The sequence below is a fragment of the Zingiber officinale genome, chromosome 2B, assembly GCF_018446385.1.
Source record: "Zingiber officinale cultivar Zhangliang chromosome 2B, Zo_v1.1, whole genome shotgun sequence".
Taxonomy (NCBI): domain Eukaryota; kingdom Viridiplantae; phylum Streptophyta; class Magnoliopsida; order Zingiberales; family Zingiberaceae; genus Zingiber; species Zingiber officinale.
The window spans coordinates 92,590,412-92,734,590 of record NC_055989.1 but is presented as its reverse complement, the minus strand read 5'-3'; the positions used below and the strand labels follow the sequence as shown (position 1 = coordinate 92,734,590).

Here is a 144,179-nt window from a genome sequence, read left to right as displayed (position 1 = left end):
ACTATAAGCCTTTGAATCCTACTTAAGTTAATATGACCAAGCCTTAGATGCCAAAGATATGCTTGGTTCATTTCCGAAGGTTGTTTTCTCTTATTAGTGTTAGAAGATGTGTTATAAATTTTCATATTTTGCTTTATGGGAGAAATTGGATTTAAAGTATATAAATTGTCAACTAATGCACCAGAACAGATAATCACTTTATTTCTCTTTATAACTACATTATTATTAAAGGAAACAGAATATCCATCCAAAAACAGTTTAGAAACTGAAATTAAATTCTTTCTAAAACTGGGTACATAAAGATAATTTCTTAAAACTAATTTTCTATTTCTTTCAAAAGATAAGTAGACGTCTCCCACTGCAACAGCCGCCACCTTAGTAGCATTGCCCATGTAGACGGTTATCTCTCCTTCATATAGTCGTCGGGTTTCCTGGAACCCCTGCAAAGAATTACAGACATGATCAGTGGCTCCCGTATCTACACACCAGGTGCTGGTAGATAACACCGCTAAACATATTTCAACAACCAGAGCATATGATATACCTTTGTTGTTTTGATTCCTACGAGGACAGTCCGCCTTCCAATGCCCTGACTGCTTGTAGATGAAGCACTTGCCCTTCGGCTTCTTCACTCCAGCTTTAGGTCCTGTACTCTGAGATTTATTCACTTTCTTTGCTGAGCTAACTTGTTTCTTCTTCTTCTTTCCTTTCGGTTTAGAAGTAGAACCATTTTCAGCATAGTGAATCTGAGAATTGTGATGAAACAAACCTTCTGCTGCCTGAAGTTCTGTCAGGGCCAATGAATATACCCTTTTATTCATATTGTAATTCAGGCGGAATTACTCAAAACTTCTAGGTAGCGTTTGGAGGATCATATCGATCTGGGTTTCCCCATCAATTTCTCCTCCAAGGATTTGTATTTTATTTAGATAAGCCATCATCTTTAGGATATGATCCCTCACGGGAGTACCCTCTTGCATGGTGGCCGTCATTATCTTTCTCATGGCTTCTTGCCTAGAGGCCCGATCCTGGTGACCAAAGAGTTCCTTGAGATTGTTCATAATATCATAAGCTGTTGGTAAATCTTGATGTTAATGTTGCAATACATTTGATATTGAAGCCAAAATGTAATACCACGCCATCTCATCTGCTTTTACCCATTTCTTATGATATTCAATCTCCTCTTGGGTAGATTCACCTGTGTGTGCATCAGGGCAAGGCTCAGTCAGTACAAATCTATAGCTTTCAGCAGTAAGAACAATGTCCAGGTTCCTTTTACAATCTATATAGTTAGGACCAGTAAGTCTGTTCTCTTTTAGTATGATGGCCAGTGGGTTGAAAGTTATCCTAAGAATCACAAATAACTTTTGGTCAGAACTTTAAATTTAGAATAATATTGATTTCTCAAACAATACTATTTTAAATTAACCAACACCTCAAAACACCGTGAATTTTGTATGCCACGATAGTGTGGACGTATACAAATTCAACATTTGTAAAAGGAGGGTTTAACCCATTAATTTTATTATTTTGTCAACCTAACTTTTTGACAAATAAAATTAATAGTTGGTTTCCTTTGGTCACACGAATAATAACAGTGACTCCGATGGAAAGGATACTATTAGACGTGCCTAAGTGTATACCATTACTTGACACTAAGTCCATTAATAAGATTGCGCCCCTTCCGATGGGGAAGATCACACGCTCTTAATTAATTTCCTATAGTCATCCAAAATGGAAGTTTGATCTAGTGATCCACAAACAAACTTATCCGATATGGAGGAAGGCACTCAGAGCCAACGCGCAAGTTTGTTTGCATCACTTACAAACTAGTAATGGAGACCGTGGAATTTTTAAAATCCCTCTCCCACTTAGTTATTTAAAATGAGGAATTTTGACTATGCTAGCCTACTTAACATGCATACTAACAAGTACACACAACACAACATAAAAGCAATAAATAGAAAAACTAATTTTCAACTATTATGACTTTTATCTATTGCTGTCCTCCGTGTGTCGCCATCCCTAGCTACTGCCATTTTTGGCCACCGCCACCGAATCTAGTTGTCACATCCATCTTGCTCGTTCCGCTGCGTCTCTGGTCCTCAAAAGGTTCCACGCCTTGTAAGATTCGATTCGCGACATAAATAGAATTTTACATTTTTCGATCCTATATTTCTCGAAGGAATGTACATGTATCTAGATCAAAAAATAAAATCTTAATAAAACTAAATACAGCTCCTGCTGTATTTTATAATACAATCATGCACACATAATAAAATGCCCTTGACATGTCCAAGAGTCCAATCACACACATAATAACTATAAGTCATAATAGTTGGATCCTGCATCCACAAAGTTAGCACATCCTACTATTATCCTGCCTAAATTATGTATGACATGTGCATAATTAAACTAATACCAAATACATAGAGGCAAAACCCTAGCTCTGATACCAATTGTTGGTTGCTACTCGGGAAACTTAACGGTTCCACTGTACAAAATTTTGTACAAAGGTCTGAACCTTTTCCTAGCTACCATGTGTTCTTTTAAATTAAACTTGGATCGCATGCGGAACTTAACATGTTTGATCCTAAGTTTAATTTATTCGTTCTTTTAGGTTTAGACTTAGATCTCCTGTGGAACTTAACACGTTCGATCCAAATCACCTAGGTCACGAAGACAATTAAATATCTATTTCCAAAATCAGCTTTCAGTACTGCATGGCTAGGCACATGACCTTCTTGGATATGGGAGCAACCACCACCGACTAGACAAAGCCTTTTAAGGAAATTAAATATTTAACCTTCCCATAGTAACCCTAGGTTAACCTCTAAGAACAATCAAATCACAAGGAAAAGAAAAAAAAAACTAAAGAACACAATTTCGAAAACTAATTCGAAAAACTAGAATTGCATGCCTCTTATGTTTGGTATTTTTACATAGAGATAAAACTAACATAATGCGGAAAACAATATTAGTTATATCTTTCTTAGTAGATAATGACCTCTTGATCTTCTACCGTATTCCTCTTCTAATCTCAGACGTTGTGTGGGCAACGATCTTCCGAGACGAGGACCACCTAGCACCTTCTTCTCCTTCCTTCAAGTTTCGGCCAAGCACAAAGCTTCCAAAGGATGAAGATTTTTTTCCACCAACCAAGCTCCAAGGGATGCAAGCTTTCTCTCCTTCTTCTCCAAGCTAAAATCCGGCCACCACTTGATCTCCAAGAAGGATGAGAGGTTCGGCCACACCAAGGAGAGAAGAGAACTTAAAGGGGCCGGCCACACAAAGGAAGAAAAGAGGGAGAAAATAGAATAGAGGTTGTTACCACAAGGGCACCCAAACCCCCTCTTTTATAATCCTTTAGCCTTGGCAAATAAGGAAAATTTAATAAAAACTTCCTTAACTCTATTGCCATTAAAAAGGAAAATTTTAATTAATTAAAATTAAAATCCTTTTCTTAGTGTATATGGCCGGCCACAACAAATAAGTAAACAAGGAAATTTTTCGCTAGAAAAATTAAAGCTTCCTAATTTGCTTCCGGAGAAATTTTAAAATAAAATTTCTCTTTAATAATACCTTCATGATTGATGCTATAAAAGGAAATTTCTATAATTTTAAAATTTAACTTTTCAACATGTGGATGATAAATAAGTAAAGTTTTTACCAAAATTAAAATCAACCTTTTAATCTACAAATAAGGAAAGAGATTTAACTCTTCTCTTAATCTTTTGTAGAATCTTATAAAAGGAAATATTTTAATTTTTAAACTCTCATTTAAATCATGTATTCCACATAAGAAAAAATTTAAAATTAAAATTCCTTTTGTATTTATAATGCTCGGCCACCTAGACTTGGGTTCAAGCTAGGGCCGGCCACCCATGGACCAAGGCTTGGCCGACCCTAGCTTGGTCCCCAAGGTAGCTTGGCCGACCCCTATAACATGGGTATGAAGGTGGGTATAGTACTCTATAAATAAGAGGCTACGATAGGGACCGAGAGGAGGAATTGGTTTTGGTCTCTCGATAAAATTAAGCATCCCGCGTTCGCCCCGAACACACAACTTAATTTTATCAATAATAATTCATTCCACTAGAGAACTATTATTGAACTACCGTACCAATCCCAAATTACATTTTGGGCTCCTTCTTATTATGAGTGTGTTAGTCTCCCTGTGGTTAAGATGTCGAATGTCCACTAATTAAGTGAGTTACTGACAACTCATTTAATTAATATCTAAGTCCAAGAGTAGTACCACTCAACCTTATCGTCATGTCGGACTAAGTCCACCTGCAGGGTTTAACATGACAATCCTTATGAGCTCCTCTTGGGGACATTATCAACCTAGTATCTCTAGGACACAGTTTCCTTCTATAATCAACAACACACACTATAAGTGATATCATTTCCCAACTTATCGGGCTTATTGATTCATCGAACTAAATCTCACCCATTGATAAATTAAAGAAATAAATATCAAATATATATGCTTGTTATTATATTAGGATTAAGAGCACACACTTCCATAATAACTGAGGTCTATGTTCCTTTATAAAGTCAGTATAAAAGAAACGACCTCTAATGGTCCTACTCAATACACTCTTAGTGTACTAGTGTAATTATTGTAGGATCGAAAAGAATTTAGATATCTCCACAATAACATGATATTGTCCACTTTGGGCCTAGACCCTCATGGCTTTGCTCTTGGGCTCTCCCCAAAAGGCCTCATGCCAATGGAGATATCTTTTCTCTTATAAACTCATGATCTTTCTCATGTGTTTCCAATATGGGACTATGTTTGCAACCTTGCAACCCCAACAATCCCCCCCTCAAACAAAGGACCATAGGCTTCCCACGTCCGATCCTCGACCCACCAGGTCTTCCTGCCCCTCGGTCCACCCGACCTACTAGGACTTCCTTGCCTAGTCGCAACTAGGACTTCCTGCCTGGTGTCTGGTCCTCTTGATCCGAACATAGGAGCTCCACTTTCTTTTGTTCGAGGTCAATATTGTACCCACATGGCTCAATCAGACCATAAGCTCTTGTGCACAGTCGGCGGTTAAACCTTCTGGCTATTAGGACTCTGATACTAATTGTAGAATCAAAAAGAATTTAGATATCTCCACAATAACATGATATTGTCCACTTTGGGCCTAGACCCTTATGGCTTTGCTCTTGGGCTCTCCCCAAAAGGCCTCATGCCAATGGAGATATCTTTTCTCTTATAAACCCATGATCTTTCCCATGTGTTTCCAATATGGGACTATGTTTGCAACCTTGCAACCCCAACAATTATATAGTTAAGATAAACTAATTTCTAATTACACTACGACCTTCCAATGGTTTGTTCCTTTCCATCTTGGTCGTGAGCTACTGTTTATAATTTATAAGGTACCGATAACATTATCTTCTGTATGTGACACCACATACTATGTTATCTACAATATAAATTAATTGAACAACTACAAATAAATGTAAATAATTTGACCAAATGTGATTCTTTATTCAAAATAAATGTCTACAAAAGCTTAGGCTTTCAGTATACACTCTAACACATGCCCTATTGGTCGAACAGGCAAGATACTGTGGATGACTTCATCTCTTTGGTTGGTTAGTGCAAAATATTGTGATACTTTTGGCAGGGCAAACATGTGGTTGCCATTCGAGCGACATCCTCTTGGAGAGTTGGCCAGGAGAATCTTTCGAGCTAGCGAACGGCCACCTGGATGGCTTCCACAGGAGCCTTGGTACACTTCTTGCAAGATGTACGCTGCATCATCTGGTCCAACACACTTGAGCAAGGGCCTAGAGAAGGCTCTTTTATACAACTGATCTCCGACCAAGGTGAACTGTCCGACCCTCTTCTTTAATAGACGCACCGCCTCCTGGTCGGCCAACATACTACCTGATCAGAGAAATTTGATTAACGGTGTTCTCCAGTCACTCGGAAAGACAACTCCCTCCATCCAGTCAATATGCGCCACCAAAAAAACATGTTCGATTAGCTGGCTGATCACGACCGGTGATAATGAATTAGCTAACTTAGCCAGTTCATCTGCTGCTTGATTGTCCGATTGAGGGATCTTCTGTACATTGACTTCTTAAAAATTAATCTTTAGCTTCTCGAAGGCTTTTGCATATAACTTGAGTCAAGGGCTGCTAATCTCGAACGCCCCCGCCAGTTGCTTGGCGGCCAACTAGGAGTTCGAGTGAATGAGGACCTTTGTGGCTCCCACGTGTCACGCTGCTTGCAAGCCAGCTATCAAGGCTTCATACTCAGCCTCATTGTTGGTGGCGCAATAATTCTGCCAAACGAAAAGTTGCATTCGGTCTTCCATTGGGGAAATGAGCAGGATGTCGATCCCTTTACCTTGTTGGGTGGAAAAGCCATCAACATATATTCTCTAAGTTGCTTCCAGCTCGTCGTTCTAGATTTCTACGATGAAATCAGCCAAGGCCTGAGCTTTTATCGTCATTCGGGGCTGGTATTGGATGTCGAACTTACTTAGTTCAGTTGTCCACTTGGTCAGCTGGTTGGATGCTTCTGGGTTGAGGAGAACTCTTTCCAAGGTACTGTTGGTCATTACAACGATTGGATGGGAGAGAAAGTACGGGCAGAGTCTCCGAGTGGCTAGTACCAAAGCATAAGCTAACTTTTTGAAACCAGTGTAGTGAGATTCGGTGTCTTTCAATATATGACTTAAAAAATACATGGGTTGCTGCTCTTGCCCATTCTTCTTAACTAATGTTGAGTTGACCGCATTCTCGGTGGACGACAGATAGATCCAGAGCGGCTCTCCTACGCTCAACTTAGCTAATATAGGCAAAGAGTTGAGATAATCTTTAAGCTCTTCGAACGCCCCATTGCACTCCGCATCCCATTGGAATTTTGTTGCCCGACGCAGCACCTTGAAGAACGGTAGGCTCTGGTCGGATGATTTGGATATGAATCTGGACAGAGCAGTAATACGCCCGGTCAGCCATTGGGCTTCTTTCAAGTTGTGTGAGGGTGGAATATCTTGTAGAGCTTGACCTTGCTTGGATTTGCCTCGATCCCCCACTCACTGATAATGTATCCCAAGAATCGGCCTCTCTTGGTGTCGAACAGGCACTTGTTTGGGTTCAACTTTATTCGATAAGTCCTCAGAGTTTGGCAGGCTTCTTTGATGTCTGTGCAAAGATCAATAACTCTTCGAGATTTTATTAATATGTTGTCGACATATACTTCTATGTTGCGGTCGATCTGCCGCTGGAACACCTTATCATGAGCCTCTGGTAGGTGGTGCCAGCGTTCTTTAGTTCGAACGACATGACATTGTAACAGAATGTTCCATTGGCCGTGATAAAGCTGACCTTTTCTTGATCTTCTCGGGCGAGCGACACTTGGTGATAACCTTGATATGCGTCGAGCATGCAGATCAGCTCGCAGCCTATCGTAGAGTCCACCATCTGGTCTATCCGGGGCAGCGGATAGAAACCCTTCGGGCACGCTTTATTCAAGTTGTGGAAGTCTATGCAGACCCTCCATTTGTTTCCCGGCTTGGGGACCAGTACGATGTTAGCAAGACAGCTGAGAAATTGTACCTCCCGTATGTGGCTGACCTCCAGCAATTTCTCTATCTCCTCTCGGATGACTAAGTTCTGTTTCGTACTGAAGTCCCTTTTCTTTTGTTTTACTAGTCGAGCGTCCGGTAGGACGTGTAGCTCGTGCTGAGCCACACTTGGCGAAATGCTGGAAAGCTCATGTGTCGCCCAAGCTAATACATCATGATTTTGTCTGAGGCAGGCTACCAACTCACCTTTTTCTCGCCCTCTAGATCGGCAGCGATGAAGGTAGTTGCTTCCGGATGGTTAGGGTGGATCTGAACTCCTTTTTTTTCTTTGTAAACCAACGTGGGGGGTTTTTCAATGATGGTGTTTACCTCCAAACGCGGGGTTTTCTGAGTGGCTCTTGCTTCAGACTTGACCATCTCAACATAGCATCACCGAGAAGCTAACTAGTCTCCTTTGACTTCTCCTACCTCACCATCTACCGAGAATTTGATCTTCTAGCAGTAGGTGGACACCACCGCTCGGAACTCATTGAGTGTCGTTCGGCCCAAAATAACGTTGTAGGCCGAGGGCGCATCTACCACTATGAAATTTGTGGTCTTTGTCCGCTTCAAGGGTTCTTCTCTGAGTGAGATGACCAACTTAATCTGGCTGATCGGTAACACTTCATTGCCTGTGAAGATGTAGAGTGGAGTCATCATTGGCAGCAGTTCACTCCGGTCAACTTGTAATTGATCAAATGCCTTCCACTCGGATGATTAATGCATCGTCGTGGGGGACCTCCACTCCCTCCAAATCCTTAGGACCGAAGCTAATCTCAGGTCCCTCAGCTTTCTCCTTGCTGCAGCCGACAGCGTGGATCTCAAGCCATTGTGCATGCAACTTTCTTGCTCGGTTAGAATCTCCACCGGTCAGCCCGTCGGCGATCATTCCTATCTTCCCCCAAGCGGCGTTACTCCGGTTCTCTTCTTCCCTTACGGACGGTCTAGTCCGTTCGGAAGAGGCTCAGGCAGGGATTCAGTCCCTTTGTAGTTGGTGGTGGTGTGGCTCGGTCATCCTTTTCTCCTTCCTTCGTTCTGCAGATTGACTTTGGTGACGCCGGTCTGGAAGTAGCGATATCCGTGCGTAACCGACCTACTAGCTACCAGGTCGTAGCAGTCCCTAGTGTTGTGTGTCGTCGACTGGTGGAAGGTGCAAAACATCGGTGCCCACCTCTTGCCTCTTGGACAAGCGATCGCCACTTGCTGCACGACATGTGGCCTAGTCTCCTGGTATGGAGGGGCTCCCGACCGAGGCTCCTTAAGTGGTTGATGACTGCTCGATTGACGCCGCTCAGATGCTCCAGCGGTCGTCTCCTTCTTCCTTGTCGTCTGGGCTTCTTCCACATTAATGTATTCATTGACCTTCTTTTGGAGATGACCAAAGTCCTTCGGCGACTGCCGAATGAGCGATCGGAAGAACTCTCCCTCGGTGAGCCCTAGGGTGAAAGCGTTCACCAACACATCTGAGGAGACTGCTGGAATGTCCATCGCCACCTGATTGAAATGCTGGATACAGGCCCTCAGGGCCTCTTGGGGCCCTTGCTTCAGTGAGAACAGATTCATGCTCGTCTTCTGATGGCAGCGGCTACTAGCAAAGTGATGTAAGAATGTCGCTCGGAAGTCCTTAAAGCTGTGGATCGAGTTGTTCGGCAACCGTTTGAATCATTGTTGCTCCGATCCAGATAGAGTGGTAAGGAAGACTCGACTTAAAAATTATTTTAACTTAAAAATTATTTTGACTTTAAGATTATCTCAAAATTATTTTAACTTAAAAATTATTTCCAAAATTATTTTAAATTAAAAATTATTAAAAAAATTATTTTAACTTAAAAAAATTAAAAATTATTTTAACTTAAAAAAAAATTAAAAATTATTTTAACTTAAAAAAAATTAAAAATTATTTTAACTTAAAAATTATTTTCAAAATTATTTTAACATAAAAATTATTTTAACTTAAAAATTATTTTCAAAATTATTTTAAAATTCATTTTAACTTAAAAATTGTTTTAAAAATTATTTTAACATAAAAATTATTTTAACTTAAAAATTATTTTAAAAAATTATTTTAACTTAAATATTATTTTCAAAATTATTTTAACTTGAAAATTCTTTTAACTTAAAAATTATTTTAAAAATCATTTTAACTTAAAAATATTTTTTTTAAAAAAAATAAAATTTAACTTTAAATTAACTTAAACTAATTCAAAATCAATTAACTTAAACCAAATTCAAAATAAAAAAAAATGACTTTACTGCTCCTCTAGTCGAGGATGAGTTTTTTGTTCCAGGTGAGGGAGAGGAGTGGCTAGAGTTTACGGGTGAGGAGATCTTTGAGCATCCTCCTTCTCCGGTACAGCCTTCGACTTCGACTCAGCCCTCGACTTCACTGTCCGTCGAGGATCGACTCGCTCGTCTCGAGGAGTCTTCCGCACAGATTCGATAGTTAGTCTCAGATGGTTTTAGCGCACTCCGGGGGGAGATGACCTCCGGATTCACTGCTCTTTGAGATGACATGACCACCAGATTTGAGCAGATTCTTTAGGTTCTGTGCGCACTCGAGCAACCCCTACCTCCACATCCAGCTGACGATGATTAGACTTGATCAGACTACATACAGTACTATGCATTGTATATATTTGACTTGCTATTTATAGACAGTTTGTTTTGGTCTATTTGATAAATTAGTAATGTGCTTAATAGACTCGGACCCTTATTTTCAAAATTTTCTTTAAAATTCTAGGGTAAAATTTTTTTATGTTTCTCAAAATTCCCTAATTTTAGAATTTTGAAAATCAGTTTTAGCCTTAGTATAGATCAAATCCTTAGAATTCATGCTCCTATAGATCTAGTACTTGAGCATTTCACCAACACATTAGGGCTACCTTGTTTGTGTATTGCTGAACTTACAAAGGGGTGAGATGCATAGGTAGATTGCCTGAACTTAAAGATACTTACATCAGTGTATCAATACAAGTCTGGGTGTTAAAATCCAAACTTACAGTAATCAAGTTAAGTTGTTCAGCTTAGTCAAACACTGACTAAATCAACTAAACTTAACCTAACTAATCAAGTGAAAGTTGTTATCTTCTGATAGTTAGTAAGTAACTAATGGTTAGATAGTTAAGGACACTTTCTAGTTGCTTTATTTTAAATAATGTCAGGTTCAGGGGGAGTATTAATATTTTGCAAACTACTTACATTTTTTTAATAATTTGAAAATTTACTTTTAAAAATTTTCATTTACTTCCTTAGTCTTTAAAAGTTTTAAAGATAGGTTTTAAAAATCAGTTTAACAAAATTTTTGAAAATGACATGACATAGTTTTTTTTAAAAAAATATTTTACTTAAAAATTATTTTTGAAAATCTTAAATTTTTGAAAACATCCTTTATATCTTTTTCAATTTTCAAAATGTTGTTCCAAATGTTAAAATATTATCAAAACTCAATTTTCAAAATGTTTTCCAAAACTTTTTTCCATTTTTGAAAATGTTGTAACTTTGTTTTAGAATTTTCAAATTTTATATCTTTTGAAAATCTAATGAAAAGATAGTAAATTGTGAAAATTATGTGAAATTAGTAGACTTTGAAAATTATTTCTAACTTCTTTATTGAAAATCTTTATTTTGAACAAGTTATTAACTTAGTTTAATAAGTTTAAACTTTCCCAATAACCCTGAAAATTTTCTGTTCTTAAAATTTTTTTGCTTTCATTTACTCAGTCAATTTTTCTGCACTTGTCTTGTTGGTTGCTACTCGGAAAACCTAGAGGTTCCACTGTGCAAAAATTTTGTACAAAGATCTGAACCTTTTCCTAGCTACCATGTGTTCTTTTAAATTAAATTTTTGGATCGCCTGCGGAACTTAACACGTTTGATCCAAAACTTAATCTATTTGTTCTTTTAGGTTTTGACTTGGATCTCCTGCGGAACTTAACACGTTCGACCCAAATCACCTTAAGTTATTAATTCCATTAAATATTAATTTCCATAATTGGTTCCCAGTACTGACGTGGCGAGGCACACGACCTTCTTGGATATGGGAGCAACCACCACCGACTAGACAAAACCTTTTATAGAAATCTAATATTTAATTTCCTAAAATAACTTTAGGTTAACCAAAAAGAACAATCAAATCACAAGGAAAAGAAAAAAACAAAAGAACACAACATCGAAAAACATATTCGAAATTCTAGAACGTAAGCCTCTTGTATTTGGTATTATTTCCATAAATAACTAGCATGATGCGGAAAGAAAAATTACTAGTTATACCTTGTAGAAAAACCTCTTGATCTTCTATCGTATTCCTCTTCTAACCTCGGATGTTGTGTGGGCAACGATCTTCCGAGATGAGAAATCACCAACCACCTTCTTCTCCTCTTAGCTAGGTTCGGCCACAAAGAAAGAAGCTTCACCAAGGAAGAAAATCAAAACACTAACCAAGCTCCAAGAGATGCTAGCTTCCTCTCCTTCTTCTTCTTCTTCTCCAAGTAGTATCTGGCCACCACAAGAGCTCCAAGCCTTTGAGAGAGGTTCGGCCACCACAAGAGGAAGAGAGGGAGATGATGATGATGGTCGGCCACACCAAGGAACAAAAGAGGGAGAGAAAATAATAGAGGTTGTATCTCATGAAGGCGCCCCTACCCCTTCTTTTATATTCCTTGGCCTAGGCAAATTAGGAAATTTAATTACAATAAAATTTCCTTAATTTCCTTAACATGATTTAATTGAGAAAAATAAAATAAAATTTCCCAAATCAAACTCCAATGGCCGGCCACATCAATGAAGGAAAAAATTTAGACAAGTTTTAATCAACAATTAAAACTTCCTAATTTGTTTCCAGAAATTTTAAAAATAAAATTTATCTTTAAAAATCTCTTCATGGTTGATAAAAGAAAATTTCTATAATTTTAATTTTATCAACATGTGAATAATTTTAAAGAGAAAATAAAATATCTCACCAATCTACAAATAAGGAAAGAGATCTAATCTCTTTCTTTAATCTTTTGTAGATCTTTTACAAGAGAGATATTTTAATTTTAATTCTCCTTAATAAATTATTTCTTCCACATAATAAAAATTAAAATTAAAATCCCTTTTTAATTTAATTTGGTCGACCCCCACTAGCTTGGGTTCAAGCTAGGGCCGGCCACCCAATTTTATACCTAGGCCGACCCTAGCTTGGTTCCCAAGCTAGCTTGGCCGGCCCCCAATTGGTGGGTATAGAAGGTGGGTATAGAACTCTATAAATAAGAGGCTACGATAGGGACCGAGAGGAGGAATTGGTTTTTGGTCTCCCGATAAAATTAAGCATCCCGTGTTCGCCCCGAACACACAACTTAATTTTATCAATAATAATTCATTCCACTAGAGAACTATTATTGAACTACCGCACCAATCCCAAATTACATTTTTGGGCTCCTTCTTATTATGAGCGTGTTAGTCTCCCTGTGTTTAAGATATCGAATGCCCACTAATTAAGTGAGTTTACTGCAACTCCATTTAATTAATATCTAGGTCCAAGAGTAGTACCACTCAACCTTATCGTCATGTCGGACTAAGTCCACCTGCAGGGTTTAACATGACAATCCTTATGAGCTCCTCTTGGGGACATTATCAACCTAGTATCTCTAGAACACAGTTTCCTTCTATAATCAACAACACACACTATAAGTGATATCATTTCCCAACTTATCGGGCTTATTGATTCATCGAACTAAATCTCACCCATTGATAAATTAAAGAAATAAATATCAAATATATATGCTTGTTATTATATTAGGATTAAGAGCACACACTTCCATAATAACTGAGGTTTTTGTTCCTTTATAAAGTCAGTATAAAAGAAACGACCTCAAATGGTCCTACTCAATACACTCTAAGTGTACTAGTGTAATTATACAGTCAAGATAAACTGATACCTAATTACACTACGCCCTTCTAATGATTTGTTCCTTTCCATTTTGGTCGTGAGCTACTGTTTATAATTTATAAGGTACTGATAACATTATCTTCTGCATGTGACACCACATGCTATGTTATCTACAATATAAATTAATTGAACAAATGTAGATAATTTGACCAAATGTGATTCTTTATTCAAAACAAATGTTTACAAAAACTTAGGCTTTCAGTATATACTCCAACAATCTCCCACTTATACTAATGACTAAGCTGCCATATCTTCTACCATACATCTGATTCTCATTCCCTCCACATGCCGATCAAAAGCTTTTGCCGGAAGGGCCTTAGTGAAAGGATCCGCTAGGTGTCTGATGCAATCTTGGCGATGACAACTTCTCCTCGCTCACGATATCTCGTATCGGTGGTACTTGCGCTCTATATGTTTACTTGCCTTATGAGCTCGTGGTTCCTTGAGTTTGCAACCGCTATTATCACAATAAATTGTGATGATTTTGGGCAAACCAGAATCACATCTAAGTCCATTAGAAAGTTCTGAGCCATACCGCTTCTTTAGCTGCCTCAGAGGCTACTCTGCTTCCATGGTTGAGTCCGAAACGCAGTTCGCTTAACACTCCTCCATGAAATGGCTCCACCTCCTAAAGTAAACACACAGACTGATGTAGACTTCTTATCCCTATCCGATTGGAAATCAATCAGTGTAACCCACAGGGCATCTCCTTGGTAAACTAGCATATAATCTCTAGTCCTTCTTAGGTACTTTAATATATGCTCATGATCCAATGTCCTTGTCGAGTTACTCGATATCTCTGACCATGCCCGGTAAAGCGGATATCGGTCTCGTCATAGCATTGCATACATTAGGCTTCCCAGAAGCAAAGGAACCGCTTTCATGTCCTCTATCTCTTTCGATGTCTTTGGAGACATCTCTTTAGATAGAGCTACTCCATGTGTAGAAGGCAAGAAACCTTTCTTGGAATCCTGCATGCTAAAACGAGCAAGGATTGTATCTATATATGAAGCTTGGGATAGACACAACATTCTTTTCTTACGATCCCTTATAACTTTGATCCCAAGAATGTGTGCACAATCTCCTAAGTCCTTCATATCAAATTGTTTGGACAACCATACCCTTACGTCTGATAATACCTTGACATTGTTGCCAATTAATAAAATATCATCTACGTATAGTACAAGAAATACCACCACGTTTCCGTTACACTTCTTATATACACAAGACTCATCCGGACTTTGAATAAATCCATATGACTGGATTACTTCATTAAACCGGATGTTCCAAGATCTTGAAGCTTGATTTAGTCCATAAATGGACCGATTGAGCTTGCACACTAGATGCTCTTTGCCTTTTTCAATGAACCCTTCTGGTTGCTTCATATGGATGTTCTCTTCAAGACTTCCATTAAGGAAAGCTGTCTTGACATCCATTTGCCAAATCTCATAATCCATATGAGCAGCAATGGATAAGAGTATCCGGATAGACTTAAGCATGACCACCGGTGAAAAGGTCTCCTCATAATCGATTCCCTCTTTCTGAGTGTACCCTTTCGCAACATGCCTAGCTTTGAAGGTTTCTACCTTCCCGTCTGTCCCTCTTTTCCTTTTGTAGATCCACTTGCATCCAACGGCTTTTACACCATCAGGCGGTTCTACAAGCTCCCAGACCTTATTAGAGTACATAGACTCTATTTCAGAATTCATTACATTTTGCCAAGATGCTGCATCTATATCTTGGAGTGCTTCGTCATATGTTCGTGGATCAGTTTCATGTTTACCCGGGATCAAGTCCGAAGACTCTCCCAAAAACATGAATCTTTCAGGCTGCCTTATAACCCTCCCACTACGACGAGGCACTGTCTGTAGTTGTGTATCATGTGTGACACGTGTTGCAGTCTCTTGTGGTACTTCATCTTGTACTGTTGGTACTGAAGTAGACGTGTCCTCTCTAAGTTCTTCTAAAACAACTTTGCTACTGGGCTTGTGATCCATTATATAGTCTTCTTCTAAAAACTGGGCATTGGTGCTAACAATGACCTTCTGGTCTTTAGGACTATAAAATAAACCACCTTTCGTTCCTTTGGGATATCCTACAAACACGCGAACTTCTGTACGGGATTCTAACTTATCAGCATCTGGTTTCAGCACATGTGCTGGACTACCCCAAATCCGAATATGTCTTAGACTGGGTTTTCGCCCATTCCACAATTCTATGGGAGTAGAAGAAACTGATTTAGAAGGTACTAAGTTCAGAACGTATACTGCTGTTTCCAGAGCATATCCCCAAAACGAATTTGGTAATTCTGAATAACTCATCATCGATCTAACCATCTCCATAAGAGTCATGTTCCTTCGTTCTGCTACACCATTCTGTTGGGGTGTTCCAGGTGCAGACAATTGGGATTGAATCCCGGCCTCTGATAAGTAATTCCTAAACTCTCCTAAGAGGTATTCGCCACCACGATCAGACCGTAGTGTCTTGATACTTTTACCTAGTCGTTTCTCCACATCAGCCTTGTATTCTTTGAACTTATCAAAGCACTCGGACTTGCAGCGCATTAGGTAAATGTATCCGTATCTTGAATAATCGTCTATAAAAGAGACAAAATATTCAAAACCACCTCTTGCTTGGACAGACATAGGACCACACAAATCAGAATGAACCAATTCTAACACTTCTTTGGCTCTATACCCCTTTGCCTTGAACGACCTCTTGGTCATTTTACCTTCTAAGCAAGATTCACAAGTTGGAAAATTTTCTAACTCTAATGAACTCAAAAGTCCATCGGCTATAAGCCTCTGAATCCTACTTAAGTTAATATGACCAAGCCTTAGATGCCAAAGATATGCTTGGTTCATTTCCGAAGGTTCTTTTCTCTTATTAGAATTAGAAGATGAGTTATAAATTTCCATGTTTTGCTTTGTGGAAGAAATTAGATTTAAAGTATACAAATTGCCAACTAATGCACCAGAACAGATAATCACTTTATTTCTTTTAATAACTACATCGTTACCAAAGGAAACTGAATATCCATCTAAAAACAGTTTAGAAACTGAAATTAAATTCTTTCTAAAACTGGGTACATAAAGACAATTTCTTAAAATCAAATTTCTATTTCTACTAAAAGATAAGTAGACGCCTCCCAAACACTGCCACCTTAGTAGCATTGCCCATGTAGAGCGGTAATCTCTCCTTCAGATAGTCGTCGGGTTTCTGGAACCCCTGCAGAGTTGCAGACATGATCAGTGGCTCCGTATCTACACACCAGTCTTTGGTAGATAACACCGCTAAACATGTTTCAACAACTAGAGCATGAGATATACCTTTGTTTTGGTTCTTACGAGACAGTCCGCCTTCCAATGTCCTTTGCAGATGAAGCATTTGCCCTTCGACTTCTTCACTCTAGCTTTAAATCCGTACTCGAGATTTATTCACTTTCTTTCTTGAACCGACTTGTTTCTTCTTCTTCTTTCCTCTCGGTTTAGAAGTAGAATCATTTTCAACATAGTGAATTTGAGCATTGTGACGAAATAATCCTTCAGCTGCAATTAGAAGTTCCGCTAATGAATAAATCCTCTTATTCATATTATAGTTCAAGTGGAGCGCTCAAAACTTCTAGGTAGCGTTTGGAGGATCATATCGATCTGGGTTTCCCCATCAATTTCTCCTCCAAGGATCTGTATCTCGTTCGGATAAGCCATCATCTTTAGGATATGATCCTCACAGGAGTACCCTCTGCATGGTGGCTGTCATTATCTTTCTCATGGCTTCTTGCCTAGAAGCCCTATCTGATGACCAAAGAGTTCCTTGAGATTGTATCATAATATCGTTGGTAAATCTTGATGCTGATGTTGCAATACATTTGACATTGAAGCCAAAATGTAACACCGCGCCATCTCATCTGCTTTTACCCATTTCCTATGATATTCAATCTCCTCTTGGGTAGATTCACTAGTAGGTGCTTCAGGGCACTGCTCAGTCAGTACAAATTTATAGCTTTCAACAGTAAGAACAATGTCTAGGTTTCTTTTCCAATCTATGTAATTAGGTCCAGTAAGTCTATTCTGTTGAAGTATGATGGACAGTGGGTTGAAAGTCATCCTAAGAATCACAAATAACTTTTGGTCATAACTCTAAATTTAGAATAATATTGATTCCTCAAACAATACTATTTTAAATTAACCAACACCTCATAACACCGTGAATTTTGTATGCTACGTTAGTGTGGACGTATACAAATTCAACATTTGTAAAAGGAGGGTTTTTAACCCATTAATTTTATTATCTTGTCAACCTAACTTTTTGACAAATAAAATTAATAGTTGGTATCATTTGGTCACACAAATAATAGCAGTGACTCCGATGGGGAGGATACTATTAGATGTGTCTAAGTGTATACCATTACTTGACACTAAGTCCATTAATAAGATTATGCCCCTTCCGTTGGGGAAGATCACACGCTCTTAATTAACTTCCTATAGTCATCCAAAAATGGAAGTCTGTTCTAGTGATCCGCAAACAAGCTCATCCGTTATGGAGGAAGGCACTCAGAGCCAACGCGCAAGCTTGTTTGCATCACTTACAAACCAGTAATGGAGACCATGGGATTTATTTAAAAATCTCTCTCCCACTTAGTTATTTATAAATGAGGAATTTTAACTATGCTAGCCTACTAAACTTGTAAACTAACATGCACACGCAGCACAATATAAAAGCAATAAATAGAAAATCTAATTTCAACTATTATGGCTTTTATCTCTAGTTGTCCTCCGTGTGTTGTCATCCCAAGCTGCTGCCATATTTGGCCACCGCCACCGGATCTAGCTATCGCATCCATCTTGCTCCTAGTTCCGCTGCGCCTCTGGTCCTTAGAAGGTTCCACGCTTTGCAAGATTCGATCCGCGACATAAATAGAATTTTACATTTTTGATCCTATATTCCATAAAAGGAATGTACATGTATGTAGATCAAAAATAAAATCCTAATAAAACTAAATACAGCTCCTGCTGTATTTTAATACAATCATGCACACACATATACATGCCCTTGACATGTCCAAGGGTCCAATCACACACATAATAACTAAAAGCCATAATAGTTGGATCCTGCATCCACAAAGTTAGCACATCCTACTATTAACCTGCCTAAATTATGTATGACATGTGCATAATTAACCTAATACCAAATACACAGAGGCAAAACCCTAGCTCTGATACCAATTGTTGGTTGCTACTCGGAAAACCTAGAGGTTCCACTGTACAAAAATTTTATACAAAGATCTGAACCTTTTCCTAGCTACCATGTGTTCTTTTAAATTAAATTTTTGGATCACCTGCGGAACTTAACACGTTTGATCCAAAACTTAATCTATTTGTTCTTTTAGGTTTTGACTTGGATCTCCTGCGGAACTTAACACGTTCGACCCAAATCACCTTAAGTTATTAATTCCATTAAATATTAATTTCCATAATTGGTTCCCAGTACTGACGTGGCGAGGCACACGGCCTTCTTGGATATGGGAGCAACCACCACCGACTAGACAAAACCTTTTATAGAAATCTAATATTTAATTTCCTAAAATAACTTTAGGTTAACCAAAAAGAACATCAAATCACAAGGAAAAGAAAAAAATAAAAGAACACAACATCGAAAAACATATTCGAAATTCTAGAACGTAAGCCTCTTGTATTTGGTATTATTTCCATAAATAACTAGCATGATGCGGAAAGAAAAATTACTAGTTATACCTTGTAGAAAACCTCTTGATCTTCTATCGTATTCCTCTTCTAACCTCGGACGTTGTGTGGGCAACGATCTTCCGAGATGAGAAATCACCAACCACCTTCTTCTCCTCCTAGCTAGGTTCGGCCACAAAGAAAGAAGCTTCACCAAGGAAGAAAATCAAAACACTAACCAAGCTCCAAGAGATGCTAGCTTACTCTCCTTCTTCTTCTTCTTCTCCAAGTAGTATCCGGCCACCACAAGAGCTCCAAGCCTTTGAGAGAGGTTCGGCCACCACAAGAGGAAGAGAGGGAGATGATGATGATGGCCGGCCACACCAAGGAACAAAAGAGGGAGAGAAAATAATAGAGGTTGTATCTCATGAAGGCACCCCTACCCCTTCTTTTATATTCCTTGGCCTAGGCAAATTAGGAAATTTAATTACAATAAAATTTCCTTAATTTCCTTGACATGATTTAATTGAGAAAAATAAAATAAAATTTCCCAAATCAAACTCCAATGGCCGGCCACATCAATGAAGGAAAAAATTTAGACAAGTTTTAATCAACAATTAAAACTTCCTAATTTGTTTCCAAAAATTTTAAAAATAAAATTTCTTCTTTAAAAATCTCTTCATGGTTGATAAAAGAAAATTTCTATAATTTTAATTTTATCAACATGTGAATAATTTTAAAGATAAATATAATATCACACCAATCTACAAATAAGGAAAGAGATCTAATATCTTTCTTTAATCTTTTGTAGATCTTTTACAAGAGAGATATTTTAATTTTAATTCTCCTTAATAAATTATTTCTTCCACATAATAAAAATTAAAATTAAAATCCCTTTTTAATTTAATTTGGCCGGCCCCCACTAGCTTGGGTTCAAGCTAGGGTCGGCCACCCAATTTTATACCTAGGCCAACCCTAGCTTGGTTCCCAAGCTAGCTTGGCCGGCCCCCAATTGGTGGGTATAGAAGGTGGGTATAGGTGGGTATAGAACTCTATAAATAAGAGGCTACGATAGGGACCGAGAGGAGGAATTGGTTTTGGTCTCCCAATAAAATTAAGCATCCCGTGTTCGCCCCGAACACACAACTTAATTTTATCAATAATAATTTATTCCACTAGAGAACTATTATTGAACTACCGCACCAATCCCAAATTACATTTTTGGGCTCCTTCTTATTATGAGCGTGTTAGTCTCCCTGTGTTTAAGATATCGAATGTCCACTAATTAAGTGAGTTACTGACAACTCATTTAATTAATATCTAAGTCCAAGAGTAGTACCACTCAACCTTATCGTCATGTCGGACTAAGTCCACCTGCAGGGTTTAACATGACAATCCTTATGAGCTCCTCTTGGGGACATTATCAACCTAGTATCTCTAGGACACAGTTTCCTTCTATAATCAACAACACACACTATAAGTGATATCATTTCCCAACTTATCGGGCTTATTGATTCATCGAACTAAATCTCACCCATTGATAAATTAAAGAAATAAATATCAAATATATATGTTTGTTATTATATTAGGATTAAGAGCACACACTTCCATAATAACTAAGGTTTTTGTTCCTTTATAAAGTCAGTATAAAAGAAACGACCTCAAATGGTCCTACTCAATACACTCTAAGTGTACTAGTGTAATTATACAGTCAAGATAAACTGATACCTAATTACACTACGACCTTCTAATGATTTGTTCCTTTCCATTTTTGTCGTGAGCTACTGTTTATAATTTATAAGGTACTAATAACATTATCTTCTGCATATGACACCACATGCTATGTTATCTACAATATAAATTAATTGAACAAATGTAGATAATTTGACCAAATGTGATTCTTTATTCAAAACAAATGTTTACAAAAGCTTAGGCTTTTAGTATACACTCCAACAGCCTATGCTAATTATTTTTTATGAATGCCAAAGGGGAGGGTTAGGCAGATTAAGTTAGTAAAAATCAAATGGTACTTCAAAATCAAACAAACTTAAACCATGTCATGTGTTTATTTATTTTTTGCATATTTTTTACTAACTTAACCTAGGTTGTCATTGTATCAAAAAGGGGGAGATTGTTGGTGTAGTTAGCACTAGCGGTCTAACTCAGGTTTTGATGAGTGACAAAGTAGGTTAAGTTAGTTTTATTGTGATCAAACACTTTAACTGAGTGTGCAGGAGAAGTCCAGCTAGGTCAACGGGCGAACCGGATAGCTAGCATAAAGTCCAGATAGGTTGATGGGCTGACCGAATATCTGGCACAAAGTCCAGCTAGGTCGACAGGCTGACCGGATAGCTGGCACGAAGTCTAGACTGGTCGACGGGCTAACCGGATGTCTGGCAAACAGTAAGTGAAGGTATGTCACTAGAGGAGAGTGACTGTGAGGATGCGTCCTAGTTGAGGGGCAGTAGGCTTCAATTTAGTCTAGGACCATTTGGGATCCCTACACTGAGACCTTGACTAGTTCCTGGTCCTGGACGACAGGAACTAATTACTCCATTTATTATATTTGTGCTAACACTTGTCTTGCAGGGTATTTGGACTAACAAATTTGTTGCAGGGCAAGAAAGCAAGCAAGGAAGGAAAACTGCCTTCGGGTGAACAATACCCGAGGGCGCCCTCCATGGCTATAGAAGGCTCCTTGGTACTGTTCATGAAAGACGCCTTCCATGGCTATGGAAGGTGCCCTCCGAGGATAAAATTTGACCGGTTCACAGATAAGGTGCAGCGAAGCCGGGATAAAATTTTTATCCCATTGGAGGTGCCTTCCATACTTATGGGAGGTGCCCTCCAAGCCTTGTATAAGGCAGTCTCGAGGAGACATTGGAACAACAACTACAAACGAGTTATTGTACGTACATTTGAGACTCCGACTGCTCCCGATTGCTGCTACGACTCTACCATGAAGTTGTTGAGCCTGACAACTGATTCGAGAAGCTTCGGTTGTGCCTGGCAGACTGACATCAGCATAAGAAGAGCTCTCATTTTGATCCATAAAGAGTGTTGGTAACGTTTTCTTTTGTACTTAATTACTATCAAAGGATAAGTGTAGTGTGTTGCACTCGACCTAACCTTTTGTACTCAATTCTCTCCTCCGGGGGTACCGGAAGAGATTTTTAATGGATTATCCATTGATATGTCCGTGGGACCTAGGCCTTGGAGTAGGAGTGGCCGAAGGCTCCGAACCAAGTAAAAAATTGCTTGTGTTCTTCTTGTTACTTTTCTTTTACTTTTCGCTACATACTCGAGTTTTTAAAATCGAAAAAAGAAGTGTTTTGAAAACCACGTGATTCACCCCCCCCCCCCCCATCACGTGCGTCACGATCTAACAGAATGTTGTTGAATTGATCTTGCTAATCGATTCAGCAATGCCTAATCGACTAGGGTAGTCAATTAAGGTTAAAAATATAGTCATTTATGTAGGTTACTGACAAAGTAATCGATTAAGGGGATTCTTAATCGATTAAGGCGCCAACGGTAACCCTAGAAAAGGGTTTTTCGAGCACTGTTCTCAGCAACACTTACATGATTCTTCTCCACACATTTTTTCGAATCTTGATCTTTGGAAGACAAGTGTTGTAGCACTTTTCAATTAGTCTAGAGGCATTCACAAGCAACAAGAGATCAAGCAAGAAGAAGTTGAGTTGTATTTTTACATTTACTTCTTGTTTAGAGTTGTATTCTTGTTCTTGTGTTGTACAAGGCTTCTTTGCCTCCTGTTGTTCTGAGAAGGAGTTATTTTCATAGTGGAGAGTGCGTTGTATATGGATTCTTGGATTAGTCACCTCTTCTTGAGATGGATACCAAGTAAATCTATTTGTTAGCATTGGAGAGCTTGACTTTGATTCTATTTGTTGCACATCATCATCGATAAAGTACAAGAAGCTATTCACCCTCCCCTCTCTAACTCTGAAGTGTCCCAATAGTTTCAAAATTACTAAATCAAGTACCCATTTCCTGTTTTACCCTTATCAGTCAATAGATTTTTTTGGATCAGTCGAATCGATTTCGTTCTATGCCAAAACGTTAAAATTTTGAGCAAATCAGTCGACCGATTTACTTTTTTTTTTATTTTTTTATTAAAGTCAATTTTAGATAAAATTGGTCAATGCACCAAACAACTTTGGATTGACATGAAACTAGTATTTATGTGTGTTATCTCTCATGATTATATCCATGCTCTCAAATATTAATTTGGCATTTGGCATATCAACCGATTTGGACCAAAATTGGTTGATAGATCAAATGGCCTCGGATTAACATGAAACTAATTTCTACATGTTCTTCTATCTCTCCTGATTATATTCATGCCCTCAAATATTAATTTGACTTGATATATTAAGAGTAATAATTTTTTAAACATGAATATGTTTGAAAATTTTAATTCATATTAAAAAAATCTAGTTGACGGACCAAACAACCTCAGATTGACATGAAGGTAGATCGTATGTGTTCAGCTAGTTCTCCTAATTATATTCATACCCTCAAATATTAATTTAACTTAATATATTGAGATTAATGATTTTTTAAATATGAATTGAATTTTTTAAAATATTTTTGTGTTTAAAAAATCATTGCTTTCAATATATTACATCAAATTAACGTCTAATTTAACTAGCTGATGGACCAAATGACCTTGGATTGATATAAAACTAGTTTCTATGTGTTCGTCTACCTCTCTTGATTATATTCATGCCCTCAAACATCAATTTGACCTAACATATTAAAAGTAATAATTTTTTTAAAACATGAATTAACTTTTTTAAACATATTCGTATTCAAAAAATTGTTGCTCGCAATATATTGAGTTGAATTGAGATTTGAGGGCATAGATATAATCAAGAAAGATAGATGAATATATAGGAATTAGTTTCATATCAATTCAAGGTCATTTGGTTCATCAACCAATTTTGGGCAAAATCGGCTCATAAATCAAATGACTTTGGATTGACATAAAACTAGTTCCTATGTGTTCGTCTACCTCTCGTGATTATATTCATGACCTTAAACATCAATTTAACTTAATATATTGAGAGCAATGATTTTTTTAACAATAAAAAATTTAATTTATGTTCAAAAAATTTGGCTGATGGATCAAACGACTTCGGATTGACATGAAACGATTTGAAATTAGTTCCTATATATTCGTCTACTCTCCTAATTATATACATGTCCTCAAATATCAATTAGACTCAATATATTGAGAGTAATATTTTTTTGAATATGAATATATTTGAAAAAATCAGGAGAACTAGACGAACTCATAGGATCTAGTTTCATATCAATCCCAGGTCGTTTGGTCAATCAGCCAGATTTTTTGAACATGAATTGAATTTTTCAAATATTTTCATGTTCAAAAAATCATTGCTCTCAATACATTGAATCAAATTAATATTTGAGGGCATGAATATAATTAGGAGAGGAAGATAAACACATACAAACTAGTTTTATATCAATTCGAGGTCATTTACTCCATCAACCAGTTTTAGATAAAATCAGCTTATGGATCAAACAACCTTTCATATATGTTCTTTTATCTCTCTTAATTATAACCATGCCCTCAAATGTCAATTTAGCTCAATATATTGAGAGCAATAATTTTTTAAATATAAATATGTTTAAAAAATTTAATTCATGTCAAAACATCATTACTCTCAATATATTGGGTCAAATCGATATTTGAGAACATGGATATAATCAGGAGAATTAGTCAAATACATAGGATCTAATTTCATATTAATCCAAGGTCATTTGGTCCATCATTCAAATTTTTTTAATCATGAATTGAATTTTTTCAAACATTTTTATGTTTAAAAAATTATTGCCCTCAATATATTGAATCAAATTTATGTTTGAGGGCATGGGTATTGATCATGTCCGAAAGCTAAAAAGACAGTTAGCTAGAAACGTGGCTCCATTGTTGACTGGATGAAGACTCTGCACTATCCTGCAACACAAGGAGCATTAGTGTCAGGCTAGGGAAGGGGTCCCCGGAGTTGGCCCTCCGACGCTGAAGTCAGTACTCGGTTCAGGAGAAGAGAATAGTAGAAGAAAGTAGTAGCAGGGAGCGTGTAGAATAATAGAGTATCATATACCTCCGCCTATCGGTGCAGACCCCCTTTTATAGTGTCACTATAGCACATGTGCTCGGATCCCAAAGCATATACACATTTTCCAAAGTCTTCCTAAGAAAAGATAAGTCATAAAGTGTCTCTGACATCTTTTCTTAAGCGAGCACGCAAATCTCTATGATGTGACAGGCTAGAAGCTTCTAAAGTATGATTTGTTTGCAGGACATTCTCTGTTGTTGGCAACATAAACTTTCAAAAGAGTATGGCACCGTGAGCCCATGGAACCCACGTTGAGCCGACCGGCAACCACTCGGCTGGTGGATCGCCAACTCGACCTTACGAAATGCGGTCAGCTGTTCGTTCGTCACTCGACCCTTCATTTTAACGCGGAGTCATATGTCCAATCGGCCCTTAGATTCAATCGGATAGGTAGTAGGCGGGTCAAAACCTTGTATGTTCGTTGGGAAGGATGGTTGATCGGCCATCCTCCCCGCTCCATTAAGACAGTCGGTCATGCTACTCGATACCTGAGTCGAGATAGGAGTTTTGTCAGGGTGGGAGGCTCGGACTGGCACTCACACCGGACTGACCCTATGACCAACATGGACACATCACTAACATTGTTAATATCTTTAACTTCCTCTTGACTTTGACTGCCACGACCTTCCCCATTTTGACCCATTCTTGGGGGCTCCACCTTTATCATTATATCACAAGTCTTCCCCTCAAATCTAATCGAAGGAGGCTGCAAGTCCGATTGACTGAAGGAGACTACAAGTCTGACTGATTGGACACTTAGAATTTTTTGCAACTCTTCTTCCCAACCAAGCATTTTGCTATCTAGGCCACCACTCAGCTTGAACAATTACTACCCTTACAACTTCTAAGAAAACTTATTACTTCTCAGTCGAGGGACTCCAAGGTTGACGTCGCTCAGATCGAATGTGGACGACACTTAGCTATTTGTTATCTATTTTCGGATCCCTTTTCTGAGCCGTCTCCCACGCTTAAAGTGTCTTTTAATTGCTGCTGAAGTCATCCTAATTTCTGGGGCACTTGGCGCGAGAGCTTTGCTCACTTATAACTCGGTCAAACTACGCGAGAGTCTGGGATACTTGGTGCGAGAGCTTAGCTCGCTTATAACTCGGCAGAACGGCACGAGAGTCTGGGATGCTTGGCGCAAGGGCTTAGCTCACTTATAACTCGGCTAAACGGTGAGAGAGTCTGAGACGCTTGGCGCGAGAGTTTAGCTTACTTATAACTCAGTTGAACTGCACAAGAGTCTGGGACACTTGGCGTAAGAGCTTAGCTCACTTATAACTCAATCGAATTGTGCGAGAGTCAGGGACACTTGGCGAGAGAGCTTTGTTCGCTTATAACTCGACCAAACGGCGCAAGAGTTTAGGACACTTGGCGCGAGAGCTTTGTTCACTTATAACTCGGCCAAACGGCGCAAGAGTCTAGGGCACTTGGCGCTAGAGCTTATCTTGCTTATAACTCAATCGAACGGTGCGAGAGTTTGGGACACTTAGCACGAAAGAAACAGAGAAACCAAGCGCTAACACGAGTAGTTTTACTTGGCTCGGAGCCTTCAACGACTCCTACTCTAAGGCCCGCACTCATCGAGTTCTTTTGTTGGGAAATCCATTAATAACTTGAATGATTGCACAAGTTAAGTACAAGAACTAAAAGCAATGTTACTAATGATAAAGAAAATAAGAAAGTCTTGATCGTCGATTGTCGGAGGAGCTTCACAGCATCGTAGGAGCTTTTTCGGAGCACTGTGCAAGAGTGAAAGTCATAGAAGTTGATGTTCTAAAGCTCCTAGTCGAAAGCCTTTATATAGGCCCATTGTGAGTGCCTGGACCATGTGGCTCGACTAGTTGACGCACTCCACCTCAGCTTCTGGATGAGTTTTCGGGTTCGGGCGCTTGGACCGACTCTAGGCACCCGAACCGCCTGGGTACCTGTGGCACCAATACGAGCGAGCTGGTTCGAGCGCCCGATAACTTCGGGCACCTGGACAACTCCGGGCACCCAGATTCCTTCCGAGCACCTAGACTCCTCTTTTTCCAGCTTTCTTCCCTATAAAATAAAGTTAGTCCTAGATAGCAAAAATAAGTATATCCTGTAAAATAGAGTTAGACTAATTCAATAAAATAGTAGTAATTAGATCTTGTCTCCCTGAGACCAGGATCTAGTTACGGTCTCAACTTAGGTTTTCCAAATGAACCTAAGCTGGACTAACGCCTACAATTACCTCAACGAGGAACGTGTCCTCACTAGATCTCTCCTCTAGTTGCTTACCTTCACTTACCACTTGTAGTCGTTTGACTTGTCTTTGACCCACCAGGTCTTTCTACCAGTTCTCAGGTCCGCAGACCCAACTGGACTTCAGTCAGTTGTTAAGTCCTGCGGGCCCAAATGGACTTCTCGCCAGATATCGAGCTCGGCAGACCTATCTAGACTTCCCACCAGCTATCGGGTCCCATGGACCTAGCTAGATTTCAGCCTGGTGTCAAGTCCTTCAAACCAGTCAACTCTTGCACACTTGGTAAAGTAATTAGACCATAAAACACTCTAACTTTAAACTCCTTATCATTCATCAAAACCTGAGTTAGATCATTAGCGCAAATTGCACCAACACTAACTTCACCAACCAAGTCATCCATCGATAACTTGACCTTCTAACAAAAGGTGAAGATGATAGCTCAGAATTCACTCAGTGTCGGGCGATCGAGTATCACGTTGTATGCTGAAGGCACGTCCACCATGATAAAATTCGTATGGTGAGTTCTCATGAGCGGCTCCTCTCTGAGAGATGTGACTAATGGAACTTGGCCAATCGGTATCACATCATTGCCTGTGAAACCATATAATGGAGTCGTAATGGGTGGGAGCTTGCTTTTCTCTATTTGAAGATCATTAAACGCCTTCTTGAATATTATATTGACCGAGCTTCTTGTGTCCACAAAGGTCCGGTAAATAGTATAGTTAGTAATTACTGTTTTGATAATTAATGCATCTTCATAAGGGATTTCAACTCCCTCCAAGTCTCGAGGACTGAAATTGATTTCTAGCCCTTGCGTCTTTTCCTTACTGCACCCAACCACATGGATCTTCACTCGCCGTGCGTGTGGTTTTTTGGCCCAGTTGGAGTCACCATTGGTTGGACCACCTGTTATCATTCTGATGTCCCCCGGAGCGCCATTGCCATGATTTTCTTCCTCTCAATCCGACTGGCACATTGGCAGCTCAACGGATGTCTGGGTGGGCTTCTGGTTGTCTCTCTATTGTGTAGGACCCTTGACGACTGGCTAGAGAGGGGTGAATAGCCCTGCAAAGAAAAATGAACCTTCCTCAAACTTTACAGCTTAATAAGAATCAACACCTGCATAAAATAAATAAGAAACTAGAAATAAGAGGCACAACGGATTTACTTGGTTACAACCGGGGAGGTTGCTAATCCAAGGAAGATGAAAGTGCATTAAACTCTCCTTCAGGCAGAGAAGCCTCTTTACAGCAATTAAAGCACTCAATTATAGAACGAGGCAGAAAAGAAATCAATCACAAGTGTTGTCCTGACCTTCTGGGACCAGGGTTGTATTTATAGCCCTGGTCGGGGTGCCTGGAAGGGTTCCAAGTGCCTCTATGGGATAAAACTTTATCCTCATCGCAATGCCACGCACCATGTTGTGTTTGGCTAAATTTTTCGGTCCAGGCACTCGGAAAGGTTCCGATCGCCTGGAGTCCATGTGCCTGGACCAAGTCTGAGCACCCTGGACAAGTCTAGGCGCCCCGAACTTGGTATGGGCGCCTCGGACCAAAAATCAAGTTTTGTTGATTTTCGGTCCTAGTCTTCCGCTTCGTTTCTGCTCGCATTGGTCTGGGTCTTTCTCTTCGGCTCCGCTTGCTTGGGTGATCTCGGCCATCTGAAATAAGGCTCACCCAAACTCAACTTTCGACCTTCGGGCAATCTTCTGCTCCGACTTCTTGTCCCTAAAAAATGTCATGCGCCTCCTTCTCGTCCGCCCGCGTACTCTTCCTCAGCACCTCATCCCTCAGACGCACCGAGCCCGTCGGCTCTCTCTCCCGTGTCGTCCTTCTCGCTAGCTGTGTCTTTCGCTCGACTTCCTATGCTCCTAAGTTCCTACATACTTAGACATAGGGGTTAAATGCCAACAGGACCTAACTTGGCTTGGTTGATAACATCAAAACTACCTTGAGGTACTTACAATCTCCTCCTTTTTTATATGAGCAAACCCAAGTTAAGTTAGGGTAATCCACAAACAAATAACAGTTATAATTTTTGCAAGTAAAAGAATTTGCAAGTAATGTGCAACAAAAAATTTGCAAGTACAAAATTTGTACAACCCTCCCCCTAAACTTAATCTTCACTATTTCCCCTTTTGATCACATTAAAAATGGGGTACTTTTAAAATGACTTTGGAAAAGTTAAATTAAAAGTCTAAGGGAAAACCAAAATTTGAAAGAAAAAAACTCCTTAAAAAAATTAATAAGGGTGGAACAGAATTTTTTTTTTAATGTTAAACAAAATTAAACAAATTTACATTTTGGTAATTAATTCATAGAAATTTTTCTAATGAAAAAAATTAAGATAAAGTTTCACAGAAACATAACTTTGCTAAAATAACTTTAAATTATCAGAAATTTTGACAAATAATTTAAAGTATTTTTATAACTACTAAATGTTTAACAGTTAGTTAATTAAATACTTATTTCAATAATTGGTTTCCAGGCTGTGACGAGGTACTAGGCCTTCTTGGATATTAGAACAACAACCACTTTCGAGACAAAGTCTTTTAAAGAAATTGAATATTTGATTTTCTCTCTAAAAGCCCTAAATATAAAAACAATTGATCTAAATATATTTTTGGAATCCAAAATAGATTTCTTTCTACATGATTAATTAATAATTTCTTACGAATATATTTCTGTGATATTTTTCTAATTTAACCCTTATGATATTTGAGATACCAGTTAAGTCCTGAATAATTTCTAAAATTAGAAGGAATAAAAATTGACCATGCATGACTTTTCAAATTTTCTATTTTCTATTTTCTTTTTTAATTTTTTATTTTCTATTTTTACTTTGTTAAAATCTTCTAATCAACAAGAACCAGCTAAGGTTGATTTTAAATTCTTATTTTCTTTCTCTAATTTACTATAATTTTTTGATAATAGTTTTATGAACTGAAATAACTTATCAGGAGGTAAAGACTGTACATGATTTACCTTATCAATTTCGTAATATGAAACTCCCCCTAAGGTATTACTTTCTTCCGATGTCGCTCTCCCTTCATCGATGCTCTCGATGCTCATTTCGAATAAGCTTGCTTCGTCTTTATCTTCTTGGTGACTTGCTACTAGCGCAAGTCCAGCGAAGGCTTCTATCTCCAATTCGGATGACATGTCGTCCCACGTTGCCTTTAGATTATACTTGGGTCGGGTTAGCTTCTTATTCTTTTCCTTGTCCTTGTATTTGCTCTTCAATTTTAGGCAGATATTTTTGACATACCCTTCTTCATTACATTGTAACATCTTACTTTCCTTTTTCTTTTTGTACCCTGTACTTGATTAAATTTATTAGATTTAAATAATTTTTTAAATTTTCTTACCATTAACATCGTTTCGTCATCGTCAAGTGATGTCTCGGAATCTGGTTCATCCATTTTAGCTTTTAAGGCAATGTTTTGCCTTGATTCCTTCTTTAGACCTGCACATCTTGACTCATGAATTTCAAAAGTTGAAAAAAAATTCTTCTAAGGTGCTTACCTTTAAATCCTTAAAGATGAAATACGCATCTATTAAGGTCGACCATTCCGAAGTCCTAGGAAATGCGTTAAGTGCGTACCTTAGCGAATCTCAGTTAGTTACCTTTTCTCCGAGATTCATGAGTCTGATGATGAGTTCATTGATTCTTGAGTGGAGGTGTGCGACGGTTTTGCCTTCTTCTAACCGGAGGTTGCTGATCTAGTTTCGGAGGAGGTCTTGTCTCGCTAGTTTTGCCTCCGAGGTCCCTTCATGTAGTTCTAAGAATTTCTCCCAAAGCTCCTTGGTTGACTCGTAGGCTCTGATCCGGTTGAATTCTTGTGGCAGTAAGACGCTCAACAGATAGAACTCTGCTTTGTCATTTGCCACAAAATCGACTTGCTCCTTCTTCGTCCATTGATATTCTTCTTTGTCTTTCGAAGCTATAAAACTATATTTCATAATTATTAATAATTCAAATATATTTTAAAAAATACCTCCATCTTGTTCTTCCAACTCGCAAATTCCCCCTTGAACATTGGTGGGTTGATGCTCGGTTCGGCCATCTCGTGTGCTTCATTCGGCGATTAGTTCTCCTGAAGTGAACCCGCTCTGATACCACTTGTAGGACCCTTAGCGGCCGACTAGAGAAAGTAAATAGCCCTGCAAAGAAAAACGAACCTTCCTCTAACTTTATAGCTTAAAAAGAATCAACACTTGCATAAAATAAATAAGAAACTAGAAATAAGAGGCACAACAAATTTACTTTGATTATAATCAGGGATGTTGTTAATCCAAAGAAGATGAAAGCACACTAAACTCTTCTTCAGGCGGAGAAGTCTTTTTACAGTAATTAAAGCACTCAATTACAGAACCAAACTAAAAAGAAATCAGCCACAAGTGTTGTCCTGACCTTCTTGGACCAGAGCTGTATTTATAGCCCTGGTCGGGGCGCCTGGAAGGGTTCCAGGTGCCTCTAGGAGAATAAAACTTTATCCCTGTCGCAATGCCACACGCCCACGTGCCATGTCGCGTTTAGCTAAATTTTTTAGTCCAGCGCCCCTGACTTGGTCGGGGCGCCTCGAACCGAAAAATCAACCTTTTGTTCCGTTTTCGCTCGTATTGGTCCGGGTCTTCCGCTCCGGCTCTACTCGCTTGGGTGATCTCAGCCATCCTGAATAGAGCTCACCCAAACTCAACTTCCAGCCTTCAAGAAATCTTTCTCTCCGGCTTCTCGTCTCTCGGAAATGTCGCATGCCTCCTCGTCCGCCCGCATACTCTTCTGCAACACCTCATCCCTCAAACACACCGAGCCCGTCGACTCTCTCTCCCGTGTCATCCTTCTTGCTAGCTGCCTCTTTCGTCCGACTTTTTGTACTCCTAAGTTCCTGCACACTTAGATACAGGGGTTAAATACCAACAAGACCTAACCTGAGTTGGTTGATCACATCAAAACTACCTTGGGGTACTTACATATTGGGGCTACTGCTAGTTTCGCTCGGCTAGTGTGTTATCTTGATCTTGGGATCCCGGGCGGCTGTGATGTTGATGGGTTGGAGAGGGAGATAGTCGACGATATCCTATAGGGGTTAGTCAGCATGACCTCGGACTAAAGTGGTGGCAATCCTTGGTGTTGTGAGTAGCCACACGATGGTAAGAGCAGAAGATTAGGGTCCACAATCGGGGCTTGATGGATCTCGCCCGTTCAACTTCCACCTACTGGACTGCATGTGGTCAAGACTTCTGATGTTTCTATTGAGGGCTCACTCAGGGCCCTTTTGGGGTCACATTACTATTGGTCGATCGGCGCTCGTGCACAGCACCTAGCTCGAGGATTACTTCATTCTTCTGAGCTGACTGGGATTCCTCCACATTGATATATTTTGTAGCCCATCTGAGTAGATGATTGAAGTCCTTCAGAAGCTTCCTAATAAGAGATCGGAAGAAATCATTATCCATAAGTCCTTGTGAAAAGGCACTGACCAGAATTTCCTGAGTGGCTGACGGGACGTCCATGGCCACTTGGTTGAATCTTTTGATGAAGATCCGTAATATCTCCTTGGGGAGAAAAAATTTACAGTAGTCTTTTAATATCAACAGCTACTAGAAAAATTTTAGAGGAATGCCGCTCGGAAGTTCTTAAAGTTATTGATCCTATCGGCAGTCTTTTGAACCATCTCTGTGCTGAGCCAAATAATGTAGTTAGAAACACTCGATATTTGACTCCATTGGTGTACTGATGGAGAGTGGCCACATCGTCAAACTTAAGCAAATGATTCTCCGGATCAATTGATCCTCCATACTCCTCGATCGACAAGGGTCGGAAGTGAGTGGGCAGCTGATCGTCCAAGATTTCTTGGGAGAACTGTAGATTTGTCCGCTCAGGAGAGTCATCTATTCGGGGTGCTTTACCCTTACGAACATCCCCGCTGGGCACATTCTCAGAGGACGATCCTTATGTCCTCTCCGTTAGGTCGTGCTCTTTTGAGGGCGTTCTGAATAACTCTCGGTGGTATGGCATCAGCGCATTGGCCACTGCTGGTAAGTTGGTAAGTGGAACAGGTGTCTGGTGGAAAGCACCCGCCAGCTGGTGGTTCGGATGGCACCCGGCATGACCCTCCATTCGGGTCACACGTTCAGCATGCTAGCCAGTAGCGGACATAGCTGGGTTGTTTAGCGTTTGGCACTCAGCTGCTATTTCCTATTGCTATTGCACCATCTTTGCAGCTCAGGAATTGATCAGTATCTCTAACTCTTCTTGGGTTAACATCACAGTGGTGAGTTGTCCAGTGTCCTCCATCTTCACATCTCAAATGTAAGTAAAGGCCCCACAGACGACGCCAAATATGATCATGTCTGAAAGCTGAGAAGACGATTAGCTGGGAGCGTGGCTCTGTTGTTGATTGGATGAAGACTCCACGCTGTCTTGCAACACTAGGAGTGTTAGTGCCGGGCTAGGGAAGGGGTCCCCGATGTTGGCCCTCCGACACTCAAGTCAGTAATTGGTTCAGGAGAAAAGAATAGTAGAAGCAAGCAGTAGCAGAGAGCGTGTAAAATAATAGAGTATCACATACCTCCGCCTGTAAGTGGAGACCCCCTTTTATAATGTCACTATAGCGCATGTGTATACATCCCAAAGCATATGCACGTTTTTCAAAACCTTTCTAAGAAAAGATAAGTCGAAAAGTGTCACTAACACCTTTCCTTAAGCGAACACTCGAATCTCTATGATGTGATAGGCTAGAAGCTTCTAAAGTACAATTTACTCGCAGGACATTCTCTGTTGTCAGTAATATAAACTTCCAAAAGAGTATGGTACTGTGGGCCATGTAGCCCACGTTGAGCCAATCGATAGCCACTCGGCAAGTGGATCGCCAAGTCGGCTTTATGGAATGTGGTCAGTTGTTCATTCTTCACTTGACCATTTATTTTATTGTGAAGTCATATGTTCGATTTGCCCTAGATCCGATCGGATATGTGGCAGGCCAAGCGAAACCTTGTCTGCTCGTTGGGAAGGATGGCTGATCGGCCATCCTCATAGCTCGGTTGAGACAGTCGATCATGCTACTCGATACCTGAGTCAAGATAAGAGGTATATCCAGGCGGGAGGCCCGGGCGGGCACTCACACCAGACCAACCCTACGGTCAGCTTGGGTGCATCACTAATATTGTTAATATCTTTGACTCCTTCTTGACTTTGACCACCATCTCAGTCGGTCTTCCCTATTTTGACTCGTTCTTAGGGGGTCCACCTTTGTCATCATATCAGATATAATTAGGAGAGGTAATAAACGCATAGGAACTAGTTTCATGTCAAACTGAGATCGTTTAGTCCATCACCCGGTTTTGGACAAAACATGCTAATGGATTAAACTGTTGGGACCAAATATGTAGCTAGAGGGGGGTGAATAGCTCAGCGTGATCCTCGTGCTCTTCGTTGCTTGTTTCTTCAAAGATATGCAGCGGAAATACAAGAAACAATACACACAACGCTAACACAAGGATTTACTTGGTATCCACCTCAAGAAGAGGTGACTAATCCAAGGATCCACACACTCATGCACCCTCCACTATAAAAACACTCCTTCTTGGTAACTACCGAAGGCGGAGAAGCCTTACAACCTCACAATACAACAATGAGAAAGAAAGAAGCAAAAATATAAATGAATCTTACAATATTACAATGAAAACCCTAGCTTCTTCTTCTTCTTGTTGCAACTCGCCTCTTGACTTGGATGAGCCTCCAAGAACCTTCAAGAACTGGCGGTGAGGAAGAAAAATCGCTGTGGAGAAGCTATCGTGATCGCCTGTGGAGAAGAGAGGAAGAAGTGCGCAAAAAAACGCTCACCAACGGCTTTATCCGCACCAACGGTCAAATCCCAATCGATCGGATTCCTCCCAATCGATTGGGGAGGCTTTGGATCGATCGATCGATCGATCCAGAGCACCTCTGTGCTTTTGGGAAATGCCTGGATCGATCGGCTGATCGATCTAGGGCTTATCGCGCAGAATCGCGACTCCCAATCGATCACCCGATCGATTGGGGGCTCTGAATCGATCGGTCGATCGATCCAGAGTTGTTCTGTGCGATCGCCACTCTCCCAATCGATCAACCGATCGATTGGGCATGAGCCAATCGATCGGTTGATCGATCCAGCCCATGTGGACTTGCCCAATCAAGTCCAAGAGTCCCTAAAACCAACATCCGGTCAATCATGACCTGTTGGTACATCACACCTAGCATCCGGTCATCCTTGACCTGCTAGGTCTCCCTCACCAAGTGTCCAGTCAATCCCTTTGACCCACTTGGACTTTTCTCCTCGTGCCAAGTGTTCGATCATCCTTGACCCACTTGGACTTATCTCCACCAGGTGTCCGATCAACCTTGATCCACCTGGATTTCCCGTGCCAAGTATCCGGTCAATCCCTTGACCTACTTGGGCTTCTCAACACCAGATGTCTAATCAAACTTGATCCATCTGGATTTCCTGTGACTAGCTTCACTCACCAGGACTTTCCATACTGCCTAGCTTCACTCACTAGGTCTTTCACCTAGCTTCACTCACCAGGATTTTTCAGCTGCCCGGCTTCACTCACCGAGACTTTCACCTACCTTCACTCACTAGGGTTTTTCCTTCTGCCTGGCTTCACTCACCAGGACTTTCCAGCTACCCGGCTTCACTCACCGGGACTTTCACCTAGCTTCACTCACTAGATTTTTCCAGTTTGCCTAACCTCCCAGTTAGGACTTTCACCTGGTTTCACTCACCATGATTTTCCAATCAAGTATCCAGTCAACCTTGACCTACTTGACTCTCCTTCACAATCTCACCACATGAACAATTGCACCTGCAATCTCCATGTCTTGTCTCCATGTATTGTCAAACATCGAAACCTAAACATCAAGACTCGAGTTTGAACCAATTCAAACTTGGTCAACCAGGTCAACCTTGACCTAAGGAATATTGTACCAACAATCTCTCCCTTTTTGATGTTTGACAATACCACTTGTAAGTTAGGCTAATCTCATAGCCTTAACTTCCTTCATGCCAATATGAGAATGATGGTTTCCTTCATTCTCCTCCTTTTCTAGAGGGAAACTCCCTCTTAGGTAATGAAGGTCTAACTTAACCACACATTCTCCCCCTATTGGCACACATCAAAAACTCTCCCCCTGAAGAGTTACCCAACGTTGTTGACAACTTCACTCGTTGTTCACAACACAATAACGAAGGTCCCATACCCTTCATTATTCTAAATGCTCATACTCAAAGCATATACCACTTGGTATATTCACACATGATTCAAATGAAGGTCTCATACCCTTCATTGTCATCACATGCTCATCCATGAGCAAACATCACTTGAATAATGAAGATATCCACTCTTCATTACATTCAAATGCCCAACCTTGAGCATTTTCGCTAAAAAAAGTTAACCACCTTCTAAGGTGTATGAAAACTAAATTTTCATGTCCTTAAAGAGTAACTCCCCCTAAAGACATGCACGTAACTTCTGTCATTGCACCAACAATGACTTGGAATCCCTAAACCTTTAGGAAACTCAAATTTAGAAGTTTTGAGGTTCAAAAATTCAATATTGAAACCAAACCTCAACCTAAATCTCTACTTAGTCTCCCTTAACTAATTCATCCTTGTTTTCATCATGAAAACTCCCCTTAAATGTATACAAATGTGTTTTGAGGGCTTAAGAGTGGTTACCTAGACTAAAAGGGGGTTCAAAATGCTGAAATCAGGCTTTCCCAGCCAAAATCAACATCCCCAATCGATTGGAGTTGGGTCCCAATTGATTGAACCCTGCTGAATCGATCCACTGATCGATTCAGACTGCGTGGATCGATCGGCTGATCGATCCAGCGAGCTTCTGCTCACAAGAAATGTCTTCTCAATCGATCGCCCGATCGATTGAGGCACTTCAATCGATCGGTTAATCAATTAAAGCTTTGAAAAAGCTGAAATTCAATTTCAGTCAATTTCAGAAACTACCCAAAAATTCTACAAAATTCAAAAAATTATGAAAATTCATGTAGACATTACTTATGGCATATACTATCAAGGAAAAATAGTTTTCTAAGAAAATACTTCATATTTTCCAAGATTGACACAAACTAGAAAACTTATAAAAACTTTAGTGTTTTCTTCTAGTTTATGTCTAACTTTTCAATGATGATCACTATCAAAAGATAGTCTTCACCAAGGTTTTCCAAAATATTTTTGAAATCATTTTCGAAACCAATTTCCAACCATGTTCTTTGGGCTCAATGCACATGACTTGTACATTAGCTTTCCCAATAATTAGAAAACACATAACTATGTGTTTTGATGAACTTAAAACTCACAAGAAGGCACTAAATCAAGATCTTGAGTTTTGTTTATCATCCTAACATCTCACTTGTATTTAATGTGTACGAAACCACATACAAGTCACCTTATAGTTCTTAGTGAGATGTAAACTTTGGTTTTGCCTTAATCTAGGGATCATGCATATGTACCTAGACATTTTGAGGTTATGAACATCCACCAAGGATGTTATTTGTTAATAAATGTCATTTGTCCTTAAATTGCAAGGAATTAAAATAATGCATGATATGTTATGGCATACATCAAAAAGAAATAATTTTCAAAAGAAATTTCCTATAACTACATGATGTATGTATGACATGACGGTATTTTTTATGTTTTTCATAATAAGACATGAATGCAAAAATAAATATGATGTCATGGCATATGATGGGCAAATAAATCATGGCAAATTAGCATAAACGAAATACCTAGATTATCTATCTAAGTATCTTTAACCCTTAGCTAAATTAAAATTTAACCCTAGATTGCCCACTATTTCCCAAGAAAATGCCAAAATTCAATTTGACATTTCTTTTGATTTTCCTAATTTTGTGCCAATTTAAATTAAGCATATTCCTCAAATTTTGACACAAATTACTCTTTTAAATAGTAACAAATTAAAATAAGGCTTAGACTTGTCTTTAACTTCTCAATAAAATGCCAACATCCCAACTTGGCATTTCTTTAGTCTTGATTTCTTGTGCCAATTAAAATTATCTCCAAATACTCAAATTTTTGGCACATCTTACTCATTCCAAGTGTAACCCATTAATCCTTATCATTTTCAAAGGTTAACAATAACCTTGAAAATGCTCTTAGAGTACCAACTTTATCATGATTGGGTTAACTACTCTTTCAATTTGAGTTGACACACTCTAACCCATCTAAGGGGTAGAGAAAATGCTCCTAGGAACCCAAAATCTATTGGTGCTCCTTGGATGCTCTAGGTATTCACTAGGGATAACTTCCCTAGATACATTCCTAGTGACCTTGTTAGGCTTCTTAGAAGCCTTAGTCACATTTTCTAGGTCAACTCTAGGGATTTCTTCCCTTGTGACCTTCTTTGTGACTTTCTTGGACTTATTAGAAATCTTAGTCACTTTTGTTGCAAAAACACTCTTAGGAATAACCTTCCTAGTATTTTTGACTTGACCATTTGACCTAGACTCAGTTCCATAGCTATATGGAACCCTATAGTAAGAAATTACATCCTTCTTAGCCTTTGGTTTGTATCCCAAACCTCTATGGCCATTGGATGGCTTTTGTTGTCCTAAACCTAGGTTATGCTCATTTTGCTCTTTAAGGATATTTTCCATTCTTTTTAGGGTCTTTTCCATTTTATCAAGTCTTGACCTCAAGACTTGATTTTCTTCCCATAAATCCCTAGATTTTGATTCTTCACTAAATCCTTGAGCATTTTTGTTTCTAGGTTTATAATTAAAATCCTCAGAATTCTTGCCTAAATTTTTATCTACCTTCCTAGACCTAGGTGTGGTAGTCTTAGTATGAAGGGTCATATGTTTTTCTTTAAGGCTATCATGCTCCCTATTTTTGTGGTAAATAGCATCAAAATGATAAAAATTAGAATTATCATGCTTCTTACCATTATTTAAAGGAGTAGGCTCAACAAATGATACCTTTCGTTTTACCTTGGAGGCTCCCCCTTGAGTTGTGCTTCCTCCTTGAGCCTTGACCGCTCTCTTCCCTTTGGGACATTCACTTCGATAATGTCCCTTTTGATTGCAAGAGAAGCACACAATGTGCTCCTTGCTCTTCTTTGTTCCGGGAGCGGTCTCTTTGGGTTTCACCTTGCCCTTTAGTGCCACTTGGCCCTTCTTCTTGGTCAATTTGGGGCATTTGCTCTTGTAGTGCCCATGTTCCCTACACTCAAAATATATAATGTGATTTTTATCTTTAATTGAAATATTTTTACCTCCATGTGTAGGGATGGCACTTGATCCTCCATTTGATTTAACTTGACTTGTGGAGGTGGAAGCTTCTTCATCCTCTTCTTCTCTTGACCCGGATGTGGAGGCTTCTTCTTACTCCGGTGTCAATGATCTACACTCCCCCTCAATCCTAGAGGTGGAGGCTTCTTCATCTTCGTCTTGTATATGGAACAAAGAGTATGCCCTCTTCTTGCCCTCTTCATTGCATTCCTTTGAAGATGAAGCTTCTTGGACTTCTTCTTCGAAAGATGAGCATCTCTCACCTTCAGAATCCTCTTCCTTTTGATCTTGCTCCATTGAGTCGCCCTCTTTGGATGTTTCTTGGATTGGTACAATGGAGGGGATCTCATGAATCTTGGCCAATTTACTCCATAGCTCTTTGGCATCTTCAAAATCTCCAGTTTTCTCTAAGATGTTGCTCGGCAATAACTTGACCAAAAGCTTGGTCACTTTGTCATTGGCCTCACATCTTTGGATTTGGTCTTGGCTCCACTTGCTCCTCTTGAGAATTTTGCCTTTTGAATTTCTTGGAGCCTTGAACCCTTCCATGAGAGCAAACCATTGCTCTATCTCCATCATAAGAAAATTCTCGATTCTTGATTTCCAAGAATCGAAGCTTGTCATGGTGAACGGTGGAGGCACCCTTGTATCGAATCCAAGTCCATCTTGGAATTCCATTTGAAGTTGAGTTTCTTGAATAAAGTCTTCGACTTGTAGAATTTGCTCCAACTTCTACACCCTCTAGCTTTGTTGCCCCTTCCGGCGATGATTCCGGTGAAGAGAGGTCTTGCTCTGATACCACTTGTTGGGACCAAATATGTAGCTAGAGGGAGGTGGGGGTGAATAGCTCGGCACGATCCTCGTGCTCTTCGTTGCTTGTTTCTTCAAAAATATGCAGCGGAAATACAAGAAACAATACACACAATGCTAACACAAGGATTTACTTGGTATCCACCTCAAGAAGAGGTGACTAATCCAAGGATCCACACACTCAAGCACCCTCCGCTATAAAAACACTCCTTCTCGGTAACTACCAAAGGTGGAGAAGCCTTACAACCTCACAATACAACAATGAGAAAGAAAGAAGCAAAAATACAAATGAATCTTACAAGATTACAATGAAAACCCTAGCTTATTTTTTTTCTTGTTGCAACTCACCTCTTGACTTGGATGAGCCTCCAAGAACCTTCAAGAACTGGCGGTGAGGAAGAAAAATTGCTGTGGAGAAGCTGTCGTGATCGCCTGTGGAGAAGAGAGGAAGAAGTGCGCAGAAAAACGCTCGCCAACGGCTTTATCCGCGCCAACGGTCAAATCCCAATCGATCGGATTGCTCCCAATCGATTGGGGAGGCTTTGGATCGATCGGTCGATCGATCCAGAGCACCTCTATGCTTTCGGGAAATACCTGGATCGATTGGTTGATCGATCTAGGGCTTATCGCGCAGAATCGCGACTCCCAATCGATCACTCGATCGATTGGGGGCTCTGAATCGATCGGCTGATCGATCCAGAGCTTTTCTGTGGGATCGCCACTCTCCCAATCGATCAACCGATCGATTGGGCATGAGCCAATCGATCGGTTGATCGATCTAGCCCATGTGGACTTGCCCAATCAAGTCCAAGAGTCCCTAAAACCAACATCCGGTCAACCATGACCTATTGGTACATCACGCCTAGCATCCGGTCATCCTTGACCTGCTAGGTCTCCCTCACCAAGTGTCCGGTCAATCCCTTAGACCCACTTGGACTTTTCTCCTCGTGCCAAGTGTTCGGTCATCCTTGACCCACTTGGACTTATCTCCACCAGGTGTCCGATCAACCTTGATCCACCTGGATTTCCCATGCCAAGTATCCGGTCAATCCCTTGACCTACTTGGGCTTCTCAACACCAGATGTCTAATCAAACTTGATTCATCTGGATTTCCTGTGCCTGGCTTCACTCACCAGGACTTTCCATACTGCCTAGCTTCACTCACTAGGTCTTTCACCTAGCTTCACTCACCAGGATTTTCCAACTGCCCGGCTTCACTCACCGGGACTTTCACCTACCTTCACTCACTAGGGTTTTTCCTTCTGCCTGGCTTCACTCACCAGGACTTTCCAGCTGCTCGGCTTCACTCACCGGGACTTTCACCTAGCTTCACTCACTAGGTTTTTCCAGTCTGCCTAACCTCCCAGTTAGGACTTTCACCTGGCTTCACTCACCAGGATTTTCCAGTCAAGTATCCAGTCAACCTTGACCTACTTGACTCTTCTTCACAATCTCATCACATGAACAATTGCACATGCAATCTCCATGTCTTGTCTCCATGTATTATCAAACATCGAAACTCAAACATCAAGACTCGAACTTGAACCAATTCAAGCTCAGCCAACCAGGTCAACCTTGACCTAAGGAATATTGCACCAACACAAACGACCTCAAGTTGATATGAAAATAGTTTCAATGTGTTCGTCTACCTCTCTTAATTATATTCATACCCTCAAAAGTCAATTTGACTCAATATATTAAGAGCAATAATTTTTTAAATACAAATATGTTTGAAAATTTTAATTCGTGTTCAAAAAATTATTGCCCTCAATATATTAGGTTAAATTGATATTTGAGAGCATGGATATAATTAAGAGAACTAGCCGAAAACATAAGATCTAATTTCATGTCAACCCGATGTCATTTGGTTCATCAGCCAAACTTTTTGAACACGAATTAAATTTTTTAAATAATTTTGTGTTAAAAAAATTATTACTTTTAATATATTGAATCGAGTTGATTTTTAAGGATATGAATATAGTCAGGAGAGCTAAACGAATATATAGGAACCGTAAGTACCCTGTGATAGTTTTGATGTGATCAACCAACTCAAGTTAGGTCGTGTTGTCTTTTGATGCCTTGCTAAGTGTGCATAAACCTAGGAGCACAGGAAGTCAAGCAAAAGACGCAGCTAGCGAGAAGGACGACATAGAAAAGAGTCGACGAGCTCGGTGCTTCCGAGGGACGAGGTGCTGTGAAAGAGTGTGCTAGCGGAGGAGAAGGAAGCGCAATGCGTTTCCAAGGGATGAGAAGCCAGAGCGGAAGGTTGCTCGAGAAGACCAAAAAATAGGTTCGAGTGAGCCCTATTCCGGATGGATAAGATCACCCAAGTGAGCAGAGTTAGATCCGAGAAAAACCAGACAGTCAACGAGATGTTGACTATCCGAGCGCCTGGATGCTCCGAGTACCTGGACCCCCTGGGTCATCCCAGGGGTGCCTCGACGCCCGCCTTTTCGAGGAAGGGTGTTCCGACGCCTAGACCTACTCCTAACGCCTGGGCCAGAATAAAATTTTATCCCGCGCCCGTTATGTAATCATTTACGAGATGATAAGATTGACCACACTGGGGGTGCCCGGAGAGGGTCCGGGTGCCCAGATCGTGTCACGTCAACAAACGGTCCTTTTCGACCAGTAGACTATAAATAGAGTCCTGGTCTTCTCCTTTTCGAATAACACACTCTGTACTCTAAGTGCTATTCAGTTCTATACTTTCTAGCTTCATTTTCGTGTATGAGGCTTCTCCACCTCCGACGTTTTGTTCGAGAAGGAGATTTTCTTATTGAGCCTACTTTCCTTGGAGTAACAATCCTCTGATTGTCAACCAAGTAAAAAACCTTGCTTGTCTATCTCGTACTTATTTTGATTCTATTATTCTGTTTAATTAAGTGTGTAGCCCGATTGTTTGAGAAAGGTATTAGTTTGTTTTATTGTGTAGGGCAATTCACCCCCCCCCCTCTTGCTTCCACAAGAGACCTACAATTGGTATTAAAGCAATGTCACCTCAGAAGAACTAACCGTCAACTGAAGTAAAGACGATGGCTGAAATAAGCATCCACCTACCGAAGTTCGAAGGAGACTTCGCGCACTAGAAGAAAAAATGGAGTTATATTTTAAAAACTGATTTTGATATATTTAAAATTTTGAAAAATGATTTTACAGTACCTACCGACAACAACAGCGAGTTGAAAAAAAAAAGAACACTGGACGAAGAAGGAACAAACTGAATTTGTGGCAAATAGAAAAGTAGAATTCCATCTGCTAAGTGCGCTACCACCACAAGAGGTAAATCAAATCAGAGTCTACAAATCTACAAAAGACCTCTGGAAAAAATTCCTAGAGCTATACGAAGGATCATTCGAAGTCAAGCTTGCAAGGAGAGATCTACTTCAGAACCAACTGACGAATCTACGATTAAAAGAAGGTGAAACAGTTCCTTAACTTCACATCAAGCTAAAGGAGCTAGTCACCAAACTCACGAATCTCGGAGAAAATGTAACCAACCGAGATTCGCTAAGGTCTACGCTTAATGCTTTCCCTAGAACACCTGAATGGTCAACCCTAGTAGATACATATTACATCTCTAGGGACCTAGAGGTAAGTAATTTAGAGGAATTATTTTCTACATTTGAAATACATGAAACTAGATGTGCATATCTAAAGAAGGAATCCAAATAGAATATAACTTTAAAAATAAAAATGGATGAACTAGAGTCTGAAACTTCTCTTGATGATGATGAAACAACATTTATAGTAATGAAGTTTAAAAAATTCTTTAAAGCTAATAAATTCAATCAAGTGCAGGCCAAAAGGAAAAAAAGAGAGTGAGATGTTATTACTGCAATAAAGAAAGGTACGTCAAAGATAATTGCCCAAGACTGAAGAACAAAGATAAGGACAAGGACAAAAGACTGACCCTGAAGATGCATAAGAACCTAAAAGCGACATGAGACAAAACGTCAAAGTCAGAAATTGAAGCCTACGCTGGACTTGGCTAATGGCAAATCACAAAGAAGATGAAGAAGCAAGCTCATCCGAGATTAGCATCGAGAGCATCGATGAAAGGGGAGGAATGTTATAAGAAAGCAGCACTACAGGAAGAGCATCAAATAATAAGATCAATAAGGTAAATCAGGTACGATCTCTACCTCCTAATAAGTTATTTAAATTTATAAAAAAACTGTCAAAAAATTCTTGTAAATTAGAAATTAAAAATAAAAATTTTAAAAATAAAAAAGAGGAATTTAAAATAACCTTAGCAACATCTTGTCGATTAGAAGATTTCTACAAGATAAAAATTGAAAATAAAAAATTGAATGTAGAAATAGGAAATTTGAAGAATTATGCATGCTCACATGTTCAACAAATTAGAAATTATCAAGGACTTAATTGGCATTTTAGATATCATAAGGGTCAAATTAAAAAATTATCAATAAAATATATTTTAAAAAATTCTAATTAATCCAGCATGTAGGAACCTATATTGGGTTCCAAAATCATGTTTAAATTAAAAAAACATTATACATGCTTTATTTTTAATTTGAATTCATAACTTTTTGCTTAAAATTGTCTAACATTTTTTTTCGTATGATTTCTCTTTGAAATTAATTTTATATTAATTTTTATGAGAAAGAGGATTTCATTACTTATCAGTATAAAAAAATTTAAAATTGTTTGACTGTTGAATTATTTTTTATGAAAACTTTTAACAAAAATCATATTTTTTTAATTTAAAAATATTTTATAGTGTTATGTTGGTCAACTTTATTTTTCTATGAAATTTTATTTATTTTTTATCTAAGAAAATATTTTAAAATTTTTTAGCCATTATTAAATTTTCTATGAATTATTTATCCAAATGCTAATTTTTAATATTAAAAATTCTCAAAGATTCAATTTTTAAAAGTTAATTTTTCTATAAAAAATAATTGCTCTATTACATTCTCAGAAAAATTTTCACAATTTTTTGAGATTAGAAACTATTTTTAAACATTTTTTTATAGAAAATACAACCTTCAATAGAAAATAATTTATTATTGGTTAAATCAATTTTATTTTTTCATGAAAATTTTATCACAGCTTTAGACATATCAGCTTACCTGTTATAAAAATTTTAAGAATTTTTAAGAATTAAAAATAAATTAAAATTGTTTTTCCAAAACTACTTTATAAATCACAAAAGTTCATATTTTCAAACTTTAAAGTTCATTTTTTTTAATATTCATCATTTTTTTACCCTTAGAGATTAATTCAGATTTATTTCTAAATTGTTTTCCAACATTTCCCCTATTGTTTATGTGATCAAAGGAGGAGAGTTAGAAATTAAGTCTAGGGGAGGGTAAATCTTTTTACATTAAATATTATTAATTGCATATTAAGTGCTTGCTATTTCACTATTATTTTTTTTATTTGCCCTAATTGAACTTCGGTTGCTTACATCAAAAATGGAGAAATTGTAAGTACCCTGTGATAGTTTTGATATGATCAACTAAGTTAAATTAGGTCCTGTTGTCTTTTGATGTCTTGTGTGTAAGTGTGCAAGAAATTAGGAGTACGGGAAGTCTAGCGAAAGACGTAGCGAGAATGATGACATGAGAGAGAGTCGACGAGCTCGGTGCATCTGAGGGACGAGGCACTATGGAAGAGTACGCTGGTGAACGAGAAGAAAGCGCGCAATATTTCTACGGGATGAGAAGTCAGAGCGGAAGGTTGCTCGAAAAGGCCGAAAAATGAGTTCGGGTGAGCCCTATTCCGGATGGCCAAGATCACCTAAGTGAGCGGAGCCGGATTAGAGCATAATTGAACAATCAACCAGATGTTGACTGTCCGGGCGCCTGGGCCAAGTCCAGGCGCCTGGGCCAAGGCTGGATGCCTGGACCAAGTCCGGACGCCCGAACAACCTACAGGGGTGCCTCGACGCCCACCTCCTCGAGGAAGGGTTTCCGAGCGTCCGAAGCATATCCGGGCGCCCAGACCTGGATAAAATTGTATCCCACACCTATAGCGTAGCCGTTTGCAAGACGATAAGATTTGCCACGTTGGGGGCGGCCGGACCGTGTCATGTCAGTAAATAGTCCTTTTCAACCAGTGGGCATTAAATAAAGTCATGGTCTTCTCTTTTTCAAATAACACACTCTGTACTTCAAGTTTAATTGAGATCTTCACTTTCGTGTACGAGGCTTCTCCGCCTCCAACATTTTGTTCGAGAAGGAGATTTTCTTATGGAGCCTACTTTCTTTGAAGTAGCAATCCTCTGATTGCCAACCAAGTAAAAACCTTACTTGTCTCGTACTTATTTTGGTACTTATTTTGATTCTATTATTCTGTTTAATTAAGTGTGTAATTGTGTTAAACTCGATTGTTTGAGAAAGGTATTGGTTTATTTTATTGTGCAAGACAATTCACCCCCCTCTTGTCAACCGTAAGAGATCTTTAGGAATTAGTTTCGTGTAAATCTGAGGTCGTGTGATCTATCAGCTAGGTTTAGGTATAATCGGCTGATGAATCAAATGACCTCGATTGATATGAAACTAATATTCCATCTCTCCTAATTATATCTACGCCTTCAAACGTCAATTGACTCAGTATATTGAGAGTAATTATTTTCTGGACACGAATATATTTGAAAATTTTTAATTCGTGTTTAAAAAATCATTACATGTATTGAGTTAAATTGACGTTTGAGAGTATAAATATAATCAGGAGAGGTAGACAAACACATAAGAACTAATTTTATGTCAACCTGATATCGTTTGATCTATCATTCGATTTTGGATAAAATCAACTGATGTACCAATATCAAATTGGCATTTGAAGACATAGATATAATAAAAAGAGATAGTTAAACACATAGAAACTATTTTCATATTAATCTAAGATTACATAGTCTATTAATCAATTTTACTTAAAATCGATTTAAGATGAAAATCAATCAATTGATTTAAAAAATTAATCGACTTTGTTCCAAATTTTAATATTTTAATACAGACTAAAATTAATTCGATTAATTATATATATATATATATATATATATATATATATATATAATTTAACAATTTTAAAATTATCCTACATAATTTGATATTTTTAAAAATTTATTGGTTAAGATAAGAAGCCGTTTTCTATTTTATTTTATTTTTCAACGTCTTCGTCGGAACTGCTAAGGAGTTCAGTCCGGATCCTCTGTCCCGAAATTTCTCTGTCCCCATGTCCCACTGTCGATCGGACGGTCCAGATCACATCTCAAGGCATCATGGCACATCACAAAGATACTGCACACATCTTAAAGATGTCATGATGCCTTGAGATATGATCTGGATCGTCCGATCGACAGTGGGACACGGGGACAGAGGAATTTCGGGACAGAGGATCCGAACTATAAGGAGTTACGGGGAAAAAAACTAAAGTAAAAAATATACAAGAAATAACAACAATTCTACAAAAGAAAAAAAAAACACAAAGGAAACAACTTTCCTGTGTTTCTCTCTAAACGTAAACCCCTGAAATCCCGAGCCCCCCACGACGATCTGCGTTGTGATCGCAATCTGCCAAACCGAGTCAAAAAAGCAGTCTGCCGCAAGATGCTCGCCGCAAGCTTAGACTTCCTTGCCAGCCTCGCAGCACGCTTGCTTCCTCAAATCATCACCTGATCACCCTTGTCGGTTCCCTCCTTCAATGGCGAACAGATAAGTAGGCATCTCCCCGCCCCACTGCCCGACCGGACTGCAGCACGGAAAGACAGGGCTTTGGTCTCTGTCGCCCCATCGAAACAGAATCGCTTAAAGCAGGCCGCAGGAATCAGAACCTCTCCTCTTTTTTTTCTCAACTTTGTGGATCGCGCTGCCTGCAACGTTGATCGGATAGCTCAGCCTCGCCCCATCTTGCCCTTTCTTTGAGGAAGGGTTTGGTTTTGGGGCCGAATCACAACCACCAAATTAGCTTCTTATCGTTGCGATGACGCCGGCGGAGGAGCTCAATAGTTTGATGCATTGGATGTTCTCGGAGGTACGCTGAGTAACTCATACTTCCTTCCAGTTTCTATCATCAGTTGAAATTAATATAATTTTGAAACTAAATTTTTTTTTTCTGTGTGTGTTAATCCAACTGTAAATTGACTGGCTGTTTTCTGTAAAAAGGAAAAAAAAAAAAAAAAACCTTTTCTTTTCAGTTTTATGGAGCGCTCTACTCCTACTTTGAGCTGCGAACAGTGCTCCCAGATATTTACTGATGTGATGTTATTCTCGGCTAATATTACAGTCGTCGTCATTTTTGGATCTCTTAACTGACTTGGAGTTGACTTCCGTGTTTGATCGTATCATTCCTTTTTTTCTTTTTGATTCCAGGTTTTGAACATAATGACACTAACTTGGTGGACTGTGATCTTCTCTTTTGTATCAACATTCTGTGGACTTTGAGTTTTGATGGAATGATAAGCAAGGCTGCTCTAATCTGGTTGAAAAATTTTCTTGCAGGGTTTGTTGGACCAGCAATTCCAACAACTCCAGATGCTGCAGGATGCCAGCAATCCCAATTTTGTTGCGGAGGTGATCACCTTGTTCTGCAAAGATTCAGAGATTATCTTAGCTGAGTTGACAAAATTGCTGTATGTTCTAGCCATTGGGATGTCCTTCGAAGGTTGTATTAGACTATATCTTTATGTTCACTTGTTTAACTGCGAACTTGATTCTGCAGGAATCAACCTGTTGTTGACTTTCAAAAGGTGGATGCTTATGTTCACCAACTTAAAGGAAGTAGCTCGAGGTTTCTTTGATTCTCTTCTCTGCTTATGTTTTCTATTTCAGTTCTTCTCGCATTTTCTTATTAAAATGTTGTCATTTGCACATTTAGAGATGATCATATTTTCAGTTAGTTATGAGGGAGGCTGTTTGACCTACCCTGCTTTGTGGGTCGGATGGAATTGTTGGCATCCAGGTTAGGGAATCCAAGCAATGCTATGAACTTAGAAAGGAAAATTCTAGTAATATACTTGATCTTATCTCACCCTGGCATTTAAATTAGAATCAACTTGTCAAGTTTGTGGGAAGAGGGATAGGGGAGAAGGATTAACATAGCATAAGAGGTGGTGGTATAAATTAATTACTTTAAAAGCGCATGACTTTTTTTTGTAGAGTTGTCAATGAACCAAACATTTGTGAATGAGCTTGGGTTTGGTTCAATAAAAACTTATTTATGTTCGTTCAATTGTAAATGAATATATAAAATAAAGAAGCTTGAACACTAGTGAGCTTGGTTCATTAATGTTCATGAACAATATTCATGAAACAATTTACAAATAAACTTATTTATTAATTTGTATAAAATTTAATTATCAAAAATAGTATATTTTGTAGATTTTTTTTGTGTTCTTTCCAAACCTAGTATTCATAATATTTTAAAAATAATGGCATAGTATAAATTTCATGAATAGATAACAATTTAATGTAAATTATAACAATGTTGATAGTTGAGATCGATTAATAGCTTGAATAATGTTCATGAAAATGTTCAAGGACGTTCATGAACAAGCTTGAGTTTGGCTTGAGCTTGATAAGATTTTTAATAAACAAGCTTGAACAAGCTCGATAAGTAAATAAACAAGTTGGAACACAATTAAGTTTGGCTCAGTTCGTTTACACCCCTATTTTCTTGAAGCCTCATGAATCCATCTCATTTTTTCTTTATTTTTTACCTATTTAAAGGGGTGGCCTGTTCATGAAGATTCCTATTCACCACAGATTATAGATTTGAAGGTAGCAAGTCAAAAAGTTAAAATTCCTAATCAATTTAATTTGACCCCATAGAATCGACACACAATATTCCACATAGATGGGGCTCGACAAATCCTAAGTGTCTAATCCCTCAACATCGAAGTCATACTTCTTACCATATGAAGTTAATGTAACACACATGATGCTACTTGCATCACACAACATGATCTTAAATCACTCTTTTGGTAGGTAAGATATTTTAGTGATTAGTTTCTAGGTTAATAAAATGAGCTCAAAAAGTTTCAGTTTAGGAGAAGCCAAAATTTATAGGGCAAGACTTTGACATGAGATTTTAATGGTAGATTATTAATTTGGAATTATTGTGTGTATCCTTTACAATTCCAAGTTTTCTTTTTTACTTTTTATTAAGCTATAAAGAACGAGGAGGGTCGAGTGGTATTGGAGGAGAGTTTGGCCCATTTGAAGCTATGACTTTCTTTGGCGCCTTCTATTTTGTAACCTTATCGTTTATATCCTCCACCCCTCTCACGTCAAGCACTATGGCGCATATGGATCATCAATGTCCTTGCCAAGCACCTTCGTACCTAGATCGTGGTGGAGAGTTGTTGGATCACCGCATTTTACTTTCTAGTGTCAATGTGATTTAGTGAGAAGGTAGGCAAGGAAACCGTGAGGAAGATCAAGGAGATGCAATTTCGCCTCCTATAACACCAAGCTCAGAGTTCTCTCCTTCTCACCAAACATCTTATAGATGCTTTATTGCTTGATCAAGCTTGAAAGCATTACAAGCAATGATGGTGAACCATTTTGATGAGCTATAAAGTGGGAAACACGTAGTTCATCTTCTCATAGTCATCTCCCTCTTCAACATGTGCTAATTGATGATGAAATCATAGTACTCTACTCAAAGTTCTTGAATGACAATACAAACACCAAGGCCATTACTCTCTCACTCTCATTCTGGTTGGAGCTCATGCGCAGCTTTTCTTTTTCCTCTATAGGAGGCCTTGTATGCATCTATGCTAGCTCCTACCAGTGCCCATGTCCCATGCGCTACCAACCCATGTCATTGACACAGGTCATCAACAAAGCTTGGTGTAAGTGGATGTGGACAATAGATGTGTCTTTTTTGGCATGTATTAGCACGGAAAAATTGCTAAGCCTTTCCATTTATTGTACCATAATTATAAGTGATGGGGTGTAATAACTATCACAATGAGTTTTATTTTTAGGATGTTTGACAAGTGGGAACCAATGATTGGCCAGACCTATACATAATGTTGATTCATGTCGTACATTAGCAAACTAAGTTGTATTATTAACGTAATAATTTGTATGTTTGTATTAGTTCACAAACTAAATCCAAAGAAAGTTGTTGGGTATTACCATTTACCTGGTGAGTTGAACGTATCTTGGTTGGACTTGTAGTTCTATCTCTCACAATGTGGAGAGGTCTATGAGCTGCTGTTTTGCTTATTGATGATGAAATGATAAAAATGGAACAGAAGTTAAAGAATCAACAGTATACCTACCAAAGATGTGTGATACACAGCACATTGTGATATATAGTTCACTTTGGCGAGGACCTTGTGCACTAAGCATCCATCTGCATTAAGCTTATCTTGCTTCATTAGTCATTTCACATTTTTCTGTTGCATCAAAAAGCAATTTTCTTTACTAGCTTGAGCTTGTATTTACCCACAGATATATACTAGAAGGCTTTTGGTAAATATCGTCCAAGATAAAGCAGAGTTGCATTGACAGAGGCAAAGCCCACAATCATATTTCATGGTTTTCATTTTTTTTTATTTCTAATACAATTATACAGCATGAGCATGATGCAAAATGTGAGAGGAATGAACTTGGACATTTTAGAAGTTCTTAGAGATTTTTAGTTGGCTAGTTTGTTTTATTTTTCAGAGTGTCTCATGTCAGTAGTGACTTTTAGCAGTTTTTTTTGTGGTTGTAAATGTCAATATAAATGGTTACATACGGAATGTTTGGAACTTTGAAATTAATTATGGATTATGAAATGCGAAGGGGAGCTTTGCCGCAATGGTAAAGTGATTGTCGTGTGATCCAGTGGTCATGGGTTCGAGTCGTTGAAATAGCCTCTTGCAATGCAAAGTTAGATTGTGTAAAATAACCCAGGGTTAGGTTGTGTACAATAACCCAAAGTGGTTCGACCCTTCTCCGAGACTTCACATTGGCGGTAATTTCGTGCACCAAGCTACTTCGTCAAATAATATAAACCTAATAATCCTACTCTGACTTGTGATGCTGTGAACAAAGTGCTAAACTGTGCACCGTTAATGCACCATTAGCATGCAATAATCTTGCCTCACACTAGCGAGTACATGCATAATGGACCTTAAAATGCTAACGGTCTCCTACCCATATTCCCAGAAACTGAAAGGAGATACCTTCAAATCAAAGGAAGCTGTATGGCTTATTGGCTTATCCTTTTCTCCAACATTGAACAAAATGTCCTTGTATTTGCAATCAAAATTGCAAATTCAATAACATGATTTTAATATTTGGAAAAAGGTTTAGATAGTGTTGTTCTTTAAGATGATTGATCATCTTCCAGTTTAGTCAACTTTCATCTTGTTCGCAACTAAATTCTCAAATGTTTTCTTTTATTGATGGGTAAGTCCACAATATTGTGAGAGAAAAAAAATCTTAGTTTAGCTGAAGCTCTATGTGGACAAAAAATGCTGTGTGACTATAATCATGTTCGTGTATAAGATTGATACCAATATATAATATAATGCTTCAATTTGGTTGCTAAGTTCTGGTAAATTCATAACTCATCTCATAACTTATATTTATAATAAGGATGAACTGTCTAAATTGCATTAAGAAAGTCTTCTTTGGTGAAACCACATGCATAGGTACCTTTTATGTTCTGTCATGTACGCATGTTCTTATTGCATAATCATTAGATAAATGTTTTTTTCTCCGAGAATTATCATATGAATATATTACTTTTAATTAAATTGTGCAACTATTCAAATATGCATCACAAATGGTTTCCACCAATGTCATACTTGAATTCTGGATGAAAAAAATTGAGGGTTGCTGTGGGTTTGCATAGTTAACATAAAAAATTCTAAATCCATACGAGTGTGGACTCAAGGAAGGGTAAGATCCTTGTAGCGGATCCTAAATAATTACAGCAATCATAGGTTGAATGACTTTTACCACTTTGACTTCCTGATTGCCTATTAGGAGATATCAAATCTTGTTTACTCTGGATCTAGTAGCTCATTTTTTTTCTAGTGCTCATTATACATGCATTTATAGTGTCTAATTTTTCCCTTTGGCTGTGATTTCTTTTGCAGCGTGGGCGCGAATAATGTAAAATTGGCCTGCATTCACTTCCGTCAGTTCTATGACGAGAATAATAAAGAAGGGTAGGCATTGTTGCTTAGCATATCAAATTGTGTAAATTATAAACAATTTACAAGTTACCTTGTTTGTCAGTATGAAATTTTAGTATCCAATTCATAAATAAATACAATGGAGCACCAATGAAGCCTTTGCTTTATGGTTAACTGTTACACTTTTAATAAGATATCCAACTCATGGTGGTTTTTCTGTCGTTCTTCTTGAACAGCATTAGCGTTTTTCTATGTCCTTTATTCGACTATATATCGCATGACAAACTTTCCTATTCCAGGTGTCTCAGTGCCTTGAATGTCGTGGAGTGTGAATATTTTCGTTTGAAGGACAAACTTGCCGTTATGTTGCAGGTATTTTTTTCCTTGTCTGCTTTACCCCCTCGTCCAGTGTTTCTAGTTTTAGATTTCTGCATAGCTTGTCTGCTTAGTTGTGGTTTACTAGGTTTTTTCACATTTATATCTAGTTAAATAAACTACACGGGAAGATGATTGGAGAACTACATAACTGATTCTGACTAATATATCGTGCCAGATATGGTTAAAAAAATATCATCATTTGTGAAAATCCTGATTTTCCTTAGAAATCAGCATGAACTAATCCTTAGCCTACATGTGAAGTAGATTTGTCGGTTCAGCATTAGTTGTGTATCCTTGACTTGATGCTGAGTTTTTCTCTAATCAATTGTTTCTTGCCTGTCTCTTCCTTTCTGAAGTTAATATGCTTTTGCGTCGACAACAGTATTCGTAAGATGTTCCAGATAACATCACCTTACTAAACTCCTGATTCGACCATCGTTAAGATTGAACTAATTGACCTATTTCTGTGCAGCTTGAGCAGACAATCCAAGCCTACGAGAACAACAAACAAATTTAAAGAATGAAGAAGAATTCGTTCCATCGCTAGTTCAGATTCCGTAATCAAATTATCGGTTATCTGTTTAAACATATATTCAAATGAATTTGAAGATTTAGCCGGATTGTTGTTACTAAAACTACGCTTGGAAAACATGAATTTTGTGCTTGTTTAAACTTATTTGGCCACTGAAACAGTTTTGTACTTGGGCAATGCAAGAGAAATCTTACTGCCGGAAGAAGGTAAATCCAAGGTAGAGGTGCCAATGGGTGGTGACACTTCGCCTGGAATGGCTCGGTTTTGTGCTAGTAGTCATTGTCTTAGGCATGAGTAATTCACACCCAACACATTTTGGTAATATGATTGTATCATGCATGGGTCGATCAGACTTGGGTCGTGTCAAATCCAATCCAAATCAAGTTAGGTTGAGATGTTGCACGGGCCCAACTTAGTTTGTGTGGATCATCAAAACTGACCTCCATAAACTTATCGATGATGGATAGTGATGGTGTCCTTTTCGTTTGCTCGGACTTCTTTTCGCCTGAAGCTACGATCACCTTCTAAGGATCCAAGATCTGATGGCCTAAGAACAAAGAATGTTAAGTTTGATCGGCTCTACCGGCATTGCCAATTGATGCTCAAGTCACTACCGAGTGGAGGATGAGAGGCTCGTTAGGATGCGAGAGAAAGAAGAATGTAGAAAGAAAGCTTTGTGGAAAATAGTTGCCTCCATGTATAAGAAAAAAAAGCATATTTCTATCTTAGCTTCTTTAGGTTAGGAATACAATTAAAGTCTCACATTTAAAATATATGAAAAAAGATCATGTGTTTAAAAGATAAAAGATATCTCAATTGGTATAAGATATTTTAGGTAGAAGTTAAAAATAAATCCATGAAAGTTTAGTAACAAAGTGGACAATATCATACTATTGTGGACTAACATGAAAAAAATAAATCACATGTGACTACTATCTTTTGGTAGTTGAATAACGTATGGGGAAGGGCGAATGCGACTTCCCAACCCGAATGAAATATTATTGGATGAGCGTTAAGTACTTGGAGAAGGGCATATTGATCTGAAGATGATACTTGGTGATGGGGATGATACCAACCTGAAGAAGGCATTTGGTGCTCAAGGATACCAACATGCATATGACATTTGGTGCTCGGGAATGTCACATGCTCAGGGATGTTAGTGTTGGAAATGTGAATGGAATAAAGAGGTGGAGACGAAGAAACTCTATTATATGTATGAGTTGTTAATCTCACATTAGAACTCTTTTAGCTTATTGTTGGTTTAAATTATGGCACATACATTAATGTTGTAAACATATGTATGGGGAAAGACTCTCTCACGTATGGGTGCACAGGGGTGGGTGCAAATTCAAGGCCCAGATTGTACTGAACCAAGGTTGTCTCGTGTGTGAGCACAACATGCGCACTTCGAATGCTCAACTAGTCGAGGCAAGATTTGCCTAAGTGAATAAACTAACATTTTACTACCTAATCTCTTTTTGCTACTTGTTCAAGAGGGTAAAGAAGTATTAATATGAAATTAATAGTTATTTCGTAACGTCTCGACATTAATGACAACATTAAATTCATTAATGGTGACTTCGTAACATCTTTACATTAATGATGGCATTAAATCCATTAATAATGATTCTGTAACATCTCAACATTAATGAAGACATTAAACTCATTAATGGCGACATTAAACCCAGTATTAAATGACCATAATTTGGTCATTTATTGCAGGCAAGGTGAGGACACCTATATAAGGAGGCTGGATCTTGAGCAAAGAATATAGAGTAGTGGAAGATAAGCGAAAGAGAAAGTGAGAGGAAGAGCAGGAAGCAAACCTCTGTCCACTTGTGTTCTCCCATAAAACTCTCTCAGTCGTGCATTCATTCGGCTGAACTACTCGTGATAGCACTCGGGTACATTCTCAGTTCGCCACGAAGAATCAGTGCTTGGTTGCATGTGTGGTTTTACCGTTGTATTCTGGGAAACAAACGACCCGAGAGAACCTCAAAGTACAACCAGAGGTGGGACAAATCTTTTCAAGAAAACTGTGTTAAACGCAAGTCTCGATATCTTAGACAGCGAATTCTCTTCTTGATTCAGCAATCGACTTCCGATTTTGCTACGCACAATATCAACTCCCTAACTCGGACCACCAGAATCTTGGCAGAACTAGCCCCGTTGACAGCTTGAGATTATTCGCTCAGATCATCTCAACAGATAAGTTAGAATTGATTTTGTGTAATTTCAATTCAGTAATTTTCCCCAATATATCCAATAGCAGATTGTCCAACAATCTTGAAATAGATTTCTTTCTATTGAGATGGCTACAGAACAAAATGTTGAGGTGCAATAGACTCAACACATGAAGGTCCCCTCTACCCTGATTGAAACTGTGTTAATTAACCATGGGGAAATGCCAGAAAAGTTCACTGGATTGAACTTCAAAAGGTTGCAGCAGAAGATGCTCTTCTACTTAATCACGCTCAATCTGGCTCGGTTCTTGATTGAGGACCCTCCCAAGCATACTGAGGATGTTGATGCACAGACCATCAGTACAATGGAGGCATGAACTCATTCTGAGTTCTTTTGCTGAAACTACATCCTCAACTACCTTACCAACTCGCTGTACGCTGAGTATAGCACGAAGAGAACGACTAAGGAGCTATGGGAGTCCCTGAACAAGAAGTAGAAGACAGAGGGTGCAGAGGCCAAGAAGTTCATCATTGGCCGATTCCTGGACTACAAGATGGTTGACTCTAAGACGGTGATCAGCCAAGTCTAAGAGCTTCAAGTGATCTTGCATGAGATATACTCAGAAGGGATGGTTTTGAGTGAAATCTTCCAGGCGGCTGCTATCATTGAGAAACTTCCTCCCAGTTGGAAGGGCTTTAAAAACTACTTGAAGCACAAGCGGAATGAGATGATGAACACTCTCCTATTAAATTCTAGATTGCCAAAATTCATATGGGGGAAAGATGTGTTAATAGCTAATTAGTTTTTAAATAAGGTGCCCCAAAAAAATAGATAAGAGCCCTTTTAAGTTGTGTAATGGAAGATAATCATCCTACAAACATTTACAAATATGGGGATGTCTTGTCAAAGTTTTGGTGCCTGATCCGAAAAGGATTAAGATAGAATCAAAGACAGTTGATTGTATATTTATAAAATATGCATATAACAGCAATGCGTATCAATTTTTTGTGTATAAGTCACAAATACTGGATATACACAAAAACTCGATAATAAAATCGAGTAATGCCTTGTTCTTTGAGCATGTATTTTCATATAAGACCCGAGAGGAAGCTAGCTCCTTAAAATAAATATATGAAACACAAGGTGAAGATGATAATGAGGAACCAGTCGAGGTTGAAGTTAGACGAAGCAAAAAAATCTCGAGTAGAAAAATCCTACGAATCAGATTTTATCACTTTTATATTAGAAAGTGAGCCCCGAATTTACTCAGAAGCAGTAAGCTCTACTGATGGACCTCACTGAAGAACATCTGAGATAGAATCTATCTTGTAAAATCACATTTGGAAACTTGTGGATCTTCCTTCGAAAAATAAACCACTAGGTTGTAAGTGGATCTTAAAAAGAAAATAAAGTCAGATGACACAATTGATAAGTATAAGATTAGATTGGTAATCAAAGGATACTAACAATGAAAAGACATTGATTACTTTAATATATATTATCCAGTGTCAAGAATAAATTCTATTAAAGTGTTGTTGGTTATTACAGCTCTATGGAATCTTGAAATACATCAGATGGATGTAAAGACAGTCTTTTTAAATGGAGATTTAAAAGAGGAAATCTACATGGAGCAACTTGAGGAGTTTTCTATACTAGAATAGAAAAAATAAGGTTTATAGATTGGTGAAGTCATTATATGCCTTGAAACAAGCATCAAAGTAGTGACATGAGAAATTTGATAATGTTATGAAGTAATGTGGATTCAAGATTAATAAATGTAATAAATGTATCTATATGAAAGCCACAAAAAATGACTATGTCATCTTGTGCCTATATGTAGATGGCATACTTATCATTGGAAGTAATAATAAGATAATCAAATCCACTAAAGATATGTTAAACTCAAGATTTGATATGAAAGACATGGGTCTAGCTGATATGATTCTAGGAATCAAAATTCTTAGAACAACAGAAGGACTTATTCTTAGTTAATCTCATTACGTGGACGAGGTTCTTGAGAAATTCACTAAGAGTGATACTGCATTGGCACGAACGCCGATAGATATGAGTCAACATCTATCAAAAAATTGAGGTGAAAGTATCTCTCAGATAGAATACTCTCGAGTGATTGGAAGTCTGATGTACCTGATGAGTTGTACACGGCCAAACTTAGCCTACACAATAAGTAAACTGAGTAGATACACGAGTAATCCCGGTGTTGAGCACTGGAAATGAATAACAAGAGTACTAAGGTACTTGAAGTATACTCGTGAATATGGACTACACTATACAAAATATCCTACTATGATCGAAGGATACGGTAATGTGAATTGGATATCTTACATAAAAGATTCTAAGTCTATGAGTGGATATGCATTCACTTTGAGACGTACAGTCATTTCCTAAAAATCTTCTAAGCAAACCATAATAACTAGATCCACGATGGGATCTGAATTTGTAGCTCTTGACAAATGTGGTAAAGATGCTGAATGGCTACGACAATTCTTAAAAGATATTCTGAGATAGTCGAAATCGGTGCCGACAATTTGCATACATTGCGATAATCTATCAGCAATTAGTTGGGCACAGAACTATCTGTATAATGGTAAGTCTAGGCATATACGTCGTAGATATAATATCATTAGATAACTACTCTCAATGGGAGTTATCACTGTTGACTATGCGAAGTCAAAGAATAACCTAGCAGATCTGCTAACCAAAGGGTTAAATCGAGAGTTAGTTGTAAGCTCATCACAAGCAATAGATTTGATGTCGTTGTCAATGATCAGAGCAAAGGACAACTAACCTATGCTGACTGGAGATCCCAAGAACTAGGTTCAAAGGGACTAGACACACTGTGAGGCATAATCCAATAAAATAGTGACCGGATCAGGATACCGATGGGATTTTAATGATCAAGAAGAATAGATGACTACTCTCAAGGGATCACCTATGTGAAAAAGAAGTGGGGGCGCTTCGAAGAGAATTTGAAGCACAATTCTTAGAACTTCTTACAAAATCAAATGTGTTCATGGCCAAGAACGAATACACTTATGAGAATTGAGTTGTATTAGGGAGATGATGTGCGTAGGTTTTATACACTTATTTAGCATGTTTTAACGCACATTCCTATATTTTATGCATTCTTTATCTATGCATTTTCATACTTCTTGTTTTACTTTTAGCATATTTACTCTTCTTTGTTCGGAGATCTGCTCTTGTGTATTTTCTGTCTACAAGAGTCAAATTTGGAGAGGAAATAATGTTCATGGCGAATCTAATCAATAAATGAAGGAAGTCAACGCCAACCATGTGTGCCACACGACCATGCCAAAGGAACAAGAAGGAAAATGATCTTGGCTGTGTGGAACAGATCGGGTGTGCAGCATCAGCAAAAGAGGGGGATGACATAGTCGTGTGGTTTCACACGGTCGTGTCGCTTATGAAGCAGAATCAGAACACGGTCGTGTAGATCTACACGACTGTGCAACCTTTCCATATGCCAAGCAATGTCAGGTCGTGTGTGTCACACAACCGTGCAACATTTCCAAAGGCCAAGACTGGCATGGTCGTGTGTGTCACACGGCCATGTGAGCCGTCCAGAGATGAAGCATGGCACGACCGTGTGAATCTCACACGGTCGTGTGACTCTGGCCAAGAGCTAAGCAGCCGAGGCTGTGTGAGGTCCACACGGTCGTGACACGGGTCGTGTGGCTCCCAAATCCCCTAGTCTATATAAAGGGTTTCTCCCTCTTTGGAAAGGGGGAGGCTCTCCCTTTGGGGAGATCCAATCTGAAGTCTTTTCTCCATCTTTTGGGTGTCGATCCAGTGATCTAAAGACGTTTCCATTCCCGATTCTTCTCCGGTAGTAAGGATTGGTTCCAAAGATTACTCGTCGTCTCTAGATAAACATTTCTTTTCTATCTTCTTGATTTGGATCGAAATATTTACGATCTTCTTATCTTTGGATCTTTTCCTTTGTTTCATGGAGTAGATCTTCTTGTTCTAGGATGTAGGGAGTATTTGTGATGTGAATTGATGTAAGATTTCAAGGATTTGCCAACTTCTTATTTCAATGATGTCATTATGTTTTGTATCAATTCAATCTTGTATGGATTGTTGTGTTTGGATCTAATTACCATTCTTGATTGGATGTTTGTATTACTTGTGGATCTTGTAGATGAATTCTCTAGATTGTATGACCGGGGGACGTCGTGACAGAGTTGTCTCGTTAACGGACATCTTGGGGATCGCCTTGAAGGGTGAAGCAAGAATCTACAAAGAAGTGGGATAGATAGATGAGTTGTTCCCTATATCTTGATGTGAATTGATTAGTGATGTGTTTCTATGTTGTATGACCGAGGGGCGTCGTGACAGGGCTGCCCCGCTAACGGACTTCATAGGGATCATGACTATTTAATTGCTTAAGGTGTAGATATAAGTCTCTTGTCGGTATTTTCTGCAGGAGATAATCGACGACTTCTTACAAATGCATGACAATTGAGGATATAATTGATAAATCATATTACATTGATAAGTATCACAAAGATACCAAATCTCCTAGAACTTCCATAAAACCTAGTTTCTGCATTACTTTTCTATTTCTATTTTCTAGTTGCTTCTTAGTACGTGTAATTCCTAGTTGATTGTTTAGCTAATTCGCTTTAAGATATCTTTAGTGGTTATAACCAGTCCCTGTGGATACGATATCGTTTTATTACTGACGATGAAATCATGCACTTGCGGTTGCATAACAGGAGAGTCTTGAGTGAGATTTGTCAATACTTACATAGATGGTAGAACAGTTTAAAGACATCATATCTACTGTCAGCTAGTATGCAAACAAATCTTTACAAAAGAAGATTCAAAGGGTAAAATCTATCTATGTTATACTTGACTCAACTACTAAATGTTATCACATACCATGTATTCCATTCATGTAGGGGATTGTTGGAATGTGAATAGAATAAAGAGATGGAGACGAAGAGACTCTATTATGCATAGATTGTTAGTCCCACATTAGAAGTTTCTTGACTTATTGTTTGCTTAAATTATGACACATGCATTGATGTTGTAAACATATATATGGGGAGAGACTCTCTCACGCATGGGTGCGTAGGGATGAGTGTAAATCTAGGGCTTGCCCAAGTGACTAAACCAATATTTTGCCACCAAATCTCTTTTTACTACTTGCTCAAGAGGGTAACGAAAGCATTAATATGAAATTAATGGTGATTCCGTAACGTCTCGACATTAATGACGATATTAAACTTGTTAATGGTGACTTCGTAACGTCTCGGATTAATTGTGACATTAAAACTATTAATAATGATTCTGTAATGTCTCGATATTAATGAAGACATTAAACACATTAATTATGATATTAAATCCAGCATTAAATGATCATAATTTGATCATTCATTGTAAGCAATGTGAGGACTCTTATATAAGGAGGCTGGATCTTGAGCAAAGAATAGAAAGTAGCGGAAGATAAGCGAAAGAGAAAGCGAGAGGAAGAGAAGAAAGTAAACCTCTGTCCACTCGTGTTCTCCCACAAAACTCTTTCAGCCATACATTCATTCGGCTGAACTACTCGTGATACCACTTGGGTACATTCTCAGTTTGTCCTGGACAACCTATGCTTGCTTGCGTGTGTGGTTTTGTCGTTGTATCATGGGAAACAAACGACCCAAGAGAACCTTGAAGCACAACTGGAGGTGAAACGAATTTGTTCCAAGGAAACTGCGTTAAACGCATGTCTCAGTATCTTAGTAAGTGAATTCTCTTCCCGATTTAGTAATCAATTCCCGATTCTGCTATGCACCGTATCACCTCCACAACTCGGACCACCGGAAGTTTGGCAGAACCAGCCCCACTGACAGCCTGTGATTATCCACTCAGGTCATCTCAACAGATAAATTAGAATTGATTTTGTATAATTTTAATTCAGTAATTTTCTCCAATATCTTCGATAATAAATTGTCCAATAATTAGGAGGCTCAGGAATTAAGTCTGACCGATCGAGACACCTCTTGGGAAAAACACTCGGGTACCATTAAATAGCAAGTAGGAATGTTAACAATTGCGTCTAAGAATGACCAACTCTTTTCTAAGATGGCTTTGAGTTTGTGTTATGCTTGAGTCAACCTTAGAAAGTTTGGATCTATCCAACTAATAAAGGCTCAAGGACTAGTTGAGGCTCAAGGATAACTTTGATCCTTGCCCCTGAGGCTATGCTACAATGACAAGCGATAGAATGGATTCCTTAAGCAACGAGAGTTTGAATTTCATTCAGAACATATTATACTTTAAGAGTTCTAAGTACTTATGATGTTAGCGGTTCATCATGACCCATCTATACTTCGTAATTGACCTTTTGTTGAGTCAAATTGATTGTCTTTGGAATGAGTCGGATTATAAAAACTAAATACTTATATTAAAAAAATGATGGGTCATGCTCTATGGAACCTAGCTCCGATTGACTTTTCTATTTCTTTTTATAAAATATCTTATAAAATGAAAGATACAAATTTAAAAAAAAATGTTTCTTTTAAAAATTCAATATCCTTCTTGATATGGTTTAAAAATATTTTGACTATGTGAAAATTCAAATGGGATTTTCTAGTCTCATCACGTCTGATCTATTTTTAGATCAAGAACAATGATTGAAAGGATTGAATGGTCTCCATTTGTTTAGTAGATGAGGATCATTAAATCCTTTCAATTATTATAATGGATTAGGATTTAGCCTGTTAAATGTAGACCAAAGAATTTCTATTCGTCAAAACTAACGATATATCCTTAAAATTTTAAACTTCTTAACTAGTGTAAGAGAAAATCAACCATTTTATAGAATTACAAAGGAATATTATCTCAATCTCATTTTCTAATATCACTAGAGAAAGAGACATTAACCGATAATAAAATCAATATAGGACAAAACACTTATACTAAAGATAGCACAATCCTCTCTTACACTAGTTACAATTTTAAAAACAATATAAATATTTATTATTTTCAAAATTAATTTTTACAAAAATTAAAGTGGAATCTTGACTTTCTGGTCTATGGAACATAGCTCCGATTGACTTTTCTGTTTCTTTTATAAAAAACAAAAAAAGTGTTTCTTTTAAAAATTCAATATCCTTCTTGATATGATTTAAAAATATTTTGACTATGTAAAAATTCAGACGGGATTTTCTAGTCTCATCACGTCTGATCTATTTTTAGATCAAGGACAATGATTGAAAGGATTGAATTATCTCCATTTGTTTAGTAGATGAGGATCATTAAATCCTTTCAATTATTATAATGGATCAGGATCTAGCCCGTTAAATATAGACCAAAGAATTTCTATTCGTCAAAACTAACGATATATCCTTAAAATTTTAAACTTCTTAACTAGTGTAAGAGAAAATCAACTATTTTATAGAATTACAAAGGAATATTATCTTAATCTCATTTTCTAATATCACTGGAGAAAGAGACATTAACCGATAATAAAATCAATATATGACAAAACACTTATACTAAGATAGCACAATCCTCTCTCTAATTTTAAATTTTAAAAACAATATAAATATTTATTATTTTCAAAATTAATTTTTACAAATATTAAAGTGGAATCTTGTTCCCTTTTTATCTCAAAAATATCCTTAAAATAAAATCTCTAATTTAATCAAATTCACTTCAATATTATTGCAACAATTTTATTTAAAATTATTATTATTTGTAATAGATCTATTTAAAGTTTGTACAACTTAAATTTTTTTTTAATAATTTTGGTTAAATTATTTTAAATCTATTTAGTTTTAAATAAAATTGATACATTTAGATTATTGAAATAAAAATATTTATAAAATAAAAAATAAGATAGATCGTTATTTTTAATATATATATTCATTTATTTTCTCAGCCTTTTGTTTTTTGTTTTCCCAATATCATCTTCGTGTGTAGCGTCTCGTCTTCTTCGCGATGACTCACCTACTCCGCTTCGATGCAATATCACCAAATTTACCATTTTGCCATGCAGCCCTGTGCCCTCCTCCTGTTCCTGCCGTTAAACTTAATCTTCGTCTGCTGCGACGAAACCCCATCATTTGCCCTCTGACCCGATCGCCCTCGTCTCCTCTTCCCCACTCCCTCCGGCGCCTTCGGCTACGGTCGGTAGTCGCATCCATGGCCGAGGAAGCGCAAGCGAAGCCCTTCGCCGTCCTCTTCGTTTGCCTCGGTAATTTCCTCCTGCTTCCTCTCCAGTTGAAGGAAGATCTTTTTTGGTTTTTTGTTTTCTTTTTTCAAGTATTGGAGAGATCTCACTCTTGGATGGTCTCTTGGCAGGGAACATCTGCCGTAGCCCCGCTGCGGAGGCCGTGTTCACCGATCTCGTGCGGAAGCGGGGAGCGGAGTCCAAGTTTATGATCGACTCCGCCGGAACCATCGGCTATCATGAAGTTGTTTTCCGTCTTCAAATTGTAGAGGATTTTTTTTTTTTTGAATTAATGCTCATCTTTTCTTTGTTTCTCTGTTGAAAGGGGAATCCAGCGGACTCGCGGATGAGGGCCGCTGCGAAGAGAAGGGGAATCGAAGTCACCTCCATGTCACGGCCAATACGCCCCTCCGATTTCAGGGAGTTTGATCTCATATTGGCCATGGACATGCAAAATAGAGGTTCATGGCCTTTTGCCTTTGATCATTAAAACGATGGTTTTTTTTTGGGTAAAATCAAGTATCCTGATAGTTCTGAAACTAATTCGTTATCAATTTTATAGAGGATATACTGCATGCATATGAGAGATGGAGATTTAAGGAGCCTCTTCCAGAAGATGCCCCTAAGAAGGTGATTTCTTCTTTGTGCATTAATATTTGTTATGGTTTTGAATATAATTTCGTTAGTTGGCGCATGAAATGTATTTGATTGGACCTGGTTTTACTTTATCTAGATCAGTTTGTAATTGTTGAAAAAATGCAAAGATGAAAAACCAAATGAAGAGATATGACATGCTTGTAAACCTTCGTATCAAATTGTTTGTTAGTTTTTCTATGTAATCTTAGTTCCTAGTACAATCTCTCAACTCTTTAACGATCAAGCAGGTTAGTAGAGCATAAATGGCTATTCATCTCTTGAGAAAACTTGGCCTCCCATTTGCTGTTATAGGACAACCAACAACCAATCAGTTCTCTGCCATTTGAGAAGGGGAATGTGTTGAATTATTTACTGATTATAAAGAAGTAGATGAGGTAAGAGATAAATGGCTAGTAGAGCATAAATGACTATTGATCTCTTGAGAAAACTTGGCCTCCCATTTGCTGTTATAGGACAACCAACAACCAATCAGTTCTCCGCCATTTGAGAAGGGGAATGTGTTGAATTATTTACCGATTATAAAGAAGTAGATGAGGTGAGAGATAACTATTCACTGAGTAATGCTTTCAGGCTCTAACACTTTGCACCTCCTTTCTTTGTGCGTGTGTGTGACTACGTTGAGGAAATCCAACTGCCGGTCCATTCTCCACTCACTAGGACTCCATTACACTTAAACTCCAACTGAAGGTAAGCAGGAAGTGTAGTGAGAGGGACAGAGAATTTTACTCCCCATAGAGGCATCTAATCATTTAAACACTTGTGAAGTAATGAGATGGGATAATTTTTAGAGCCCACCGAAATTCCAAAAATTGGTTCCCTAGTCTTTTATAATTTATAACTTTTTAAGGAGCATAACCTAGCAACTGCAATCAAGGGCAGAGCCACATTTTGCCCTACCCGGGGTTTAGCCCGGGGGCCTAATGACATTGAAGAGGAGCTGCAACTCAGATTTGCAGGGGGGCTCACCCGAGATCAGCCCGGGGGCTATAAAATTTCTGGCTCCGCCGTTGACTGCAATGTCTCTTTCTTCTTCCATAATGATTTTTTCCCCACATTTTGTACATGTTAAATTAGCACAACATGTATCTTTAACCCACTTATTCTCGTATGAATTTCTCATCTAGTTTGTTGTTTGGAAATTGGTTACTAAATTAGGAAACCCCAGAAATTAATTTTAACAGTAAATAAAATTTATTTGTCTGATTGTTTGTTGACTTGTTTGCGTCGTAGCTGATTATTTATATGTATCTGTTCTGTACAGTCTTTGGGTGTTTTCCATTGTCTCTTTCTGTATCAAAAAAAAATACTTGCAACGGTTTTGTATCCTTTTGCTCTTCGCTTTTCAGGTTAAGCTTATGTGCTCCTATTGTAAGAAACACAGTGAATCTGAAGTTCCAGATCCTTATTATGGAGGCTCACAAGGGTTTGAAAAGGTAAGCATAGAAAACACTGCCCAATAGTGACTATAATCTCATGCTAAACATGCCAATAGGAATGGAAAAGGGAAAAAGCAAGGCTATGCCATATCTTTCTTTGCTCATGAAGTTGTGCCTTTTTTCTCGGTTCATAGTTGTGATTTGTGGTATTCCATTTCCCACATTGGTAGGGATAGACGAATACCTTGGTGTAGGGGCACATACAACCATTTGATTAGGTTTAAGCGCTTTTGTTATAAGAAACATTGCATGTTATTTGTTAATGTGAAAGATGAGCGGAATTATTAAGAGAGACAAAAATAAATAATAATATTTGCAATAAGATTAACTCAGCCTAGAGAGTAGAGATGATAGGTGATAATAGGTGATAAGATTAGAAAAAATATACTTAAATGGTACAGACATTCTCAATAAAAACTGATGCATGTTACAGTTCTGATGACTTATTAGAATTAAGGATGGGAGAGCAAAATAGAACTAAGAATATCTATGATCTTACATAGAGCTTTTTTTTTTCCTAGTTTGATTGACCTATGGAATACTGGTTTTAATTCGTGAGCTAAGTTGAGACAATCCTCTTTTAACTCCGGGTTTGGACTTAGGCCTGCACTATTGTTTTAGTGATTGGTCTGAACTAAAATTTTGAATGTGGTTTTATGTGAAAAATTTTAATTGAAGAAGTGCCATCTTCGTGATCCTCATTGATCCACTTACGCTGTGGCTTGCTCTCTATTCAGGTCCTAGATTTGCTGGAAGATGCTTGTGAATCATTACTCCAGAGCATCGCTGCCGAGAGCAGTCATGCTTCAGTTTCACAGGGACGAGACAAGGAAGTAAATTAACCCGTGATTGGTTTTAGTCCTACTCCTGTAATGCCAGTGATATACTAGAGCATTTGTAGTGGTTGGTGGGATTGTTGAAGCTCTGAGATCAAAGGAAAATCCGTGGGGATTATTGTGAGTAGTACACAAGTTCAGTTACTAGTTTTGCTTGATATTCTTGAATCTTGACTAGAAATTAGACGTTTGGATGATGTGCCAACCGTATTTCTTCCAAAGTTTACCATAATTTTATTGTTTATGGCGGAATTACGATCTTTTGAAACCAATATTAATTGGATGCTGAAAGCCATTTGTCTGATTAAGGATTCGCATAATTAGCCCGAGTTATTTATTCAAAATAACCCTAGCTGATGTGCTGATTTCATAGTTAACAGTTTGTATATCACTAAATAAATAAAAGTTAATTTTCAAGAAGTGCAAGCTTTTGCAAATTTGACCTCTTTGTTTTTGCGATCTCGGCTGGTTGACGCGAAGGAACAAGGATGATGCAATGATAATTGGGAGAAAATACATTGGGAGGTGATGCAAATATGTAGTATTGCTCGATTGTGTAGAGAGAAAAAAAAAAGTAGGGTAAATAATAACAATAGATGAAATAATAATGCCCTCTCGGGAAGGGTGGAGTGAAGTGGCAAGATGTTCGAATTCTAGTTACGGTGGGACACGGGGTGAAAAGCTATTCTAGTAGTTAGAGAAATGATATTCTTAAAGAAAATTCTTAAGGATAGATACATAAATGATGGGACTCATAAAAAAATAAAATGATGGGTCCCATCATTTATGTATCTATCCTTAAGAGACTCATAAAAAAATGAAATGATGGGTTCCATCATTTATGTATCTATCCTTAAGAATTTTCTTTATGTGTATCATAACTCTTCTAGTTATCATGTGTGTAAATAGTTATCATGTGTGTAAAGAAGGTTAATTGGCATGCTGCAAAGAAGGGCATTTGGTATATTGATCATCTCTTCTTAGCTAAGCCGACCTCTCAGTTTTCTAAGGTCAACCTATCAATCTTCTCAGCCAAATCAACTTGTCAATTTTTTAAGGTCGACCTGCCAATCTTTTTAGCCGAGTTGACCTATCAGTCTTTTCAACCGAGTCGACTTGTCAGTCTTTTAAGGTGGATCCGCCAGTCTTCTCAGCCAAGTCGACTAGCGAGTCTTCCAAGGTTGACCTGTTAATTTTCCAAGGCTAATCCGTCAATGTTCTGAGTCAAGCCGATCTACAAGTCTTCCAAAGTTGACCCGTCAATTTTTTCAGCCAAGCCGACCTACTAGTCTTCCCAATAAAAATCGACAAGTCAAATTTTAGAATCTAGTCATCCCAACTGACTATTAATACGTGGGCTCCCATGTGGGCTATCAGAATATGCGAGCTAGTAGAATACATGAGTTGTCAGAATATATGGATTGTTCAAATAAGTGGAGTGGTACAGGTGACATTATGATCCCCACAAGATCTCAATAATATAAGACATGGTTGAAGACATGGACGACGACCCTCTCACATTTATGACATGACATATTCTTTATTATAGATGTGACATCTTAAATATCGCTTCCATGGGCCAAGATTTGGCTTATGCTTATTGTTGCACGCACTCATTTTTCATGCTCAACTATTGTTTATCTTCTTCACATTATGTTCCTGAAAATAGCATCGGAGTGGTAGGCTGAGACAGCTTGGTCTTCATTCTAATCTACTCCTTCGCTCTTTTACTTCTCATAGGCTCGTCCGATGACGAGAACAATTCACCTTTTATTAGGAGATTTCATTATCTGGTTGATATCGAAGACAGCTCACCCTCTCCTTCCTCCTGGTCATGGCGACTTGGCCAACATTCTAACCAACTCACCATCGGAGTGGCAGGTCGAGACAACCTGGTCTTCATTCTAATCCACTCCTTTGCTCTTTTACTTCTTGGAGGCTCATCCGATGACGAGAACAACTCACCTTTTATTAGGAGACTCCATTATCTGGTTGATATTGAAGACAGCTCACTCTCTCCTTCCTCTTAATCATGGCAACTTGATCAACATTCCAACTAACTCACCAATATTCCAAACCTTAACAATTTTAGACAAGATCATGGTGCATTATATGACGAAAAATCTAAGACGTTGATTGCTGAGCGAGGAGAGGAGTTGTTTGCACTTTCAGGGCCTTCCATTTCTAAGATTAATTGGGTATGTAAGGTAGAATAAATAATAACAGAAAAATTTTGGGGCATTGACTATTAGACGAGAAATTGTTGTGCTTGAATTTACTAGTGAGTGAATAGGGAAATATTACCCACTTTCTAGAATAATTGAGTCTAGGGTGACAATGATAAAAGAAATAATAACGGTGAGATGAATAAAAAATATTATATTAAAAATTATTGTATAAAGTTAAGAATTCTTAATCATTTTTTATATTCATAATGTCATTGGTTCTTTATAAAATATCAAAATTTTCTAATAAAAACTATGATTATCCTAATAAAAATATTAAGAGTTTTTTTAACTAAATAACATTTTTAAAAGATATCCACTTATTTTTACAATACAAAACAGTAAACTTTAAAATATATATATAGTAAATTATAAAAATTAATCTTTTAGATAATTTTAAATAAAATTTAAAATATGGATTTATTTAAGAATTTGAAAAAAATCAAACTAATAAAATTAGCAAAACAAGAACAAACGCTATTTAATTTAACATTCGGTTTGGATTTGAAACTTTAAATTGAAAATATTGATATCAATAAAATTGAATCGGAGAAATATACATGTTTATTTCATTTATATGTATTGCATGCATTATTTCGGATCCACATAATTATTTTTTTTCTTCTGTATTATAATCACAAAATAACTACATCACAAGCATACTTATTATTATTTTTTATAATAGATATTTTCTTTCTTCTTTGATTCATGAACCGAATGTAAAACATACTCAGAAATTCTTTAGAATATTTGTTCCTAGTGACTGAATATTGTTCTCTTAAATTTTATTTATGGTAAATATTGACATTTTATAATATTCACCACTATAATGGTAACACTATTTAATCATGATAAATATGTAATTTTAAAATTATAATGAAAATAATTATCTAAAATAAAAATAAAATGACGTTAATAAGGAAAAAAAAAGAAAGCATAAAAGGCAAAATAATGAAGAGTAAAGAAGAAAAGAAGAGGGAAAAAAACAGATCGAGAGGTTTATAAGGAAATTTTATTTTTAGAATTTTAAGTAATTTAATTTGTTTTCTCAATTTTTATTTGTTATTATTGCCTCTGATTTATTTTCCTGGCGTACGGACCACACCCTGCCTTGGGTCCTTACCGCGCTGGACACGTGAACCAAACAGATAGAGCCGCGATCCGGACCGAGCCCCGGTCGGGTCGCGGCTACGGTTGTGCCTCGTGAGTCGTCGTTACCGACTTCATCGCGATTGCCAATCAGACCGTCTCTCTACAAAAGAAGAACAACCGTTCCTCCACTGCGCAGCATCCACAGATCGGCTCGGTCTATCATCTCGTCTACGGTAGCCGGCTGCAAGAGCGATCTCGAAGGTATGCATCCTCTTCCTCGTAGCCTTTCTCACTCTTCTCGATCTTGCTTCTCACGATACAGCCAATAACTTTGCCCAAACCCTAGTTTTCTCTTTTTTAACCTATGTTTAGACATGAGCAATTCATGCTAGCTTAGTGTTCACTCAGTCGTATTGGAACATTCTTGATCTATTTGGATATCATAGTTGTCTCTTTTTTTTTTCCCCTTCTCTTCATGTTGTTCGATAGCGGATATATCAGAATCAGATTAGTGCCTTTTGACAAATTATTCATGGTACATAGCGTGTAAAACTGGTGGATTTTGGAATAGGATGAATAAGGACGATTTTTGATGTGATCTGACATGATAAACTGATGTTTGAGTGTTGTGGATTTAACTTTACTAGAGCTGTCCATGCTGTTTCAACTTGAGTGAATCTTCAACGATAAGAAGAGGTTGCATGAAATAGGAAATTAGACACTCTCGTTGTAAGGTTGAACTTTTGTTTCATGCTTGTACGCTAGGCAGTGTTATAAAGAAAACTGGCGCAATCATCTGCATTTATGTCTTGATTAAAAAATGATTTTTTTCCCCCAAATGATGTTGTGTAAGCTGTTTTGGGATTAGATTGACTGAAATTGTAAGCGGTGTTAATTAATGTTTAACATGTTTTGTAATTTTGAGGTTACTTTTTTTCACTAGCTTGTGCATACACAGTTACATCCTACACTGGCTAGATTTACATTGACAAGATTGACTGTAAAGTTGAACTTATTTCATTAGGGAAGGTTGTCACAAATAGTGAAGAAGAAAAAGGACATCCCTATTATTTGCCAACTTATATCTCCCTTCTTGAAGAGAAACAACATTGACACTGAGTATGATTTTAGGGCATTCTATGTTTTGTTTTTTTTTTACATTACTTTATAGGCGTATCAAGAATGATGACCTTGTTTGGCATAGGAACAGGAATTCTATGTTGAATTCTCCCCTTTTTTTTTTTCCAATTACCATTCTAGGTTCAATGAATATGCTCTCATTGTTTGTTTGCTGAGAAATAGAAAGGACCAAAGTCTGTTTTTGTGTTATTCTAATTTAGTAAATATTGGATCCATGTCTATGTTTCATTTATACTTGTTAAATGGCAAATTGATCTCTTATGACATTTTCTTAATTAAGAAATCATATGCTGGATCTTTATTTTACAATAAAAAAGAAGAATCTATCTTTTTAACAATGAGATAAAAATTTCACTAATTGCTCCAGGGGGTTGCATGTGCTTGGCTCAAGATCTTTGAATTTTTAAGAAACATTAGCATAAGGTCTTGATGTAGGACAATCACATTTTGTTGTAATTTTTAATTCCTGCCTGCAAAGTACTTTATCTTTGTATTATGTAATGGACATAAGGTAATGGACTTTGTTATTGGTTATAGTGTGGTGATGACTTTGTGATAGAGCATGGTTTTATTTAAATAATAATAATGATAATTTGTTTTACTGATTACAGTTTTTGTTTGTCATTTCAGATTTGCCCTTTGCTAATTGGCTCTTAAAGATATTAATCTCCATATTTTCAGGAGAGAAAAAATGCCTAAAATAAAGACTAGTCGCGTTAGATATCCTGAAGGGTGGGAGCTTATTGAGCCCACTCTTCGTGAACTTGATGCAAAGATGAGGGAAGGTTGGTTCTCTTTGTTATTTATACTCTTTTGTTTGGCATTTATTGAATGAATATGCAACCTACAATTTATCTCCATTTGATTTTCTTTTTACTTGCAGCTGAGAATGACCCACATGATGGGAAGAGAAAGTGTGAGGCACTTTGGCCTATTTTTACAATTTCTCATCAAAAGAGTCGTTACATTTATGACCTTTATCACCGAAGAAAGGAAATTTCAAAAGAGTTATATGAATTCTGCTTGGATCAAGGCTATGCTGACAGAAATCTAATTGCAAAGTGGAAAAAGGTCCGTGTATCTTTTATTATTCCATTTGCATTTTTTTAAAAAAAGGTTTTTGCAACTAAAGTCAAAGATTTATCATTTCTCCGAATTCTCATGGTGTCTAACATACGTAGTTTATTAAATTTCATGCAGTAATGCTCCTTTTTCTTGTTTATTAGTTAGAAATTTTGAAGCCTTATAAGTTACTATAACTATGTGCACTATTTTGGCCACTTTTAAATACTCCTCTCTTTGTCATTTGTTCAATACTAGTTTTTGTCATTCCTCTCTTTATAATTTTTCAATACTAGTTTTTGCCATTTAAAATTGAAAAGGTATATTATTTGTTCTTTGGCTTTCTGTACAGAGGATTAGCTAGGCTATCTGTATATGCTAGAGAAATAATCTACAGCAATGAGATTATTAGGCAGCAACTGATTTGTTCCACTGCTTTTATAGATGCCTTACCTTTTCGACTTGAATAATGGATGGCTAATATCAATAATCGTTTATGACAAAATTTTGCACAAGATATAACTAAATCTTAATGACTGATCAGACTAGGTTCTCTCCAAATCCACCCCAATCAATTTTGATCTCCCATGTTGAAGTTGGACCACATTGGAGCATTTTGACTCAGTGGGAAGTGATTATTGTTAATTTGCATCAATTGCCATAACACTCATGCTACCTTCATCTATTGATGAATTCTGATACGGTTTTCTTAGATTGTGCTTTGTCAAGCCTGATTGTTAGTTAAACTTGGTGCAAAGGTCAGTGTATTTGGTTGTACTTTATTTTCATCTGATGAGGGAGCAACACTTACATGATATTTGTATTAGGCTTGAAAAACCGGTACACTTACATGGCTGAAGTATTGTGATTGATGAATTATTGTCATCAAGTCATATTTGTCACAACTATAGTTTAAAATCTCGTTTTGTGCTTGATGGCATGGTCAAAACATACTGTTCTACTATATATTAATTGGCATAGACAATCTCTCCTCTCCAGTGTTACCTACTTCAATACGTGTTAAGAAGAATATGAATTCAAGTTTTTTTTTTTTGTAGTTTGTTTCTCTAAAATTGATTATTTAATTTGTTGTAGTCTTTTTTTTTAATATAAAAGTAAAATAGCTAAGTAGAAGAAGATTATTGGAGTAAAAGTTATATAAATTTATTTTGTCATTCATTGAAGTAAACAAACTCATCTAAATTCATCTTGGCATATTTTGATGTCTGCTGTTATGTCTCGGCATAATATGGTGTGGATTGAAAATTTGGCATGGAACAGTCCTTTAAACATTGGTCCCAACTATCTAGGTTGGCAAATATACTGATTGTGATGGTACAGATAAGTATTTAATCAATCTGATGTTTTTATTCTATGATCTTTACTTTTCATCCTAAAAGGCAAATGTTGCTTTTACTGATCAATCTGTTTTTTTCTTTGGATCTACAAGAGACTCACCATATGCTGATTAATCTGTTTGTTGTTTTGAATTGTTTTCATTTCTTGAACATCTTCTGTTGGCATATTCTTGTGTACATTCACTAACTTGTGCTCTTTTGAGTTGTATGCAGCCTGGCTATGAGCGGCTTTGCTGCCTCCGATGCATACAAACACGGGATCACAATTTCGCAACGACATGCGTTTGCAGGGTTCCAAAACACCTGAGGGAAGAAAAAGTGATAGAATGCGTCCACTGTGGTTGCAGGGGTTGTGCAAGTGGAGACTAAAACTTGAGGGGAAAAAAGTGAGAGAATGTGTCCCTTATGGTTACAGGGACCTTTGTTTAACTACTCATGTTCTCGTGTCAAGTAATCTGATGTTAACGTGGTCTGAATTATGGATTCTACTTGTGTGAGCTTAAACTTAGTGCGCAGCTACATGTTAAAACAGTTTATTCCCATTCTAGGGATATCTAAGATTGTATGTTTGATGAAATCTAGCTTCGTTCCATCCGATCAACGTAAGAAAATTTATAAACAAGGTTTCCAGTTCCCACTATTCTTGCTGTTGGTGGCCTTCCACTGGAAACCCACTATTCTTGATGTTATTGGTGGCCTTCCATAGTTTCACTTTCACGTAGTTGTTTCTTCTTGCCTTTACTTATCAAGTTCCTTGACTCGCGATAGCGTGTACAGGTTTTTTTTTTTTTTTTTTGCTTGCGTTGGTACCAAATTAACTCAAAAGTTAATAATATTATTTTCTTTGTGTTTTGTGGTTTTACTCTAAATTGATATCGAGATATGGAATCAACGTGTAAATTTGAGCTCGATAGCTAGTAATGTAAGCTAAATTACTTGCTAAAGTTGGCACCTTGTTATAGTTTTGAAGGAACATGGGAAATTAGCACTTCTTATGTTCTAGAAAACTTGGCACTCTGTAACGGATGACCAATCAATGCAATAATTTTAAGGATATGGATTCAAAACTGCGAATCCAATATTTTTAAGGATATGCCAACAGGAGATTCAAAATTGAGACTCAATCCTTAAATAAAAAGAAAAAACTGATGATTAAATTGGGCTGAAATTTGATTTTTGAATGTACATGTGTTCTCAATTTACCTAAGAAGCATGGCATCAGTAAGGCAATTTAACAGTTAGAAAAAACATTTTTCCTTTCGTCGAGGCAGATATCACTTGAGATATTCCTGATAACCAACTTTAATGAGTCACAAACAAGAAATGCGTAACCATAGATTTAGCAAACTAAAGCGACTAAGAGAATCTTCTCAAGGGCTAATGCTACTGATCTCATATATCGATCCATTTGTCTTGTGCAGAACACTACTGAATCCTAGTTGGCGAGTGAATTGAGGTTGAAGAACCGGGTGCCTCAGCTAAACCAACTTTAATGATGCACACAAATGAGAATACTTGAGAGTGAATGGCATATGTTACAATGAATAGAAATAGGATAAGTTACCAAATCATGAAATGTATAGCCATAGAGTTAGCAAATTAAAGCAACTAAGAGAAGCTTCTCAAGAGCTAATGATACTGATCTCATATATCGATCCATTAGGTTTGTGCAGAACACTAGTTGGCGAGTGAGTTGAGGTTGAGGAACGGAGTGCTTCAGCTAGTGGACCACCCATAGTTGCCTCTCCATGGCTAACCCATCCAGATCCCTTGTTGCTAGGTTGGGGTAACTGTTGTACTTCAAGGCCATTGTTGTTATTTTCTCTTGGTTGCTCAGGATTTCCAGTGGACAGTTTCAGAGAGAAATCCGATGAATGATTCCCAGGGACTGAAATAGAGAGGTGAGTAGTTGAAGCAGGATGGATGGCGTAGTTGATGCTGTCATCGTTCTCTCGCTGAGACTTTGGCCATTCGTCCAAGAACCTCTGGAGCACATAGCCTTCAGGTTTATTGTCTGGAAGATCGTCGAGGTAGAAGTTTGGACAATTGCCTTGAAGATTCTTTTCAACAGTTTGTATGCCTGATTGTCTGCATGCAAAAGATTATAATGGCATACAAAGATGAGAATTGTGTTCATATCCGCAACTTATCTAAGGATCTAACATGCTGACCAGTCTTGGAAAAAAAAAGAAATGCTAAGCATATACAGCAGTTGAACATAAATTGGAGAATCAGAAGTTGGATTGTAAAATGTGATAGTAAAATGTACTAAGCAATTGCTTAATCCTGAAACATCCTTAAGTTTGTGTAACTCTTACCTAATTTCAAACAATCTAAAAGCAGAGCTCGCAAAGGTTTGTCAATTCTTAGGACAGGATTGAAACACTAGTTGTCTGAATAACAAAATCTACAAGGCATATACTTGTTCTGGCATGCCATGAAAAAATTCTAGTGGAGTTTCAAGTGCTACCTCCGGTCCAGAGAATGCGTATTCGGTGTGGCCAAAGGTCTAGGAAGGTTGAGATGGTTCTCTTGAGCCAGCAACACTGAAGGTGTGGAAAGGCCAGTTTTCAACACTGAGATGGAAGATGTTGTGGGGGCTTCCACATGCTTTCTTGAACGGTTTCGGCCTCGGTGAACATGACGCTCGCAATACTTTTGGCCTACCACAACCTCTCTTGAGCATCTCCACTTCTTCCCGTCCGTCCTCCTGCACCTTCCTGGCTCCGGATCGATGCCGCATTTCCCCCAGTAGCTCGTTTGCAACACTGAGATTGCAAGGCAATACACTTAGAACAAGATCGTCAAGCCTGATTGAATGCTCACATCAGAACTAAATCGATCACAATGCATCATGAGAAATCTAAAGTGAAATAGAATAGAATGGTTATGAAGCAAAAAAGGGATGCAAAGAGCTATTGGCTATGCTGTAAAACATAGTGAATGCAGAGAACTACCCAAAAGATGTCATTTTTAAAGTACAAATTAAAAATCACTTCTTTGAAACATTCATTCGATACCCAAACTAACTTGAACATGAGGAAGGGAAATGACTGGAGTCCAAAAGACATCATCTGGGTTACTCAGGTTCGAAAAACCATCATCATTGAGGAGTGAAACTCCGAGTTGCAAAGACATTGACAACATGTTAGAAGCTGAGAGGGAGAAGGATTGTTGGTTGAATGGGCAACAAAGCAAGTCCTTTACACAGGCAACATACCACAAAAAGGAAGATAAAGAAATAAATAAGCAATGCAGAACTAGGAGAAAGACTGGGTAGTTACAGGATGGCTGGAAATGGTGATAGAGCTCAGGGTAGTGGAAGTATGGGGATGCACTGAGAAGGCTCCTTCTGACGGGCAGAATAAGTTCCACAGGAACAGAAACACCAGCTAGCATGTACTTGTAGATCAGAGCTTGCAACTCGAGCTCCTGCCACTGCGCCAAAGTGAAATAGCCTACGCCTGCATTCTCACGGCGATGCACAGAAGACCAACGTAAACAAGTAGTAACCGGCAGGCGATAGGAAAGCGAAAAGAGGAGAGGAGCATAATTACTTGGGAGAGTAAAGAGGGGAGTATGGGCGGCCGCGACAGCGGCCTTGTTGATGCTGCTGTTGCTGGGCTCAGGCGCGAGCAGAGCAAGCGCAGGGGGCTGGTGCTCTGACTGCTGCTGCCGGTCTCTCCATAGATGGGAGTCCATGGAGACACGCACAGGTGAGGAGGAGGAAGGCAACGCAAACGGCTACGCTTTCCCTCTGTATTCTTCCAAGGTCGGCCCTTTATACAGCCCCTTTCTGATTTGCTGCGAGAATGAAGAAGGGGAGGAGGGCCTGTCTCTTCAGAGGAGTTCTGATGGAGATCTGCTTCCTCTTTCTCGGAAACCAGACTTACAATGCAAAACATACAGCTCTCGGTCCTTTAAATAAGTGCCTCACTTGGAATTAAGGTAGGCAGGGGGCAGGTAGGCAGGCAGATAGACAGATATGTGCATGGGATAGAGATAGAGGTGAAGGTGGATAGTTCTCTCCGGAGGGAGTTCTGACACTTGTAGCTGCCTTGGCAGGGGGGTGATTACTGATGATGGTAATAATGCGATCGAGGTGAGAAGAAGAAGTTAAAGAAGAAGGTAGATGGCTGCCTGCCTTTATTGCAATGCCAAGAGCCTGGGGAGTCGAAGAAGGAGATTCAGAAGAGGGGGCTGGCGGGGTGATAACTGACGATGGTAATAATGTGAGGTGAGAAGAAGAAGAAGATAGATGGCTGCCTGCCTTTATTGCAATGGCAAGCGCCTGGGTAGTCGAAGAAGTAGGTTGGGCCACCTTTAGCTGATCCTTGCTGCTGCTGATGCCTCGGTGCAGTGCCTCTACTGGCAAGCGGGGTGAGACAGAACTCCAAATGGGTGGTAAGCCAGGAGCAGGATTGGTCTGGTCCCTGTACATGTGTATGCGAGCTCTTCTTAGACCTGCAGCAGGGGTAGTTGAAGTGCTTTAGTATCTGTACTCGTTTTGATGTAACATACGTGAAGTCAGTGTAGAGGCACGGTGGCTCATGCACATCCTCAACGAGGCCTCAGCCTACTTGGAGATGTCAGGATAATGGATTTCAAGGCGAGAAAGAGAAAAGTTTATCAATATCAAAATAGTGTTTTTTTTTTTTTTTTTTTTTGGTTGTTAGGTACAAATCATAAAGGACGTCCAAATTAATAAAAAAACATGAAATAAACATTTTTTAAAAAAAAAATCAAAAGGCATTCAATTAATAATTTTATTTCAAAATGCCTTTGAGTTGACATTATTATAGTAATTACCGATAACTATTGTAACATGTAAAAGTTGTCCTCGAATTATGATACAGTGGAAGGATATTCAGTTATCACCTAGATACTCACAGTTCAATTCTCAAATATAGTATATTTGTAGAGATTTTTTTTTTCTAAATAGACTTCTGTACCATCGACCATAAGCATTTCTCGATTTATCCAAACGACTAATAAGAAATTTCCGTAAGATCGTACCGATCGTTCCATATTCGACGTTACCTAAGTCAATAAATGTTATAACATATAGAAGCTATAAGTAGTTACCGTAACATGTAAAAACTATCCAATAACTATTACAACATATTAAATATGAATTTAAAGTTTAAGATTTATGATTTATCAAAATTTTCTTTACCAAAATAATTTTAAAACAATTATAAAAACTATTATATGGTTGTTATAATCATAATATCAAATTTTAAATTTATAATAATTATTAGATAACTTCTATATGGTATATAAACTATCTGATAGATTCTCTATGTTATAGCATTTAGCTGATATGATATAACAATACTAATCAAATATATTTTTGAAATAAAATGATTAATGGATGCCTATTTGATTTTTTTTTTAAAAAAAAACGGTCATTTGATATTTCTTTTTTATTTTTACCCCTTTTTATTGGTATTTTTTAAATGGTATTTAAAAATATATATAATAAAAAATATTCTATTATTCTGTTTGTTAGAGCTATTTTAAATAAAATAGTCCGATTTATATAAAATAATATCACTTTAGAGCTCTAAAGGAATGCTAATTTGATTAAGATAAAATTAAAATAGGTAAAGTACATAGAGGTATTTTAAATAAAAAAAATATAAGTGAAATGAAATGTTGTTTTATATTTTTTAAAAAATAGTATGCTATAATAATAATAATAATAACACTTTTTTAATTTTCTACAGAAATTTAAATTTATAAAATGTAATACCTGAACAGGTTGTTTCCTAGCTATTTTGCTTCTTGGAGATTGGAATCTTGCGACTGTGGCTGTGGCAGAGCCGGCGACGGGGACCGAGGCGGAGCCAAGACGGCGGGGCTTCTCCCGAAACCAACAAAATGAATAAAAATGGTGAGTTAATCATTTATGGTGCAGTAAAGGCAGTAAAGAACAGTCTATTCATGGTGCAGTAAACAAAAGTTCAGGGGCTGATACATAAAAAATTAATCTGGCCACGCAGCTCACAAGTGGAATTCAGAATTCTCCCTTTTTAACTTTTTTCTTCTGTAGGAACAATTTCACTTTACTTTCACCTTTCACCTTTCACCTTTACCAAGCAGATGATGAAGGAGGAAGGAGGAAGGAGGAAGGAGGAAGGAGGAAGGATGCAGCTGCTCTCTGTCTGGGTGAAATCTCAGAGAGATAATAATGAGGGAAATGTGCAGGCGTAGGACAGTCTGTTTATCTATAATAGATGTCTTTAAAGATCAAACCAAGTCCTGCAACAAAATCATGACAAACATTCTTCAGCAGCCGCCATGAATATAATCAACCACCACATTATGAAAGATTGCTATTGAAGCCTTGCTGATTATATTTATACCTATTTGTTATGTGAATAGATTAGAGCAAAAACTAAAAGGGCGTATTTTTTTCTTGAACACTTCACGTTTTGCCTAAATACTTTCTTTCTCAATCGTTGCATGGCGAGCTTTTCTTATGCTCTCGGTGAGTTTAAGTTGCAATGTGTAGGGAGACACTTTGCCACAATTACGAACAATCTATCAAATGTTAATATGAATTGTCTAGAAGTTTTATGGTTTTATAGGGTTTAGAGTTCGACATGTTTAACTATATATATACTTTGAGGCTTGCAAAGTCATTGTGTTGTTAGAGTTCTAAAATTCTTAATATATAATAATTCTGGACCCTCTTGATACTCATTATGATTTTTTATTTTTTTATCTATTTTTAGAACCATATAGCGTCTTTAGTCCAAAAAAAAAAAATTACATCAAGTTTACTATTAAACTTCACAGAAATCAGTCTGCCATGTTCCTCCAAACCTCCTGAGTCGTTCTACGTCTTTATTTTTCATTTTTAATTAGTTTAAATCTATATAGCAATTTTAACTAATTAATAAATCTAAAATTTCCTAGAGCTTATAAAGTTGTCTGATCCTATTATGAAGTCGAAGAGACGGAAAGTTAGGGATATGATGCTCATGTTGATCTCTTGTGGACTCCGCATGGACATGTAATACAGACTATGTCAGTGCCGAACCGGGGAAGGGATCCCGGCGTTGGCCCTCCGACGCTCAAGTCAGTCACCGGTAATAAGGAACGAAGCGAAGTAACAAGAACTATAGCACAAACAGTGAATATCGCGTGTATTGCGTACATCCGTCGATGCTTGGACCCCCCCCTTTTATATAGAGCTCGGTAGCACGTGCACACGCTTCCTAAGGCGAGCACGCATCTCAAAGTTTTCCCTGAAAAGACTTGTCAGTAAAGTGTCCCTGACACGGTGCCTTAACGAGCCGAACATATCTCTGAAGTGACAGTAGAACCTTCCGTCGTACGATCTTTTGGCAGCCCATGCCCGATGTCAGCGGCACCAACTCCCAAAAGAATATCAATGGATATCAGGAGTGCACTACTAGGCCGGGCAGGTTGGCCGCTCGACCGGAATCCCGCCGCCCTGGTGTCCCGTCTGGTCGGCCCGGACCTCGCTGTTCCTCCGTGTGTCTGCTTGACCCAAGGTCCACTCGGTTATTGCCGAAGCTTGTTGCCAGGCCGAGCGGGGTAGCCGCTCGGCCGAAACATGTCGCCAGACCGAGCGGGGTAGCCGCTCGGCCAGTGTTGAACTCTGCACCTCTATTGTCAGGCCGAGAGGAGTAGCCGCTCGACTTGGTTTCTGCACATTGTCTCCCTTGAGCATCAGTTGTTTGATTGTTCCCCGTGTCGGAGGCGATGGCGGGTCGGAGCCCTTTACCTGGTCGGGGCATGAGTCGCCCGACCGGCCGATACCGTCTACGCATTAACCGCCTTGACTTTGACCTCCACCGTGGCAGCGGGGTGGGGCCCTTTACAATTACAGCATCACAAGTCTCCCCCTCAGTCTAGTCGAAGAAGACTGCAAGTCCGACTGACTGAACAATTGTCTGAGCAGACTTCTTCCCAATCGGCCTTCGTCATCTTGGCTAAGACGGCTCTCCATCGGTCGACCTGTTGAAGCTTGTCGTTCGACCGTAGGTATACTCCTCAATCCGATCGGCGCGTTAAATGTTTGTACTTGTAAAATCTCTTCTTGAATTGTCTTAAGCAAGTGTGAGCATGGCTTACATCACCCAGATTTCTAAGAAATCACGCAAATCTCCGCTTATTAAGGCTGAACACGCTCCCACGCCTTCATTAAATGTCGACTCGTGGCGATGCGCCATGTGTCACGTTCGTTGCCGCCGCACGCCTGACGTGACAGGGTATTGATGTACGTTTGGCGGTTTGAATTCAACGGTCCGATCTTTGCCTGGGTTTCTGCGAGCTAGATCGGACGACTCCGGTCGGTCGACCCCCAGGCTTATAAGCCCGCGTGTGTCGCCACCTTTGCGCATTTCGCCTTCGTGCTCTTTAGTGCTGCCTGCTTCGTGCTCCGACGACGTTCTCCTATTGTTCCTCCGGCGACCTCCTCTTCGCAGCCCTTCTCCGTCGACCTTTTGCTCTTAAGCTTCCTCCCTATAGTACTGACCTCCGAGTTTTTTCGCCTTCCAGCGTCTGTTCTTCCCAGTTCTCGAGTTTTTCATCGTCTCAGTGTTCCCGCAACCATTCCACCACTCCATTCCTCCTTTTTTCTTGTGTTGCAATGGCAAGTTCATCACATCCTATCCATCCCTTCTTCCCTGCTGTTTGTATATATTTTCGCATCTCCCTCCACCAACTAGTGTCGAACTCCTTTCGGCTGCTGTGCGGGGTCATCGTTCTCTTCCGTCTGCACGACATTCCCCTTACTCCTCGAGTCTTCCACTATTTTTACTATCCAAAATTGTTCGAGCCGAGGACTTTCCTTTTCCAAGCCCAAGTGAGCTTGATTTTCTTCGACAAAATGTCGCTCTCCAATAAGCATTAGAGAGAATATTTCTTTTGTATGCGCCTTCCCTAGCGGCCAGACTTCCCGTCCCACTGGCAGCTTGAAGTGGCACCTCATCCTCCATTGAAGAAGTACAAGAGCCGATCGGACTACCTCAACGTAGCTTCGATATTGGCCGGTCAGAAATATGACATCCACAAGTTGCTGCTGGAAGGTGTCCTGTATATCTTCGGCTTAAGTCCGGTCCGCACCCAACTGTCGACCAACCTAGGTATGCAATCACTTATGCTCCTTTCGTTGATTCTATTTGATTTTTCTTCTTTTCGTATAGCCGAAGTCATGCTACGCGCACGTCTGGCCGGCAAGGTGAAGCTCAAGGATGTCGCGATCAATGCGGCCGATGTTGAAGAACTAGGGAGTCGAGGCCTCCAGCCAATCGACTCGCAAGGGGAGCCGCAATACGAGAGTGAGGCGGCTCCCGCTCGGGTAGGTGTCGGAGCGACCGATGGCTCCCAACCTTCTGAATGGCAGCTGGTTGTCGAAGTTGAGGGGGCTTCAAGCTCAGCCTCCTCAGCTAAGTCGCTGATCAGGCGTAAGAGGCACCAGGCAAAGCCTTTATCACGCTCCACCACTTCCAAGGTACGCTCCGCCAAATGGGTGGAGACGTCGACCCTCGCTTATGTCCAAGAGCCCACTGCCCCTGAGTCGTCGGATCGGACACCCTCTCTGTCCAGTCTGCCTCAAGGGACAGTCTACGCGCCGTCGGTGGCCTTCCTGCCACCAAAGTCGAAGATCAAGAAGTCGGGCATCCGACCGGCTTCTTCATCATGGTCGTCTGGGAGGGCCACTTCTGCACAGTCGGCCCCGAGCGACCAACGCCTTATTACGGTGATTTTGCACCTCCCGATCGAGGAGTGACGCGAATCCAGCGTCGAGTCCCGAGCTCCGGAGCACCAGATCATCATCCAGGGGCTACTCGCCAAGATATGGGAGGGCACTCGGGCCCGTGCGGCGATGATGCCTCCAGGGGCACTCATGGATAGCCACACCCAGATGCCCACTGGGGTAAGTTTTACCTATACATTTGCATAGTTCACTTCCGATTAGTGCTTATATTTGCTTTGTTTGCAGTATTGGGTAGAGAGTCTGGCCATGTGCCAAAGACTCGCTTTTTTGGAGGAGGAAGTGAAGCAATTGAAGGCGTCGAACGACCAATCCTCTGCCACTCAGGAACAAACAGACGCTGAGGTGGCCATACTTCGAGTCGCTCTGGAGAAGAGTAACAAACTGCTCAAGACCGAACGGGCCAAGAGCGTTGGGTAGGCCACGATGCTAGAGATGCTTAATAAACAGGTCGCCACATTCGATAATAAAATCGAATCGGCCAACGCGCGGAAGAACTGGGCCATCGCTGACCTCGACGAGAAGAATAAAGAAGCCCGGGTAGGGGTGAGCATTCAGTTAATTCGGTTAATTTGATATTAATTTTGTATAAATTCTTTTTATTGTTATTTTAAACAAATTTAGTTAATTCAGTGTTAATTGAAATAACTAATTCGGTTAATTCAGTTTTAGTAAAACTTTGATTTGATTCGGTTAGCCAACACTAAATCGGTTTTCGGTTATTTTGGTTAATTTATGGACCAAATTAACCGAATGCTCACCCCTAAGCCCGGGCCCTCGCCCAAAAGCTCAAGGAAGTTGAGGACTTCTTAGTCGCCGAGCGGCACAGCCGGTCAACCGAGGAAACGACCATTCGCGGTCAACTCGCCTCCAAGGATACTGCGTTGGCCACTGAGAAGGATGAGCTGGAGTCCTCCCGAGCGGCCTTGAAGACCTACCAAGATGCCGAGCAGAGCTGTTTTGAGGCCCTGAAGAAGAATTACATCTGCTCGGATGCTTTTAATGAGCAGGTCACCGATTGGGCTCTGCGCCTTTTTGATTTGGCCATCGATGGGACGATCGACCAACTCAGAGAGGGTGGCCATCTACCAGCAGCTTTGTCCAGCAGCAGCATCAGCCGGGATAAACTTACTGTCGCGCTGCCTGACGATGTCCTGGACTATCTTGAGTGAGGCCGAGAGTTCTGTAAAATGTCAAATTTTTGAAGTCATAATGAATGCTCATCCGTTCGGACAAGTTTTATGAATGATTTTTTGACTCCCCTTTTCTAAGCGTTGTACGAACTCGTGGCCTGGTCACTCCGATCGTCTGTAATCAGTCTATCTCGCCAACCGATCTTTTTGTTATTCAGAGTCCCCTTATGATTTTGCGAACCTCCGATCGGTCTTGGAGTATTTCGAAGAGTAGCACCGAACGACCACCACATCTTGAAGACTTAAGCATTTACGTAGCCGACGCTTGCCCTTTCATTGAGTCAGGGTTTTAAGGTCGTCGCTCGACCGTTGAGGAAGGTTAGGTAATACCATGTTTTAAGGTCGCCGCTCAACCGTTGATGTGCTCCCGGGTTTAAGTTCGTCGTTGGACCATTGAGGGAGATTAGACGATCACTGGAGTTTAAGGTCGCCTCTCGACCGTTGATGGAGACACGCGTTTAAGGTCACCGTTCGACCGTTGATGGAGACACACGTTTAAGGTCTCCGCTCGACCGTTGGGGAAGACACTTTTAAGGTCGCCGCTAGACCGTTGATGGAGACAAGGGTTTAAAGCCGCCGCTCGGCCGTTGGTGAAGACACGCGTTTAAGGTCGTCGCTCGACCGTTGATGGAGACATACATTTAAGTTCGCCGCTCCACCGTTGGGAAAGATAAGAGTTTAAGGTCGTTGCTTGACCGTTGATGGAGACAAGAGTTTAACGTCGTCGCTCGACCGTTGGTGGAGACACGCGTTTAAGGTCGTCGCTCGACCGTTGATGGAGACACGCGTTTAAGGTCGCCGCTCGACCGTTGATGGAGACACGCGTTTAAGGTCGCCACTCGACCGTTGATAGAGACACTCATTTAAAGTCATCGCTCGACCGTTGATATGAACTCGGGTTTAAAGTCGCCGCTCAACCATTGACATAATCTCGAGTTTAAGGTCGTCACTCGACCATTGACATAATCTCGGGTTTAAGGTCGTCGCTCGACCGTTGACATAATCTCGGGTTTAAGGTCGACGCTCAACCGTTGAGGGAGATGTGCTTAAGAGGCCTTCGCTTTTTATTCAAATTTTGCCCTGTGTTCAGGAGATATACAAAAAATATAAGGTACAGTATTCACTCACGCACCTCTCATCCAGCCCTGTAGGGTTGAAGATGATTCGCACTCCATGGTCTTTCGAGCTGTCTTCCCTCTTCATCCTCCAGATAGTAAGCGTCCGAACGTAGCTTCTTCACAACCTTGAAAGCACCTACCCATAGGGCCTCGATCTTGGTGACGTCACTGACTGGCTTCACTTTCTTCCAGACGAGGTCGCCGACCTGGAAGGACCTCGGGATTACTCTCCGGTTGTAGTTCTATTTCATCCATTGCCGGTACGCCGTTAGCCGAACTGCTGCTTTTGCCCGCGTTTCGTCCACCAAGTCGAGCTCCATGAGCCTCCGTTCGGCGTTTCCTTCGTCGTAGTGCTGCACCCGATCGGATTCTACTCCGACCTCCATGGGAACGACTGCCTCACCGCCGTATACCAAATGGAAGGGGGCATGCCAGTCGCCTCCTTCGGGATCGTGCGAAGGGCCCATAATACGCTGGGGAGTTCATCGACCCAGCTGCCTCCGACATGGTCGAGCCGAGCATGCAAAACTCTGAGGATCTCCCGATTGACGACTTCGGCTTGCCCGTTGCCCTCGGGGTAGGCCACAGAGGTGAAGGCTTGTTGGATGCCATAGCCCTCGCACCACTCTCTGAGCCTCTGACCGACAAACTATCTTTCATTGTCAGATACAAGTCGGCGTGGGATGTCGAACCAGCAAATGATGCTCTGCCAAACAAATTTGATGATCATTTGTTCGATGATTCTGGCAAGCGGCTCGGCTTCCACCCACTTCGAGAAGTAGTCCACTACGACGAGTAAAATTTCCGCTGACCGATTTCCATTGGGAATGACCCAATGATATCCATGCTCCATTGGTCGAACGAGCATTATATCGTGGACGCCTTCATTTCCTCGGTCGGTCGGTCGGTCGGTCGGTCGGTGCGGCAGGTTGTGATACTTCTGGCAGGACAAGCAGGTGGTCACCGTCCGAGCAGCATCCTCTTGGAGGGTCAGCCAGAAATATCCGGCCAAGAGTATCTTACGGGCTAATGCACGGTCGCCCGGATGACCTCCGCAAGAGCCTTGATGTACCTCCCGCAGAATGTACTCGATGTCCTCCGATCCGACGCACTTAATAAGGGACCTAGAGAAGGCTCTCTTGTAAAGCTGCTCTTTGATCAAGGTGAACTACCCGACCCTCTTCTTCAATAGGCGGACTTCTTCTGGATCGAAAGGTGTAGCTCCTGAACGCAGAAACTCCATCAGAGTTGTCCTCCAATCATTCAGGAAGGTTATTCCCTCCATTCGGTCGATATGCACCACAAGCGAGATTTGTTCGACTAGCTGATCTATGATGATCGGCGTCAACGAACTAGCTAGTTTTACTCACTCATTCGCCGCCTGATTCTCAGTGTTGGTGCAATATTCCCTAGGTCAAGGTTGACCTGGTTGACTGAGCTTGAATTGGGTCAAGCTCGAGTCTTGATGTTTGGATTTCGATATTTGACAATACATGGAGACAAGACATGGAGATTGCAGGTGCAATTGTTCATGCGGGGAGATTGTGAAGGAGAGTCAAGTAGGTCAAGGTTGACTGGATACTTGACTGGAAAATCCTGGTGAGTGAAGCCAGGTGAAAGTCCTAACTAGGAGGTTAGGCAGAGATGAAAATCCTGGTGAGTGAAGTCAGGTGAAAGTCCTAGTGAGTGAAGCTAGGCAGTAAGGAAAGTCCTGGTGAGTGAAGCTAGGCAGAGGAGAAGTCCTAGTGAGTGAAGCTAGGCAGAAAGGAAATCTTGGTGAGTGAAGCCAGGTGAAAGTCCTTACTGGGAGGTTAGGCAGAGTTGAAAATCCTGGTGAGTGAAGCCAGGTGAAAGTCCTAGTGAGTGAAGCTAGGTAGTAAGGAAAGTCCTGGTGAGTGAAGTCAGGCAGAGGAGAAGTCCTAGTGAGTAAAGCTAGGCAGAAGGGAAGTCCTGGTGAGTGAAGCCAGGCACAGGAAATCCAGATGAGTCAAGGATGACTAGACATCTGGTGGAAGTCCAAGTGGGTCATGGAGGACCGAACACTTGGCACGAGGAGAAAAGTCCAAGTGGGTCAAAGGGATTGACCGAACACTTGGTGAGAGAGTCCTAGTAGGTCAAGGGTGGTCGGATGCTAGATATGATGTACCAACAGGTTATGGTTGACCGGATGTTGGTTTATGGAATTTGGACTTGATTTTGGACAAAATCATGAGCTGGATCGATCGACCGATCGATTGGCTCATGCCCAATCGATCGGATGATCGATTGGGTGAGTCCTTGCGACAAGCCTCCTCCCAATCGATCAGTGGATCGATTGGGAGAATTGCCGATCGCACAGAAAGCCTCCCAATCGATCGACCGATCGATTGGGAGCCTCTAATCGATCGGCCGATCGATTGGGAGTTGCGATTTTGCCCAATAAGCCCTGGATCGATCATCCGATCGATCCAAGCAATTCCCAGGAGCACAGAGGCACTCTGGATCGATCGGTCGATCGATCCAAAGCCTCCCCAATCAATTGGGAGCAATCCAATCGATTGGGATTCGACCATTGGCGTAGAATAAAGTCGTTGTCGAGCTCTTTCTCCGCTAACGCTTGCACTATTAAGCTCCGATCATCACAGCGATTCCAGAGCTTCTCCACAGAGTTCTCACCGCCAGATCTTGAAGGTTCTTGGAGGCATTTCCAAGTCAAGAGGCGGATCTACAGCAAGAAGAAGAAGCTAGGGTTAGGGTTTCTTATGTAAACCGTGTAAGCTTCCCTTGTATTTGCTTCTTTTTGTTTCTTGTTGTATTGAGAGTGTTGTAGGGCTTCTCCACCTTCGGCAGTTACCGTAAAGGAGCGTTTTCATAGTGGAGAGTGCTCGTGTGTGTGGATCCTTGGATTAGTCACCTCATCTTGAGGTGGATACCAAGTAAATCCTTTGTGTTAGCGTTGTATGTATTGTTTCTTGTATTTCTGCTGCATATCATTGAAGAAACAAGCAACGAAGAGCACGAGATCGCGCCGAGCTATTCACCCCCCCCCCTCTAGTTACATTTCGGTCCCAACACTCAGATCGGGGGATCTTCTGTATAATGACCTCCTGGAAGTTGGCCTTCAGCTTCTCGAAAGCCTCTACATAGAGCCTTAGTCGAGCGTTGTCTATCTCGAATGTCTCGGATAGCTGCTGGGCAGCAAGCTGGGAGTCCGAGTGGATGAGGACTTTAACTACTCCCATATGTCGAGATGCCTGCAGACCAGCTATCAGCGCCTCATACTCTGCTTCATTATTAGTGGCTCTGTAGTCCAGCCAGATGGAGAGTTGTATTCGGTCTTCCCGTGGCAAGATAAGCAGTATGCCGATTCCGCTGCCTTGCCGAGTAGACGAGTCATCCACATATATTTTCCATGTTGCCACCGGCTCCTTACTCCGGACTTCTATGACGAAATCCTCTAAGACTTGAGCCTTGATTGCCGCTCGGGGTTGATATTGAATGTCGAACTCGCTCAGTTCGGTCGTCCATTCGATTAGCCTTCCTGATGCTTCCGAGTTGAGAAGGACTCATCTCAGGGCACTATTAGTTAGCACGATGATTGTGTGGGTCAAGTGTTGGGATCTAGCGCGCTAAACACATGAAAGCGCAGCGGAAAAATACTAGATCCTCTTATCCAGCGAATCCATGCGAAGGGAAGAAAATAATTTTCATGACAAATAATCTATGCTAAGCTACATGATAGGATTATACCTTTGTTGCATGCCCTTCGCAATCCCGACAGCAACCTTTTCTTTGGATCCAGATCTCAGCGCGTTCAAGTGTCCGCGCCTCTATGGTATTCACACGAACATATCCTTCGTTCGTCCCACGAACGAAGCCTTCGGAGAAGAACCATCTTCTTGTGCTAGCAAGAAGTATGGTTCGACCATGGAAGAAAATTCGGCCATGGAAGAAGGAGGAGGAAGATCAAGAGATACCCATCTCATCTAATGAAAAATCTCACCAAAAACCTATTTATATTCATCCAATGAATATGAAGGGGTTTTTGTCTCTTTATATTCCTCTTAATGGGTTGGATTATTATATTAGATTAACCATTAATTCAATAACCCAATAAGTTTAACACATTGAGTGTAACCCATCAATCCAATTTGTCTAATTCGGATTGAACTCAATCCAATGAGTGGGTTCATTTGAGTCTAACTCAATTAGTAACTAAAAGGTTTAATCATCTCATGATTGGTTCTTAGGGCCAATTACTAACACCAGGAAGTATAGACGAAGCCTCCGAGCGGCGAGAATCAAAGTATACGCTAGTTTTTCGAGATCGGTGTAGCGAGATTCAACATCCTTTAATATATAGTTCAAAAAATATACAGGCTGCTGCTCTTGGTCGTTCTGCCTAACCAGAGCCGATCCAACGACATGTTCATTGGATGATAGATAAAATCACAGTGGCACCGACAATTGGCTTGGCTAATACAGGCAGGGAGTTTAGATATTCCTTCAGCTCTTCCAGTGTCCGGTCGCATTCGGCGTCCCATTGGATTCGTGGCTCAGCGAAGTATTTTGAAGGATGGCAAACTCCGATCAGACGACTTGGATATAAACCTGGACAACGTCGTGATCCGACCGATCAGCCTTTGAGCTTCCTTCAAGTTTCGAGGTGGCGACATCTCTTGCAAAGCTTTGACCTTGCTCAGATTGGCTTCAATGCCCCGCTCGATGACAATGTAGCCCAGGAAGTGGCCACTCTTCGCGCCGAACAGACACTTGCCAGGATTCAATTTTATCCCATAGGTCGTCAGTGTCCGACAAGTCTCATTAATAACTGTGCATAGGTCAACAGCTCGGAGGGATTTAATTAATATGTCATCGACGTATACCTCCATATTACGGTCGATCTGTCGTCGGAACACCTTGTTCATCAGCCTCTAGTAGGTGGCTTCAGCGTTCTTGAGTCCGAATGACATAACATTGTAGCAATACGTTCTGTCGGTCGTAATGAAGCTGACCTTCTCTTGGTCTTCTCGGGCGAGCGACACTTGGTGGTACTATTGACGTTCCGTAAGTGTACGGAAATGTCGTAAGTAATAATAAAAGATATCGTATCCACAAGGACTAGAATAACCACTAAAGATTTCTCAACGCGAATTAGCTAAACAACTTATCAATTGGTTTTTAGAAACTAAGTGCAACTAATGAAAAGAAAACATAGAAATAAAAGAAATAGAAACAAAAATAAGGGCTATGATAAATGGATGTTCTAGGAGTTTTGGTTTCTTTGTAAGGTTAATCAATGTAAATGATCTACCAAATCTTATTCCTCAATTGTCCATCATTTGTAGAAGGTCGTCGGTTCTCTCTTGCAATAGACAACCGACCTAGGACTGAAATCTATACCTAAATGTGATCAATTAGAAATGAATTTATGTTGTTCTTACACGGGCTTACCTTGTTAGAGTGTATACTAAAAGTCTAGCTTTTGTTATAAACATTTAAGAATCACATTGGTCAAATTATCTACATTTATTGCTAAGTGTAGTTGTTCAATTAATTTATATTGTAGATAACATGGTGTGTGGTGTCACATACATAAGATCGTGTTATCGGTTCTTTGTAAATTATAAATAGTAGCTCACAACTAAGATGGAAAGGAACAAACCATTGGAATAGTCGTAGTGTAATTAGGTATTAGTTTATCTTGACTAATAAATTATACTAAGTACACTCCAAGTGTATTAAGTAGGATCATTTAAGGTAAGTTCTTTTTATACTGATTTAATAAAAGAACAAGACCTTAGTTATTATGAAAGTGTGTGCTCTTAATCCTAATATAATAACAAGCACATATATTTAGTATTTATTTATTTGACTTATCAATGGGTGAGATTTAGCTCAATAAATCAATAAACCCAATAAGTTGGGAAATGATATTACTTATAGGGTGTGTTATTGATTATAGAAGGAAACTGTGTCCTAGTAATCTAGGTTGAGAATGCCCCCAAGAGGAGCTCATAAGGATTGTCATGTTAAACCCTGCAGGTGGACTTAGTCCGACATAACGATGAGGTTGAGTGGTACTACTCTTGGACTAAGATATTAATTAAGTGAGTTGTTAGTAACTCATTTAATTAGTGGGCATTCGACATCTTAAACACAGGGAGACTAACACACTCATAATAAGAAGGAGCCCAAAACGTAATTTGGGTTTGGTGCGGTAGTTCAATAATAATTCTTTAGTGGTATGAATTATTATTGATGAAATTAAGTTGAGTGTTCGGGGCGAACACGGGAAGCTTAATTTCATCGGGAGACCAAAACCAATTCCTCCTCTCGGTCCCTATTGTAGCCTCTTATATATAGAGATTTATACCCACTCATACTCACATTCTTACCCACCTTAAGGTGGTCGACCAAGTCTAGCTTGGAGCCCAAGCTAGGGCCGGCCAAACCAAGGTGTGAGGTGGCCGGCCCTAGCTTGAGTCCAAGCTTAGTGTGGTCGGCCATAATTAATTAAAAGGATTTTATTTTTAAAATTTTTCTTATGTGGATTCCATGATTTTAAAAGAGAGTTTAAAATTTAAATCTTTCCTTTTATAGCTTTCTACAAAGGATTAAGAAAAGATTTGATATCTTTCCTTATTTGTAGATTGATAGGAAGATTTTAATTTTGACAAAAATTTTATTTTTTATAACCATGTTCATGTTTTTTTAAAAGAGAGTTTAAAATTTAAATCTTTCCTTTTATAGTTTTCTACGAAAGATTAAGAAAAGTTTTGATATCTTTCCTTATTTGTAGATTGATAGAAAGATTTTAATTTTGATAAAACTTTCCATTTTTGTAACAATGTTCATGATTTTAAAAGAGAGTTTTAAAATTAAATATTTCCTTTTATAAGTTTCTACAAAAGATTAAGAAAAGATTTGATATCTTTCCTTATTTGTAGATTGAAAGGAGATTTTAATTTTAGAGAAAACTTTTCTTTTTTGAAATCATCCACATGTTTAAAAGAAAGATTTTAATTTATAAAATTTATTTTTATAACCCACCATGAAAGGAAAAATTATTAGAAATTTTTTTTAATAAATTTCCGGAAACAAATTAGGAAGTTTTAATTCTGGTGTGAATTAAACTTTCCTTGATTGGAGCTAATAGGTGGCCGGCCATGTTAATAATGAAAAGGAAATTATTTTTTTTAATTAAATAAATTTTCCTTTTCATGGAAAAGGAATTAAGGATGTTTTTATTTAAATTTCCTTATTTGCCAAGACCAAGGATTATAAAAGAGGGGGTAGAGGTGCCTTCATGGGTAACGCCTCTATTCTATTTTTTCCTCTCTTTTCCTCCTTGGTGGTGGCCGGCCCTTTTGCTTTTCCCTCTTCCTTTTCTTTCTTCTTCATTGGCCGAACCTCATCATCTCTTGGAGCTTGAAGGTGGCCGGGTTCTAGCTTGGAGAAGAAGGAGAGAAAGGAAACATCCCTTTGGAGCTTGGTGGTGGTGGTCGAACCTCATCTATTCTTGGAGTACTTATGGTGGCCGAACCTTGCAAGGAGAAGAAGGCTTTGGGTGGTTCTCATCTCGGTAGATCGTTGCCCACACAACGTCCGGGATAAGAAGAGGAATACGGTAGAAAATCAAGAGGTCGTTGCATACAAAGGAAGGTATAACTAGTAATTATTTTCCGCATCATACTAGTTTTTTTTTTGTATGAATTCCAAACACAAGAGGCATTAGATTCTAATTTTTCGAATTGTAATTCGAGTTTGTGTTTTTCTTTGTTTTTCGAATTTGTGATTCGATTGTTCTTTTTGGTTAGACCTAGAGTTATATAAGGAAATTAAATATTAGCTTTCCTTAAAAGGCTTTGTCTAGGCGATGGTGGATGCTCCCATACCCAAGAAGGTCATGTGTCTCACCATGCAGTCATGGAAGCCAATTTTGAAAATTAATATTTAATTAAATTTATAACATAGGTTGATTTGGATCAATAGTGTTAAGTTCCGCTTGCGATCCAAGTCTAAACCATTAAGAACAGATAAGTTAAATTTGAAATTAATAATGTTAAGTTCCGTTTTAATTTCTAAAGAATACAATAGGTTGTTTAGGAAAAGGTTCGACACTTGTACAAATTTTTTGTGCAGTGGAACTAGTACGATCCTTCTAGGACCAACCAACATAAGAATTCATCACTCCTCAACCGCATCAAGATATAAGATATGAACGCATACAATCTATCCTACCCCCTTGAATAACTCTATTTCACCCTTAAGATCATCCCTCAAACGTCCTTACACGGGCTTGTCTGTCACGAACGCCCCTCGAAAAATCGGATGAGAGATTATCTCTACAAGATCCACAAGGTATTCAAACATTCAATCAAGAATGGGAATTAGGTCCAAATCACAACAATCCACCAAGATTGAATAGATACAAACAGGATAAAATCATAGAAATAGGAAATTGGCAAATCCATAAGAGTTTTAAATCAATTCATCTTACAAATATTCCCTCCATCCTAGAACATAGAGATCTAATCCATAGAACGAGGAAGGAAAACCAAATAAATGAAGATTACAAGCATTCTTGATCCCCAAATCCAAGAAATGAGAGAAAGAAAGCTTATCTACGATAAAGAACGGTCTTCAGATCCAATCCTCAATTCCGGAATCGATATGTTGAAGAATCTGCCCTTTAATCACCGAAAAATCCCTCCAAGATGGAGAGAAATCGTCCAAATCTTGCTCTCTCCCAAAAGGGAGAAGATCCCATTTCAAATCATGAAGAAGGCTTTATATAGAAGAGGGGTTTGAGCGCCACACGGCCTTGAGACACGGCCGTGTGAAGCTCACACGGCCTGTGCTACTCCCTTCTCTGTCTATCTCACACAGCCGTGTGTGAGACACGGCCGTGGCTTGCTCTACCACTACTCCCCTTGCACGGCCGTGTAGATCTACATGGTCTGCACTGCCTCCGGCTCTGGAGCTCATGCACGGCCGTGTGGTGCACACGGCCAGGGCGTTCTTAGCCTCTAGAAATGTTGCACGACCATGTAGATCTACACGGTCGTGCACTGCTTCAGCTCTGGAGGGCTTGCACGACCGTGTGGTGTACACGGTCGGGCTCCTGTTGGCTTCAAAACTTGGAACGGCCGTGTGATGCTCACACGACCATGGCCACTTCCTCCTCTGCTGCAGCCACATAAGTGGTGATCACCACACGGCCTAGGCAACCCCCCATGGCAAGGTCGTGTGGCACACCACTCTGCCACTGCTCCCCTTGCACGACCGTGTAGATCTACACGACTTGCACTGCCTCTGGCTCTGGAGCTCCTGCACGGCCGTGTGGTGCACACGGCCAGGGCGTTCTTAGCCTCTGGAAATGTTGCACGACCGTGTAGATCTACACGGTCGTGCACTGCTGCAGCTCTAGAGGGCTTGCACGGTCGTGTGGTGTACACGGACTGGCTCCTGTTGGCTTCAAAACTTAGCACAGCCATGTGATGCTCACACGACCATGGCCACTTCCTCCTCTGCTGCAGCCACACGGGTGGTGATCACCACACGGCCTAGGCAACCCCCCATGGCAGGGTCGTGTGGCACACAAAGATGGTGCCTTCCTCCTTTGGTTTGCTTGCAGATCTGGTCACGATCATAAATCCTTCATCAAATACGACTCCTGTGTATAGAAAATGCACAAAAGCAGATCTCCGAACAAAAAGAGTAAATATGCTAAAAGCAAAGTTGGAAGTATGAAAATGCATAGATAAAACATGCTCAAAACATGTGAATGTGCGTCAAAACATGCTAAATAAGTGTATACAATCTACGCACATCAGGTACCCTTGATATGCGTCGAGCATGCAGATCAACGTGTTGCCCACCGTCAAGTCCACCATTTGGTCTATCCTGGGTAGGGGATAGAAGTCCTTCGGGCACACCTTGTTCAGATCACGGAAGTCAATGCAGAGCAGTCATTTGTTGTCTGGCTTGGAGACTAACACAACATTGGCTAGCCAGATCGGGAATTGAACTTCCCTAATGTGGTTGGCCTCTAGTAGTTTCTCTATCTTCGCCCGGATGATCACATTCTGCTCCATGCTGAAATCCCTTTTTCTTTGCTTCGCTGGCCGAGCGTCCGGTCGAACATGAAGCTCATGCTGAGCCACGCTTGGGGAGATGCCGGGAAGCTCATGTGTCGACCAGGCGAACACATCGTGATTTTGTTTAAGGCAGGTTACCAGCTTTTCCTTCTTCTCCTCCTCCAGGTCGGCGGCGATGAAGGATGTTGCCTCCGCTCGGCTGGGGTGGATCTGGACCTCCTTTTCTTCGTATACCAAGGTAGGGGTTTTTTTAGTGATCGCATTTACCTCCAGTCGCGGAGTCTTTCGAGCGCTCCTAGCCTCAGACTTGACCATCTCGACGTAACATCACCGAGCGACCAGCTGATCACCCTTGACTTTGCCCACCCGGTCGTCTACCGGGAACTTGATTTTTTGACAGTAAGTAGATATTACCGGCCAAAACTCATTGAGGGCCGACCGACCCAATATGACGTTGTAGGCTGACAGCGCATCCACCACGATGAAGTTGGTGGCTCTGGTTCTCCTCAGAGGCTCCTCTCCGAGCGAGATGGCCAGTCAGGTCTATCCGAGCGGCAATACTTCGTTCCCCGTAAAGTCGTACAGCGGGGTCGTCATGGGCAGCAGCTCGCTTCGATCAATTTGTAACTGATCGAATGCCTTCTTGACAATAATATTCACCGAACTCCCTGTATCAATAAAAGTTTGGTGAATTGTGTAGTTAGCGATTACCGCTCAGATGATTAGTGCGTCATCGTAAGGGATCTCCACTCCCTCCAAGTCACTGGGACCGAAGCTAATCTAGGGTCCTTCGGCCTTCTCCTTGCTGTATCCTACGACATGGATTTCCAACTGCCGAGAGTACGACTTTCTGGCTCTGTTGGAGTCACCGCCGATCGGTCCTCCGACTATCATGCCTATCTCTCCTCGGGAAGCATTATTCTCATTTTCCTCTTCCCGAGCGGATGGTCTATTTCGCTCGGCCGGGGCTCGAAAGGGGTCGATGTCATCCCTCCGCAGATGTTGGTGGTGCCGCTCGGGCGTCCTTCTGTCGTCCTCTCACTGCTTCGCAGACCGATGTCTCTATCGCCGATCGGGAGAAGGCGATCAACGGCGATATCCTCTTGGGGTCGGTCGGATGACGATTGATGTCAGTTCGCGGTAGTCCCGCATGTTGTGAGTCGTTGACTGGTGGAACGAACAAAACATCGGCGCCCATACCTTTCCCTTCGACAGCTTCGGCTGACCGAACGCCACATGCTGTACGGCATGTGCCCTAGTCTCCTGGTGCGACCGCGCTCCTTCGACCCTCGGTCCCTTGGGCGACTGATGATCGCTTGATGGTCGAGGCTCGGTCGGCGCCGAATGTTCGATCGACGCCTCTTTCCTTCTGGTCGCTTGAGCTTCTTCCACATTTATATACTCGTTGACCTTCTTAAGCATGTGGTCAAAGTCCTTGGGCGGCTTTCTAATAAGCGACAAAAAGAAATCTCCCTCGGCGAGTCCCTGAGTGAAGGCATTCATCATTATCTCGGACGAGACCGAGGGGATGTCCATGGCCACTTGGTTGAAGCGCTGGATGTAGGATCGGAGCGCTTCCTTGGGCCCTTGCTTCAGGGCAAAGAGGTTGATGCTCGTCTTCTGGTAGCATCGGCTGCTGGCGACTGGAAAGTTTCTCGGAAATCTTTGAAGCTTCGTATCGAGTCGTCTAGCAGTCTTCGGAACCAGCGTTGCGCCGATCCGAATAGCGTAGTGAGAAAGACTCTACACTTCACTCCGTCTGTATACTGGTGCAGCGTTGCCTCATTGTCGAACCGATTTAGATGATTGTCCGGATCGGTCGATCCGTTGTACGTCCCGATCACCAGCGGGGTGTAGTGTCTGGGCAGAGGGTCTTCTAAGATCTCCTCTGAGAATTATCGGTTGATCCGTTCGGGTGACGCATTACCTCGGGGCACCTTGCCCTTTCGCACGTCCTGAACGAGAGCATCCTCCGAAGACGATCCCCGCTCTTGATGCGCCTGGGTTATTTCCGAGGGAGTCTGGAACAAGGCGCGATGAAAGGGGATTGGCGCGGAGCGCCTCCCCCAGTGTGCCAATCGGCCTTCTATTCTGCCCCCAAACAGAGAGTTGCTCCGCTCGGTCTTCCTGTCTCGCTCGATTGTCAGCTGTCAATGTTGCAGGCTGCGGCACTTGCCGATCAACTAGCGCCTGCTATTATTGTTGCTCGATCATTTTTTATGCTCGGGCTTGAATGAGCATCTCAAGCTCCTCTTGGGTGAGTGTCACGGTGGTGAGTCATCTAGCGTCCTCCATCTTCTCGGTTCGGATGCAAGTGACGTTCCCACAAACGACGCCATATATGATCCTGTTCGAAAGTCGAAGAGACGGAAAGCTAGGGATGTGGCGCTCACGCTGACATCCTGCGGACTTCGCGTGGACCTGCAACACAGACTACATCAGTGCCGAGCTAGGGAAGGGGTCCCCGACATTGGCCCTCCGACACTCAAGTCAGTTACTGGCGATGAGGAATGAAGCGGAGCAATAAGAACTATTGCACAAATAGTGAATATCACGTGTATTGCTACCTCCGCCAATGCTTGGACCCCCCTTTATATAGAGCTCCGGTAGCGCGTGTGCACGCTTCCCAAGGCAAGCACGTATCTCAAAGTTTTCCATGAAAAGACTTGTCAGTAAAGTGTCCCTAACATAGTACCTTAACAGGCCGAGTATATCTCTGAAGTGACAGTGGAACCTTCCGTCGTACAATCTTCTGGCAGCTCATGCCCGGTGTTGGCAGCACCAACTCCCAAAAGAATATCAATGGATATCAGGAGTGTACTACTAGGCCGGGCAGGTTGGCCACTCGACCGGAATCCCGCCGCCCTGATGTCCCGTCTGGTCGGCCCGGACCTGACTGTTCCTCCATGTGTCTGCTCGACCCGAGGTCCACTCGGTTATTGCCGAAGCTTGTTGCCAGACCGAGCGGGATAGCCGCTCGGTCGAAACATGTCGCCAGACCGAGCGGGGTAGCCACTCGGCCAGTGTTGAACTCTGCACCTCTATTGTCAGGCCGAGAGAGGTAGCCGCTCGGCTTGGTTCCTGCACATTGTCTCCCCTAAGCGTTGATTGTTTGATTGTTCCCCGTGTCGAGGCGATGGCAGGTCGGGGCCCTTTACTCGATCGTGATATGAGTCACCCGATCAATCGATACCATCTACATATTGATCATCTTAACTTTTGACTTTCATCATGGTAGCGGGGTGAGACTCTTTACCATCACCACATCATTGTCCTCATCATGGTAGCGGGGTGAGACTCTTTACCATCACCACATCATTGTCCTCTGTGTTTACTTTTATTTTTGATTAATTTAGATTCGTATAGCAATATTGACTAAAAAATAATATATGAACCTTACTCAAAATTAAAAAGTGGCCAATATGTTGTATTTCTAAAGTCTCTAAGGTCATTTTATGCTTTTATTTTTTTTTTCTTAATTTTACCAAGTTTAAGTACATATAAACATAAATAATGTTCCAGAAACAAGCTAAAAGCAAAGCTACGATAATTTCGCAACGTACTCTCAAGACTGTACGATGATGATTGAGATATAAAAGGTTGTCATATTAAATTATGGGATCAAAATTTGACTTGTCCGAGTATATTTTTCCTTATGTCTTAGTCATTATACTAATAGTTAATAATCATCCGTAATTTACCTCCTTCATATTAGTCTAGGAATAAATTGACTGCAAGGATGATTGGTCAAATCTCATAAAAATTTTCCACCGACCACCAATGTAAATGAAAAAGCACTCGCATGGGTGACCCATCAACTCAACTTTTTTAAGTCAACCGTCTAAATTCATCCGTTAATTCACCGAAACTGAGACTCGATCCTTAAATATATGAGAAATTGAGTATCCTATCGTTGCACCATTGCCCTTGGGCTAGAATACTAAGGGAGCGTTTGGTTTAGGGGAATAGGAGTGGGGAATGAGAATAATAATCATTGATTGTCATTGTTAATATTTGGATTATAGGAATAGGAATACAAATAAGGGAATGAATCCTTGAAATTGGGTAATGACTCATTCCCATGTACCTCCCCTTCAATGAGTCATTACCCTATTTTCATCAATCAAAATATTTTCTTATTCCAAAAATACCCTTGACCTAAAACTAAAATTTTCTTCATTAATATCAAATATCAAAATATATTTATTTATTTTTTCTTTCATATCACTTCTCTCTCCTTGTTCCCTCTCATCATATTTTCTCTCTCATCATTTTATCACACACTTTCTCTCTCCTTAATCTCTCTTATCACACTCTCTTTTCTCTTTTTTCTCATTACACTTTCTCTCTCATCATACTTTATCTCTCCTCAATCTCTTCCATCGCACTCTCTTCCTTCTTTTTTTCTTATCATACTTTCTCTCTCCTCACTCTCTCCCATCACACTCTTTTTTCTTTTTTTCTCATCACATTTTCGCTCTCATCACACTTTCTCTCTCCTCAATCTCTCTTGACACACTCCCTCTTTTTTTTCTCAACACACTTTCTCTTTCATCATAGTTTCTCTCTCATGATACTTTCTCTCTCCTCAATCTCTCTCATCACACTCACTGTTCTCTTTTTTTCTCATCACACTTTCTCTCTCATCATACTTTTTCTCTCACCATACTTTCTCTCTCATCACACACTCTCTCCTCTTTTTTCTCATTACATTTTCTCTCTCTTCATCCTCTCCCATCATACTTTCTCTCACATCATATTTTCTCTCTCATCTTCTCTCATCATGCTCTCTCCTATCACACTCTCTTTTCTCATTTTCTCTCATCACACTTTCTCTCTCTTCATTCTTTCTCATCACACTTTCTCTCACATCATTCTCTTTCATCATATTTTTCTCTCACATTCATCTTTCTCTCACATCTAATTTTTTCTCTTATTTTCCTTTAAGGGTAAAAAAAGAAATTTTGATTTATTCCGATAGAAAATATGCAAGTAACCAAACATTGCTTTTAACAATGATATTCATGCTCATACTCATTCTCATTCCATAATACAATGATTCTCATTCCGATTCCTATTCATAGAAAAATATGTGATATCACTCATCTAAACAACCCAATATTGTAGGTCCCATGATAAGATATATTCAGGTAGATCACGGGGATATTTTGTCCTACTATAGCTACCATTTGTACGAGAGAGATCATGCACCTAATAAAATATTCTGTATCTACTAAAAAATTGATCCCAAAATTTATTGAAATACTAATATTATCATTAATAGATGTAGTAGATGATTTTATTAATTTAAGTAACTAAAATTAGACAAAGACTTTGTTCAACTTCAATACATCTCAGACGAAGACAATTAGAGTTATTCTATCAACGAGACTTGATATAACTATTTTTTTATTTAGATAAGTTTAAGAGCATGATTTTAGAAAATATAATATTTGAAAACAAATCACATATTAAATGATCCTTATCATATATCTAACTTTTATTTCTAGTTGACTTTTATAAGATAGCAGCTATCATTAAGTTAGTAAGTTAAGTATAAATTTCTAACAAGTCATTTATTATGAAGAATCATTCAACTTGATTGATTTTAAATTTTTTATCCAGATTTATGATGATATACTGATATAAACATTTAAAATCTAAGGTTAGACCTAAGTATTCATGCCTTTCTAAGTGGGTCAGTATATAAGCAAGGTAACCATAATATGATTCATGTTTTCTATAGTAGGACCTAGGATAAATCTAAATTGCAAGTAAAAACCCTATAAGTTTTAAAAACATAGGTTTTGAAAATAAGTTCTGAAAAAATAAATTTTTTAAAAAAACATAAGTAAAACCTGTTGAGCACATTCCTAAGAATATTCCTAAGTTATGGTTAAGTTGAGAAAGGTCAATGTGAGTCAATAAAAGTCAATATTAGTCAAAGTATAGAAAAATCAAGTCAAGTCGTAGTCAAATACAATGCTCGATACAATAGAAGTGTCAATCTGTATATTGAGGACTGCTAGTCTACTAAGGTAAGTGGAAGAGGGTGATTCGAGCTCCAAGATCGGAACATCACCATTATCTAAAGATGTTGGATCTACTGTTGCTCTTCTAGTATCTACAACTCACTAACTATAGTCTGATGAAGACGGGTGACTAACACCTGAAGACTAGTGATTGACCACTCGAGTTTGATCATCCTTTCTTCTAAAGTAAAGGTAGTTGGAGGTGAAGTAAGTTGAGAAAAGTCTGTGATGTCAAAATCAAGCTTTTCCTCCTCTACTATACTGGTCTAAGCTGAGGCTAGTCTCCCTTTCTCCATGACATGGCATTTTTACTATATATGTGTATTTTAGCTAATGAAAACTTACTAGCACCTATCGTATCAAACTCATGCATAGATATGACATCACCTATAGTGACATCAATCCCTAATGAGGCTAGTAATGATGTCAGAATATGACAGTAGGACATATAAACCCTTGATCCTGTCCGAATGCTGAACCAACGGACGCTGGGCACGTGGCGCTCCCCGGCTACTGGTGTGGATCTTCGACTGGCTACACGAAGCTCCACGCCAATTTGATCCTGTCCGAATGCTGAACCAACGGACGTTGGGCACGTGGCGCTCCCCGGCTACTGGTGTGGATCTTCGACTGGCTACACGAAGCTCCGGCGAACCTGCACAGAAGTCGGGCCGGGAAGGAGTTCCCGGCGGCGACCCTCCGACGCTCAAGTCAGGCAAGCAAGCAGTGAAAAGTGGCTCTCGAAGAATTAGAACGCGTACCTCCGGCGACGGATGAGGGCCTTTATATAGGGCAGCGGAGAAGCGAGTGCACACATATCGAGGTGTACACGTGTCCGTGGCCCATACCCCAGTAAGGGCTTGTCAGTGAGCTTACCTGACCCATACTGCTACAGTCCAAGCATGTCCTCGATGGGACAACGGAGCCCCACGTCGCGTGATTTGGAGTATGACCATATCACGAAGTCCGCCAGCTGTCAGAAGATGTCCCTTGTCTTTTTCCCCGAACTCCTGCCGTGCATCCGACCGGCCCACGACCGCCTTACGTCCGACCGGTCATGTATGATGGTACACTTGGGAAATTATCGGTAATGTGTTTTGTGGCGACTGTTAGCAGTATGCTTCATGTCTTCGGCCGAGCGTGCTGTCCGCTCGGCCCTACGATCTTGCCCAATGAGCGCCGGAACCTCGACTTCCATAAGGGTGCCTTTTGCCCTCAGCTAAACACCGGGAGGCCGCCCGGTCGGCCAGCCCCCTTTCTCCGGTCGGCCTAGCTGGTCCGACCTTCTTCGATGGACCGCCCGGCTCTTTGACTTCCACGTGGCGTTGACCCCTTACAACGAGGGTCCCCTGTTCTTATCGCCGGATCAACCCTTTTGTTAGTACTGATGCTAGATGAGTGAATGATGACATGAAACATATGTAGATTGATATCTATATCTAACATATGACATAATGCATACAACAAAAATGAATGAAATGGTAGCATTATTACGACATCCCGAGTGATTAAGGGGAAAATGCAAGTCACTAAGACTATATACAAGACACAGTCCTGTATCCTAAGTCTAACATAGTTGAATTGGTTCACTGTTGGTACCTCTCTTCCTAAAACGATACAAGTATATCGTATTTAATATAATATAAGAGTAGGATCTTTAGGAGGATAACACAAAATTGTGGATGATGAATGTCTATGTCCTAGATGATCCCTAATGACAGCAGGAGAAAGTATAAAGTCTCTTCCTGCAACTCTAGTAGTGTAGGTGATGTCATCAATCTTAACTAGGTTATTATACAACTTAGCACACAATCCTGTATTAACCGAGCTAGCACAATAAATCAGGTTACCTAATACATAATAGTCATCACTTCTATAATAGATATACATGATCTCATAAAAAAATGACCTACTGAGATATCTCGTATGCAGAGGTATGAATGATGTAGATAAAAACTTAATCATAAGTTCCTTTGTAGAGAATCTAATGTCAGTGCTAGGGTTGCTAGAGGTACTAGCCTCAGTAACTTCTCTTAATCCTACCAATATAAATAAATAATTTATTTCTGCAATAATAATGATAGGTTGAGTTTAGAATATTACCTAGGCATTTTTTTGATAACTAATATAAGAACTAACGACCTAGGCCGCTTGAGACTAGTCCGAAATCAAAAACAGGAGAGAAATGGCTCAGAAACAAGCTTTGAAGGTGCTTGGAGTTGAAGCATCGGGCAACCTTTTATAAAGCCTATCCGAGTGCCCAGAGATGGTCCGAGCACCTGAACCGTCTTGTCAGGTTGCCATGTAGCGACGTTTTGAGGCGCCTAGAGAAGGTTAGATGACATCATCTAAAAAGGTAGGCTTTTTAAATTATCAATCAAGTTAACCTTATAGATTTAGTGAAATGATTATCAATTTTACTTGATTAGAATTAGTTTGAATTTTGGAGCTAATTTGACCTTGTGTTAGATTTACTTTTAACCGTAAGTCAGTAAAATACACATTTCAAAAATTGACTTTCAGGTCGTGGTGAGACACAAAGACCTTCTTTGATATTAAGCAATGACTATTTCCTTAGACAAAGTTATTTTAAGAAATTATATATTTAACCTACTTATTGAAAAACTATGGTGTAACTAATTTAGGGTGTGGCTAATGATGCGTCTATTTTATATAGGTATTTTGATATGTTTCAATGCATCTTTTGACCTCCTTTGCATACAAATATTTTATGATTTCATCTCTTTATACTTTATGTCAATATATTTCTATGTTGGGATACTACTCTTGTGCATTATTTGCGTTAGGATGCGGAATGAAATGAAAAAAAAAAAATATTGAAGACCAAGTTGCGAGTTTCCAGCACTGAGTACGAGCGCCCGTGCCCAGCGACACGACTCGTGTTCAGTTCAACTTCAAATCCGGAGTACCTGTGCCCAATAACATGGGATGTGCTCAATGACCAGCAGCGAGCACGGGCGCCCGTGCCCAGTGACACGGCCTGCGCTAATCAGCGCTCTAAAGCAACAACACCCGACACGAGCCCGTGCCACCGGTCAAGACCCGTGTCTGGCTTCAGCTCCAACCACTATTTAAGGAGATCCCTCCATTTAGATTGGGGATCTAATCTAGGGACCATCTAAGGATTCCGAGGCTTGAGGAGGAGATCCAAGGACCATCCATGTCATCTGGGCAAAGGAGGAAGACCCAGAACATCTAGGAAGAGGATTCTTCGATCAAGCCTAAGCCACTTCTCTCATTTCTCTAATTCTCTGAATTTATAATTAGATTTCTAAATTATGATCATGATTTGGGATTGTAACCCCACATTTATAGGGTAAAGTCTAGATTCTAGGATTAGGGAGCAACTTCATGCAATGTAAACACTATATCTTTTGATCTAAGCATGTTTGAAATTTTCTTGTTATATGATATGTGATTTGTGATCCGGATCTACTATATTTGCACTATTTCGATGCCAAAAGCATGAGATTTGTATATCACAAGGAATTCGGAGATGAATCGAAAGGAAAATCCGATCCTCCGACCCTCAGAAAATCGAGACGTGGAGAGTCAGCTACGAAAATAGATCGGTATACCGTGAGGAACCCTAGATTATCATAGAGTTTAATGGATTAATCTTAATTCATCGTCACATAGTAAGAGAACGGTCATTTAGGGATTGTGGGATCTTATGACAGGGCCCTACTTAGGTTACGATCCTTAATTTGGTCCACCCCGAAAGTAGTCGATAATTAAGATTAGTGCATCGATATAGTTCCAAAAGTTTGCACTAATTACATAGGATAGTCTATCTACATAAATCAACATTTAGGATAGGAATTCAACTGTAGATCAAGTGTTTACTTGCATAGAAGTAAAACCGAAGTCCTATAATCGCTCTTTCTCCGATTGTTAGCATCAATTTATGTCTTGCTACTGTTTTTCTGTTGCATTGCTACTGTTTGAGTGGGTCCCCTCTGATTGGACATTACTGCCTTTATTATCCTTATGAGCTAGCTACCTTTTCTATCTGTTTTCTCTTTTGCTTTAACGGTTGATTTCTGTGTTTATGATACACTACATCTCTGATTAGGTTTGAATAATTAAATCTATTTAATAAGCTAGTATTCAGTCACCAGTCTCTATGGATTCGATATTTTTTACTTGACAGCCCGACCGTGCACTTGTAGTTTACTCACATCAAGTTTTTGGCGTCATTGTCGGGAACTAAATTTGATTGATATTAGTTGAAATTTAGATTGATTAGATTAGACTGTTGGTCCCTTGGAGACTGGCGAGAGAGGGTGAATTGTCTGAAATAAAATCAATATCTTTCTCAAACTTTTATAGCTTAATTAACATAAACATTTGCATAAAAGAAACTAATTAAGAAATTAGAAATAGAAAGAGGCACAGATCTTTTACCTAGTTTGTAATCAGGTGATTGTTAATTCAAGACATTGAAAAATCCACTAAAATCTCCTTCAAGCGGAGAAGCCTTTTACAGTAATCAAAGCTCACAATTACAAAGTTAAACTCAAGGTAGAACGTTTACAAGTATTCTTCTCTGTATTTTTTAGTGTTGTTTAGCTTCTGGGATTAGGGTTGTATTTATAGCCACCTGGAAGGGTTCTAGGCGCCTGGACGTGGATAGAATTTTATCCTCGTTGCACCAGATCACAACAGCACGCGTTTTGATAAATTTACTGGTTTAGGCGCCCGGACTGAGCTGTTCCAGCTCGACCAGGGCGCATGCCTGGGTCACCCTAGGTCCGGGCGCCAGGAGCACAGACAACCTCTGATTGACTTTTCCTCCGGGTCTTCCGCTCTAGCTCCACTCGCTTGGGTGATTTCAGTCATTCGGAATAAGGCTCATCCGAACCCATTTTTTGACCTTATCGGACAACCTTCCGCTCCGACTTCTCGTCCCTCGGAAACGCTGCGCGCCTCCTTCTTATCCGCCAGCGTACTCTTCCGCAGCACCTCATCCCTCGAACGCACCGAGCTCGTCGACTCTCTCCAGTATCGTCCTTTTGGCTAGTTGCATCTTTCGCTCAACTTCCTGTGTTCCTAAGTTCTTGCTCACTTAAACACAGGGCATCAAAACATAACAAGACCTAACTTAACTTGATTTGATCACATCAAAACTACCACGGGATACTTACATAAACTGTTTCTTTACTGTTTACATTTGCTTGGACTTGTCTTTCCTTTGCTTCTTTGCTTTATCTTTTCAGGAATCACTCTTATTCATGCACAGAACTTCAAGGTCAATAGATTTACAACCTTTTGATCCAAAGATCGACCATACATACCATCAAACATTGAGGAAGAATCAAGCAATGGAGCATAACGAAGATCTAGATATTCCTAATCTACTCAGGGCTAACAACAACAAGCCTCTTGGTGACTATGTATTACCAAGTGTAAGGGTGTTAGATTAAGCATTGCTAGACCCACTATAGAGCTAAATAATTTTGAACTCAAGCCAACTCTAATTTGTATGGTTCAACAATGCCAATTCAATGGAACCCCAATGGAAGATCCCAATTTGCATCTAGAATTTTTTTTGGAGATATGTGGCACTCTAAAGTAAAATGGAGCTTTTGCTGATGTAATTCGACTTATGTTGTTCCTGTTCTCATTGAGGGACAAAGTCAAGTTGTGGCTCTCATCACTTCCTCTAGAGTACATAACCACATGGGAACAGTGTGAACTAAGATTTTTGAGTAAATTCTATCCGCCAAGCAAGATAACCCATATAAAACACTTAATCACTAATTTCATGCAAAAGGATGGAGAATTTCTATTTGAATAATGAGATCGTTACAAGAGTTTTTTTACAGTAATGCCCTCACCATGGGCTTGTAAGATGGTTGATTATACATACATTTTACAATGGAATCTCCTAGTCTACAAAAGTGTCTTTGGATTCAACTACTGGAGGAGCTATAATGAACAAGATACTTGAATAGGCTGAGAAGATTATAAAGAGTGTAGCCTTTAATCATCATCAATGGGCCAATGAGAAGAGTCTTTCAGTCAACCCCCAAGGATACATCAAGTGAACAAAGTGGATTTGATGACACCCCATTTAGATGCAATGAGCAAGTAGTTAGATATGATGAATATGAATCCTTCAAATGCTATTGTTGTTTCTTGTGAAGTCTATGGAAAATTTGGGCATAATGAGATAATTGTTCAGTATTGACATCCATGCAGAGCAATCAAGTGGAGCATGTTGATGCAATTGAACAAAGTGGATTTGATGACACCCCATTTAGATGCAATGAGCAAGTAGTTAGATATGATGAATATGAATCCTTCAAATGTTATTGTTGTTTCTTGTGAAGTCTATGGGAAATTTGGGCATAATGAGACAATTGTTCAATATTGGCATCCATGCAGAGCAATCAAGTGGAGCATGTTAATGCAATCAACAATTTCAATCAAAGGACAAATAATCCCTATTCTAATACATATAACCCAGGATGGAGGAATCACCCCAACTTATCTTATCAAACGAATCAAGGGCAATTCCCAAGCCAAGAAAGGTACAGGCAAAATTCAAAAGCTCAACCACAAAAATTAAGCATGGAGAAAATGATGACGCAATGTATTGCAACTCAATCCGAAGCTAATGATAAATTTTGCCAACAAGGCTCTAATCATGAAGTGATGATCAAAGAGTTGAAGGTTTCCGTTGACATATTAGCAAATCGCACAAAGATATTAGATACTCAAGTGACCCAAGTGGCAAATTCAGTGGCAAGGACCCCCGGTAAATTTCCAAGGCAGCTAGAAGTAAATTCTGTTGAACATTGCAGTGTAGTAAATCTATGGAGTGGGAAGGTGCTACAAGATTTAAAGGGGATGATGAAAGATAGACCAAAAAGTTATTCTAAAGAGAACGATAATTCCCAAGGTGGCGGAGGACTTAGGTAAGACTAAGGAACCAAAAGAAGATCCTTTGTTGAAGCCTCTAATTCAGACTTATCAACCACCAATACCATTTCCCTCAAAAATTGGCTAAAGTAAAGTAAGATGAAGAATTTGGCAAATTTTTAGAAATGATGAAGAAAATTTGTATAGAGATGTCTCTACTAGAAATTATGCACCAAATTCCACAATTTGCCAAATTTATGAAATAAATCATGTCTCATAAGAGGAGGAAGGAGAATCATGAAACCTTTGCAAGAATGTAGTGTCATAATTCAAAACGAGCACCTTTCGAAATTAAAAGATCCAAGACATTTCTCTATTCCATGCTTTATCAAGGACAAAAAGATAAGTAAAACTTTTTACGATTTGGGAGCAAGTGTTAATCTAATGTCTTTCTCCATGACTTTATAGTTGGCAGACCACTTTTGTCGGCATCCCTTGAGAATTTTAGAGGGTGTCCCGATATAAATTAGAGGAATTGTGGTGTCAATTAATTTTGTGGTACTAGAAATGGAGGAAGATCTCCAATCATACTTGGAAGGTCATTCCTAGCAACCGCAGGAGTGATCATCGATGTAAAAAATCACAAATTTTCCTTTGCGATGGAAACCAACAAGTTTGAATTTGACCTCTCTAAATTGTCAAGTGATTTACATGAAGAATGCAAGGGAGAAGAAGAAAATTCTGATCAATTGGAGGGGCGTGTCGAAAAGCCTCTAGATACGTAGCCGAGTATAGAACCTCTAAAGTTCAACAAATACATTATTCCAGCAAAAGCTCCACCAAGAGAATAAGCTTTCAAATTTGGAACACTTGGAGGTGGTAGAGGAACCCCTCAAAGCTAAGGCTCCAAGTTGAGTTTTGAGAAAGGAGTTGAGCTAATGATCTTAAACAAACGCTTCTTGGGAGACAACCCAAGCTTTTCATTTCCTAGATTTTTACCATTTTCAAGTGTGCAATCTTGTTTTGAAGTAGTTTCAATCTAGTCATTCCAATTTGTCGGTCATCAAATGAAATTTGGAAATGACAATCCCAATTGGGAACTAAACACAGTGGTACGACCTGTGTTCCTTTCTATTGAAGAAACACAGGGCTCATGTCTAATGGCACGACCCGTGTTCCTTTCTGTTGGAGAAATGCAGGTGCCCGTGCCCAATGGCACGACCCATGTTCCTTTCTGTTGGAAAACACAGGCACCCATGTTCCCCAACATGGCCGTGTCGTGCACCGCTTGTTTAAATCCATGACTCGTGCTCAATACTCTATTGCCTATGCCAACACGAGAAGCCTTAAATCCTTCATCTCCAACCTCGAATCTCCTCTACAAACCTTAGATCCACTTCCTCAAGTCCCAAACCCTTCATTGCTTTGCTAGAATATATGTCTGTCTTGCCCTCAAAGGCGTGTTCTTCATTCCAATTCAAAGCAAGGATGAAAAGATCGAGGAAAGAAGAAGTTTCGCCCTCCAAAGAAAAAGGAAAAGAGAAGGTTTTAGATAAAGCACGCGACAAGGGTAACAATCCTTACAGTACTATTTTTCGTGACAATGTTCTTAAGGCACGAATTGTTATCCTTGTTAAACATAAAATTGCACCCACAAGGTACATAGATATTCATGCTATGAAGATTTTAGTCGTTAAGGATGATGTGAATTGGATGATAAATAAAGTGCAATGGGACGAATACGGTGTCCCACCTATGCTAGGACCACACTAGAATTCTTGATTTCATTGGATGTTGAGATCCTAACATTACAAGGGTGTATTTTAAATGATAAATAAAATAAAAATATCCTCGTTGATGTTTTAAAAAAAAAAGGTGCACTTTTTAAATTTTCCACCCAATCAAGTAGTAGTCATCCGAACCAAATATGTATAAATAAGCATCAATCATTTCTGATCAGAAATCTACCTGGATCCAACCACCGTGCCACTTCAAATCCTGAAACTGCAACTATTTTGTCAACGAAATATGCAATGATTAGTGTTCAGCCACTGCCATTTCCTACAACTCAACCTCCATCTTCCATCCAGCTTGAAAAAGAGGAGAAGATAATAATAACAACAAACTAGCAGGCAAGGAAAGGAGGGTCCTCCTGACAGCAAAGAGACCATGGAGAGCTGAAGACCACGTGACCCCTCGTGCAGTGGCGTAGTCCTAAGTCAATCTAGACAATATGTTTTTCAGACACATGGAATGGCGATCAAGATAATTGGTATGTTTGTAACCAGTGTAATTAGTAGGCACTGACAGTGAAAGCGATTGGTGGTGGTGTGTGGGCATGGCAGTACTATCTGTACTATTTGTCCGCGTTTGCAGCAGTGAGTGAGTGAGTGTGGTCCTTACGAGTAAGCTTTTGACAGCAGGAGATAAACAAACAGTCATTTGGTGAAAATGCAAGGAAGGCATCAATCGATGTGGATTGATACCGAAGAAAGGGAGTGAGGATGTCATACTAACCGACAGGCCTGTGAAGCAGGGACTCTCTTCTTTCGTGGGGGCCCTCGCACGCTCCCTTTCCGCTCCATCAATAATGTTGCTCGAGAGAGTGAGCGCTCCGGGGAGCTCCTTGGTTGGCAGTTGGCACTGTCGTGTTGGAGGGGACTTCTCTCTCTGCTGCGCCCCCACAATCAGCTCTGGGGAGATCCATCAAATCTGTTGAGGTGGTGGTACTGGTCGGTGGAGAAGCCCGGCCTCATAGTAACCATTGTCTGTGTTTACAGCTGATCATCGATTTGACATTTCACTTGCTCCGCTCCCTTTTTCTCTATTGCCTCTAGTGTGCTTTTAGACTTTTGCATCTCTACCTGCTGCTTTCCGGAGGGACAGAGTCCTGTGGGAGGGAACTGGCACCAGCTTTGCTTCAGGGTCCCCTCTGGAGGATGGCAGGTCCACTCGATTGATGTGTGATTTTTCACCATCTCTGCTGCAGTCGCTTGGTGGTACGAAGACAATTTCTGCATGCAGTGTTAGTTCAAGTTCAACGAGGTCAAGTAATTCAGAATTTTAATGAAAACCACTATATTGCTTTAAGGAATATGAAATGTCATACGAACAACATGCTAATTGGTACGTGGAATTATTCACCACGGCGTACACTGTTTTTAGAAGCATAAGTTTGGGTTAAAAATTTTCACTGAGAACTTGTTGGAACAGAAAATGTTACAATTAGCTACTATGCATTTGCCAGAAAACATAAAGACCATTTGAACTTGTTGGAACAGAAGATGTTACAGTTAGCTACTATGCATTTGCTAGGGAAAAAAAATAGAGATTATTTGAACTGTGGACCTGTTCATGCATAGGAGGAGCATTGGGATTCCATCTGGTATCTCTTTATCTTTATCCCACGAGCTTGCATATCAACCAGAAAAATGGGAGACCTCTCAGAGAATGCAACGCTTCAGCGGATGAAGGAAGAATTGAGACTTGAAGGGTTAGCTACAACAGAGGCTGATGAGTAAATCCCTACATAAGCTAAAAAAACAACTGGATTTTAGCAACAAATGATGAAAAAGAATGGTGTCTAGTGCAGTCCACCACAAGAAGTAGCGCGTTGAAATGAACAAAATGTTTTAATCAGTTACATGACACTTTTTGTCCTAATATTTATCGAATTCAATTTAAAACAGAAATCACCATGACCAAGTCCACAAATGGGAGTAATTAAAAGTGTGAAAGTTGAACATGAAGAATGCCTCCCATCTCATTAACTGCTGCTTAAAGGCATTGAGTTATTGAGAGTAAATTTTATCACGGATCGCCCAGGGAACTATTGCTGACTGCTAGCTTGCAAATTCTGATTGAGTAGCTCCAGAGACACCGTTTTTCTACTTTGAAGAACAACTCCATGAAGGACACTGTGCCCACAGAAGCCTAGATGCAGTAGCACGAATGGCAGGAGAATTATTAATTAAAGTTTTTATTTATAGTTGGCATTTATTTTATTAATAAAATAATCCTCCAGTAAACAACAATCACCTTGATTTTATGACAAATACAAGCCACCTTCCAAAATTAAGAGACCAATTGTCTGTACTCGTCCAGAAGCTTAGGTATGTCATCCATACGCAACTGCAATATTCTATACACCAAATTAGCAAGTCTCGGAAATGTAACATCTGAATCTGCAAATTACTGCATACATTGATCCCAAGCGAAGCTACCATCCGTTCAACTGGGATGCTTGAGAAAACAAACTCGAGAAAGAAATAAAGACAAGTAAATGACACTACTCAAAATGAGTAAAGAACACTGGGAACTGTACCTGGGAAGCACTTTTCAAATGGAAAAAACGGTGTTGTCTAGTAAGGTTCGTTGTGATTGACGGTATATCAGATATAAGATATTCCCTGTAAAATTTCAGTCCAACAATATTCAAAAGATCGCTTGAAAAACGTAAATGAAGGAAATTAATCAGATAGGCCGAGTCGTCGAAAATAGATTCTTGACTTGGCCTCCAATTTTGTAAGAGAAGAAATTAGCGGACACAACATATTAACTTTATATTTTATAGGCTTCATGTTAATCATCTTTACTAGACTCAAGGATATACTATTGTAATCCCTACATAGTTCCAGTCTTGATCCTGTACCGATACTCTGTTAACTCAAGGTTTGTCTACCGTTTTTTTTCAATTTTTTTTTTAGTTGAGAGCGTTCTTAGGCCAATTGTCTATTAAGGAAAATTCATCTAATAATTCATCGAAACTAGGACTGGGACTCGATTCTTAAATGTATGGGAAACTGAGAAGACATCCAACCGCTGCACCATTGCTCTGGGGGCAAGGTTTGTCTATTGTTGTTACATCATGTAGGAAACAAGATGGACTTAATTTCAAGACATTGCTAATTGGGATAGAGAATATAAGTTATATTTTATGATTCATTGTTCCCAAGTATAGCATTCTAATGAGAAAGAACAATAGTACACTGCAAAGACAATCAGAAAGGTGACTCATTGAGAAAAGAAAACATACAGCTGATTAACTATGAGACGCTGATAATCTCGCAAAAGTGGTCCAAGCTCTTGCAACTGGATCGAACTTGCACTTGCATTTTTCCAATATTCGCGTAGTATCTAATTACAGACCAATAATTTTATTCCACATATAAGACAAATGGCATAGAACCTCATCCAATAAACCACACCTACCTGAATGGACATGTAATGACCTGGAGTACTCAATGCTTCTCCAGCTAACTTTGATGATAATTCAATTAGTTCTTCGTCGTTCACTTCTTCCACAATATTTGTCTATCATAGAAAACAATAGAATGTCACTCTCCACCAGCACAAATAATGAAACGTTTACTAGTACATCAACAGGAACCTGAGAAGTAGAAGAAGAAAGCATAATCCCTAACTTCTTTTGCAATTCAACTACGGGTGATGGCTCATTCTGGACTTCCTTCAAAATAAACATAAAAAGTTCTGCGTTGTCAACCAAAAGCCTAACAAATGATCTATGAGACAGAAATTGTTAGTTCATGTTGCAATGTTTATTTACCTTTGGCAAGGACTCTGCTAACCCATCCATCATTTCAACGGGCTTGATTTCAGGTGGAGGGTTTGGAGCAGACTGCAACCTTTTTGCTATAGGATCATCTGTCAAAGAAGGAATAGGAAAGCAGCAAACGTAAGTCCACACATACAAATATCTTCCTATGAAAAATATCATGGATAAAAAACTGTCGCGGCATAGTAGAATTTTAAAGAGCGGCATGAAATACCTTCTGGAACAAGCCACCATATGTCGCCAAACGTGGTTTTCCCATCAAACCCACCAAATAAAAGATATCGAGAACCAATAGAAGTCATGGAATGATATGCCCGAGGTGCAGGAGGATCATTGCTAGTAGCTAACCGTTTCCATTGAACAGACACTGTAACAGTGGAAGTGAGCACTTGTACATCAAAACTTCATCTAAACACCAGAGATGGTACTATGCAAGTGCACAGATAAAACTGCCTTAAGTTCAATAAGTCTCCCAACAATATAAAATACAAAGTGTGGTCAAAGCATGTAGTCTCGCTCACTACACCTCTAAATCTGAGTGACCATGTTTGCTGACCTGGACTGAGGCACTAGTCATGCTTGCACAAAGATGCAAAATTATAAAAGCTTAAAGCAGAAAATAAAGTAACAACTTTTTAAAATTAAGGCATAGCATCATTACGTGGGTCAAAAGTTGTACTTTATGTATGTTCTAGCAACAAATTGAAACCCCTCGCAAGGATCTTTTTCGTCGGATGGCAAATAAATACAGAACATGGTTTGAAAAAAAAAAGGAAAAAGAAACAATATGAAAGAATTCACAATGAAACAAATTTCAATTCTTCTATATGTCAAGTCTTAAGAAATATGCAAGAGAACACAAAATCATAATACTCCATGTGACAGATAATGCAACCAAGAATCTACCTAATAAAGCATTAGTGATACCTTTTCCGCCATTGTTGCATACAAATAATAATTGATTCATTATAAACTTTTACCTCTGTCAAGAATGATGCAGTCATTGTGATAGACATCATATCGACTCAACCAGCCTCCAGTACCATGTCCACCAAACAGCAACAGCTGAACACATGTTTGTATAGTGTTTAGAAAGATAAGTTGGATATGATGCTGGTTAGAAATGAGCAGTACTGTGCAAATAGCAGACAAAACGTGTCAATGGAATATACAATTTAATAAATGCAACAAATTTGGCCATTCAACCACGCATGCATAAGAGGGAAGAAGGATACAAATTACAATATGGTGTCTCTAGAAATTTTACAAGCTAAAGGCAAGAATATATGCAAGGGACTATATTTTTTCTTTGCTTCATTTTCTTATTTGTATACCAAAGAAAACTAAAGGCCAAAAGATAAAGAAATACCATATACTACAGTAAACATTGGAAATATGAACAACCTTTGTAAGCATTTAGGTTAATAAAAAGATCTTAACAAAGTTACATAATTCTCCTTTGTTGAAAATCAAGATTGTTAGCATACACAATAAAGTAAACAATGGGCATCATTCAGAAAGCATTGTTGAAAGTATTGTTCTACTTTAGGTATAAACAATTTAGAAACAGGAACAATCACACAAACTTGCTCAGCTGGAAAACTAATTAACACAATTGCCTCTTCAAGGTTTCCTACTTCCTAGTGTCTTGAGTATTTCATCTCAAGCAAGTGAAAGCTCTCTGATCCCGTATTGGTGTGCTCCATACTGGTTTATCGGACCAAATTATCTGAAATGGTGATGTGAATCATCTGGTCTCTTTTTTATCAAGATGATACACTTGTTCTTTTCAGAAAGAGGGCGGGGTAAAATGGATACGGAGTGTACGGCTCCACTTAGAATGAGAATTTTTGCATGGTTATTACATTTAGGTTGACCTTCTAAGCAGGGCCACCTACTATCAAGCAGCCTTATATTTCAAACTGGTATTGCTTCTGCATTTCAAGGATAAAGGTGCTTATCATCTTTTCACAAGTTGACTACACTGCACAAACTGAATACATATTTTGGTAATTGGTAGGTCTCCCGTTTTCTCAAACTCAGTTCGCATGTTGGAGGATTGTGAGTACTTCAGGCTCAAATGCCCCCAACTTGTTGCTGCTATCTTATTATAGTGGAGTGTCTATCTGGTTCATAAGAAGGCTATCTTTTAGCAACCAGCATATAGGACATACTGCAGCAACAAATTCTGAGTTGCTACTACTCTCTTAGCTGTTTCTAACTATTTATCCTTCGCTTTTCTCTACCTTTTTTTTTTGGTCTTAGGGTATTTTCCCCACTTATTTTCATTTCAACCCTCACAAAATGAATTACTGGTCTCAGCCATGTTCTTGAAAAGAAACTAACAGAAGTAAATTAAACAATACGAAGTCAAAATAGAAAACTTTAAAATTAGCAAGTTCACATCCAATGACTACATAAATTGAAGACACTAGTTAACATGTTGGCAGCTACTACTCAATTCTCATCATTATTTATGAAACTTAAGTACACACATCGAATGTGCAAAATATTTGTGGGAGCTCATTCAAGCTATCACACGCATAGTATTCATCTATCTCTTGTCACTATAAGAGAGTGAAACAAGAATGAATTAGTTATCATCAAATTATACATACATAATGCCCTCCAGATGTTATTGTATGACCACATCTTGGAGAGGGAGTTTGTCCAGGAAGCTTCAACTGGGTCCAGCCTGGTGTCTCATTCTCTTCGACAAGCAAAACAGTCAAGGTTAGAGGAAGATCAGACAAAAAAAAATACAGAAATAAATCAAAATTGCAAGCATATTCATTAGTGGAACATTGATATTTCACCAGACAAGGCAAGTCTAGATATGATGACACTGAGTATTATAATGCATTTCACAAAGTGTTTGGTGGAAACTAAATGACTATCTTGTGATAAATTACCTTCATCAATAATACCCTTTAAGGCCCATAAATCACCCATAATAGGCCCACTGCCTCCTGTCAAATATGAGCTAAGAACTGTCAGTAATCATATGCACAAATTAAATGACTGACAAATGTTAGTTAATTGGACCTCCTCAAAAGAACAGGAGAGACATTTATACAACTAGCATAATGCTGAGATTTCAATGAGTTGGGTATTAGAGCAAGTTCTGCGCATGAATTACCCAATATTACATTAAAGTTCCAACACAGGTGAATCAGTAGAAAAGAATTACTCTCATTCTGAATAAGGCATGGACTGAATTTAGCAGCCAAAGGAAAATCTCAAAAGTTTGCAGCAATTTCAATGGGCTTCTCTGATTCAAGAAAGAAAGAATACTTTACCTCTTCCACCAAAAATTAGCAATCGCTTCTCAACCATTGTTGCAGAGTGTCCACACCTTGGTGGTGGCGCTGAGCCAGTAATAGATAATTCCATCCACTCAAGTGACACTTAATTGTTTTAACCATCAACCAAGAGTTATGGTTCATTCAAAAAATAATAATAATAATTGCAGGTTCCAGAATCAAACAACACTCAAGAGAATGTAGTTACTTGTATCCATGATGTACACATCTGAAAGCCATTTTTTACCATCCCATCCGCCATACCTACATTTAGAGTAAGAGTTGAACATGGCACCTAAGGCATCTAGCAAGAATTGAAATAGCGTATATCATTATGCATACATAACAATTTTCCGGTTTCCTATTGCTGAAACAGCAGCAAACTCTCTTGGAGATGGCAAATCACCAAAGCTGGTTAGTTCCGACCATTGCCATATATCTGGAAGATACACTAAAATTGCAACTTATTTGGAAAAAAGCTATTTGTGTTTTCAAAATATCAGTTGCCAACTCAGAAGAGCATGGATTAAATATGCAGTAGAAAGAAATGCCTAACATAATATTTGATAATCTATAAACAACAGGCAAACAAGTTTGAGATTACACAATGTGACCATTGAAATTTCATGTTGTGCCACTAAAATTTGTCATTCCATATGAAGAATTAGATGGCATAGGTAATCTTCTAATGCGCCGCTTATGCCGACTATATTAGATGAGATTCACCTAGTCTCCTCCCGTATCAGTATGTGCTGACCCATGAATTAGTCCTCCCCATGAATTTCCACAAGATTCCATTTGTCCATCAAGGGTGAGGGAAAGAAATCATAGAAAACGAGAAGAGAAAAGGCAAGGCACTTTGATCAAGTAAAAGGGAAAGGATGTAGTCACAAGGGTCGGGATGGGAATTTTTTGCATCATAATCACAACCCGCCTCAACTCAATTGAGGTTGCCTCGCCCCACCCTCTCAAGTAAATAAGGCAAGGATAAAAACAAAAAGATGTCCCGCATATGTAGGGGGAAAGTGGGTAAAGGATATAATTTTATGTCCCTCCCAACCCTACTTGTCCTTCTTAACTTTATTCTTTTATATATATATTTTATAAGTAATCATTTTATTTTATTGTCCCACCTTTTATATATATATGTTGAAGAAGTATTATTTGAATAAACACCTTTCTTTGGGATTTTCTTTACTAAATTTGCATTTAGATGTTGATTCCCTGAGTAATTAGTGTTCTCATATTTGTGTACGACATAAGGCTAGAGGTCTTTCTCAATATGTCCTTTGCTATTGTCATCAAGATAAATTGCATACGAGTTTGTGAACTAGGAGGAAATGGGGTGGATTTGTTAGAAACAAAGGCTGGATATTAATTTTGAGAAGGCATTAATTAGCCGTCAATAGGTGGAGTGGATAAAAGGGCAGCTCGGTGCACACCTGCCAATGCAAGTTTGGGGAAGGGTAAGGTCATATTGGATCTATTGCACACAGTCTTATCTTGTATTGCAAGAAGTTATTTTTGCGACTCAAACCCATGACTACAAAGTCACACGACAACAATTTTATCGTTACACCAAGGCTCTCCTTCATGGAGGTGGATAGATTAAGTTAAATTATAGATTGATAAATTTTAAAAATTTCTAGATTTTCTAAAAGTTGAGTTGTGTAAGATCACCAATTTAGGAGAATTAGTTTTTTAATAAAGTTGTAATTTTGATAATTGTTTATTATGGTGTCAAGAAGTTATTAATTAGAGTAGGTACTAATTAGTAGTGAATATGTAGAGGTGGATAGATTAATTTAAATTAGGGATGGATGGATTTTAAAAGTTTTTAGATTTTCTAAAAGTTGAGTTGGGTAAGATCTACAATTTAGAAGAAGTGACATTTTAATGAAGTTGTAAGTTTGGTGTTATTAGGGTGTCAAAAAGTTAGTATCTTTTAGTTTGGTAGAAGTTTAATAGGTATCTTCTAATTTGGTAATAATTTCAATAGGTATATTTTAATTTAGTAGGGATTTGATTGAGTGATTATATTTGCCAATTAGTGTAATTCTCTCTTAGTTTGGTTGTACTCAAGTCTATAGAAGTGTTCTTGCTACAATGTATTTTTCAGTTTCAATTAATAAAATTTTCCTATGGATAATTTTTGTGTGGGGTTCTTTTACTCTTTATGATATAGTTATGCATTTCATCAATTTTGTCATAATTTTCTATGAAATTTAAGTGTTCGATTTAGTGCTATATCACAAAGTATGAAGCATGTACTTTTATTCTTGGAATACTTTCCAGAATTTGCAAAGAGATAAAATTTACGAAAACCTAAGAAACAGTAGAACCTACTGAGTGAGATGTTGAGCACAGAAAAATTGTGCTGGCACAGAAATGATAGAAAATCAACTGAAAATTTAGATCAGCAGCAATTAAAAACTACTAAAACTCAAAGAAATTATTGATTTAAGATTTACCTTCAGAAATGCTAATGGGAAGAAAACCCAATTAAATTTCATAACAAAAAAAAAAAGAAAAAGAAAAAAGAGGCTCAATGCAGAATGATCCTACCAATTTATGATAGATTAAGCTTAAGTATTGAATAATGAGACTTCTTAAAGAGCTTACAAGCTATGACAAGAAACAAATAAATTATACCTGTATCTAGCATCCAAAAGTCACCTACTCTGAATAGAAAATAATAAAAGAATTAGAAAATCTATATTTGTGTCGCATTATCTTAAAAGAAACAAAAGAAAAATGCATACCTTTTGCTACCAGAACGCCCCCCAAAGATAAACATGTTACAGTCGATAGCAATAGCAACATGAAATGCTCTAGCACTAGGCCCTACTTGTCCATCTGAACCGACACCAGTGCACTCCGGAGTATACCATAACTTATTTTCTACGAGTAGAACAACTAATAGTTATCTTGGACAAATTTACATGCAAAGCAAAGTTGAGGGATGTAAGAAAACAATAAAAAGAACAATTTACAGAGAGCAACAAAGTGAAAAAAGAAAGCTCTAGGAGGAGATCCCACTTGTACATAGTCATCATCATTATCATTGTTAGAGGTATTTGATTGATGGTAATTTTATTAAGGTAATATAATACTTTTCTACCCAAATTTTATGTATCAGAATCACCCTTTCTAGGCAAAGGTTTTCCAAAGTGCTATTCCCTTAGGGACCACTGTCAACCTTCCTTCTCCACCACTTCTCTCCTCGCTCAAGTAGTGATTCCTCAACACTGTCCTCACCATGCCCATGTGCTTCTTCAACACCCTCATCACTCACAGACCCATGCCCTCACTGTTCGTGCAGCAAGCTTCTCCAGGGGCTTCATTGTTAGCATGACCCACATTTCACCCTGCCTCAGCAAGGATACCACATAGCTCTCAACCAGCCCAGCTTCACCACCTCCTGTTTTCCAAAAGAAGGCCGCAACAGCAAGATCCTGTTCTTTATCCCAACTCACTGATGGCTCCTATCTTTGCAGCGACATGGAGACAACTCAAAATGGCCAGATCTGACAAAACAGCTTTGAAATTCCAGAAAAAAGTGTCCCTTTCTTCTCCGGAGCTTTCTCATTAAATAGAATTGCTTTACAATTTATCTTTAGTAACAAAGTAAATATAGCTACCATATTAATTACTGATAATCTAATTTAAGTATGTACTAATTACAAATAATCTACTCTAGGTAATAATATATACACAGCTAATTAGCACAATTATGGCAAAGTAAATTCCATATTTGATAGGCCATAATATCTGCCATTGATAGCACAATTATGGCAAAGTAAATTCCATATTTGATAGGCCATAATATCTGCCATTGATATCCCCCCTCAAATTGATGTTGGATGATCAACAAGCATCAATTTGTCAATAAGAAAGTGATGACGATGTCGGGAGAGAGCTTTAGTAAACACATCAGCAATTTGGAATTCAGTGGTTATATGTGGAAGAGTGATGACACAAGCATCATATGCCTCACGAATAGAATGACAATCTACTTCGATGTGTTTGGTGCGTTCGTGAAATACTGGATTAGCAGCAATTTGAATAGCACTAGTATTATCTGCATGAAGTGGAGTAGGTTCAAGTTGGGAAAACCCAAGTTCACCCAACAGTCCCCGAAGCCAAACTATTTCAGAACAAGCAGAGGACATAGCGCGATACTCTGATTCTGTGGAAGACTTAGACACCCGATCTTGCTTCTTACTTTTCCACGCAATAAGAGAGGTACCCAAAAACATGCACCAACCTGTAACTGAGCGTCGAGTATCAGAACAACCAGCCCAATCAGCATCACTATATGCAACCAAACGAATAGGAGAGCCCGCAGAGAAGAAAAGTCCCCGGGAAGAAGTGCCATGCAAATAGCGAACAATGCGTCGAACTGCAGCCAAATGAAGATGTGTAGGTACTTGTAGAAATTGACTAACTTGTTGAACAGAAAAGGCAATATCAGGCCGGGTAATAGTCAGATAGTTCAAGCTCCCCACTAGTTGTCTATATAAAGATGGATCTGGGAGAAAATCACCCTCATCACGGTGATATTTAACGTTCACCTCTAAAGGATGATCAACAGAACGACCATCCTGTAGACCAGCCAAAGCCACTATCCCCTGAAGATATTTATGTTGGTGTAAGAAAATTCCAGCTGGAGTAGAGTGTACTTCAAGCCCCAAAAAATAGTGTAAAGATCCCAAGTCTTTCATATGGAAAGACCCCTGAAGATGCTCTTGAAGCTGAGAAATTAAGACAGAGTCGGACCCTGTAATAACAATATCATCAACATATACCAGGAGCAAGACGATTCCTTTTGCAGTTTTGCACAGGAATAAAGAAGAATCATACTGACTTTGGACAAAAGAGAAGTTAATAAGCGTAGAGCGGAACTTATCAAACCAAGCACGTGGAGCCTGCTTTAAACCATAGAGTGAACGTTTTAGTTTGCAAACATCAGAAGAGGGTGTAGAAAATAATCCTGATGGTGGAGTCATATAAATTTCTTCCTTAAGATCTCCATGCAAAAAGGCATTTTTCACATCCATTTGTCGTAATGACCATCCCTTGGAAGCAGCAATAGCAAGGATAAGTCGCACTGTCGTCATCTTAGCTACAGGAGCAAATGTCTCCTCATAATCCACTTCATACTCCTGGCAATTACCAAGTGCCACCAGCCTTGCTTTATATCTATCAATTGAGCCATCAGATCGTAGCTTAATAGAATATACCCATTTACAACCAATGGGCTTAACACCACTTGGGCAAGGAACAATATCCCAAGTGTGATTCTCCTGAAGAGCCTGAAGTTCATCCTGCATAGCTTTAACCCAACATGTCTGCTTAGTCGCATGCGAATAAGAGGTAGGAACTGTAGTATCAGCTAAAGTGGCAGAAAAACCATATTTATCAGGAGGATGACGAGTGCGAGAGGATTTTCGAAGAACCATTGGATTAGGATCGGGAAGAGTTTGTGATGGTGAAGTTTTTCGTCGTTGATATATAACGCCAGGTATAAAACGATCAGTTGATGGAGAGGTATTCTCAAAATGAGGAAGAAGAATACTTCCAGAAGGAGAAACATGTTGCGGAAAATAATACTCATGCTCAAAGAAAATCACATTTCGGGAAATACGCAAACGATTAGCAATTGCATCATAACATAGAAAACCTTTTTGAACATTGTTGTAACCCATAAAAGCACACCGTACAGATTGAGCTGTAAGCTTGTGACGCTCATGAGACGGCAAGTGGACAAAACAAACACACCCAAATGTGTGCAACATGTGATAATCAGGATGCATACCGAAAAGACGATATTAAGGAGAATCAAAATTCAGTTGTTGAGAGGGCAACCGATTAATCAAATACAGACAAGGCTTCCACCCAAAATGTAGGCGGAACTGAGGACTCTAGGAGGAGCGTGCGTACCATATCCAATAAGTGACGATGTTTTCGTTCAGCCACCCCATTTTGCTGGGGAGTATAAGGACATGACCGTTGTGATAAAATACCTTTGTTTTGCAAAAGGGCTTGAAATTCATGTGATAGATATTCACCACCATTATCAGACCGTAAAATCTTAATGCACGTAGAGAATTGTGTCTCAATAAAAGCCAGAAATTTTTGAAAAACAGTGAACACATCAGCTTTACTACGTAGAAAATATATCCACGTGAATCGACTATAGTCATCAATAAATGTCACAAAATATCTATATTGTGCATGGGAAGTAACTAGAGTAATGCCCCAAACATCACTATGTATTATCTCAAAGCATGTTTTAGCACGACCACCATGAGTAGGAAAAGGTAGAACTTTACTTTTCCCAAGTTTACAAGTAGTGCAGGCAAGAGGTAATAGATGTTTAAAAGACTGTATATTGTCACCAAGAAAGCCATTCTTCATTAAATTGGATAAAATCACATTATTCGGATGGCCCAATCGTTTATGCCAAATATCAGCCTTATTTGCAGTAACAATAGAAGAGAAGGACAAATTTCTAGGAACAGAAAACTGCAACGGAAATAATCTTCCCACTTTAGGCCCCTTCGCGATCACCTGACCCGACACCTAATCCTGTACAATACAACCATCACGAGAGAAATGTACATCACAGTGATTATCAACCCAACAGAAATTAGATTTGTAGACAACCCAGGAGAGATAAATACATGACTAAAAGAAGACCCTATATCACCAATGGCTGTAATTGGAAGATTACTGCCATTAGCAATCTGAATATTTTGTGAGCCATTATACTGTCGTACATTATGCAACAGATCAGGTGACCCAGTCATATGATTGGACGCCCCAGAACCAACAATCCATGAAGAAGAAATATTCATACCTTGGCCCTGAAGAGTAAGAGTAGAAAAGGCTGTGAGAATCATCTGTTGGACAATCTCTGGCGTAAGAACAGATTGATTGGTGCCAGTGACTGTAGATGTAGGACCAATAACATTCAGATTTGGAATAGTAGCTTGAAAAGCTTGGGTTTGTCGATTTTCCGGACGTGTAGGACACTCCTTGATAATGTGCCCATGTTGCTTACAATAGTTGCAGAATTTCTTACTGCAATTGCGAGCAGTATGCCCAAACTCCTTACAACTATAGCACTGCAGTTGATCCTTACCACGGTTCCTCCCTTGAGCAGCATAAGCAACATTGATAACTGTAGATTTTTCTAGTGATGCACCTAGAACAGCTTGGGTAGCCAATCTTTGTTCTTCACGCAACAATTCTCCAAGACATATATCCAAAGAAGGAACTGGATTTCTATTTAGCAATCCAGCCCGAGCAACATCAAAGTCTGATCTCAATTTCATTAAAAATTGATCGCGTTTACTAACTTCATGAGTTGCCTGAATACTAGCTAAGGCCTCCTTTGGTACTTTTGAATATATAATATTAGAATATTCACCCCAAAGATTAAGAAATCCAGAATAATATTGCTCAATAGAAAGATCACCTTGACTGAGATTACCAATCTCAAGCTCTAGTTGGAATCGCCTTGCAGTATTATCTTGATGATATATTCGTTTCAGGTAATCCCACATCTCCTTAGCCGTATTAAAAGGACGTAAATTGTTCACCATATGAGCTTCGATGGATCCGAGAAGCCAAGAGATAATTCGGGCATCCTTTGTCTCCCATTGACCAAGGTCCTTAGCGTTTTCAGGAGCCATTAAAGACCCATCAATGTGACCCCAAAGCTCCTTCCCTTTCAGAAACATCCAGAACTGAAATTCCCATGTTGCATAATTCTTTCCGGTAAATTTGATTGTCAAAGTCTCCGTAGGTATTCTTCCAGAAAAATTCTCATTAGCCATCTGAAAAAAAAAAAACAGAAATCTTAATCCAAACTCTCAATCACAAGTCAATCAACCGAGAGAAAAAAAATTTGTTGATTGGAAATCAACCCAAAAGAAACAAACCAGAGAGCTTTAAGGGCAGAAGAAATTTCAGCCTTCCTTTGGCTCTGATACCATGACAAAACAGCTTTGAAATTCCAGAAAAAAGTGTCCCTTTCTTCTCTGGAGCTTTCTCATTAAATAGAATTGCTTTACAATTTATCTTTAGTAACAAAGTAAATATAGCTACCATATTAATTACTGATAATCTAATTTAAGTATGTACTAATTACAAATAATCTACTCTAGGTAATAATATATACACAGCTAATTAGCACAATTATGGCAAAGTAAATTCCATATTTGATAGGCCATAATATCTGCCATTGATAGCACAATTATGGCAAAGTAAATTTCATATTTGATAGGCCATAATATCTGCCATTGATAAGATCTAGCAAATCCCTTCTCATAACTCGTCCAACCAAATCCAATAGATTCCTCTTCCAACGAGGAGTCCTCAACAATCCCTCTACCAACAAGACTCCATCATGCATCCACCTCTACGTAAACAAGCAGCATCACAGATCCACTGCAGCAAAAACTGTCCGCATCTCCTCCGATCTTCTGTTTTACTGTGACTAGGCTGCCTCATGTCCATTACCAATTTGCACCTCCAAATCTTGACCTTCAGTAGTTCAAGCAAACTCATTCCATCTACCATTTGTAGCACCATTCTTCTTCGTTGTTCTACTGCAGCATAGATTTCCTTCCAATATCCATGTTACAGGAATCATCTCAAGGTCAACATCAACGCCTATGGTATCAAATCTCTGCAATGACTTCTTCAAATTTATAGCCAACAAAATCCAACAAACCTCAAACCTTCATTTATTTGAGTTTTCATGGACTCCAATCTTCCATTTTTTTCTTTTCTTCTACACAAATCAGATTCTTCATTTTCTTCACAGCAATATCTTCTTATCCCTCCAAATTCTCCTGCTTCTTCATGTTGCTGATGCACATGTCAACTTAGGATCTTGTCGAGTGCATTGCTTCTCCCTTTTCTTCTATAGCATGTCAATGCAACCATTGCAGAAAAAGCCCACTAGAGAGATTTGTCACTGCAGTTACTTCTCAACTTTATTTTATCTGTGTGTTGCATATGTGCAGGCATAGGCAAAGAATACATCATGTTCTCATTTTTCTACTTCCAATGAAGATATTGCATGCTCTATTAACTTTTTTTTTTTTGATAATCAAGGTGTCCGGGCTTTGCTGGAGTAATCCTGGAAGCAAACAACCGTTACCCCTGATTTGCCTACCAAGTAAATCCAAAGCATAGCTTATGCATAGTCAGAGGCCGACCTCCAAGAATTTCATCCCATTTGGGATTCAAATCCCAGTCCTCTTATTTGTTCTGTTGAGTGTTTTACCACCGCACCATACCTGTGGGAGCTCCATTAACTCAATTTTTGTTTCACCCATGTGTTATTTAATTTATCATGCTTTTATTTCATAGACATGATCTGATTAGTGTTGCAATTTATGTTAATGAGAGCTTTCCTAATGTATGCAAGAAGGTAGACATAATTAATTTAAATAATATTTCAATCAAAAAGAGTACAAAGTATGTCAACTTACAATGTACCTTGGTTTATAACTCTGCAATAACTTGTAACCTTGTAAGTGGAATCGTTGAATAAAAACAAAAAGTGTTGTGAATTGTAAGGATGGTGGTCCATTTTGCAGAAAATAAGTGAGGCCGGTTGTATGCAACCTAGTAAGATGGTATTACCAACAAATCTATACCAGGTTGAGGGTGCAATGTGATTAGCATGATATCTATAGTTAACAGCATTCAGAGAGATCTGATTATAGTGGAACCACATGGGCATTACACTGTCTCATGTGCCTACCCATAACATAAGGACAAAATCAGGCTATGAGCAGCTCCTATTCAATATAGAAGATAAAACTATAGAGAGGGCAAAACAAAGGTGTTGAGCAAGCTTTACTTTAGAGTTAAGAGGGAAGGAGCAAGTCAATTGAAGCATTCAAACATAAAGTACCATTAGATGAAAACTTATGACAAGATAACATCTATAACTTGCATGGTCATCCAAATCAGAAAATTAGTGATTGCAATCTGGTTGATGGTAACGATTGACTTTATTCATTGACTTAGTGATTGCAATCACGAACAATTAGTCATTACTTAGTTCGAATCACATTCTCGTCTGAAAAATTCCTTATGATACTAGAAAACACTTCTAGTGCCACAGAAGAAAGAAAAACATAATTGTAATTGATGAATTGCCATTTTTTGTTAAACAGAAACCAAAGCCATAACATTTGAGAAAGAGGAAATCCCTTCCGACTGATTATGAAAAAATACACGATCATGATAAATATAAAAATTTGACGGCGGAGATACCTATGTCATACACCGCGATATCGTTCGAGAATTTCCTGTCAGCGAAGCCTCCAAACACGACGACCTTCGATTTCCCGACGTTGACGGCTGTGTGGCCGCTGCGGCCACGGACACCATCAGAGATCCTCTCGCAACCAGAGATAAATAGCGGAAAAAAAAAAAGAACAAAAACGAAAGAGGCTGAGAGTGAGAGGCGATCGATCACCTTCGAGCGAGCGGAGGATTACCGCCAAAATCGGAGGCTTCAGCTCTAACCCAGTGCATCATTCTCTCCTTATCTCTGTTTCCCGAGTTCGACGGAACCCTCTCCCCCCTCCGACCTGGGCGACGACTGTTACAACGAAATCTGTGTTATTACCCAGCGAGTCGTGACGTTGTTCCTACGATTGTAGTTATTTTGTAATTAGTCCTAAGTGTTGGCCCAATGAAGAAAAGGTGATTTATCTGGGCGGAAAATAAATTACGAAATTAATTTCTAACCAAATAATTAGAGGATGGGAGGAGACCTACCTAACTATTGTCCCAAATTTTATGGTATGGCGGTCAAATCATGCAAATTTACTGGAGCTCATTTTGCAGCAAGCCTCCCGGCTGGCGCACACGATAAAGGCGTTCCTGAGAGTATTCACCGAGCTGCCACCATCGAGGGAGGTTTTTCGTTTTAATGATTTACGGAGTCACTTCTTTAATTTTTTTTATTTTTTAATATTGATTTTTTTTAAAAAAAATTATTAAAAAAACAAATAATGGCTAATTTTTATTAGCTGTTGTATGTGGTATACCGTTAAACAACGGTTAAAAAGTCGTTTAACGGTTAAATTTAATTTTTTTAATTTAAAAAAATTATAAATATATGATCCATTTTTTTTATCCCTCTTATCGTTATCTTCACTTTCTACTTCTTATTCCTCAACTTTTTATTTATTTCAATCACAAAAATATCTTAATTTATTTTAAATGACTTAAAATCCATATTGATCTATGCTCCATAAATTCTAGAGAAATGAATTGGCAAAAGATGCGGAGGATATAGATAAACAAAAAATGCTCTGGCTATATGAGCAGCGACAAACGGTACATCAAAGAGCTCAAAGTTCTTCTGATATAACACAAAGGAGAAGGTATTTGAATCAGGATCATGGAGTTGGGTATGCTCGTCTTTTCAATAATTACTTCTCTGATTATCTGGTATATCCTGATGACATATTCCAATAACGATTCTCAATGCAAAAAGAGATATTCCTTCGTATAGTTGATATCATGAAAAATCTTTCAGAATATTTTCAATAGAAGAAAATGCACCTAAGATTAATTTTATGATTAATAATACATAATATTTAAAAGGATATTATCTAACCAATGGAATCTATCTATATAAGTTATTTTTGTCAAGAGCGTTTCATATCCCCAGGATCCCAAGAGAAAAATATTTAAGGAACGATAGGAGGCCACGAAAAAGAATGTCGAGATGGCATTTGGGGTGCTCCAATCGCGATGTGCAATGATAAGAGGTCCAGAACAATTTTGCTACAAGAATAATTTAAAAGACATCATTATCCATATTATTTTGCACAACATGATTGATCATGTCCAAAAGCGGTGAAGACGGTTGGCTGGGGAAGTGGCTCTGCGGTTGAACTTGTGAAGACTTCGCTCCCCTCTGCAAAAACCAAGAACGTCAGTGTTAGACCTGGGAAGAGGTCCCCAGCATTGGCCCTCCAATGCTCAAGTCAGTCACCGATAATAGTAAAGAACAAAGAAAACTATAGCAACAATAAGAGTGTAATCACTAATAATGCATATCTTCTCCAGTGCATAGAGCCCTAGTTATATAGTGGTCTTGTAGCATACGTGCTCGCTTCTTAAAACGCGTGCACATTTTCCCATTTTTCTTATAAAAAGACAAGTCAGAAAAGTATCTCTGACATCATTCCTTAACGGGACGTGCAAATCACTGATGTGATAGTGGAAGCTTATGTCGTACAATTTGCTAACTAACCATGCCCTATTGTCAATGACACCAACTCCCAGAAGGATACGATGAGCTAAGCAAGGAGTCACACTGCTAGCCGAGTGGGTGAGCCACTCGCCCGGGATTCCCCATCTGGTTGCTTAAGGTTGTTCTTCTTCACGGTCGTTCGGCTCGGTATGTTGTTCCTCGTACGGCCGGACAGGCGGTCTGGTCGAACTAGCTCTTATAGAGTCGTCACAGTTGCGAACAACTATCCTTCTCTTTAGTCATTCGGCTATTGGGGCGCTGCTTATTGCCCATCCGGACGAGCGATCTGGTCGGACAAGCCTTCGAGTGGCACACTGTTCCTAGGCCCTCCTTTTGCCGAGTAGGTGGGCATGCCCAATTGGCCTGTTGTCACTCGCTCGACCAACTTTAGTAATCTGACGATTCCATGCCTTGACTTTGACATCCACGTTAGCTATTTTTTCCCACCTTTGACCCATCAATTAAGGGTTTATAGTCGCCGCTCGACTTTACTCAGATTTAGAGTCACTACTCAGCTATAGTAAATACTATAGTTGCTTACTGCCATGTGTTTAGAGTCGTCGCTCAGCTATGAGACGAAATGATTAATCTTCGGTGAGCCGCTTTATGACTATACCTTTACTCAACAGCTTCTCAATCCGCACAATCCACTTTGGATGCTCGTGGGCAACACTTTATGATTTTTCAACTTCCTATCACTTCCTTTGGCGAGTGAGTGCCTTGTGATTGTCGTTAACATCATCCCGATTTCTTGAAGATTATGCAAATCTTCGATCATTAATGTCGAGCATGTTGCCATGCTCTTTAATTAAACCTCATTAATGCTCCTCATTATAAAACACCACGTGTCCAACTTTCTTCCGCCACACGTTTGATGTGACAGGCAGATATCTATTGATGTGACAGGCATCTTTTCGAATTCAACTGCCAGATTGAGACTTCATTTTCTAAATCCCTCAATCAGACGGCCCAGAGCGGTCGTCCCCAAGGGTTTTTAAACCCTTAACTCCTTTTTGTTTTTGATACTCTGCGGTGTCTTTGTTCTCACACCCGTCTCCTGTTGATTTTCATCTCCTTTGCTTCTCATCACCGATCCTCTTCCTTAGTAAGATTGTATTCCCTCTATAGGGGATCGGTGGTCGGCTAGAAGAGGGGTTGATAGACGGCACCCCTAAATAATCGCTTCCTACGTATTTGTTAGTTGCGCAAGCGGAAATACAATAATACAAACACAAATACGAAAGCTAAATACTAAAGGAAAGAATGCAAACAAATCGACACATCGATTTACGTGGTTTGGAGATAAGGCTTCTACTCCACGGCTGTCCGTAAGGTGGACGATCCATATCCGTCGGTGGATTATTCCCCAGAAGACCTCCGGCTAGCTCACGTAGCTCCTTGTGGGTGGAGAAACTTCACAACAACTCTTAAAAAAACTCTTTACAAGATAGGGCACTGGTAGACTACTAATAGGGGTTAACCACCTCTATTTCGTCAACTATAACCAAACTCTTAAGCCTTGGTTATATAGACCGCGGGTTGGAAAACTCCTCCTACCAATCGACTGTCAAAACCATCAGTCGACTGTCCTCTGTGGAGATTCGACCGTTACATCCCAACGGCTCGATACCAGTCGACTGCTCCACATTGGTCGAGTGAACAGAAGCATTCTATTCGCTCCCAGTCGACTGATGAAAACACCAATCGACTACTACAGTATTGTTACAGTGCTGTTATAGTAACTGCTACAGTAAAACCCTAAATTTAGGATTTTACCCTGAGTACAATCTCTCATACACTCGTACCCTCACGACTTACTTGGCCCTTCATTGCAGCCTTGACCTTTAACCTTCAAGCCTACTTCCTTTGGCTCTCATCCCTTAGATGTATCCAAGCCCGCGACTTGTTCCCAATATCATCCTTCGCGTATGCCTCGAAGTCGCTTCCCTCGGCCCTTGTCCTTGCTGCTTTGTCCATGGTCCCTCGAATGCTCCATCCTTTACCGGGCCCGAATCCATCAAGCTGAGTTATATGTGTATCCTGCAACCCTGTATACTCACATACACATATCAAATAATAAGGGTAAACCTAACTTAAACTCTTTGCCCAAATACCAAAACACATGGTCGCACGGACAATTGGATTGTTCCAACACCCTCTCTTGTGTCGATCTTTGATTTTCATCGTTTCTCTATGGCCTGTTCCTCTCCTCCTCCTCCACCCGTCATCGAACAGTGGTACACTTTCATGAAATCCGACTTCAATGGCGACCAAATCACTCATATGCAAATAACTTATGGCATCCCTGATGACTACCAAATAGCCATCCCCATTGCGTATGCGCGCCCACACAAGCTACTGGACGACTTCCTTACTTTTTTCAAAGACCAATTTTGGTCGATTTATGATTCCCGATCCACCCATTCTTTTCTGCAGTTTGTAGATATTTTCATATTCCTTTGTATCAATTAGTGTCGAACTCCTTTAGGTTTTTATCACTTATATGGCACCCCGCTCGTCCCCTACATTTTCCATTACTTTTACTATCCCAAGCTCTCTGAGGTAGGAACTTTCTTATACAAGCCCGAGTGGGCTTTGTATTCTTTGATAAAATGTCCTCTTCCAACAACATTGGAAGGAATATTACTTTTTTGTTTTCCTTCCTAAACGGTCATTATTCCCAATCGGCTGGCAAATGGAGTTGATGAAGCCTCCCGTATTACACAAGTATCATTAGGAGTCGACCTACCTTAAGGTGCCCGCTCATCTGGCCAGTACCACATACATAAGTTGATGCACGAAGGCGTTCTATATATTTTTGGACTAAGCCCCCCCCCCCCCCAGGCTCACGGCTACCCAGCTCATTAGGTAAACTTTTTCTCTCTATATCACCTTAGAATCTAACTGATTTCACTTTCATTTTTACAGCCGAAGTCATGTTGAAGTCCTTACTGAGCAGTAAGAGTAAGCTCTCTGATACCGAGATCAATGCTCGCGGTGCGACCGAGCTGGAAGACCGCGGACTTCTGCCAATCGACAACTCGGCTGATTAGACCTGTAAGGCAAGCCGAGCGATAAGGGGCAATGTCGCTGCTACCACTGGAAGCTTCCTCCCATGCGGCCCACCATGGTCTCGATAGCCACACCGTCTAAGTCGATGTTGACCAAGTTAGTAGGCTCTAGCAAGCCGCTACTTCAGCACCAGAGGAGGAAGAGACTCCGCTCGAAGGGTACCTCCTACTCGAGAGCCTCAACAACGATACCTATGGAAGTGCCTACTTCTCGACCCCCATCCGAGCGGAATAAGAATTTGTCTTCTTCCATCCCCATGAGGATGGTTACTTTGCCGATGTCGCCTTCTTCCTATTAGACTCCATCAGTGCTTGAGTTGTCGGCCAACAGGATTCTAGAGTAGCCAATTTCCTTCCTCTTGTTGTCGGTTGATTTGGTGGCCTCAATTTCCATGATGCACTCCTCAAAGTCCAAATCCAAGGGTCAGGCGACTTTGGAGCCCTCTGATCTGATCGATCGTAGACACATATCGGCTTTAATCCACCTGTCCACTAACACTTGGTCCTCTCCAAGCGATGATATACCCCGATCGCCCGAGCACATGATCTGCATCCAAGGTCCTATGGCCCAGACCTAGGCGGATGCCAAGGGCAGGGCGATGACCATCCCGCTTGAGGAGATGGCTGACAGCTTCACTCAAAAATCCACAATGGTAAGTTACATTCCTCAAAAATTTATATTTGCCTTTACTACGTTGTTCTGATTCTTTCTTTTTACAGTTCTGGGTGGAGAGTTTGACTATGTGTCAGAGGTTGACCTTCCTCGAGCACGAAAATAAGCAACTGCGGGCCCCAATCTAATCGACAAGTGCATCCCGAGCTACTGTTGAAGTGCTCACCGATGAGGTTGCTCATTTGAAGGAGGATTTAGAAAAGTCTTCTGAATAGTTGGTTGGCTCTGAGTTGGTACTGTCGATAGAAAAGAGTAAGAGTCAGGAGCAAGCCCAACAGCTCGAGTGACTCAACAAGCAGGCCCGGGATTTTGACTCTAAGGTCAAATCAGAGAACACTCGGAAACTTCGCGCCATAGAGGACCTGGAGAAGAAAAACCTGGAGGCTCGGGCCTTGGACAAGAAGCTTAAGGAGACTGAGACAGCTTTATTCGAAGAACAATCAAGTCGATCGACAGAGCAATAGAAAATCACCCATCAATACACCAAGCTGAAGTCTCTGAAGGCCGAGCTGAAGGCGTCCAAGGCCCAGCTGGCTAAGTTTCAAGAGGACAAGTCCACTCGGCTAGAGGATTTCTGAGTTAAATATCTCCGCTCGGAAGGCTCCAACCAAATCTTCTCCGATTGAATCCTATGGCTCTTTGATCTTGACATAGACAGGACTATCCAACAACTGAAGGATCACGACCACTTATCCGTCGATGTCTCCATTACATCTGTTCGGAACGATGAGCTTGTGGCTCGCTCCCCGAGGATGTTGTTGCCAATCTAGCATAATTTTACTCTACCAGCATTTTGTAATGGGGAGCAACCATTGTAAACCCAAGTACTAATCAATGCGCCCCCATTCGGTGTTTTAAAATTTGCTTGCTTTGTATTCTCTTTATTCTTTCTATATTACTTAATCATCCTGTGCAATAGTTTGAATCTCCCGTGAACTGCAGTCGAGCGACATCCCGTTGTAGAAAATAAGAACGGGCGCTTGGCTTGATCAGGTTGAGTATCTCCCACACTTAGCATTTTCATGCAAAGATTCCTCTCTGCGTAGTTAATAGTTATGATTCACTCGATCAAGTTGGGAGTCTTTGACACTTGAGTTTTTATTCGAAAGTCTCGATGACGACCGTTAGGTTTTATAGCTGTCACTCGACTTTCAATATTTTCTTCGCACTTAGAATTTAGGATTTGTAGCCACTGCTCGTCATTGAACCGGGGTTTAAAGTCGCTGCTTGACTGTAGATTCCCCCTTGTGCTTAGGTTTATAGTCATCGCTCGGCTGTTGATCATGAAGACTTTCAGTGTCATAGTTATCGTTCGGTTGTTGTGGGCGAAGACTTTCGATTTTAAAGCCGTTGTTTGGCTGCTGATTCACAGTCGTGCATGAGTTTAAAGTCACCACTCGATTGTTTATAGCTTACAGTCCAAGGGTTTATAGTCGTTGCTGACTGTCGAATCGCTATCATGCTCGAGTTTATAGTCATCGCTTGGTTATTTACAATTTTCTCTTAGCTTACGCCTGGGTTTATAGCCGTCACTTGGTTGCTTAATTATCCATGTTCAAGGGTTTATAGTCGCCGCTTGTCTTATGAAACTTTCGCCTTGAATTTATGATTTATAGTCGTCGCTTGACTGTCTACTTCCATTGTTCTCGGGTTTAAAGCCGTCACTCAACTGTTATTCTTGCACGCTAGAGTTCATAGCCACCGTTTAGCTTTGGAATCCTTAACAAGGGTTTATAATCGTCTCTCAACTTTAAGGTCCTTAACAAGGGTTTATAGTCACCGCTTGACTCATGCTTTTCGCGGCCTCCCGATTTTATAGCCACCGCTCAGCTATTAATTTCTTGTTAGCCCAAGGTTTATAGTGGTGGCTCGACTATTGATTTCTATCAGGCTAGAGTTTATAGTTATCACTCGGCTGTTGATTCATGTTGGTCTTATGTATTTGATCCTTGTGTCTAAGTGTGCAGGAGAAAGATGTGAACAAAGTCGAGCAGAAGACATAACTAACGAGAAGGACAGCATGGGAAAGAGCCAACGGGCTCGGTGCGTCCGAGAGACGAGATGCTATGGAAGAGTACACCGGTGAATAAGAAGAACGTGCATGACGTTCGAGGGATAAGAAGCCGGGGAGGAAGCCTGCTCGAGGAGAATGCCAAAAAATAAGTTCGGGTGAGCCTTATTCCGGATGACCGAAATCACCCAAGCGAACGGAGCAGTGGAAGAGGCAAAGGAAAAGTTTGGAGCTCGGTAGCAGCTGCTGGAGGGGCCCTTGCGCCTTTTGGGAGGAAGGCACCTTCAACCCTTGAAGGCGCCTTCGAGCCTCTATAGAAGGCGTCTTCAATCCCTTCAAGGCACCTTTAAACAGTGACCGTTGCGAAGATAAACTTTATCTTCACACGGATAGGATTTGCCATGCTAGAGGCGCCTTCCACTCTATTAAAGACGTCTTCTAGCTTCGAATAAGATTTTCCAGGGACTATAAAAAGATCTCTGGAGCTAGTAATTAATGATCAACTCTTGTATTCATTTCCTAGCAACTATTTGAGCATTCAACGAGTCTAAGAGGTTTCTCCGCCTTCATCAAAGGAGACTTTTAGTGTTTTTCATTTGTTTTGGATTAATAACCACCTAGGTTATAGCCAAGTAAATTTCTTTGCCTCTTATTGCATTTTGTAGTTGTTTAATTTACTTGTTATAATTATACTGTTGCTACTAATCTGAGTTGAAAGTTGGGAAATGTTCATTTTTTTTAACAGATAATTCACCTCCTCTTGTCGGCTCACCTGGTCCAACAGTTTTAACTTGGCCGATCGGAGTAAGAGTCTGGGATACAATTGATTTTTCATTCATTATTCCTTGCATTGCTGAAACAGATACTTTGCCAGTTTACATGAATGTGCACATAAAGCCTTTTACCCCATTTAATAAGGTTGGAGATGGTTAGCGCTCCAAGGCCGCTCTAGATTCCACCCATTCTCATCTTCTAAATAGTAGGATCTCGAGCTGAGCTTTCGAATGACTTTGTATGGGTCTCCCCATGGTGCCTCTAATTTGGTAACATCGTTGACCGGCTTCACTCTCTTCTACACTAGGTCATCGACTTAGAATGATCTGGGATCACCCTCCGATTGTAGCTTTGCTTTATCCTCTACCAATAGGTCATTAGCCGGATGACGACCTTATCTCTAACTTCGTCTATCAAGTCGAGTTCCATAAGCCGCCGATTGATCTTTACCTCATCGTAGAGCTCCATAAGCCACCATTGACGTGAAGGCTTGTAAGATGTCATTGTTAGGACCTTCAGATGCAGCTAGAGAGGGGGGGTGTGAATAGCCGACCCCAATTTCGCGTTTCTTTTCTACAAATCAAGTTAGCGCAGCGGAAAAATAACAACAGAAACGAGAACGAGAAGATCAAACCTTAGACGCAGCGATGTAACGAGGTTCGGAGATGATACTCCTACTCCTCGGCGTGTCCGTAAGGTGGACGAAGCCTATCAATCCGTCGGTGGATGAAACCCCGGATAACCGGCTAATATGAACTCCTTCTGGGTGGAGAAACCTCGCCACAAACTCTTTGCAACAGCAATAAGGAGTACAACAGTAGAGAAAGCAAACAAGAACAATCGAAATGTAAAACCCTTTGCTTGCCTTCTCGTTGTCGACTGGAATCCTGATGAAGCAGCAACTTCTCGGATCCAACAACAACAGCTAGAAAACTAGCAGGAAAGCTCACGCGAAGCTTCAGCAATAGAGAGCTCAACAAAGCTCAGATCGCAGGAGCAAGAACCGTTCAGCAAGAAGTTATTTAGCCTTCACTGTAGTAGCCTTCTTATATGAACCTGCGAAGAAGACAAAGAAGACACAGAAAGGAATCTAGCCGTTGTGTCACAACGGCTAAGCCTGGACCGATCAGGCTTCATCCTGATCGGTCCAGGAGGTCCCTGATCGGTCTGTGGACCGATCAGGCCCTATACTGATCGGTCCCCAGACCGATCAGCCAACTCTCTGTGAGAGTTGGCTTCGAGGCCTGATCGGTCTGTGGATCGATCAGGTTTCAGGTGGATCGGTCCACACACCGATCCCCTTCCCTTTCTCCGACCTCTGTTCTTCTCTTCTGCTGCTTCCTGATCGGTCTCCAGACCGATCAGATAACACACAGAAGCTCACTGTGTGGTTACTGATCGGTCACCAGACCGATCAGATAACCCAGTGTATCACTGGATCGATCCACTGATCGATCCAGCTCTTGGTTTTTCCCAAACCAAGTCCCAAGTTTCCCAAACCAACATCCGGTCAACCTTGACCTGTTGGTACATCATGCCTAGCATCTAGTCACTCCCTTGACCTACTTGACCTTCTCAACACCAGATGTCCGATCATCCTTGATTCATCTGGATTTTTCCTTGCCCGGCTTCACTTACCAGGACTTTTACCTAGCTTCACTCACTAGGGTTTTCACCTGGCTTCACTCACCAGGATTTCCAATCTGTCTGGCTTCACTCACCAGGACTTCCAAACTGCCTAGCTTCACTCACTAGGACTTTTACCTGGCTTCACTCACCAGGATTTCTCCGTCTGCCTGGCTTCACTCACCAGGACTTTCACCTGGCTTCACTCACCAGGATTTTCTATCTGCCTTCCTGGTCTAGAGAACGAGCTACCGAGCCCTCTCTGACCTAGTCCGGAGAACGAGCTACCGAGCCCTCTCCGACTTCGTCCGGTCCAGAGAACGAGCTACCAAGCCCTCTCTGACATAGTCCGGAGAACGAGCTACCGAGCCCTCTCCGACTTCCACATCCGGTCTAGAGAACGAGCTACCGAGCCCTCTCTGACCATAGTCCAGAGAACGAGCTACCGAGCCCTCTCCGACTCCATCAGGTCCAGAGAACGAGCTACCGAGCCCTCTCTGACCACAGTCCGGAGAACGAGCTACCAAGCCCTCTCCGACTTCCATATGCTAAGCTTCCATACTTGGACTTCTCCGTGCCAAGTCCTTGCTTGGACTTTTCTCATGCCAAGCTCCCTGCTTGGACTTTTCCGTGCTAAGTCTCCATACCTGGACTTTTCCCGTGCCAAGCTCCCTGTTTGGACTTCTCGAAATAGATCAACTCAAGTCGGGTCAATCAGGTCAACCTTGACCAAGGGTTGCACCCACAACCTCCCAAGTTTTCCAATATTCTTGTCAAACATTAAGATACAACTCTTCTATTCTCGTCAAACATCAGAATAGAACTTTTCTATTCTCGTCAAACATCAAAATACAACTCGAGTCAGGTCAACTCGAGTCAGGTCAACCAGGTCAACCTTGACCTAAGGTTGCACCAACATATGGGTCTCCCCATGGTGCCTCTAATTTGGTAACATCGTTGACCGGCTTCACTCTCTTCTACACTAGGTTATCGACTTAGAATGATCTGGGATCACCCTCCGATTGTAGCTTTGCTTTATCCTCTACCAATAGGTCATTAGCCGGATGACGACCTTATCTCTAACTTCGTCTATCAAGTCGAGTTTCATAAGCCGCCGATTGATCTTTACCTCATCGTAGAGCTCCATAAGCCACCATTGACGTGAAGGCTTGTAAGATGTCATAACCAGTACACTATTCTCTGAGTCTCCACCCTATAAACTGCCTCCCATTGTCTGAGACGAGCTTGCGAGGGATGCTAAATCGACACAAGATATTTTGTCATATAAATTTAATAATCATATGTTCGGTTATCTTGGTGAGCGACTTGGCCTCCACCCATTTTGAGAAATAATTGACCACTATAAGTAAAAATCTTCTTTGCCCGATCGCCATGAGATATAGTCCAACGATGTTCATGCCTCACTAATTGAATAGACAGGACACTATGGACGCCTTTAGCTCTTCAATAGGTTGGTGCAATATATTTTGATATTTTTTGCATGACATTTATGTGGCCACCGAGCGATGTTGGCCTACAGTGTTGGCCAGAAATACCCGGTCAGCAGGATCTTGCGGGCAAATGACTGGCCACCCAGATAACTACCACAGGAGCCTTAGTGCACCTCTTGTAATATATATTGAATGTCATTCAATTTGATGCACTTGAGTAGCGGTCTTGAAAAAGCTCTCTTGTATAAGTGATCTTTAATTAGGGTGAACCATCCAACCTTCCTTTTTAACAACCGAGCTTCCTCTCGGTCGGATGATGTAGTGCCCGATCAGAGGAACTCGATCAGTGACATCCTCCAATCGCTCGATAAGCTCATTCCAACCGTCTTGCAGAATATCCTCCAGAGTGGTTGGATCTCAAGATAGAGCCAGCCCGACATTTAGTAAAAATTGACGTAAATGAAGTTGGAGGTTACCAAGTCGAGTTACATAACTATCCTACAGACCCAGACTGCGATTGGGAAGCTCCTCCCTCCTTTTCAGACCAACTCAAACACTGGAGAGTTTCAGTCCAAGGGACGCATTGGGGCTGGGACAGACTTGAAGATCCTGATACCTATCTCCTGGTTGGCGAATCATTCACTGAAAAATTTTATTGCCCAAAAGATATGGGTACCAGATTTTTCCCTTTTCACTTTACTACACAGCATACTACCCTGTTTCAACATTACCAGAAGAAGACAGAGAGAATGAGTAACAAGAGGTTAGCAAGTTCTGCCCTTTCAGCTAGAGCCTATCGAGCTGCCTTAGCTAGACACAGAGCACCAAATCAAGCTTCCAGCTCACAAGCACCATCTTTAGACTCAACCGGAGAAGACAACATTGATAATATGATGGACAACTAAGAATGACAACCACCGTACTCAACAACGCCACCACTACTCAACAGCTATATGATGGACAACTAAGAATGACAACCACCATACTCAAACAGTGCCACCACTACTCAACAGTGCCACCACTCACCAATGTCTCCACTAAAACCAATACTACTTTCCACCTGTCTCTTTTGCAGATGCCTTCCTTTCATCCTAAACAACACCTTCCTTCCATCTGTCTTACTTTCCAAAATGCTTTCCTTCCCTCCTAAGCAAATGTTTCCTTCCTCCCGAATGTAGAATCGAAAAGAATTTAGATATCTCCACAATGACATGATATTGTCCACTTTGGGCCTAAGCCCTCATGGTTTTGCTCTTGGGCTCTACCCAAAAGGCCTCATGCCAATGGAGATATCTTTTTCTTATAAACCCATGATCTTTTCCATGTGTTTTCAATATGGGACTATGTTTGCAACCTTGCAACCCCAACACCGAAGACATCTCTCCATTCTTGCCTATAAAAGGCCATCTTCCTCTGCCTCCCAAGGCATCCCCCGAAGCACAACCTTCTCTCACTCTTTACCTCCTCAAGCTCTTGCAACTCCCCTTCCAACTCTCTTTCAAAACCCTTCTTTTCTCCCTATAAGTATGTAAAATATGTCTGTAATGTATTTTAAAAATTTCGGTCTCAGTATGTAAAAACTATGTAATTATTAGTTTGCTGAGTGTAATCCCCTGCAAAATTTCTCCACTACATAAATCTATGCTTGTTTTATAATGAATTACGTTCTGTCTTGGTTCTTTTTCTCAGTCCTTATCTTAGTAACCAACAGGTGAACAGAAACTGTATCAGGAATAACCAAAATCATATAAGACATGTGTTGGCTAAGTAAGAAGGGTATAGACCCAAAGTCTTACGCATAAGCCGGGGCACTGATTGAAGGTGAGATCCTGAACAGGTGAGGCTCACTGGAAAACAAACAAGAAAAGAAAGCAGAGTAAAAAAAAAAAAAGAGTAAAAATTACAACATCATTATATTTACCTGCAACATTACATTACTGTGGTGATCCACTTAATTTCTATAATCTACTACTACTGTATTTTCTTTTTACTATTTACTGTTTACTATCTACTATTTACTGTTTACTTTTTACTATTATTAATTTTTTACTGTCTGTTTACTTTTGTTACTATTTAACTTTTACTGTTTACTATCTACTGTCTGTTTACTTTTGCTACTATTTACTATCTGTACTGAAAAAAAAAATTTTAGTATCAGAGCCTTAAAATTCTCTTCGGACCAGTTTATGAACAAGCTCCAATTTTCTAATTCTCATTACGAGGAAGCTTTAGACTATTCCAAACAATTTGCTAAATCCAAAGACATAGGCTATAGCAATTCTGCTTTAGTAAGCCAAGGAGACCAAATTCTAGTACAACAGAATAACACAATCCTAGCCTTACTTACTTCTTTGCATTACAGACTTACAGTCTTAGAAAATCAAATTCTTACTTTGGAAAATCACATACATAAAAACACTCATACACAGGATCTAAAGCAAACATTATAAAATATAAATAAAGATCTTAGTAAACTTTCCCTAGGAAAAACTATTACTAAACACCCACCTACCACGTATAAATTCTTAAAAATACAAGATTCACCTTCTAATGGCTCTATAAACAAAAACACAAGTTGAAAGTTTTTTCTGGCACCTCACATACACTAAGACCTCAAACGAATCTCTCCATGATATCCAGAAAATCTACAAGTACTCAGACTACCTATCAATTAGAAGAACTTATAGATATTGACCAAAACTTAGACACCTTCTCTAATGAACAATTAAATACACTAAACCCAAAACGATTATATCATCAGGGGTTGTTATCTTTTTCCACTTCACTTTATAGACATCATAGAACCCAACCATTACACCTACCCGATGAGGGAGAAGAAAGATTTAACATTATGAATGAAGAATCTGCTAGACTACTCTTACAAAGAAAACATAATTATATTCACCTAGGACTTATTGTGTTTGGCCTCAGAGGACTTACTCGAAAAAGCATAGGAGGTAAAGTTTTCTTAGTACTATATGACTCAAGGTTCTCTGACAATGACAAAACGGTTATTGGACTTATAGAAGTAGATATGAATAGTAATCTAGGAATTACGTATTTTTGTCCTAATTTTAATATGACCATTCTAGACTTTATTGACCATATTAAAATTTCTATTCAAGCCAGGGGATATGATGATTTTCAGAAACATAATATCTAATCCTGTAAGAGTAGTAATATATATATAATCTGCTTACAAAATACTAGTAAATTACTTAGAGTAATATAAAAAGATTGGGTAAGAATTAAAGACTTCTAAGTGATGTATAAATTATTTCAATTTTATTTGATATATATATATATATATATATATATTTTTTTTCACCAAAAGAAAGCATCCTTTTACAAATTATTAAAATAAAATCTCATTTATAATTCTTTTAT

General features: G+C 39.6%; 5 protein-coding genes and 1 non-coding gene across 15 annotated transcripts; 3 read left to right on the top strand and 3 right to left on the bottom strand.

Annotated features, from left to right (window-relative positions):
- Positions 1–48,191: 48,191 nt before the first annotated feature.
- LOC122046381 (histidine-containing phosphotransfer protein 2-like) lies at positions 48,192–54,903 on the top strand. Its single transcript, XM_042607063.1, has 6 exons — positions 48,192–48,728; positions 49,196–49,326; positions 49,416–49,484; positions 53,797–53,868; positions 54,135–54,207; positions 54,686–54,903. The coding sequence occupies exons 1-6, from the start codon at positions 48,678–48,680 to the stop codon at positions 54,728–54,730; spliced, it is 441 nt and encodes a 146-aa protein (XP_042462997.1). The 5' UTR covers positions 48,192–48,677; the 3' UTR covers positions 54,731–54,903.
- Positions 54,904–64,861: 9,958 nt separating this feature from the next.
- LOC122046380 (putative low molecular weight protein-tyrosine-phosphatase slr0328) lies at positions 64,862–68,316 on the top strand. Its single transcript, XM_042607062.1, has 6 exons — positions 64,862–65,159; positions 65,267–65,379; positions 65,461–65,596; positions 65,698–65,765; positions 67,139–67,225; positions 67,966–68,316. Exons 1-6 carry the CDS (start codon positions 64,904–64,906, stop codon positions 68,068–68,070), a joined length of 765 nt encoding a protein of 254 aa, XP_042462996.1. The 5' UTR covers positions 64,862–64,903; the 3' UTR covers positions 68,071–68,316.
- Positions 68,317–71,489: 3,173 nt separating this feature from the next.
- Positions 71,490–75,518, top strand: LOC122046379 (protein BUD31 homolog 2-like). 2 transcript variants are annotated; one of them, XM_042607061.1, is made up of 4 exons: positions 71,490–71,642; positions 73,203–73,306; positions 73,405–73,592; positions 75,155–75,518. In XM_042607061.1, exons 2-4 carry the CDS (start codon positions 73,213–73,215, stop codon positions 75,308–75,310), a joined length of 438 nt encoding a protein of 145 aa, XP_042462995.1. In that variant the 5' UTR covers positions 71,490–71,642; positions 73,203–73,212; the 3' UTR covers positions 75,311–75,518. The 2 variants fall into 2 exon arrangements, with proteins under 2 accessions (XP_042462995.1, XP_042462994.1); XM_042607060.1 differs by having other exon boundaries at positions 71,497–71,642; positions 73,152–73,306.
- An 893-nt stretch (positions 75,519–76,411) lies between these two features.
- On the bottom strand, positions 76,412–113,494 carry LOC122046378 (growth-regulating factor 3-like). The gene is made up of 7 exons (XM_042607059.1): positions 113,357–113,494; positions 111,977–113,022; positions 80,697–81,205; positions 78,499–79,405; positions 78,226–78,405; positions 77,412–77,709; positions 76,412–77,029 (listed from the first exon to the last, which is right to left on the bottom strand). Exons 4-7 carry the CDS (start codon positions 78,641–78,643, stop codon positions 76,564–76,566), a joined length of 1,089 nt encoding a protein of 362 aa, XP_042462993.1. The 5' UTR covers positions 78,644–79,405; positions 80,697–81,205; positions 111,977–113,022; positions 113,357–113,494; the 3' UTR covers positions 76,412–76,563.
- LOC122049860 lies at positions 108,879–108,989 on the bottom strand. The gene has a single exon (XR_006131112.1). It is a non-coding gene; the product is annotated as a small nucleolar RNA R71 (small nucleolar RNA).
- A 98-nt stretch (positions 113,495–113,592) lies between the features above and the next one.
- Positions 113,593–129,578, bottom strand: LOC122046377 (protein GLUTELIN PRECURSOR ACCUMULATION 3-like). Of its 9 annotated transcripts, none has more exons than XR_006130268.1 (19): positions 129,188–129,285; positions 126,369–126,729; positions 121,648–121,786; positions 121,538–121,566; positions 119,228–119,336; positions 119,094–119,149; positions 118,883–118,990; positions 118,496–118,552; positions 118,202–118,293; positions 116,564–116,648; positions 115,798–115,950; positions 115,575–115,672; positions 115,398–115,475; positions 115,220–115,321; positions 115,044–115,144; positions 114,333–114,417; positions 114,211–114,264; positions 114,047–114,149; positions 113,593–113,941 (listed from the first exon to the last, which is right to left on the bottom strand). XR_006130268.1 is itself a non-coding variant. In XM_042607056.1 (19 exons), exons 1-18 carry the CDS (start codon positions 129,452–129,454, stop codon positions 114,083–114,085), a joined length of 1,563 nt encoding a protein of 520 aa, XP_042462990.1. In that variant the 5' UTR covers positions 129,455–129,578; the 3' UTR covers positions 113,593–113,941; positions 114,047–114,082. The 9 variants fall into 9 exon arrangements, 6 of the variants coding, with proteins under 6 accessions (XP_042462990.1, XP_042462991.1, XP_042462986.1 ...); XM_042607056.1 differs by lacking the exon at positions 126,369–126,729 and adding an exon at positions 129,393–129,578 and having other exon boundaries at positions 114,047–114,139; XM_042607057.1 differs by lacking the exon at positions 126,369–126,729 and adding an exon at positions 129,393–129,577 and having other exon boundaries at positions 114,047–114,139; positions 119,228–119,324.
- Between the last annotated feature and the right edge of the window lie 14,601 nt (positions 129,579–144,179).

Excerpts from the sequence above, each read along its gene's own strand:
- LOC122046381 (XM_042607063.1), top strand. The coding sequence starts at position 48,678 with ATGACGCCGGCGGAGGAGCTCAATAGTTTGATGCATTGGATGTTCTCG. Across the intron at positions 49,327-49,415 it reads GCTGAGTTGACAAAATTGCT|GAATCAACCTGTTGTTGACT; the intron begins GTATGTTCTAGC and ends TTGATTCTGCAG. Across the intron at positions 49,485-53,796 it reads CTTAAAGGAAGTAGCTCGAG|CGTGGGCGCGAATAATGTAA; the intron begins GTTTCTTTGATT and ends TTTCTTTTGCAG.
- LOC122046380 (XM_042607062.1), top strand. The coding sequence starts at position 64,904 with ATGACTCACCTACTCCGCTTCGATGCAATATCACCAAATTTACCATTT. Across the intron at positions 65,160-65,266 it reads CGTCCTCTTCGTTTGCCTCG|GGAACATCTGCCGTAGCCCC; the intron begins GTAATTTCCTCC and ends GTCTCTTGGCAG. Across the intron at positions 65,597-65,697 it reads CATGGACATGCAAAATAGAG|AGGATATACTGCATGCATAT; the intron begins GTTCATGGCCTT and ends TCAATTTTATAG.
- LOC122046379 (XM_042607061.1), top strand. The coding sequence starts at position 73,213 with ATGCCTAAAATAAAGACTAGTCGCGTTAGATATCCTGAAGGGTGGGAG. Across the intron at positions 73,307-73,404 it reads TGATGCAAAGATGAGGGAAG|CTGAGAATGACCCACATGAT; the intron begins GTTGGTTCTCTT and ends TTTTACTTGCAG. Across the intron at positions 73,593-75,154 it reads TAATTGCAAAGTGGAAAAAG|CCTGGCTATGAGCGGCTTTG; the intron begins GTCCGTGTATCT and ends AGTTGTATGCAG.
- LOC122046378 (XM_042607059.1), bottom strand. The coding sequence starts at position 78,643 with ATGGACTCCCATCTATGGAGAGACCGGCAGCAGCAGTCAGAGCACCAG. Across the intron at positions 77,710-78,225 it reads TCACCATTTCCAGCCATCCT|TGTTGCAAACGAGCTACTGG; the intron begins GTAACTACCCAG and ends TTGCAATCTCAG. Across the intron at positions 77,030-77,411 it reads ACGCATTCTCTGGACCGGAG|ACAATCAGGCATACAAACTG; the intron begins GTAGCACTTGAA and ends TTTTGCATGCAG.
- LOC122046377 (XM_042607052.1), bottom strand. The coding sequence starts at position 126,729 with ATGGCTAATGAGAATTTTTCTGGAAGAATACCTACGGAGACTTTGACA. Across the intron at positions 119,150-119,227 it reads GGAAACCGGAAAATTGTTAT|GTATGGCGGATGGGATGGTA; the intron begins GTATGCATAATG and ends CTCTAAATGTAG. Across the intron at positions 114,140-114,210 it reads TAGCTTCGCTTGGGATCAAT|TTGCGTATGGATGACATACC; the intron begins GTATGCAGTAAT and ends AGAATATTGCAG.